We start from the raw sequence: 144,179 nt of genomic DNA on the forward strand, positions 1-144,179 counted from the left end.
ATTATAAGCGATCCATATGACAAAGAAATAGTCTCATATGAATGGGGTCTGGGATGAACAACTAATAACAAAGCAGAAGAGTATAGTTTGTTAATGGAATATAGGATAATTAAAAAGAGAGCTATTCAAGATCCAATCATAATAGGAGATTCAACAATCATTATAGAGGCAATGGCTAGGAACAAGAGCCCTAACAATTCATCTATAAACAGAATCTATAAGAGGATAAGAACTAATCTGGAAGGTTCAGTAATGGTTACTTTCAAGCACATTCTGAGAGAACACAACAAAATGGCTGATAATTTTGCAAATAAATCAGCCGAAAGAATTGAAGGAACCACTTAGGAAAATGAAGAGATAAACTAGAATTTAGTTCCATAATACAAATCAACTATCAGGAGGAAATATTTTCTCAATAAAAAAAGAGTGAAAACTACCACAATATCCTTAAAAGGACAACATAAAATCATAGATCAGATATCTCTGCAGTAAATAGCAGATGGAATTCATGGGATCTCCAACAAAAAATAAGGGGGAAATAAGTTTCAAACTCCAGCCCAATAATCAAGGATGATCGTGATCCTAATCCAATGAATGGCGCAACAAAATGTCTCATCCTCGACAAACAACGATGCAACTCCCCTCCTTTAAAGCGTAAGCTCATCTGCTCTCCATCTCACATTATTCAATCTAAAATAATCCCAATATCCCTATTCTAGTTATCATTCAGTGTCATCAAAACCCCTCCCATGACATCTCCCCTACATCTAGACTGTGCAACCAACATTTTCTTTTGGCATATTCACCCCAAGTCTTGCAAGAGCTCTCACTCCCTGTCAAAAAAGAAGATCGAGCAGTGCGCTCCCTTTCCGCTCCCCTATAGTCCTCCTTCCCTCCATTCCTATCTATCCACTTCACTATTCGCAATCATCAAAAGGTTCATCGTAGGCTCTCCACTGAAACGGATCCATCTCTCTTCTTGCCCCACACCTCGAGCATCTCTGAGCTCCAAACCCATAAATCTACTACCACTTAGCCTCTACTCTGTTCTATCTTATTTTTCATAGAAAGGGCAGCATACTTCAAATGTAGAAGCCTCTCTAAATTAGAAGTTCAAAAGACCAGTGCAAAACAAAGACAGTAGAAGGACCACTCTAGGAAACATAAATCATTGGAACAACATAAGGAAAAGGAGAAACAATCATCTCAAAAACTCAGAGAAGGAGTGGACTAAAATGGAATTCAATCCAATCGAGAAAGAAGCAAGGAACGACGGATGTGCAACATGTAAGGCAAATAAATTTATGATCAGCAGATTCCAATATGCCCTTCAAGACATTAATTTGGAAATGAAAATGGAGTTCAATTATCAAAAGAGAAATATGGAAAGTCAGAAAGCCGAGATACTGGCACTCAAGAACAAATGTGTGCACTTGGAGGAAGTAATAACATACACCAAATCCTCCACCATGAGCTAGGAGGGAGGAAACTCAGTCCATCAAGGCAAGAAGCAGCATTCCTCCCAGGAACAGTCAATCCATAAACCATGAAAAAACAACAAGTAACACAATGTTTTGTAAATTCATATTACTTGCAGGCCAATATGTAAGGTAGCATGCCAACATATATATAGGAATAATTAGAATTTTTAAATTCAAGCATAGGAGAAGGGACTGCATTCCCAGTACACTTTTATAGCTTGAATATTATCCTTATCGAATGTAATAGGAGCTTGCTCCATATCATCTTTTTTTGGTAATACATTCAATATCCGACCTTGTAAAAAAAAAAGCAAAGCTTATCAGAAGGAAAACTTTCCATTACCTCCTCTGGAACAGATATTGCAACTAGTTGCAGGCTCAGAACTAATGTCTTTTCTAGATGGATTTTCAAGCTATAATCAAATTCTCGTACATCCAGATGATTGGCTAAAGACCACATTTCAAATGAAATGGGGAACCTATGCCTACCAAAAAATGCCATTTGGTTTAATCAATGCCGATTCAACATTTTAGAGAGCCATGGATATAACTTTCAAAGTTTTGGTGAATAAATAAGTGGTAATGTATTTAGATGACATAACTGTGTATTCAAAAAAGTGCAGTAGTCATTTAAATGATTTAAAACAAATCTTTGACCATTGTCAGAGATATGGAATTTCTCTTAATCCCAAGAAATCTTTCTTTGCTTTGAGTGAAGGAAAACTCCTTGGATTTATTGTATCTAAAGAAGGAATTCACATTGATCCTGATAGGATAAGAGAAATTTCTGAAATCTCTTTGCCTCATAATAAAAATCCATGCAATCTTTCCTATGTCAGATAAATTTTTTTCAAAATATTTGTCCCTTACTTTTCACGAATTGTTTTACCCCTCCAATCTATGATTAAGAAAAAAAATGTTTTTAAATGGGGACATACCAAGCATGGAGATTTTAATCTAATTAAACAAGCAAACACAAATTCTCCCTCTTTAGCAACTCCAAATTTTTCTAATCATTTCATTTTATATACCTTTGCTTCTGAGATATCATATGAAGCTATATTGACACAGGTCAATGATGACAAAATTGAAGCACCGATTTCTTTTTTTAGCTCCAATTTGTAGGGGGTTGAATTAAATTATTCAGACGTTGAAAAACAAGCTTTTGTTGTTTTCAAATCAATAAAACATTTCAGACCCTTTCTTCTCAAAACTCACACTAAGGTAGTAGTACCATTTTCAGCAGTGAAAAATTTACTAATGCAAAGAGAAGTAGGTGAGAAAGGAGAAAATTGGGTAACAACACTGCAAGAACATGACATTGAGATCAGACCAGCTAAAATTGTTAAAGGTCAAATTTTTTGCAGAATGCTAGCAGGAGCATTCGACTTACCAACACTACAAGATTCAGGTGATGATATACAAATATGTAAGGTAAGCCTCAACGATAATGAATCTAAGTACACTGATATCATCTTTTACTTGAAAAATGGATATGCCCCTATGCAACTTAGTTACAAAAGAAAAAGGGCTTAGAGGATAAAAGCTAAGCAATATGAAATCATCAAAGATATTTTGTTTAGGAAGAATTTTGATTATGTTTTACTTAGATGCTTTGAAAAATCTGAAGCAGAAAAAGTTTTGCAGGAACTCCACGATGGACCAGCTGGTGGACATTTTGGAGAAGACACAACAACACATAAAATCCTACATGCGGGCTATTATTGGCCAAACTTATTCAAATATGCGCACGAATATGTAAGGAAATGTAAAAAATTTCAAACAGTTGTTGGAAGGTAGAGGAAACCTAAATTACCATTGCAGCCAGTCAACATTGAACAACCATTTGAACAATGGGAACTGGACATAATAGGTGAGATCATTCCTCACTCTTCAAAGCAGCATAGATATATCCTTACATTGACTGATTACTTCACAAAATGGGTGGAAGCAATTCCACTTAAGGTAGCCAATTCTGAAAACATCATTAAATTTATTGCCCATTTTATTATTACCAGATTTGGTCTACTAGTTGCCCTCATGTTTGACAATGCATCTTATTTCACAGGCAATGCTATGACAGAATTTGCTGAACTTAAAAGAGGTTTTAAACTTAAATATTCTGCTAACTATTATCCCTAGGGAAATGGTTTGGCCGAATATACAAACAAAAATCTAATAAGAATCATCAAACGAACCATTGATCAAAGTCAAAAAAATGGCACAAATATTTAACATTTTCTCTATGGGCGGATCAAATAATGTAGAAGGCCTCAATAGGCACTTCTCCTTTTAATTTGGTATATGGGAAAGAGGTTGTTCTCCCTAGAAATGTAGCAATTCCCTCTCTAGCCCTGGTTCAGTTTATTGAAGAAACTCCTTCTTCTTCTATGCAATTAAGACAATCGCAAATTCTCAAGCTCGAAGAAGAAAGAGATAAATCCAAAATCATACATGCACATCATCAACAGTTTGTTAAATCTTCCTTTGATGCAAATTTTGTAAGTCCTAAATCCTTTCAGCTCAGAGACCTTGTATTGAAGTGGGATAAAGCACACGAGGAAAAAGGTAAGCATACCAAATTCCAAAGAATGTGGCTTGGCCCATTTCAGATTGCAGAACAAATCGGCCCATCAACCTTTTTATTGCAAGATTTATTAGGCAAGAGAGATTCTCTACCTATTAATGGGAAAAATTTGAAGAAATATTTTTCATAGAAGATAACCTCTTCTATCCCTGTACACTATTTCCTTTACTTTTTCTAGGAAAATAAAAGTTAAATAGCATTTACTTTTGGTCTTACAATAATAATAATATATTTTATATTTTGACTTTTCACTTGTATAAGTAGAGGTTGTTGAGAAGATAATTTTCACATTTGAGATGTAAGCTAAGCTCTATTTCTCTGAAACCTGCTTGTTTTCCACCAAAATCATTTGTCATTTTCAAAACCTCAACTTTATAAAGAAACCTGTTATCTACCGTTAGTCAAGAAAAGTATCTTTAACAAAGCAAAGACTCTCTGCAGATAAGCATCTTCAACTCTATAATCGTCATCCAGAGACTCTTTAGGAGTCAATGATTCTTCCCATCTAGTAAACTTTTCTATTTTTAGAGCATAATCCTAAAATATACTTAAACTTAAAGGAAAAAAGGTCTCATCAAGAGCCGACTTACCATGTTCATAGGGAAGTAATAAACTGACATTACTAATACTGCATATCAAAACATGGTAATGGATTGAGATTATTTTAATCAAAAGAAAAGGGGTCTCATCAAGAACCAACTTATTCAGTTGAGTTACAACCGGTGAATGGCATTGTCAATTTTGGCCACCAAACCAAGATAATGACCTTTAAGTAGAAAAAATTAAAATTAAAAAAAAATGTTTAGAAAAAAGAAGAAGAAGTAGATGAATCGGTATTTATATCTAAAAATTTCACTCTTATAGAGATGGGATACTAAATCATTGTTGGTTAAAAGATAACCTTGTCAAGGCTATGGACTCCTATGGGAAACAGAGGCTCTATCTATGACAAATGAGTACATCTAAAATATAATATGTAAGAGCCCCCTACTTTATCTTCAAAACCAAGTAAAGGCTGATGTAGACAAAGAAATTTTCATTTTGAAGAGGATAATCAAATGGATGATAATTAGGTTGATTTTGTTTTCTTATTCAGAGAAATGTTACCAATCTTATATTTCATGTTTTTCCTATTTTCTGAACTACCTTTATTTTGGAAGTTTTAGAAATTTCAAAAAACTATTAGAGATAACTGGTTCTTCCAGCAAATCGCCAATTGTTGTGCTATTCAAAAACCCTCCCCATTTATTGATTTAATAGTTAATATTCTATTAATAAATGGGTCCCTTTATTAAAAACCCTCCAAAAATAATTTAGCACTTAGGCACTTCCTTTTAAATTTTTAGAAATAAATCAAGGTATCAAGTCAAATCCCTTTAAGACTAGCAATTCTCATTTTTTTCGCTTATCACTGGACCAAGTGTGTCAAAGGTTAATTAACAACCAAAATCAACAAATTGCAATGGAAGGAATCACCACATTAACTTAGGATATTATTAAACTTTTCATTCAAAGCTAAGACTCAAGGTATTCATTAGAAAATGAAGCACTTATCGCAATCGCATATCGACTTTCACAAAAGACGCAACTCACAAAGCATGTTGTAATATGTGAAATGTGATATTGTGGTAGAGTGAGCCAATACTTATCACATCGTGACACTTTACTTAAAAGCCAATCTTATGAACTACAAGAGTTTGCGAAGTGCGATAGAACTTGGACCCGATAAAAACAAATATTATAAACCATAATTTAAGTCTGACATTTAGCAAAAAGAACTTTATGAAGTAATTATTCATTTATGCAAAGTACACTCTAAACGATAAAGAATATGCCTCTCATATCACATCCCATATAATTGTAAACAACTATGGAAAAGCACACAACCAAAAATGTGTAGTGTGATTTGCGATATTGCAATAATCTTATCGCAATCACAAAAACAACATTTTCACAGTTTAAACTCGCCACCTTAAAGTTTTTCCCTTCCTGTTTGGGATGTGGTAGTTTAATGAGTAATAAAGGAAATGATAAGAGAGCTTAGTGGGTAGTTAATAAGTTTGATGGCATTTATGTTAAGAGGGGCTCAACGTAATACAATATCTTTTCATCTGCATTTTGAATAAAAGCTTCTTTCTTATCACCTTTTGAGGTTAACTGTATCATTTAATTCTCACTGTCATTCTCATGCGTGTTTATCTGATAACTTACATTTGCTCCATTTTAGGAAAAATCCTTCGGAAACATTTTTAGAAAGAATGGCAAAGAAGGGAAAGGTGACTGTGTCTGATAAATCATACATGGCAACGCTTTTATCTAATACCACATGCAGCAAGGACGGAGTAACCACGACATGGGAGGCCATGTATAACTTGTTAGAAGAAGAGAAGCCTAGGCCACAGGTAACAAAGGCCATGAATGATTATCATGAGTCATATAACGCCTCCTATTTCGAAACAACATGTTCATTCCTGCACTAAATAGCTGCAAGACCAAAGAAATACCATACACGGATATGGTCAAATGGGTAATTGATGAGGTAGACATATAAGACAGAACCTTCAAGAATAAAATGGAGTCTTTCTCACCAGACAACCTACAATTAATGTACCAGTTACCAGAGCCTCAAAAGCTCTACAACAAATAGTTCCTTGACCAATTCTCCAAAGAGAATGAGGACCCATCAGACGTTATGTAGACCTAGAGATCAAGTGGAGGCAAGCTCAAACGGGATAAAACTAGTATGTACTCAATGGCATCCATTTCTTCCCCTCATAGTTTCGCAGCAAAAATGATATGTAGATTATTCTGTAGACCCGATAGCACCAAATTTTCCATAGAATGGCTCTCATTAATAGATGCAGCAGTTAATGCAATGATTATGAACTGGGCTCAAATTTTATCAGACAATTTGGCAAAGACCATTGTGGAATATAGAAGGAAAATAAGTCATTCTTTAAGGATTTTTCCCCCTTTCTTTATGAGTTCTTTTGTTATGGATGCAATTTGTTTTAGTTATCAGTTTCCAAATATGGGATGGAAATGGATTATATAGAACCCGGTTCCCATCCATATATACCATAAAATTTTGTGGGAATTCAATTCCACCCCCATTTTTATAAAATATGTCAAGGTGTTATGATGCCTATTCATAAAGTAGTTTTTTATAAAACAACCTCTATGTTTTCTCAAGAGGCCAAAGTAGATATCTTGCCGGTAGCCAGATGGTTTGGGGAAGAGAAATTCACCCACATTAGAGTTTTTGGGAGCATTGCTTCTTCGCATGTCCTCCCATATTATGTCCCCGACAAACTTTTGGCCAGAGAAATAGCCTACTAGACTACAGGGGAAGGTGGCTTAACTAGAGGACTGAAAGAGCAAAAGAAAGCCATTTTTCCAACCTTCCCATTACAGTGTGGTGCTTTTTCACTACACAATTATGGACATGCATTAAAGAAATAAAAGATTATTATGCCTCTAAAATTGGCTTCAGATCCAGGAAGGAAATACAGCCCAAATGGCATTGTTAAGGAATTTACTACTATGGTAAAAGTCAAACAATTCACCCATGAAGAGGATGCCTTCAATGACCTCTTCCTACAAGAAGAAACATTTTCACAAGTTCTACATATGGCATAACTACTATTGACCCCGAAATATATAAATTCTTTCCATGTGTAAAGAAATAAGATATTGTCAAAGGTCCCATTAGACCTACTGCAGATTGAACCAATAAGGGATCCAACTCCTAGTGTAAGCTTGGAGGGAAGTTCCAAAGAAAATTCTAAAGAAAAAACCCAAGAGAAGTCGACTCATGAGTCATAGCACTCAGAGCGACAATCTAAAAATGGGGAGGAAACACAAATAAAGAGTCTAAGAAATACACAATTGGAAGTACAGAGGAGATAGTTGAGCATGTCTTGGCAAAGAAAAATATAGAGGCTGCTTATACTTCAACTCAGTCAGGAAAAGCTCCAATCATTGACTTGGAACAAGAATGGGAGCCGCTCAATAAAAAGCTCCATAATCTTGAGCAACAATCTGAACTGCAAACTCCCAAGCAAACCCAACATAACGCAAATCTAGAAATAACAAGGGAAGGAGCTATAGTTGCCCAAGACATTGAGGTTATTATTGCTATTCCTACTTATGAAATTGTCTTAAGAATTAAGGAAATAGCTCTATTAGATATATTCTATAGTCCTGCCCACAAGGCTGTAGTGAAAAGACAAAGGAAGAAAAGGAAATTGGACACCACTGTTGTTACGACTCCATAAAATGAACCAATGGATATTGTGTGGAAGGACACGCCTATCGACCCATCAGAGAATCTCACAAAGATGTCGTTGTTCGCACGAGCTTATGCCACAACCACCATCGACAAGGTGACTGAAGTCTGAATGTTTTTGAAGGAAAAGGAACAGAAAATTCTACTGCTAGAATAACAATTAGCCCAAAAAAAAACTAATCACCAAATAGAATTATAGGTATCCCAACTGTTAGAGTCAGTCTAGTCATCCCTCCATTAGAGATCATTTCTCTTATTTCATTTCATTTTTAGGTGTCTCGCTCGATTCACTCAACTACATTCCGCTAGGGGCATACCAGAATCTGACGAAACGATCTCGTCATTCATTACCCCCTCATGCCTTATCCATTATTGGCTCAGGTCTGTTCATCAAATTCAAGTTTTAAAGTCACTTATAGTCCTGTTTTAGTCTCTTGATCAGAAAAATTCATTTCAGTCACTAGGTCTAGGGTTAGTTGATTTTTTCTTCAACATTGTCCAACAATGCCAGTAGACCCATGAGGGAGGTCCTTAATAAGTTTTCATTTTTAATATTTTCATCATCATATACTTGACTATGACTTTTCTTCAAAACTCTCTTTTGAGAAAATTCGTCATTTCGTTTTGTAATAAATTCCCATGTAATATTCAAAAGTTTTTCAGTTGCTGAATTCTCTAGGTGCAGCCCTGGTCTTCCTTTGTCAAGACATGCTACTATCCCTGAAAAAATTGCCAAAAGAAAACATCATTCAAGCCAAAAAATCAAAGAGGAAACAAAAAGATAGAGTTGTATTAATTTTGAAAAAAGTGCCAAGTCAAAACATTACAAAGTGGGTTTGTGAGAAACAAAAATCAAATCCATTACTATAATATGTTCTCATTGCTTTAAAACATTCATTTGCATCCAAGAGATCAAGGAGGGTCGAAGTCTAGTGGTGAGAGGGCGAAATTGTAAACTTTCAAGCCAAAGCTGCGTTTAAAGCCAGCGCAGCACATAGAGCAGGTGGCGCGGTGCACTGGGGAGGTGCGGTGCATTGGGCGCGACCATTCAGTGTAAATTAACTCGGTCCGGGCGCACCGGGAAGGCGCGGTGCGTTGGGCAAGCTGCGTGGCGCATACAGCTCAAAGGCCCAAAATTGCTAAACTTTGCTCCAAATCGCCATGAAAACGCACAAAATTGCTAGGTAGGATCTCTATCACTGCATTGCATTCAAATTTGTGCTATGATACAGTGGTTGATGAATGGTGATGGTCTAAACTCATAATCAAAATCTACCATGTCAAAACCCTCACATAAGAATGGCTGCCTAGGGTTTTAAAAGCTATTTGCCACCAAGTTCATCCTTTTCCCTCATTCTCTTTTCTCCTTTATTTCATTTTTTTCCTTAATTTCAGTCTTCCCTACCCCCTAAAATCATCAACCCCTATCCCAAATTCTCTGACCCAAATTCTCAACTCCAAAAACTTCAAACCCTAACCCTACAAAAATCTCCTAACCCTATACATAAAGCCCCTCAAAACCCTTCTATTTTCCCTAATAAAATTTATCCCAATAGTCCCTAATCCCTTATTTCTTCCCCCTTCCTAACAGTCCCATGTTTCATTTGTTTTCCCCTTGGTGGCAGAAATTAAACACATCACTAAAAGAGCAGTCCAAACAGTTTCCATACACCAGCATCAGTTTTCTCCAAGGCATTTTGTACAGCAGTCATGGCATCTGAGCATTCATCAGATTATGGAATGGAAACTCAAAGTGGCTCACCCATGGAAGAACATGCACCCCGGAGGCCTCATAGAGGAGGCAGACATATCAGAGAAGAACCGATCACCCTCACTGAATTACAGGCCTGCCCTCTAGCCATTTTATGTTTTCAGGATCAGTCATGCTATGAGTTTTGTGAGAAGGTGGCAAATTTTAAATTTCATCATGAGTTGGCTCATCTATTTGTACTACATTTACATGGAGATTAGGTTACTTTAGCTGGTGTCACCTTCACACTTACACCAGAATCTATCTCACTAGCAACCGGCATACCCAACATTGGAGAACCATGGAACAAGAGGAAGAAGATTGACCAGCAGCATTATGAGCCATATATTAAAACCGGTTTCTTGAGGCAGCTCAAGAGAGTGTTTCCATTCCGATATCTTAAAGATGAATATGCTCCACTAATGAAATTAATCATGAAGTATTTCAGCTGTGAGGGACGGTTTTCTCGTTTATATGCTTATCACATCAGGTTGCTCATGCATTTCACCAGGGTACGAATGATGAACATTCCATATTTCATTTGCTGGAACATAGAGAGGATGACCACCCTTGTGCAGCACAAAACCCCTCAGCAAGCAATCATGGAGTTATAGAACATCAGTGAGAATCACCAAGCTGCACAAAGGAGAAGGTTTGAGCTCACTTCACTGGAGCAAGAGATTAATGATGATCGGGAAACTTGGCTCGAGAGGATCAACATCCACTTAGAGGGACTGTTGTACAAGGCTGACAGAGACAAAGCATTGTTGAGACACATGGCTTTCCACTACATGGCGCAGAACAAGGTTTGCAAGACACGAATAAGGAATCTAAAGGCAAAATTGAAGAAGGCAATAAGGAAGGAAAAGAGGCAAAAGGAGCATGATCATCTTTGGATATTTTCCAAAGCCTCTTTATCCTAGCATGACACTTGATAGAGAAGCTCCAGCCCAAATTTCAAGAAATTTGGGGCATTTTTGGATTTTTGACAAATTTTGGCACAAAAAACAAGGTTTTTCTCCCTATGCGTCGCGCCACATGGTGTGCGCTTTCGCTAGGGAGCTCCAAATTGCAAAAACGTTGCATTTTTTGATTTGGCATGAAAAATCATGGTTTCTGGTGCATGGCCAAGAAATTTGGGCAGGTTTTGAGTCCTCGGGAGGCCAAAAACACCCAAAAAATGACCTCACTGCCCCTATTTTGACACACAGGAAGCAGTCTTGGGAGATTGAAGTTTTGGAGGGGCAAATGACATCCAAATTCATAAATTCCACTTGGGTTAGAAATTTCACAGGCAAGGATTTCCAACAAGCACACTTGGGCTCAATTTGGACTTTGGGAAGTGCCTCAAAATCAGCTCCAAAGTGGCATGACGCATAGAGAATCAGGCGCGGGGCATAGAGGATTTTTGCCTATTTTTCACTGTTCAGCTCAAAAATTCACCGAGTTTAGACCATTTTTGCTTTTTGATGTTACTCTTGACCTTGCATGATGTAATTTGATAACGATGATGTAATATTGGCACATTTTTACTTGTTTTGGTAGATTCATTCACTAAAAAGTGAAAAACAACTGAATGAATCAGTTTCCTTTCATATAGGGGCAAGTTGTTTGACTACCTAGATTTCAGTTCCTTATTTAGAATTGGTTCAAACAACTCCTAGAATGATGAGCTCGACCCCTAGATGCATGGGAAGGAGTTATGCTTGTCTATATTATGTAATTTCTCAGTCATTTTCAGGGTTGGACACTTGGGATTGCTTGGCACTCTATTGTACATTTCATTTCTGCAATTTTGGCAAAGGAAAGACCAGGGTTTTGCAGCACTTGTTGGGATCCATGTGGCTCTATGTTTTGATGGTGTTTTTCTCTATGAATTTGTAAGTTCACTGATGTTTATGTGTATCATTTTCCCTTCTCTCTTCTTCTGCAATTAAACAAATGAGTGATTAAGGTAGAATTCATTGGATTGCTATGCTCTGCCTAGATATTTTGTTTAATTCTTCATGTTTTCATCTATTTGAGGAGGATTCTTGAGACCCTCTTGCCCTCCTTAGCTTCTCACCAGTCTGATCCATCCATTCATTTTCTCCAAAGCATCAAAACGATTGCCTTCCTTGCCCTAATCAGAACTCTGCAAAAACTAGGCCTCATCCCTGGACCCAAATTTTGCCTGTCCCTTTTTTCCAACAAAACCCTCAAAAACTCAAATCAAATCCTTTTCACTTCATACCTAGCCTAAGATCAGTTGTTAAATCAGTCATCTCAAGCCCCATCGATTATCTTTCGCTGAGATTGACCTGAGAGAGCCCTCTCCTGTCCTCATAGGGCTAGCTACGAGGCTGAGCGTGGTTTGATGTGGACCTAGAACCTTGCCTTTTCAGCCTGAGGCAAATCTAGGTTCTAACACAAACTTCAAAGAGAATTCGAGTAGATGAGGATGCAACACTAGGCCAGCTTAGCAGAAAATGATTCGCAAATACAAGCCATGATAGATAAATTCAAAGACAACCCGCAAATTGACAAATTCATTAAAGAAGCAGTCAGCCTCAATTCCCTATTAATGCAACAAGAGGAAGTATTCTGCCAAAATATTTTGCAAATAAATCCTTACTGCGAAACCAATGATAAATTGATGAACCAAATAATTGATATGAGGCTTGAGTACGAAGAAATCCATAAAATGGTTTCTGAATTTATCACCTGGCAAGAATCAGAGGATGGAAGAAAGGCTGACCTACCAAAGCTGGAGGAGTCTCACAAAGATATTTTGTTTACGGATTGGGATTCTCAGTTGAAACAAGCAGAAAGGGCAACAATGATAGCAGTAGGAGAAGCAAGCAACATAATAGAGGTCGTAAATGAAAACCTTCATAGTGAAAACCTTGTCAAAGAGTGTGTACCAAATTTCAAGCAACTAGAGCAGTAATGGAAACAGACAACGCAGGAAAAGCAAGAGGCTCTTAAACATCTAGCTAGCTTGAATTGGGAGACATACTGGTAGTTTCTCATAAAACCACACAACCAGTGGATGACTCTGAGGTGTTTAGCAACCTCTACAAAAAATATGGTGCCAACGTTGATAGATGCCATATTTATTGGGTAGTTAAAATCTACAATCAGTCAGTCACCTAAGCTCAAGCCAATGATTGATATTTGCGACCTCAGAGATCAAGTTCAAAGGAGTAGTCATTAATTTATTTTATTTTTAGTTTTATTTTTTCTCATTGAGGAAGGTTGATTGAAACCTCCTCAACTATTTTTATAATAATCTATTTTGAGACATATATTTTAGTATTTAAACCCCTCTCATGCATTTAGAGAGGGGTCTAGAAATTTTATCAAAAACACTTTTCAAGACATTACACTTCTATACTTTTGAGGAGGTTTTGATAAAATGAATGGAACATGATCTATTTTTCTTTAAATATATAGCATGCTCTACTGAGATGCACTTTTTTACTCTTAGAATGTGTTGGATTGAATGAAATTAGGTCAATATTGTTGAAGCACATGAGCAGGACTTATCATATATGATACTTTTATCATATGATTATGTTTTATTTATGTATTAAGCAATACTTCGTCTTTCAATTGTTTTATGTATGAAAGTCAGAATTATAGCTTTCAATATTTCACTTATGTATGATGTTAGCTCTGATTCCATTTTGAATACATGAATGATTTTTTTATATGCGATATATTTCTCTCAATTGTTTTTTCTAACTATTTATCCAAAATAATTATCGTTAAAAAATTTCATTTCTTATGGCAGTTGAATGATCTTTGTTACCAGTTGCTGTAAGGAATCATTGTAGATTGCATATCATATTTTTTTCCTAGGTATATTTATAATTATATAATGCTAAATTAAGATATATGCATGTGTTTAGTAGTTAGATTAGATTACACTTAGCTGAATTATTTCCCATTGCATCCTATATCATCCCATCAACATTATCAAATAAACCCTTTCTTGGAAACTAGCCCCATTATCCCCAATCGAAGCCACTACACCAAACAGAAAAGGAGCTTCTTTCAAGGTTCGGACTGGGCGGTTTTCCCTCATGTTGTTGCAGCGATTTTTGAGGCTTCAACTGGTTGCTAGGAATCCTCTGGAATTTGGCTAAGTGTGGGATTAGTGGAACCATTGTGAACAATGATAGAACTTGACTGTAACCACACACCTGGTCACTTAGTGATGCAACATAGATCATCCAAAACATATGAAAAGATACTTCTCTTAATGCAACAACCTTTCTGGAAACTTAGGACAACTGTGGCTCCAACGATAGACTTTGTGAGGATAATGACAAAACTTGTGTAATAGTGCATGAAACTTTGGAAATGAGTGTGAAACATGTCTTTATGATGAGACCAACTCATTTTCAAAAATATTTCTCCTTGAAGAAAACCAAAAATCCCCTTTGGATGACAAGTGATAATTCCATGCCCGAAGATGACACTTTCTATATAAAGATAAAAGTGTGAACGACTCTAAAGATCCAAGAAGGAAGCTTGGAATCATCAGCTGAACAATAAGTGACCGAGGAATTATTGATCATAGGATCCATAGTAGGCTCCAAAATTTGAGTGTAGGCCAAAATTTGGAGGGTGTTGCAGCTACTACAACACTTGGAAACACACTGGTAGAATCCAACTTCTCTGTTTTGGTTAACTCCTTCTATGCAAGGCCTTGGTCCTTCAAAGAGTATTGATTCATCGTGTAAATTCCCTTGGACTTCCCACTTACCCCAAGAACAGACATGGTCCCCTCTATACTTTCTTAGTTGAACACAACATAATATTCAGTATAATCACAATATTTCGAGTTGGGAAGGGTAGTCTAGCTTGCAAACTTAAGATTTCATAGTATATTTTTTCATCTCTAGTTTTGCTCCATTGCCAGCAGGCTTGGATAGTACCCTAGTAGAGTCGCGCAAGAACACAAACATTGCTCTGCTACTAGCAAGCCTAGACAGTAACCCGACGGAGTTGATTGCCTCAACTCTCTGTGAAATAAGCCTTTCTCTTCTTTCGCAATTATTTATTTATTTAAATAGAACTATGCATTGGCACTTATTTATTTTGGGGTAGAAGAGGGATCCCAACTTATTGAGAGTAGAAGAGTTTTTTCCTTTAAATAAGCATATAAATACCTCTGATTTAGGTTTTATCATTTAGATTTTCCCCTTCTCCAATTTTACTAGTTGGATAAGCTTGAGAACACCAAAGTAGAAAATCCAAGTATAGGCATGAGGTTTCTAAACTAGATGTGGGTTCATGGTTGGACCAAAAATCTCCCTACGGACAGATTGTGTTTTCCATCGGAACTTCATCCTCCAAAAGATGTAACCAATAAAAGGAAGATAGAAAAATGGTTAGCCAAATATTTAAGTGTCACAAGACTCTCTATAGTTCAACCACACACATACTAGGAAGCTAGAATAGGTCCAGGCACAACACTTATTCGCATGATGAAAACAAAATGAAAAAACTCAAAAAGAAATAAAGCATAATGAAAAGAATGAAAACACACAACAAGGAAACATAACCAGAAGAAAAGATAACAAAATGGCTAAAGAAAACATTATGTAGAATCAGAATAATAAAATGAGGACAAACTACATGGAATGAGTGCAGAATGAGTGCAATAAAGGGAAAACTAGGATGCATCTAGTCCTACTCCTAACCTAGTAGCTAGAAGGTCGGGGTAAAGAAATTTTCAATGAAACCATCGTAGTCGTTCCTGACCTACATCCGCAAAGATATGAACAAATAAACAGATAAAAAGTGATGTGCAATAGAAGGTATAAAAACTTGAAAAACATGCACACAAAAACGAAGGTATTTCCTATGGGTGAAAAGCTGTGTCAAACCCACTACTTTTATCGAGTTAACATGCTTACCTTTTCAATGAATACTATTTTTCAACAAACCTCATAAGTTTCTTGCGGATGTGTCTTCATCTACACCGAGCCCCTTAGCAAGTGCAAGGAAGGATTGAAACTTGTTGTTTGTTGTAGAGCTTGCTAGGTAATATTGTTCCATCCATTCGATGATTGGACCGTAAAATTCATGATGGCCCTCTTAAAAACCCTGTAATCTTGGAAAAGTTGAATTTTCAATTAGAGGAGCAGGATCATGATAGGAATCCTGTGAGGAAAAATAGATCTGATCATACTCGGTAGTCATTTCAAGACAGTGAGGATGTACCATAACCATCAGTGAAGATTAAAGTGCCTCACCTACTTGACAAAAACCTCAATAGAGAGATATTGAACAATGAAAATCACAGGGTGTGAAACAACTCTCATTGGGTGTACTGCTGGGAAAATCATAAGCTAAATGACAACCACCAAAGACATAGAAATGATCAGATGAGATAATTGAAGCATTAGATTTTCAGTTTGCAATAAACATAGAAAAATCGATTTGAACAATCCCTCGAATTCTCTGAACAATCGAACCAAGTTTCTTGTGGACCAAATATGACAGACCACCTTCCTACAAGTGGTGACAAATTGTACAAGCATGATATTCATCAAAATATTTTAGAAAGGATTATGGCACCACAAATGCATGAGACCAGTTGGGACATGGTGACGATAGAAGAACTTGATTCGTGTGACAACTTGTGCATTCATTATCACTCAAGAGGATTTTTGGTGCTATGAGAGGAAAAATTTACAACATCGAATTCACAAGAAGACCAAGGAGATGACCATTAAGGAATAAATTCAATAAGCATGATTCTTTCGAGAAAAGATAGTGCTTAACATGACCAACTTCACAATTCCATGAGTCTATGAGAGATGCAAATTCCCAACCCAAGTTTGATGGGAGAAATTTGCATGAATATGAATGAACTGTAATAGATTCTTGAATTCGGTGATAAGTAAAATCTTGAAAATTTGAAAGGTCACCAGGAATACCAAACATTTTTCACATGGAAATTTAAATTGAGTGAAACCATGCAAAGAGATAGATTGTGAAAGAGGAACTAGATTTGTCTTAGTTTGAGGGGCTTACCAGAGTCACGAGATCATGACATAACCATCAATGGATGTTGCAGTGCCTCGATTCCCTAGCAAGTCCTAGAACTTTCCAAGATTGTAGAATCACATTTTGAAGCTTGAACCAAATCATGCATGGTTTGAGGATAGTTTTTATTGTTGGTTTTAGTAAGACCACTGCTCATTGGATAACATCCATCTCTGTCGCAAATTTTACCATATTTTTCAACTTCAAAAACAAAATTGCTTGAATCAGAATACTCGATCGCAAATTAAAAGATAAATGAACTGGTGATATCTCATGATAAAGTTGATTTGAAGAGTTGTCCTCATGCAGGAGAAGAGATCATGAGGGCTAGTAAGGTTTCTCTATGGTTTTATTTTTTTCAATTTCATCATGAGCAGCCTCACCACCTTGTGTCAATTGAGGGGATAAATCATCAGATGAAGAAACTGAAGAGCATGGAGTAACTTTGTCACAAGTCGAAGTATTGCAAATGGTAGGACACAAGGTATGGTGAGGTGAAGAGGAAGTTTTGATATGAACATATTCTTTGACCGAAGAAGATTCTAGATCTAAATTAAAATATTCATTATAAACCAAAAGATCATATGATGTGCTTCGACATTCATCGCGGCATATGGAATTAGAGTTATCATCATTGGAATGGTCACTTCCCAAGGTTGGGGGTTGATTGAAAGAATTAATTGAATTGGATTCTCTACCAATATTAGCATATTGAGAATCATTCAAGAATGGAAACACAATACCTTGACATGGATCATTCTGAAAAAGAGAGGAAAGATTGAAAGCATCTTCACCTTTTTTCTCCTCTACCTACATAATGTGACTGCTTTGTACCTGATCACAATTTGAGACAACAACTTGAGAATCAAGAGAATGTGAAGAACTAGTTGGTGGAGAAGATTGATCAAGCGGGTCATGTTAATTTACAAGAGTTGTGGAAGCAGAAACATTAGGAGGTTCAGATTCACTGTGTGAAGAGACAAGAACCAAGCACTCAAAATCTTGTTTCAAGAAATCCCAATTCATATTTTTTTAGGAATTTCATAACATAGGTGAAGGAATTGATTAGAAAAATCCTCAATTGATTCATTAGGCTCCATTCTTAAAATATTGATTCTTCCACAAACATATTGATAGTTATACTTATTGAAGGATTTATGAAGCTTCTTGGCAATCTAGTCGAATGAATGGATACAAGAAATGGGTAATGTATCACACCATTTATTAACATGACCATCACATGTGAGGGTAAGTAATCTATCAATGACATATTTGAAACATATTCTATGAAAAAGACAAAGATGGAAAACTTGAAAGAAATGTTCATGAAAATTGATGCACCCTCACCATTGAACATAAATTTAGATAGGTTATGAGTAACTTCTGTAGGGATGGTACAGTTAATCTCTTTAGAGAAACATCCTAGGATTATGATTTGGGGAAGAGCCATTTTAAATAAGATATTCAAACCAAACTCAATGGGCATAGCCTATCGTCTGGCCCTCCTTCTAGCGCCATTTTGTTGATGGTGATGGAATTTCGTCAAGCAAGGGGATCTCCCCGATATGAAGTCTTGATCAGACCTCACATCATTTTGTGTAAGAGTCCCTAGTATAAAGGCTCGGTTTCCAAATCCTTAAAGGTTTTCCTTGGCTTTAGCGTTCAACAGAGGAGAGTGATGCAATGGTGCCTTCGTAAAGCAAGGGAGGTGTGCCTAGTGAGTGTATAGTGCAACTATGTCAAGATTCTTCTACTACAAGGGGGGAGAGAAAAGTGAGTCTCCAAGTGAGAGGTAATAGTATCACCCAGGAAGAGACACACATGAACTAGAAGGACCTATCTAACATCGAGCGAAATAGTCCACAGCGGATGCAACAGTCATACAACTAACAAAAAAGGAGATATTTTTCTGAAATCCAACAAAATAGTCCACAACGGATGCGAGGATCGCTACCAAAATCAAACAAGGAATGATTTTTCTAGTATCCCGTGGAATAGTCCACAAGAATGGGACAATGATAACAACCATTACAACACATTCTCAAAAAGATAAGCACTAAAATAACTGAAATAGTTAAACTATCTTAGTACATGTGAAATAAAACATGAAATACAAACGTCCATAGAATAGTCTTACAAATATTCATAGTCCATGCATAAAGAACATGCTAGCCTTAAAAGGCTTCTGTTATTAAGAGAAAGTTCCAACAGACATGTTTACATTGTACATCACTAGCCCTAGTAGTGAGACATTGGAGCGACTCCTTGCTTCTCAAATAACTAGTTGATCTCTCTAATGCCTTGGATAAGGAACCAAGGTGAAAAAGTCCTTTGCTCGTCTTAGGGCCTAAATCTACCTCAGGCTGAGAAAGGCAGGATCTAGGGTAACATCAAACCACACTTAACCTGGTAGCTAGCCCTACCAGGTCAGGAGAGGTCTCTCTCCTTGTCAATATCAAAAAATATGGCCAATGAAAACTTGAGATGACTGATGTAATGACTGATTTTAGGCTAGGTATGTGAGCTGAGGAGTTTGATTAAATTTAATATGGGTTTGCTGGCTCAAATGTGAAAGGCAGACTTTGGGTCTAGGGAATGGAAACAGTCTTGCAGAGATCTCTATGGGGCGAGGTAGGAAAATGGTTTAGCACTTCAAATTGAGTGAGATGGGGAGCTTTAAGACTGGTGAGGAGTTGGAGAGGGCATGAAAGTCTCATGGATCCTCTTCAAACAGCTGAAAACATAAATAACTAAACAAAACCCTAGGTAGAGCAATGCAACTCAATGAATTCTACCTTTATCCTTGTTTCATTTAGTTAATATGAACAGAGAGAGATGATGGCATACATAAAACACATATAAACTTGCAATTACAGAAGGAAACACAATACCAAATCAAGTTGCCACAAGAATCCCATAAAGTGCTACAAACCCTGGTTAATTCCTTTGCCAAATCGCTGAAATGAGTGTAAAATAATGCTCAAAGCATTCAGAAGAGTCCAACCTTTACCAATGACTGAAAAACTACTAGATATAGGCATCAAACAACTCATTCTAGGCTTTAGGGGTCGAATTCATGAGTTTAGGAGCTGCTTCAATAAGATCTAAACTAAGAACTAAAAAGTAGGCAGTGGAACAACATGCCTCTAAAACCTAGGAAACTGATTCATTCAGTTGCAAACTACTCTTTCATGATGAATCTACATATATGAGTGAAAATTTAGCATAATTACATCAAAAAACATCAATTCACATTAAATTACATCATGAGTTTGACTATTAGAAAGAGAAAATTCAAACTGTGAAGAAACTAGGCAAAAAATAGAGTTTTTTTTGGCAAAAATGAGAAAATTTTGTCCTATGCGCCGTGCTGATTTCCCTATGCACCGTGCTACTTTGGAGCTGCTTTTGGAGGCCTTACCATGCACCCAATTTGCTCCAAGTGGGCTTGTTGGAAATTTCTACCTATCTAATTTCTAGAACAAGTGGAATTTCTGAATTTGGTCTTCATTTTACCCTCCAAAACTGAGTTCTCCCAACATTACTTCATGTGTGACCAAAAAGGGGCAGAAAGGTCATTTTTGAGATGCTTTTGACCTTTTTGGAAGCTCAAAACCTGTCAAAATTTCTTGGCCATGTGAGGGAATTTATATTTTTCCATGAGAAATCAAAAAATGCTGAGTTTTCCTCAAAAGGAGGTCTCTAGCAAAAGCGTGCGCCAAGTGGCGAGGCGCGTCAAGTAGAAAAACCCGTTTTTTAGGCCAAAAACTTCAAAATTGCAAAAAGTTCCCCAAATTTCTTGAAATTTGGGCTAAGCGTTCCTCATTAGGTACTGTGTTGGGCTAAGGAAGCCTCAGCCAAGATCTAGGGTCTATCTTGCTCTTTTCTCTTCCTCATGGCTTTCTTCAACTTGGCCTTCAAAATCCTGATTCTTGCTTTGCACACCTTGCTTCTCGCCAAGTAGTGGTATGCCATGTGTCTCAACATGTTTTTCTCTCGGTTGGCCTTCTCTAACATCCTCTCCAAGTGAAAATTTGTCCTCTCAAGCCAAGATTCATGATCAGCTTGAATTTCTTGTTCAAGTGTTGTCGACTTGATCTTCCTCTTCTTGGTAGCTTGCTAGTTTGCCTTTATATTTTTGAGCTCCATGATGGTTTGCTGATCTTCTAGATGTTTATTCCTCTACTCCAAATAATTGATTATCCATTTGGCTCTTTCCAGGTTGAGGGACAAATGATGAATGTCATCTTTCTGCTCCCGAATGATCTCTTTCAGCTTTAAGCTCAAATCAATGTCATCATCCTAAATAAGGATGAAATCTGCCTCTTGACCATCTAAAGGTCCGTCATCATGCAAGGGCTTCTTACCCTTGTCCTGTACCTACTCTGTTGATGGAGGAAATGAGACCCCTTCCACCCCAGGTGGAGAGAGTACTCGTTTTGCTGCTGCAAACAACCTTCTAGTGCCCTTTTGGTATGTGACAAACACTAGCACACTAGAGGTTTGTGTCTCATGAACATCCTGCTGATGTGAAGGCTCTCCTGCCTCATGAAAAACTGGTGGGGGCACTTGCAGACCTGTAAAGACCTCATGTGAGATGAAATCCTCCCATGACAAATTCAGTAAACCAAGCCGATGCAAAACCACAATTTTGATTAGTGCAAAGTGATAAATATTGTTATACTGTTGATGAGGAGGCTTCCTTTGCACTAAGGTGGTCATCTTCTCAATATTCTAGCAAATGAAATAGGGGAGTTTTAAGCATCCTCAGCCTAGTAAAGAGCATCAACAGTCCGATATGATAGGTGTACAGACGAGAAAATCTGCCCTCACAGGTGAAATATTTAATTATGAGTTTCATCTAGCGAGCATATGTGTCCTGTAGGTACTTGAATGGGAAAACTCTAATGACATGTCTCTCAAAACCAACCTTGATGTAAGGCTCATAATGATATCTATCAACTAGCTACCTCTTATTCCACTGCTCGCCTACATTTGGAATACCGGTTGCTTGAGCAATAGTCTCAGGTGTCAAGGTGAATGTCACACTTGCCAAAGTGACTGGGCCATTATGAAGATGGAGCACAAACAGTCTGGCTAGCTCATGGTGGTATTTGACTCTTTCCACCATCTCACATAACTAATAACAAGATTGGTGTTGGAAGCATGTGACAACAAGAGGAAAGGCCAACAGCTCGGCAAGTGAAGTAGGCTCCTCCTGGTTATGTTTGCCACTCTTATGAGGCCTCCTTGGTGCATGCATTTCTCTAGAAGAATCACTGATTGTTTCCTTATTTCTGTCATAGGAAGAATCTGACTCCATGTTTGCCAATGTCTGAGTTTTCTCAAATGAGTATGAAGATATTTTATGGTGTCAATAGGTTTTTGCTACCAAAGGTATGTTTTGATGAGGGGCTATGGAGGGAATGTGTATAAGGGGTTTTGCAAATGTTGTTTGCAGGCTTTTTGGGGGAAAGAAAGGATTTAGGGAATAGTATTTAGGGTTTGGGAATAGCAATTAGGGTTTGGGGATATTTGACTAGGGTTTTGGAGAGTGGAATTAGAGATTTAGGGTTAGTAGTTTAGGGATATAGGGAATATGGAATGGGAAATATGAATGAAAAGGGAGGGAGAAAATGAAGTTAGGGAGTGAGGGAGTGAAAATGATAGGAGTAGGTTTAGCAGCAAAATATGCAATATGTAAACCCTATGCAATTTTTTTAACAAGAATTGCAAGGAGCTAGGGTTTCAATTTTCCGATTAAATCACCATAAACACCAAGATAAACTCATTCATTGGCCATGAAGGAGTCTTAACTTACTTGGATAATTGAGGAGTTAGCAATTTTTGGATTTTGGAGGAGGTTGTGAGTGAATTCGGGCCTTGTAGTCCTGCGTGCGGCGCCATTTCACAGGTGTGCTGTGCTGCCTCAATGCATCGCGCCCGTTGTAAAAATACATTATGAATCAGTGCCCAGTGCGTCACGCTGGATGAGTGTGCCACGCCCATGCCTAGGTGCATTGCGCCTCGAATTTTCCTTGTTTTGGCACAAATATCACTCTCTTGGCTCTTAGAACACGAATACACTTGCTCTCTTTCTCTTGGGGACACAAATGAACCTTTTTGATATGAATATACTTTATATACATATGGTTTTGATTTTTTACTCAAGAAAACCCACTTTTCTAATGTTTGATTTTGACTTTCTTTTTAAACTCTGTTTTTAGGCAGTTTGCTTTATTTTTGCCTTTGATGGACTGAATGCTATGATTTTTTGTTTCTTTTGCAGGTGGTGGAGTTGTAGAGGCTTGGCAAGGTGACCATGGATGCCTCTGAAATTATTACATATGGGAAAAAATGAAATTACGTCAAATTTGTACATGGAACATAAAAAACTCTGTTTTTCCTCAAAACAGGGTTTTCGAGGAAAAATCAACAACTGAACATGTGATTATTGAAATTATTGTTTCTGAGACTTTATTTGACCTCCTCATGCACCTGCTAACCATTATTGAGCGTTGACAAGACTTTATTGACGAAACCCTAGACCTAATGAGACTTAAAACCCTAAAAATGACTTTTGCATATTTAAATCCAAAACATGGCTGCAGATGATCTAGATGTATGAAAATGGGCCAGCAGGTAAGGAACATGAGGGAAAATGTATAATATGCCACTACCATCAGATGATCCATGACCCTAATGGAATGTCGCTTATCAAGTGAGACACCTAACATACAATGCAACAAGAGAATTTGATCACTAATGGAAGGATGAAGATACCGATACTAACATTGGCTCCAATGGGGATGGTAGATCCTTGGAGGTGCCAAGAACTATAGACCTCTGGAAAGCAGATAGTGCCTTCTTCCATTGGGCTATGGAGTCAATAACTTCAACAAACCAAAACCAATATTTTGACTCAATTTTAGGACTGAAATCCGACTCAAAACTGACTCAATTTCGAGACTGAAATCGACTATAAAATTGACTCAAACAATCCAAACCAAAACTGAAATCAAACCTTCAATTTTATAGCCTTCACTTTAGGTCCGAAACTGAATGAGTGATTAGAGTACACACTTGCAATGAAGGACATAAAACGATATATACAGTGATACATATGACAGTAGAAAACATTTCAAAGATGGTACCGTTTCAGCATCCGACCATTGACCGGCCCACCTGGACAATCTTCTCCATCCATTTCTTTCAGCAAGAAAGCATTCTGACCTCGGTATGCAACGATTTTGAAAAGTCCTTTCCACATGTTCTCAAACTTGTCGTGTTTCCCTTTGTCTTCATTTCGGGCATCCCATTTCAACACTATGTCTTCAATTTGAAACTTGTTCACCTTGGCCTTTCGATCATATATCTTTTTGATTATCTCTTGTAGCTTGAAGTTATTCTGAAAAACCTCCTCTCTAGTCTACTGTAAATGGATCATTTGATTGACTCCCCATTGTAAATGATCTTCCTCACTACCAGCTTCCTGCAGAAGTTTAACAAATGGAACTGCGAGGGATGTAGGAAAAACTATGTCCACATCATACACGATCTCGAAAGGGGACATGCCTATTGACTTTTTCTGACTTACTCTATTTTCTTATAGTGCATTGACCAATTTCATATGCCAACTTTTCTTGTTTGTTTCCAGCAGTTTTTTGATAATGTCGACTAATGATTTATTCGAGGATTCCGCCAAACCATTACCTTGTGGATAGTATGCATTTGAGTGCCCCAAGGTAATTTTATACTTGTTGCAAAAATCAATCATCTTTTTAGATTTTAAAGCTGCTGCATTATCTGTAATCAGCTTTTTAGGACAACCAAAATGTGACAAAATATTGTTCTCAAGAAATTGAATTATTACTGCATCAGTGGCTTACCGAGTAGGAATCGCCTCTATCCATTTAGTGAAGTAGTCTGTTGCGGTAAGGATCCACTTATGCTGTGCTGAAGAAGTAGGATGGATCTCACCAATGAAATCTAAACCCCACTGCTGAAAGGGAGCACTTACTTCAACTGGTTTGAGAGGCAAAGGTTGTAGTTTTCTCTTACCTTGAAAAATCTAACATGTGTGGCAGCTTGTAACAATGTTTTACACATCAGAAAAGAGAGCCGACCAATAATATCCCGCTCTCAAAATTTTATTGGCTGTTGTCTTCCAAAATAGATGACCTCCACAATCTCCTTTGTGAAAATCATCCGTAACCTGTTTTGCTTCTTCTTCAACAAAAAAAATCAACAAGACACCACTAGGATCTTTCCAGTAAAGTGCATTATTCATTATACAAAGCTTTGCAGCCTTTAATTTCGGGGTCCTACTTTTGTTCTTAGCTAATCTGGGTGGCAGTGAGAGATGTTGGAGCACATAAACAATATCCGAGTACCAAGGAGAAAGTAAAAACATTTCAGCTACCTGAACAAGTGAACTTTCCTCATCGTCTTCGGACATAGCAGCAATGAGATTTATGTCCAAGGCATGCTAATTAGATTCCACCATCAGTTTCGCCAGCCTTTTTCCTTTGATGAGCTTTGTTGGTTTGATCTCCACATCATATTCTAACAAAGTTGTGATCCATTTGCCTCGTCTCCCTTCCAGATCTATTTGCACTAAGACATCTTTAACGGCAGTGTTAGGGACATAGGCAAGGATATGAGAATGCAGAATATAAATTCGAAAATCTTTCAAGGACTTTACCAAAGAAAGAGATTTATTTTCAATAATATTGTACTTTAAAGTTGCATCCCTTATCGTTTTGCTGAAAAAAGAAATTGGTTTCTCAAGCTGGTCTCTTTTCTTCATTAAGACCGCTACCATAGTATGATCCGAAGCAAATGAAAACAAAATAAAATCTTGGGAATAATCTGTGCTGATCAAAATTGGATCTGAAGAAAGGGCTAGATTTACCAAATTGAAAGACTTGATGGCTTCTTCGGTCCACTTCACTACACTATCTTTATTTAATATGTTTGTGATTTCCCTTAAATGTTCTGCAAGATTTGGCACAAAGCGACGTAAGAAATTCATCTTACTGTTGAATGACTAGATCTCCTTTTTACTTCATGGAAAATCAATTTTCTGAATGGCTTCCACTTGAGTTGGATCAATGCAGATGCCCTCCCTGGATATTATATGACCGAGAAGCTTGCCTTCATCCATGGAAAACAAGCTCTTCTTTGGATTGAGGGATATGCCATACTTTCTACACCGTTGAAATACAATATTCAAATGATAAAGGTGCTCTTCATCTGAATTAGAAAAAACTATCAAATCATCAAGATAAACAACTAAAAATACATCTTTCTCATTTGCAAATGCGATATCCATAGCCTGCTGAAAGGTTTCACTAGCATTCTTCAATCCGAATGGCATCTTGGCATAATGGAAAGTTCCCCATGGAGTGGTGAACGTTGTTTTGTCTCTATCATCTTCATGAAACAGAATTTGGTTAACCAGAATACCCATCGAGTAGCGACATGCGCGATGCTCCAACTACTCGATGAAGTATGTGATCCATCTTGGGCAATGGATAGTTATCTTTCAAAGAAACTTTATTCAGATTTCTAAAATCAATACATAATCGAATCTCACCTATTTTCTTGCGCACTGGTACCAAATTAGAAATCCAATCTGAAAATCTTATGGGAACGATTATACCAGCTTTGTATAATCCGTTCACTTCCTTCTCTATTGAGGGCAACAGCTTTGGATTTATCCTTCTTAGCTTCTGTCGGAAAGGCTTTTGATTTGGCTTGATCGGAATGATGTGCTGAATTATACTCTTATCATATGCCCTCAGATCTGAGTAGTCCCAAGAAAATACATTAGTAAATGAAGATAATAAACTAATGTATTTTTCCTTTACTTGTGCAGGCAAGGCCTTTGATAACTTGACCATTTTAAGATGTTCTGTTGATCCAATTTTTACATCTTCAACTCCTTTCTCGGTGGGTGTCAAGCTCGGTTTCCAGGCTACATCATCTTGATCAAAGAACTCCTCTAAAGGTATTAGACCTTTAGGAATGACATTGTCCTTGAGCTGTAAAATGTCCATCTGATTTACTTCCATATCTGCTTCACCATCATCATGTTCTCCATCTATAGAAGTGTCTTTGTACTTGCCTTCATTTTGCAGAAATTCTTAAATTTCTTTATCATCTTGAAACACCTGCCAATATCTTTGGTTATCTGGGATAGTAGGGTGATGTTTCACATGAATTTCAAACTTATTGTTTGAATTCATCGGAATTTTCAAATTACTTGCAGCTGTTGCAAGTGAATCTGCAATTACATTCTGAACATGAGGGACACATGTCAAAGTGTAGTCTGGAAACAATCTCAAAATATCTAACACGTCATTCCAATAAGCTCGCATACGGGGATGCTTAGCTTGGTATTCACCTTTAACTTGCTTGATAACTTACTCGTAGTCACCATATACTGAAATTCTTTTAGCATTTAACTTCTTAAGGATTTTCAGACCAGCGATTAAGGCTTCATATTCAGCCTCATTATTTGAACAATCAAAAGCTAATTTATACGAACATACCCTTACATTACTTGGCACTTTGTTTGGAAGAAATGTAGGGCTGCGTATCCAAATGCCAATTCCAACACCTTCTCTACCTACTGCACCATCAAAGTCCATGCTCCATAACTCGGCTTCATCTTCCAAATGCTGAAATTATTTTTGCTCTTCTTCTTTTGCTTGTTGTCCATCAACTTTTTGCTGCTGTCGGAAGGCTGATTGTAGAGCGGTACTATCAAGCTTTCATCTTTCTTTATCTAGTACAACTCTGAAATTTTCAGTGATCTCAGGAATATCTTCTACTTCAACTACTTGAATATTTACATCATTAAAACTATCAGAATATAAAACAAAATATTACAAATCAGTATGTACATAATTGATTGGATGATTTAGAGGTTTCTCCTTGCTAGTGATCATGTACTTCATATTTTTTTCCTAGTATAATTTCCTCAATTGACCGAACACGGGAATAGTAGCATAGGAGAAATCAAGTTGCAATGTCCCTTTGAGTTTTTCTCCCCAAGATCTGGAAAGAAGCATGCCAAATCTAGGAGGAATATCTGCCACAACCACATCCATCAAAACATTCTTCACCGAGATCTGATCCAAAGTGACAACCAAATATTTAATAAGCCCAATGCATCTGACCCTACCAAAATCAAAGGAATATAGATCATGATACTTGCGAGTGATATCTAGACCCAATTTTTCCATGATTGCTTTAGGCATGAGATTATGAGAGGCTCCTGAATCGAACATGGCATTATGCAATACAAAATCATGCAATCTAAGGCTGATGCAAAAAGGAGCTACATCACTGTCCTCAGACTGACCTTCTAGTGCTGGGTCGAAGATAAGTTCAGGCTGATCATCCTCCACATTTACCATATCAGATAATGGATCCAAATTCAAAATCTTAGACACTTGACCTTTATAGCTACTGTTCTTCATTAATTCAGTCAAAGGAATTGACACATTTAACTTAGAAATTTCATTTTATAAGCTAAAGGTTGATGTTTTCTCTACATATTTGACTGGAGCATCTTTATTTTCAATATTCTCCTTTGATACAATTGGTTGATTTGATCTTTAATTTTCTGATTGTGTTTTGCTGTTGTTAGGATCAGTTGTCTCCTTTCCCTTTCTCTGCGCTATTGGAGAACCATTCTTTGGCGGTGACACTTCCTTCCTCTTCTGAATTGTATTGATGGGAACTTCTCTACTCCTGAGTGAATATTGTCACTGTTGGGTTGTCAAACCATTCATGTAACCCCTCTGATATTCATCAGACTCTTCTTCAAGAACTGTCTCATTTGATAAGATGAAATCTTCGTCTTTTTGTACAACTGGGCTTTCTGAATACTCTTCATCTTCAATTATATAAATGGGTAGATCATCAGGTGTAAAGAAATGATTCTCCTCGCCAATTATGTTCTTATCATCATTTGATTCTGGACCATGTACAAAATTCTGCTATAGGGGTGTCTTCACTTGCTGTTGTGCCGCTTGATCTTGTGCTCTTTGTTCTCGTTGTTTGATTCTGAATTGTGGTTACTGCTGACCACGAAAGTTTGGATTTTTGACTTGTGCTTCAGGCTTATCAGCAATTGTAAGCCTATTAAACATCTTCTCGATCTTGCGAAGCAAATGATCTCAGGAAGAAGCTTCCTCTTTTATAGTCACCTTCTTTTCGACCTTTGCTCTAGCTCTCTTGGCAAGCAGATTTGCCTCAACGCTGACTGCAATTTTTTGCATGTCCTCCAATGTAGTCGGATCTCTTTCCCTCAATTGATATGCCATGTCAGGATCGAAGCCATCAGGAAATTTAATCAAAGCCAGCCCCATAGGTGGCTTTATATCAGCAGGAATTGCATTGTAAACAATATTGAATCTAACACAATAATCTTGGACACTCTCACCAACATTCCTCTTGATGCTTTCAGATTCGAAAATAATTTGAAGAGGGTTTTCCTTTACCTCCCAGTGATCCAAGAACTGTGTTTGAATATTGGTCAGTGTAGTGATACTCGCAACTGGCAAAGGTCTGAACCATTTCCGCACTTCACCTCCAAAAGTTTGCACAAATAATCTCATAGTCACATTTTCGGCATCAATCTCATGAAGGTCAAAGAAATCAGTCATTCTGTCCACATGCTACTGAGCTGTGATGCTTTGAGGAGTGCCATCAAACAATGGGATTTTTCTTTGGTAGTCAGTGGGCATGGCATCCAAGTTTTGAGGCGACATAAGGGGTGCATATCGGGTAGCCATTGCTCTAGGTGGATTTACAACTAGCCTTGGGGATGTAGGAGGAGTTAGAACAATGATAGCAACTAACGATGTATTTGGTGTATGAGGTGTCGAAGGAGGAGATGAAATACAAGATGTTTGAGGTGTTGATGGAGTTGATGGGGGAGAAGAGACAGGAGGTCTATGATCTAATATAGTGGGCTGCACTGGAATGGTGGGAATGAAAGGAGGTTCGGTAGGATTTCCTGAACCAGATGCAATTGTGGATGAACCAAGAGTTGTTGATGTAGATTTTAAGAACTCAGGAATGTTCGAAACCACAATGGAAGTCTGAAGATTCAAGATATAACTATCAATTGATCTATTTTCCCTTTCAGTTTCAAGATCTTTGAAAAACTCCGAATTTAAGATAGTAGAACCAACAACACATTCAGATTTAGTCTCAAACAACAAGTGATCAAAACGTTCGTCAAATTCAAGATCTTCAAGATATTCAAAAACAATAGGAAATGAACGATATTTGAACACAGGAATCATAGAACTTTCTTGTCAAAGAATTCTTGGGATGAGATTTGGGTTTTTATACACAGGAGGAGGATCAGGATCAAGATTGGCTCTGGCGTATCGTCTGGAAGCCAGTGTGTTGAATTAATCCCAAAAATCAAATGGAAAAAATCAACTTGTTCAGCAATCAACTTGTTCAGCCTATCAATTTCTAAACTCATCATCCAAATTCTATAATTTCTCAATGATACTGGGGTAATCGTTTAGATCAAATTTTCAGTTTATAAACTAGACCGGAGATTGACTGAAGCAGCATTCATCTACTTTCGCTAATGCAAAGCAAGAGCGTTTCGAAGGATACCTGGCTAACTTCAAGCTCCATCTGTAGTCTACAATGAAAAACAATGATAATAAAATTATATCCCCAGTATGGTCACCACTATGTTAGGGCCTAAATCTACCTCAGGCTGAGAAAGGCAGGATCTAGGGCAACATCAAACCACGCTTAACCTAGTTGCTAACCCTACCAGGTCAAGAGAGGGCTCTCTCCTTGTCAATCTCAGAAAATATGGCCAATGAAAACTTGAGATGACTGATGTAATGACTGATTTTAGGCTAGGTATGTGAGTTGAGCAGTTTGATTGAATTTAATATGGGTTTGTTGGCTCAAATGTGAAAGGCAGACTTTGGGTCTGGGGAATGGACACAGTCTTGCAGAGATCTCTATGGGGCGAGGTAGGAAAATAGTTTAGCACTTCAAATTGAGTGAGATGGAGAGCTTTAAGACTGGTGAGGATTTGGAGAGGGCATGAAAGTCTCAGGGATCCTCTTCAAACAACTGAAAACATAAATAACTAAACAAAACCCTAGGTAGAGCAATGCAACTCAATGAATTCTACCTTTATCTTTGTTTCATTTAGTTAAGATGAACAGAGAGATATGATGGCATACATAAAACACATATAAACTTGCAATTACATAAGGAAACACAATACCAAATCAAGTTTCCACAAGAATCCCATAAAGAGCTACAAACCCTGGTCAATTCCTTTGCCAAACTGCTGAAATGAGTGTACAATAATGCTCAAAGCATTCAGAAGAGTCCAACCTTTACCAATGACTGAAAAACTACTAGATATAGGCATAAAAAAACTTATGCTAGGCTTTAGGGGTCGAATTCATGATTTTAGGAGTTGTTTCAACAAGATCTAAACTAAGAACTGAAAAGTAGGCAGTGGAACAGCATGCCTCTAAAACCTAGGAAACTGATTCATTCAGTTGCAAACTACTTTTTCATGATGAATCTACCTCTATGAGTGAAAATTTAGCATAATTACATAAAATCCATCAAGTCACATTAAATTACATCATTAGTTTGACTATTAGAAAGAGAAAATTCAAATTTTGAAGAAACTAGGCGAAAAATAGAGTTTTTTGGCCAAAATGAGAAAATTTTTATCCTGTGCGCCGCGCTGATTTCCCTATGTGCCACGCTACTTTGGAGCTGCTTTTGGAGGCATTTCAATGCACCAAATTTGCTCCAAGTGGGATTTTTGGAAATTTCTGCCTTTCTACTTTCCAGAACAAGTGGAATTTCTTAATTTGGTCTTCATTTTCCCCTCCAAAATGGAGTTCTACCAACACTACTTCCTGTGTGTCCAAAAAGGGGTAGAAAGGTCATTTTTGAGGTGTTTTTGACCATTTTGGAAGCTCAAAACCTATCAAAATTTCTTGGCCATGTGAGGGAATTTATATTTTTCCATGAGAAATCAAAAAATGCTGAGTTTTCCTCAAAAGGAGGTCTCTAGCAAAAGCGCGAACCAAGTGGCACGGCATATCAGGCAGAAAAACCTGTCTTTTGGCCAAAAACTTCAAAATTGCAAAAAGTTCCCAAATTTCTTGAACTTTGGGCTGAGTGTTCCTCATCAGGTGCTGTGTTTTGCTAAGGAAGCCTCAACCAATATCTGGAGACTATCTTGCTTTTTTCTCTTCCTCATGGCTTTCTTCAACTTGGCCTTCAAAATCTTGATTCTCGCTTTGCACACCTTGAGTCTCGCCAAGTAGTGGTATGCAATGTGTCTCAACATGTTTTTCTCTCTGTTGGCCTTCTCTAACATCCTCTCCAAGTGAAAATTTGTCCTCTCAAGCCAAGATTCATGATCAGCTTGAATTTCTTGTTCAAGTGTTGTCAACTTGATCTTCCTCCTCTTGGTAGCTTGTCGGTTTGCCTTTATGTTTTTGAGCTCCATGATGGTTTGTTGATCTTCTAGCTATTTATTCCTCTACTCCAAATAATTGATTATCCATTTGTCTCTTTCCAGGTTGAGGGAAAAATGATGAATGTCATCTTGCTACTCTCGAATGATCTCTTTTAGCTTTGAGCTCAAATCAGTGTCATCATCCTGAATAAGGATGAAATCCACCTCTTGACCTTCTGAAGGTGCCTCATCATGCAAGGGCTTCTTACCCTTGTCCTGTACCTGCTCTGCTGATGGAGGAAACAAGACCCCTTCCACCCCAGGTGGAGATAGTACTCGTTTTTCTGCTGCAAACAACCTTCTAGTGCCCTTTTGGTATGTGACAAACACTGGCACACTAGAGGTTTATGTCTCATGAACATCCTGCTGATGTGAAGGCTTTCCTACCTCATGAAAAACTGGTGGGGGCACTTGAGGACTTGTAAAGACCTCATGAGAGATGAAATCCTCCCATGACACATTCAGTAAACCAAGGTAATGCAAAACCACAATTTTGATTAGTGCAAAGTGATAAATATTGTTATACTGCTGATGAGGAGGATTCCTTTGCACTAAGGTGGTCATCTTCTCAATATTCTGGCAAACGAAATAGGGGAGGTTCATCATCCTCACCCTAGTAAAGTGCATGAACAGTCTGATATGATAGGTCTACAGACGAGAAAATCTGCCCTCATAGGTGAAATATTTAATTATGAGTTTCATTAAGGGAGCGTATGTGTCCTGTAGGTACTGGAATCGGAAAACCCTACCGACATGTCTCTAAAAACCAGCCTTGATGTAAGGCTCATAATGATCTCTGTCAACTACCTGCATTGCTCACCTACATTTGGAATATAGGTTGCTTGAGCAATAGTCTCAGGTGTCAAGGTGAATGTCGCACCTGCCAAAGTGACTTGGCCATTATGAAGATGGAGCACAAACAGTCTGGCTAGCTCATGGTGGTATTTGACTCTTTCCACCATCTCACAGAACTGATAACAAGATTGGTATTAGAAGCATGTCACAGTAAGAGGACAGGCCAACAGCTCAGCAAGTGAAGTAGGCTCCTCCCGGTTATGTTTTCCACTATTATGAGGCCTCCTTGGTGCATGCATTTCTCTAGAAGAATCACTGACTATTTCCTTATTTCTATCATAGGAAGAATCTGATTCCATGTTTGCCAATGTCTGAGTTTTCTTAAATGAGTATGAAGAGATTTTATGGTGTCGATAGGTTTTTGCTACCAAAGGTATGTTTTGATGAGGGGTTGTGGAGGGAATGTGTATAAGGCGTGTTGGGAATGTTGTTTGCAAGATTTTTGGGGGAAATAAAGGATTTAGGGAATAATATTTAGGGTTTGGGAATAGAAATTATGGTTTGGGGATATTTGACTAGGGTTTGGGATAGTGGGATTAGGGATTAGGGATTTAGGGTTAGTAGTTTAGGGATATAGGGAATATGGAATGGGAAATATGAATGAAAAGGGAGGGAGAAAATGAAGATAGGGGGTGAGGGAGTGAGGGAGTGAGGTATGCAATATGTAAACCCTATGCAATTGTTTTAACAAGCAATGCAAGGAGCTAGGGTTTCAATTTTCCCATTAAATCACCATAAACACCAAAATAAACTCATTCATTGGCCATGAAGGAGTGTTAACTTACTTGGATAATTGAGGAGTTAGCAATTTTTTGATTTTGGAGGAGGTTGTGAGTGAATTCAGGCCTTGCAATCCTATGTGCCACGCCACCTCACAGGTGTGCCATGCTGCCTCAATGTGTCGCGCCCGTTGTAAAAATACACTGCGAATTAGTGCCCAATATGCCGCACTAGATGAGTGCGTCGTGCCCATGCCCAAGTGCGCCGCGCTTGGGATTTTCCTTCTTTTGGAACAAAAATCACTCTCTTGGCTCTTTGAACACGAATACACTTTCTCTCTTTCTCTTGGGGACACAAATGAACCTTTTTGATATGAATACACTTTATATACATATGGTTTTGATTTTTGACTCAAGAAAACTCACTTTTCTAATGTTTGATTTTGACTTTCTTTTAAAACTCTGTTTTTAGGCAGTTTGCTTTATTTTTGCCTTTGATGGACTGAATGATATGATTTTTTGTTTCTTTTGCAAGTAGTGGAGTTGCAGAGGCTTGGCAAGGTGACCAGGGATGCCTATGAAATTATTACATGGGAAAAAATGAAATTTCATCAATTTTGTACATGGAACATAAAAAACTCTGTTTTTCCTCAAAATAGGGTTTTGAGGAAAAATCAACAACTGAACATGTGATTATTGAAATTATTGTTGTTGAGACTTTATTTGACCTCCTCATGCACCTGCTGACCATTATTGAGCATTGACAAGACCTTATTGAGGAAACCCTAGACCTAATGAGACCTAAAACCCTAAAAATGACTTTTGCAGATTTAAAGCCAAAAAATCACTTCAGATGATCTAGATGTATGAAAATGGGCCAGCAGGTAAGGAACATGAGGGAAAATGTATAATATGCCACTACCATCAGATGACCCATGACCCTAATGGAATGCAGCTGATCGAGTGACACCTAACATGCAATGCAACAAGAATTTGATCACTGATGGAGGGATGAAGATACCGCCACTAACAATTCATTCAATGAATGGGTATATATAACCAAGGGGTGATTCTTACCCCTTGTGACTCTTTGACTACCCACATGAAGATTCAACTTCCTAAGACTTTTCAACTTACATGACTCTTTGTATTCATGGGTGTCCATTTGACTTTCACTTTACAATACATTTGATTTACAATATACATGGCCCACAATAGTGATGTGGCATATGACAACTCATGACATGACCTTACATGACACTGCTGACATGGATTGATTTGATGATGTGGCAATGTCAAGTCATTATTTCTTATGAGTGCTAGATGTGTTCTTGGATATGATTTCTCTTCTCCTTTGCATATCTTGGTAATGCAGGGTCTTCGATGATCTTCGGTCCTACAAGGTGGTTGCACACTTGCATTCCTTTTATTGCACTTGGTAGCTCCATTGATATGTTCATCTACAAGTGATTCTTTAGGCATGATTCCTTCCTTCTTCTCCTTATTCATCATCTTGCCATGACTTAATAGTGTACATGTTCCTGCAATTCACTCATGATGGGACAACATCAATCCAAAAACTCCCTAGTCTAAGATGATTCATTATTATCCATGAACTGGGCTCGGAACAAGTGGTAGGTTAGAAGAGAGGGACAAATAACTGTGCATTGTGTAGTTATTGGTGATAGGGAGACAACTTGATCACTGAGACTATAGAGAGAGTAGCTTAGGATTGACTGAAGAACTTTTCATGACAAACCCCGTTGGGGAGAGAAATTGTGTAGTGGCCACTGGGATTTAGGATTGTGTAGCTCCAAAAAGTAGAGGATGATGTGGGATGAGGCCCTAAGAGGTCAATTTTACACAGTTTTCAGAGGCAAGAGGGACTGTGAAGCAGAGAATCCTAGAGGACAAATATGCGCATTTCTTTAGGGCAGGGAGATGTGGCTGAAGGAAGTAATCTAGAGTAAACATTTGTGTAGTTCTGGAGGCCAAGGGAGGGTGGGATCTCTATTTATTTTGGGTTCTAGCAGGCAAGGGAAAATTTCAAGGACTGAAAGTGCGAAGTGTGCAATTCAAGGCAGGCTGGGAAACACCACTACAGAATTCTAGATGTCATGGAAGGCTACTGGGCTCTGGAATTGCACAGTACAACTACCCTAGAAGACAGTGACTACACACTATGCAATTCCAGGAAGCTACGTCACATTAATGAGGGCTGAGACTGCATAGTACACAACTCAGTCGAGGCGCAGTTAAGCTGACTTGCTCGGTCGAGAAGATTTTCCTAAGATGGTTAAGTGTAGGGGGAAGATAGACTTGTGATGAAGTTGAACTTTCGATAACACACTTAGCATATTTTGATGACACAACAACATATACCACCAACGAAACCAACAAAGCATTACCCTCTTTGTGATTGTCTCATGAAAAAAAATGAAAAGTGTGACACTTGAGATAGGCTTTAGGACGACCATGACGACACTTTTGTGACAGTGCTCAAGACTTTGTGTATGAGTGAGACAGGTGTTTACATGGATAGGACCACTCGTATACAAAAATAAAAACATTAAAAACCACTAGAAAAGGATTGCAACATTATGTATCATTCAAAAATTCCAAAAGATGATAGTTAGCCCAACATGCAGAAGGGAACAAAACACTTAGCGAAAACACAAGGAATGAATTTCAGTGTTTGTGACCATACATGTCATTGAAGACATAATGATATGATAATGGTAAGTTTTCCTTCATACTACACTAAGAGGTGTATTTCAACTTCATCAAAGATGTGCTTTGTTTTTCATACCTACCCTCCAAAGGGTTGTGAATCATATGGAGTCTTCATGAGGTCTCGATCTTCTATCATACTCCCAGATTCCTTGGTAATATTATTTGATGATTATCTTTTCTCCTGAGCTCCTTGAGATTCATATGGTATGTCCTCCTTCTTCATCTCCTTATTTATCACATTTCCATAGTGTAAGAGAGTTCCTACATCTACAACTCACTCATGATGAGATGGCATCAGTTTGAAACCTCTAGCTTAAGATAGAGCACTTAGATTCATGAAATGGCTTGGGGTTGAGTGCCAAGTCATGGGAGAAGTCTCGGTGACTGCACGATTGCACGGTTCAAGAATCCAAGTGTCAATCTTGATCATTGAGACTGCATAGTGCACAGCTTAGGCCAGACTAAGGGAAATGTTTGTACAGTCCTTGTCAAGGGAAAAAATTGAGCAGTGCGGGGGGGAGATAGACTTGTGATGAAGTTGAACTTTTGAATACACACTGAGCATATTTTGATGACACAATAACATATACCACTGGAGAAACCAACAAAGAATTACCCTCTTTGTGATTGTCTCAAGACAAGAAGCGACAAGTGTGACACTTGAGATAGGCTTTAGGATGACCGCAACGACACTTTTGTGACAGTGCTCAAGACTTTGTGTATGAGTGAGACAGGTGTTTACATGGATAGGACCACTAATATACACAAATAAAAACCTTAAAAACCACTAGAAAAGGATTGCAACATTATGTATCATTCAAAAATTCCAAAACACAATAGTCAGCCCAACATGCAGAAGGGAATGAAACACTTAGCGAAAACACAAGGAATGAAGTTCAGTGTTTGTGACCATACATGTCATTGAAGACATAATGATATGATAATGGTAAGTTGTCCTTCATACTACACTAAGAGGTGTATTTCAACTTCATCAAAGATGTGCTTTGTTTTTCGTACCTACCCTCCAAAGGGTTGTGAATCATATGGAGTCTTCATGTGGTCTTGATCTTCTATCATACCCCCAGGTTCCTTGGTAATATTATCTAATGATTATATTTTCTCCTAAGCTCCTTGAGATTCATATAGTATGTCCTCCTTCTTCATCTCCTTATTTATCATATTTCCATAGCGTAAGAGAGTACCTACATCTACAACTCACTCATGAGGAGACGTCATCAGTTTGAAACCCCTAGCTTAAGATAGAGCACTTGGATTCATGAAATGGGTTGGGGTTGAGTGCCAATTCATGGGAGAAGTCTCGATGACTGCACAATTGCATGATTCAAGCATCCAAGTGTCAATCTTGATCATTGAGACTGTGTAGTGCACAACTTAGGCTAGACTAAGGGAAATTTTTGTAGAAAAAATTGAACAGTGTGGGGGGAAGATAGACTTGTGATGAAGTTGAACTTTTGATAGCACACTTAGCATATTTTGATGACAAAAAAACATTTGCCACCGGAGAAACCAACAAATCATTACACTCTCTGTGATTGTCTCATGACAAGAAGAGACAAGTGCAACACTTGAGATAGGCTTTAGGACGACCGTGACGACACTTTTGTGACAGTGCTCAAGACTTTGTGTATGAGTGAGACAAGTGTTTATGTGGATAGTACCACTCGCATACACAAATAAAAACCTTAAAAACCACCAGAAAAGGATTGCAACATTATGTATCATTCAAAAATTCCAAAAGACAATAGTCGGCCCAACATGCAGAAGGGAACGAAACACTTAGTGAAAACACAAGGAATGAATTTCAGTGTTTGTGACCATACATGTCATTGAAGACATAACGATATGATAATGGTAAGTTGTCCTTCATACTACACTAAGAGACGTATTTCAACTTCATCAAATATATGCTTTGTTTTTCGTACCTACCCTCCAAAGGGTTGTGAACCATATGGAGTATTCATGAGGTCTCAATCTTCTATCATACCCCTGGGTTTCTTGGTAATATTATCTTATGATTATCTTTTCTCCTGAGATCCTTGAGATTCATATAGTATGTCATCCTTCTTCATCTCCTTATTTATCATATTTTTATAGTGTAAGAGAGTATCTACATCTACAACTCACTCATGATGAGATGACATCAGTTTGAAACCCCTAGCTTAAGATAGAACACTTGGATTCATGAAATGGGTTGGGGTTGAGTGCCAAGTAATGGGAGAAGTCTTGGTGACTGTATGATTGCACGGTTCAAGAATCCAAGTGTCAATATTGATCACTGAGACTGCATAGTGCAGAGCTTAGGCTAGACTAAGGGAAATTTTTGTACTGTCCTCACCGAGGGAAAAAATTGAGCAGTGCCCATTACGAGACAAAATTGTGTAGTTCAAGCAGGTTGTGGCTGCTATAGGATGGGGCCCTAGGAGGAAAATCTGTGGAGCTTGAGAAGGAAATGGGGACTGGGAAACTAAGAGGCCCTAGGGATAGAATTACGCAGTTTCTGGAGACATTGGTTTCTGACTAAGGGAAGGACACTTGAGGAAGAACCTGTGTAGTTTTGGATGCCAAGGGAGGCTCGAATTTCTTCTTGTTGCATAGTTCTAGTAGGAAAGGAAAAATCTTGAGGGTTGCAGATGCGAAGTGCACAATTTAGGAAGGTTGGATGAGGCTAGGTTGCTAGGAATCCTCTAAAATTTGGCTAATTGTGGGACCAATGGAACCGACTTGAACAGTGATATAACTTGACTGTGATCGTACACTTGGACACTTAGTGATGCAACATAGATCATCCAAAACATACTTTTCTTAATGAAACAACCTTTATGGAAACTTACGACAAGTGTGTCTCCTATGATAGACTTTGTGAGGATAATGATGACACTTGTGTAATAATGGGTGAAACTTTGGAAATGAGTGTGAAACATGTCTATATGATGAGAAAAACAGTAAACTCATTTTCACAAGTATTTCCCCTTGAAGCAAACCAAAACTCCCCTTTGCATGAAAAGCAATAATTCCATGCCCGAAGATGACACTTTCTATGTAAAGATAAAAGTGTGAACGACTCTTAAGATACAAGTAGGGAGCTTGAAATCATCAGCTCACCAATAAGTGACTAAGGAACAACCGATCACAAGATCCATAGTAGGCTCCAAAATTTGAGTGTAGGGCAAAATTTGGAGGGTGTTGCAGTCGCTACAACACCTCACAAGATTATCATCTTGACCCTATGCTTCTGATTGAAAATTCATCTTTTCAACGACTTTGGGATTTTCAAGAGGATTGTTTATAATTTCACGATCCAATCTATGATTTCTTGGAAGCATCTTACTTAGCAAGCCCTTTTTCTAATAACAAGTTTCGGTTGTTTCTCATGCTTGCTAAGAAGGATGCTACAAATGAAGGTGCATTCATAAGAAGTTTTCAAGATCTTTTTGTAATCTTCATCGAAAAGATAAGATCGCAAGTTTTGTAGAAGTAGTGGTTATGACATATCTTTTTACCGAGAGGAAAGACCTTCAATTTTTTTTGCACGTTATTCAAGCTCTTATATTTTCTTTTGCACATTACTTTATACCAGTTTTAATTGGTTATATCTTTGTGATTGTAGGTTGGGAACAACTAGAGTGGCTTCATTGGAAGTTTCATTACACTTGACCCTGACCTGCTAGCTAGTTATTTTAGGAGTAGGTCTAGCTACATTCTGGTTTCCCCCTCTTGCACTCATCCTACACTTGTTGTCATAGTCTTTTGTTTGTTTTCTAGTTTTTGTCTCGCATTCGGTTGACTGGTTTAGCCTCCATTTGTTTTTTCCTTTTGATTTTATTTTTGTGTCTTGTCTCCTTTTTAGTGTTTTGTTTAATATGACTTCGCATGAAGGTTGTTCCCTTTGTGTTGAAGAAAATATGGAAAAATAGATAAGGGCTTTGTGACATTGTAATATTTGGCTAACCATCAATCTATCTTCTTCGTCTTGGTTATCCTTTGGTCGAAGATGTTCTGGGAGAAAATACGATCCTTGCGTGAGGAAAGCTCTGTGTCAAACCATGATATCTATGTCCAATCTAGAAACCTTTGGTTTTATCCACACTTATCTAGTTAGTATAAAATGACAAGGGGAAAATAGAAAACCAAAATCAGAGGTCTTGTATATGCTTCTGTAAACGAACAAACTCTTCTGCTCTTAATAAGCTGGGATCCCTCTTCCACCCATGAAATGAATAAGTTCTCATGCAAAGTCCTTATCAAATAAATAAATAAAGGGTAAAAGAAGAGAAAGGATCCATATGCAGGGAGGTGAGGAAAGAAACTCCATCAGGGTACTGTCCAGCCTCGCTGGTAGTGGAGCAATGCTTGTGTTGGTGAAGTGACTCCACCATGGTACTATTCATACCTTCTGGTAGCGAAGAAACACTAGATGTGAAAAAACTTTACTCTGAATATCTTAAGCTCACGAGAAACATTACCCTTCTCCTGATTCAAAACATTGTGATATAGTTTTTTTTATGATTGTGTTCAATCAAGGAAGAATGAATGGGACTATATTTATAGATGGGGTAAGTGGGGAAGCCAAATTAATTTTAATGATGAATCAATACTCCCTAAATAACTAGACCCTGCACAAATAATTTACCAAGGCAGAGAAGCTAGAGTTCTACTAGAGTATCACCAAATGTTTTCGTTGCAAAAAACACCCTCCCTAATTTTTCCTATACTTGAATTTTGAAGACTACTTTGGATCTTGTGATTGGTCATTCTATAGTCACTTCTTAGTCATTTGATACTATGTTAAGTCTTTGATCTCCCTTCTTGCACTGTAAGTGTCAAAGTCACTTACTCACACATGCTCAAACAATAATGAATTCATGAGTGCATTCTTTCATGCAAGCTTGAACGGGCCTAGCACAGTCCACCAATACAATCCTTGTGCAATGTTAAATTCATCTCGACAGTCGGTGTGCATTTTCATTGAAAGTTTCTCACTAATGGCTGCATTTGTACTTCTATTTTAGTCAGTTTTTCGAACTATCGCTTTTGTGCACTTTCGCTTTTCATGAGTTTCATTTTCATGTTTTTTGCTCTTGCTTTTTCTTTCTTTCAATTTAATTAGTGTCATTTTCATGTTATATTTGCTTTGGCATGTATCTCTTTGATCGTCATTCGCATATTATAGGTGTCATTTGCACTTTTCTCTTCATATAGCAAATGTCGTATTTTGGCATGGGAAGTGTCGTTTATCATATAAAGTGGACATTTGGCTTGCTTCAAAGGGTAAATTTAGTCTTGATGAACCCCTCTAGTCATGTAGACATGTTTTAAACTCATTCCAAAAATTTTATGCATTGTTGCACAAGTGTCGTCACTGTCATCGCAAAGTGTACCTTTAGTGTTGCACTTGGGGAAAGTCATCACATTGGGCGAAGTATGTTGTTCATGTATCATGAGTGATAAATGTTGTGTATTCAATTGTTCTAAGTGTGTGATCATGCTCAATTTTTTTTCTTTATCTCTTTGGCCTCACTGATTCCACACTTAGCCTCATTTGGAAAATCCACTCCTGGGCAACTTGACCTTACTTAGCCCTCTGAAACTGCATATTGCATGGTCTCAACCCTTAAGCCCTGACCTTACTTAGCCCTTCGAAACTACATATTGCATGGTCTCAGCCCTTAAGCCCTGACCTTGCCTCTTGGAACTGTGCATTATGCCATCATAGTTCTCATCCTTAACCCTTTAGCTCCATAACTGTGCAATCATTGCCTCCTAGTCAACCTTAATTGTTCATTGTGCAGTGTCAAGCATCAGGCATCCATCCTAACTCCTTGAACTGTAATTTCCCAAACTATGATAATTTTCTCCCTCCAAGACTACACATTGGGTAACCTCAAACCTCAAGCCTCAAGCTTGCGCCCTACAACCCCTGAATTACACAATCCCTCAACTTATTCTCCTACTAAAACTATGCATTGGGAAGCTTCAAACCTTAAGCCTCAACCTTGAGCTCTTGAACCCCTCAACCACGTAGTCACCTAGACTGGCCTCTTAAAATTGTACATTGGGAAACCTCAAGGCTCTAGCGTCAAGATTGACCTCCTAATTCCCTCAATTGTAGTTCTTTGAGTGTGTTCTTCTAGAACTATGCATTGGGAAACCTCAAGCTTCAAGCCCCAGTCTTGAGCTCTTAAGCCCCTCAATTGCGCAATCCTTTGACCCTGGCCATCCTGAATTGTGCATTGTGTAGTATCAAGCTTTAGTTGCAAACCTTGGCCTTTGGAACTGCATAATCCCTGAGTGAGTCACTGAGTCAATCACTAGTTCCAAACCTAACAAGTGATTTAATGGAGCATGTTAGATTAGTTATTTTTCATACAGATGTCATTTTTACACAGTAATTTGTCACTTTCCTTGTACTCCCAATTCAACGATCCTGGAGGACCTCTACAGTGAACCCTACATGCTTTCCCATCATGAAGAGACTCCCATTATGTCACTCTTCATGAGCAGAACATTTCCCTTTTGCATCATTTCCCAATAATCTTCCATTTACCCTAATGTACAAGACTAGCGCTAATGACCTGTTCATCCCCCATGCCAATCTGCAGAGTTTAACACTGGGACTAGCACTGATTAGCCCTACTGAGCCTTCTTTCAGTCATGTCGATCCTATTTTGGAAAGTTTTTTAAATATGGAGTCGAATCTTCCAGGTTTGGAAGCTTCGTAACAGAAGTCGAGTAAATGGCTGGGCTAGATGGAGTCGAGGAAGTTAGTTTTGGCTCCTTTCCCCTATTAGGATGCAACAAACCCAAGAGATAAGGCCTTCTCCCATGATAAGAGGAACCATCTCCCATCCATCCAAGCTATATAAACCCCTCCTTTTAAAAGCTAAACTAGTTTTTGAGTGAGTTTGAATGATTAGCATGACATTTATAGCTTGTAGCTTTCTAGTGTATGTTTGAGGGAGAATGTTATGTTTTGTTTTGGTTTGGGACTAGAGGGAAGAGGCATTAAAACTTCCATTGTTGGGGCTATCCATGAAGTGCTAGTAGAAGTGTGGGAACCAGGATACGTTGGAGGAGACCAGTAACATCAAGGCATTGGTTGTAATCTCTTTCTGATTTATATGAATACAACTATTGATTGATTTCCTACACGAAGTTTTATTTTACATCTTTATGGAATAATGTTCCTTGACCTATTAAGTAGGTTGAATACAATATTGTATGTTATCATGTTTGTTGTTGTTGTTTGTTTCCTTGTCTCAGGTATTCGAAGGAAGGAAACGGAAGATAGCTAGAGTGAGGAAGCATGATCATCACCAAGCAGAATAGCGTTCTAAGAGGTAGACTCTCTTAATTGATTCTAGCTTAAGGAGATTTTCCGTAGATTGTTTGTTTGTGGCTAGACCCGCTCTCTCGAGCTAGAGGAATTGTTTGTGTCTGCACTAATAATTTACCTACACCACAAATTGGTGACCATATTGGGTAACCAATCCTTCTGTTTGATTGATTTTCATTTTATGGTTTTGTGTGAAATTTTCTAGTATCACCATTTCCCTTTAGTGTTTTGTTCTTTGCCTGGTTTATTGCTCTGAGCTTGAAATTTAGAGTGGCAAGTCTAGGTTTATCCTTTGAAATTTTTTATTTTTTTCCTTGAATCCTCGGTCAACACGTCTATTTTCCTGGAAGTTGCGCCGATCAACGCAAGTTTCTCAAAAACAGTCGCGCCGACCCCCTTCTGGCGCTTGTTGTCAATTAGGCAGTTGCACTGATTCGTGTAGGTGAAGATCGGGGTTTACCCTAGATCATAGCCAGTGTGTCTTTCCCTTCTGATTTATGTCTCTCAGCTTGTTTTGACTGTGTTCTCCCTGGCTGGAAAGCTCTTTTAGTTTGGTTTGTATGCTTGTTTGATTTCCATTTTCTTCACTTGGTTTCTTGAGCTCTTGGATAGTTCATAACCCTAGGGAATATAGGTTGTCATCCATACACTTGTTTGTGTGCTCAGCAGTGAAGTCGATAGTCAAAGTTGCTCCTTGCATTTTGTTTGATTAATCCTTTTGTTGCTTTGATTTCACTTAAACAAGTTTGAATGGTTTTGTTTGTTCTTCTCTTCATTAAACATCTATTTTCGGGCATATATTACATTTCTCTTCTTGTTATTGATTGAATCGTTGCATCATTGGTTTGGAAGGAATTCTCTTTTTATGCTTCCCATTTGATTGATGTTGATTGTTTTGAAAAAAATTAATTGAAGTGTCTGTGAAAGATTCATGGTATCATTCCATCGAAAAATACATAATTCTAGTTTGTTGAATCAATATGTTACATTAGCTAGCATCATTGAAGACTAGAGTCGTACCATCATTTGTATTAAAAAAGAAATGAATTCTCTTTACTATTAAAAGGACTAGTTGAAGTGCATTCGATAGGAACATTCAGTGCATTTTGGAGATTTATTAGTGAAATATTTTATTCTTTGATTGTTTCATTGATCGTGTGTTATCTATCTCTCAATTAGTATTAACTTTCATCGAAGACAAAGATTTCCGTTCTCATATAGCTGCATGTAGGATTTTTTTTTCAGATGATAGTGGTAGGGCCTTGTAATTGAAACCTAATTCAATATCAACCGTTAAAATCTATTGAATTAACCTAAGGAAGCATTGAAACTTGACGCTTATATTTAGTGGTCTAGGCTAGAGACGTGCTCCGACATATTTAAATCTAGTAGTTGTCATTTTCTTCGACATTAGATAGTGCTAGTACGGACTTGTTCTCCCCGTACCATCGCATATATAAAGGGAGACCCCACTATGTCTACAATCCTTTATCCGTTGGAGATTCCTTGCCCGTACTTCTCGTTTTGCCGGGAGGTATTCCGCAGTTCATGGTTACCTGGTAATCCTTTTTGCCTAGATCATCGTAAGTAGTCATTTTGATCTTTTTGACTCCCTAAATATAAAATTTCATTCAAGAACGTGTCCTTTTGAGCTCATTCAAACCGAAAGAGAGTAGAGTCACCTTTTTCCCTTTTCTCGACTCTTAAAACATGAAAAGGAAAAGTTTTGTTTCAGTGTTTTAAAATTAACTTCCCATGAAATATTCCTGGTTAAAGTTATCTTCCTTAGTAATTCTTTAGGGTCGATTCCAATGGCAACATTTCCAGAGTCTACCAGTCAAGGATTCCCCTCGAATTGGAATCCTGGTCCTTTTCCTTCATTTGGAAACGTTGGTGCTCCTTATATGGCAATGTTGTCCCTCCCTGGGTTAACCATTGGTTTACTTATCTGGTTATTTTTTACCTTAGTGGTCTTGAGTGTCCCGACCCCTACCCAGCCATCTCCTTCATTTGAACCACATCACGTTGATTCTAAGGTTGACATCTCACCTTCTTCCCCTATTTCTTCACCCTCCTCTTCTACTTCGCCTGGTGAAAGTTTGAAATCCAGTAACCAGGAGGCTAAGAAGAAGAAGAAGAAGATGAAGAAGAAGAAGAATACATATAAGCAAGAGTCCAACCAAGTAGTTGTTACTCCAAATGAACCTCCTGTAGACAAACCTTCCGATCCTCCACTGAAGGTAAAATTCCTTTGCAAGCTATGTAAGGGTGACCATCGCCTTCGATATTGTCCTAGCATTCCTAGAGTCTTAGAGGTATGGTCTCGAGACCTGAATCGACCATCCCCATCAACCTCTGGAGATCATGTCGATGCTACACCTTCATATAATGATGTTAAGAAGAAGGGAAAAATTAAATTCCCCTATAGGTTATGTGAAGGTGAGCATCTTCTTCACCTTTGTCCTCTTATGGATAAAGCCTAGAAAGTTTTGGAAAACCTTACAGCTCCTCAACTCCAACTTCCTATTGGTTATCAGAGCCTTTCTTCTAACCCTATCCTAGTCGGTAAAGATATTAACTTTAATTTCATCTCTTTCCCATCCTGCTCTTCTTGAGCATGACTCTCTCGTGTCTGTTCTCGACCAACCATTGGTCGAAAAGAGTGTCGACTTGGCTCCACCTTCAGTTGTTCACTCTATTTCCAAAGAGAGTGGTGATCATATTGTTCATGTTCTTCTCATCTCCTTGAATTCTCATGAATCGAAGAGTGATCTTCCCATCCCAGTTGTTCAAGAGAGTCCTTCTCCTATTCCTGTAGAGCATGGGGGAAATCATATGATACCCCCAACAAGTAGTTATGTCATTTCTTTTGATTGGAGTAAATTGATTGCTTTCTACCTTCCATCTTATGTCCCTTTCCAGATCACAATACAAGGCTATAATATGGTAGTACATGGCACTATATTAGATGAAGGCACATTTGTTAGCATCATGTCTTCTACTACTTGGCAAGCTTTGGGTTCCCCACAGCTTGTGCTCGTCACCCAGAATCTGTTGGCTTTCAACAGAGGAACCAGTCAACCCTCAAGGATCCTTTCGAAGTTCCCTATTAATTTGGGAGGAAAGACCGTCTATATAGATATGATGGTAGTCTAAGGTCCCTTAGATTTCAATCTTTTCCTTGGACACGACTATGTTTATGTCATGGGAGCTCTTGTTTCTTCACTTTTCTGTGTGGTTTTTTTTCCGCACGAAGGGAGAATTGTGACTATTGGTCAACTGTCATTCATTGGTCACTAGGCACCTCCTTTGCAATGAATGTCCCCTATCAGCTCTTGTTTGCAAGCAATACCTTCCCCACCATAGGTCAATTATGTGGATACCCATTCTATCTCCACATCTGCTGATGATCATGCAGATGCCATGGTACATTATGTATTGGGGGCACTGGAACCTGATCTGCCATTTGTACCAGTTGACATGTGTTCCTCCCAGAGTGTAGTTCTTACATCCAGTGAGGACCTCTTGGGGACTGTTATCACTCCAGGAAACTCTCCTAGGTTGTAGCTTGGAGATGCCTCGTCACATATAGTCTTCAATATTGTTCTCTAAAATATTGGAATAAATGAGGGTTTGGATCAAGTTAGATAACCATTTCAACTCTATTTTCACTCAAGACATGCATGAACTCTCTCACCAATACAAGGCTTTAGACAACTAATGCTCAATAATGTATAGATTCAGTAGATAGATGGAGAACACTGACTGTACCAACATATTGCATACATAAACATAAATGAATGGCTAGATACAAGCAGCAAAAGAGAATACTAACTATACTGGCAGATGCATATATGACCACACATGGATGGCTAGCTGCAGGTAGCAAAGAAGATTGCAAATTTAATATATCGAAGTAGAGATAAGATGACAGTTATCTGGCCTTAGACACAAAGAAAACATGAAAAAATTGTTCAAGTGCAAGCATAGAATAGAAAAGAGAATGAACATTGAACATATAATGGCAAAAGAAGCTTATATTGCTAGAATGAAGATGAGAAGCTTGAATGAACAAACGAGGAATAATATCCAAAAGTTGAACCTCTATTACATCTTACGTTTATCTATTTATAGCCTATTTACAATGCTCCTAAGCTCTAAGAGGCTCAGAGTCTTAATCTACCTGACATGCATTGTTAACTGATTTGATGCCCTCTAGGCAAGCATGGGATTGGAGTTTTCTACTTCTGATAGTAGAGTAACTGCTTTCATATATTTTTGGTGGCTTGTTTCACTATCTAGGAGTTATCCTGTGCTAGAGATGCTCCATAATGTTTGTTGGTGTGGCTGTTGCGTTGTCTAAGGTCCCTGATTTTTCTGTTTCGGGCTGCAGCGTGTTGTGGCCCTTCCAATGATTTAACAATGCACGCTTCTGTTATAGAAGAACAGCGCTACCCTATGGTGGACCTCTATTGAAAACAATGTATATTTCTGTTTTAAACAGAAAACACAGCCATCACTGATAAATCCCACCTTCTCTGTGTATTTTGGACAAAAGTCCTAAAATGTGGTTTAATTATCCCTTGGTCTGCCCTCATCGCCATCGCAAGTCACATTTGGCCTGGCCTATGTATTTTCTTTATATAATGAAGTATGTGAAACACTGAAAGAAATGCATGAAAGAATGCTTTGGCGGACTTCAACTATCATACATTCCACCTCCCAGACCCTTTTGGGTCTGGGCTTCATTGCAATCACTGCCAGCCAATGCTCCCTTCGTATTTTCGTTATACAACAAAAATACATGAAATACATTAAAATTTGGGCCTTCCGCGGACTTGAAAATATGTCCACTTTGCTTCCTGAAACCCTTTTGGGTCCGGGTTATATCGCATCGATGTTGTCCCTACTTCCCTTTATATTTCATTACATAATGAAATACATGGGAAAATGCATTAAAAATGGCTTGGGCATAGACTTCAAATATTATCAAATATTGTATTACATAATCATCGGGTCCGGTTATCGCACCGTAAATACGTATGTGCATAGGCCCCGACCCTTGGTATAATGCCGATGCGATATCGGCGATGCGATAAATCGCAATCATGAGTCGCTTAATCCTTGGGTGTCTATATATATAACATATGCTCCTGCCGATGCGACCTGCCGATCTGATCATCGGTGATCGCTGATCGGCGATGTCATGTGCCTGCCTTTAGACTGTCCCCTCTACTCGATCAATTGTGGTTAGCCACCTAGATCTAGGCTGTTGATCGGCCAGATCTAACATTGACTGTTCATTCACTGTTTAAGCCTACGATTGTGGGTTTTTCATGGTTTTTGAAGCATTTTTGCCTCCCGATAATGTATTTCCGCCCTTCCAAGGGATCTCCTCTTGTGCGGATTTTGATCATTGGATGATATTTAAGCAAAAATTGAAGATTTCAAGAGAATAAATTGATCATTGGCATGATTTTAAGCAACTTTGGAGACTCTAAGAGCCTATATGGATCCATTTGTGGGCTTTTTGCCAGCAAAGCTAACACTAGCTCCTTCTGGGGATGAAAGCCTCCCTGTGAGGTTTCAAGAACTACAGATCAATGCCTTTCCTGTAAAAACAAGATCAAATCTTCCTCCTAGTGTTGCATTGGGCATGGAGTCTATTTAGCATGAAATAAAAACTCGAAAACAACATATTTACAATACCAAGGCTTGAAAGCCTTAGCTGAAATAAAGTTTGAAGAATAGCCCATTGAATGGGCCATCAAAAACATCTCCTCCTTCCTTTGATGCATTCCTTTTGAGAAAACAGTCACCAAACTGAAAATTGACCCTTTTACCTTTCTATGAAAGGTTTCTTTCTCTTGGTCAATGTGTATATCAGTCAATTCATCAAAAGACTTGCAAAAGCCTATTGATTTGATCCTCTACTTCAAAAAAATTCCAGCATTTGATATTATCAGGTAGAGATGATCTATATTTCACCTCCTCCATGTATGCTTTGAGCCTTGGATGTTTTGATTGGGAGTTTTTGTACACCTACTGAATAATAAGGTCTGCTTCATACTTTGCTGTGTCATTTGTGATCCGAAAAGTTAATATGAAAGATGAATTAATGCATTCTTGTGTGGGGGACACAAGGACTTCACATGTTCCTGCAACTTCCTCAGAGCAAGCCCCATCAAAGAACATGTCCCAAATCTATGGGCCTTCTTCCTCTGTGATCTAGCAAATTGATTTTTTAAGCTGCGTATAGGCCAAATGATAAGGCTTGGTAATGTCAAGACCGAGCTTATCCATGAAAGCCTTTGGCATTGAATTATGGTTGGATCTAGTGTCTAGAGGGAAATTGTGAAGGATTTCTTCATGAATATATAGAGAAACATAGAATGATGGGGAGTTGAATTCGCAATTTTCAATCATTGGGCTGAGAATAACAGTTGGTTGGTCATCTTGCAGATTTACATAGTTAGTGGAAGCTTGGATGGTTTTAGGTTCAAGAGCCTCAAGGATAGATTTCTTGAAGGACTCATTCTTCACTAGTTCAATCAGGGGCATAGGTATTCTTGGCTTTTGGATTTATGATTGAAAACTAAAAGAAGAAGGGGACTTGTCAAGGCCTCTTACCTCTATGGTTGGAGCTTTGAGGATGATAGGATCAACTGTTGGTTGCTTTTGCTTATTAGCTTGCTGTTCTGCAGGGACAACAACTTTATGAACAGGAGTTTCTTTGACATTATTCATCATAGACCTCAGATTATATTGGTGTTGATCTACAGTTTGTAGAATAGCTTCACCATCCCATTCTTGGTTGATCTGGCCATTGAATAATGACTTTTCATAGGTAGCTTTGGTTAAAAAAGTGGCGTTGCCTTTGTCTTCCATACAATGGATCTCATCATCTTCCTCAAACTTCTCTTCTTCCATGACTGCATTTTGAAAAGGGGTCTTCACCCTTTGGTCTTCATTGGCATCTTTGTTTCTTTGCAAAATCTGCAACTGCTCATTTGCTCTTCTATATGGATTTGGATTTGGAGGAGCAAAGGTATTAGGAACCCTTCCTTTCCTAGAATGCTGCTCAACCTTTAATTTGGAAACTTCAGAGGCTAATGACTCTATCATCTTGGCCATTTTATCAATCTTTGGATCTGAAGATGATGAAGGCTTTCCCCTCTGTCTTCTTCTATCAACATTACCTTTGAGCTTTTCTACAGCCAAGATGTTTGATTTACTTTCAGGGTTGCATCTTGCATATTGGCCAAAGAAGCACATCACCTCTCCCTCAATAATAAACAGAATTCATAATCAAAGGCGCTAGCATATATGAATCTAGTAGAGGTAGTGGTGGGTTTTACTTCAGCTGGTATCTTGTTGTACATGCGGTTAAATCTCTTATTAAAATCAGACAGTAGCTCACCATTTTCCCTCTGTAAGTTCCCAAACTCAGTGTGGTAGTAAAGGAGATCCTTCTTATCCCCCAATGCTTTAGGAATGCATCATCTAAGGCCTCAATATCTGCTATAGATGTTGAGGTCAGTTCCCTGAACCATTTTCTAGCCTCTCCATCTAGGCTTTGGACAAAGACTCTCATCCAAACATCATCTTCACTAATGTCCATGTTATCAACATAGCTATAGAATGACTCAAGATGTTCTTCAGCTGAAACACCTTCAGTCCCGGTGAACTTAGGCATATACTTCTAATATTCTCTAGTAGGCAGAGCATTCAAAGGAGTGGGCAGTATTAGAGGTCCATACCTAGCAGCTATGATTCTTTCCATTTTGGTAGGTGCTTGTGGACCTGCCATAGCTATGGTGGCTAAAAGAGTACTAGCATTCTGAATGATAGAGGGCTGAGGAGTGGCTGATAAGACTAAAGGAGTATGATGGATAGGGGGTGAGGTTTCCTTTGGGAATACAACAAAAGGAAAACCTAAAGAATAAGGAGCTTTATGAAGCTCGAAGAGTTTTTCTTCGCTGCTAGTATTAGAAGCTATACTCTCAACATATATTTGTTATATTACAGGCCTTTCTTGAAGAGATATAGGAGATTGTTTAGGTTTACCTGAACCTGATATTCCTTTCTACAATACCATTCTTTCTTTGATGATATTTTCAGGGTTAGGTACTGGGTTAGTTTGTGACTTCTTAGGATTTCTCCAAGTATGCCTCACAAACTGAGCTATAACTATGAAGTGGATTCGCCAAGAGGTTCGGCCTCCAGTAGAGTCACCAAATAGATGATTACAACAAAAAAAGTGCCCAGAATTTGTCTATCATCAAAGCTGGATCTATGTCGTTTCCCAAGGAATCTAAGCTTTAGTTTCCTCTCCCTAGCAATGGCGCCAATTATGTTATCACTCCAAGAAACTCTCCTAGGTTGTAGCTCGGAGATGCCGGGTAACATATAGTCTTCAATATTGTTCTCTGAACTATTGGAATACATGAGGGTTTGGATCAATTTAGATAACCATTTCAGCTCTATTTTCACTCAATACATGCATGAATACTCTCACTAATACAAGGCTTTAGTGTTGGGTTGTGTTATATTCTTTCCACGTAGTTAACAAGGGGTTTGAGTGGCACCCATAACCCCACTTTATGGGGTCCAGGGCAGCGCCTCGGAAAATTTTAGTTTTGGACCGTATGTTAGGTTGGGCAGACCCACCTATGGTTTTGTGCATGATCGCACATGTTTTTTGGACGCAATGGTTTTTTGGTCCATGGTATTGGACGCGATGGTTTTCTGTCCATGGTATTAGACACGATGGTTTTCATTCCATGGTATTGGATGCTTCGGCCTGTATAAATATGTATTATAACGTTGAAAGGAACATAATGAAAAATCAAGCTGGTAGTCCTGGTTTTGGGATCTAGGAGAAAATCTCTGTGTATATGTGTTTATGTGTTCTGCTCTCGCATTATTTATTTTCTATGTTTTAGAATTCGTATGCAAGTAATTTCTGTACGGGGTTAAAACCTACATTTGGTATCAGAGTTGTTTTGGATTCAAGGAGATGCCTTTGTTGCTAAGGGGTTTCGCTCAGGCCTATGGTAGACCCTGTTCAGTGGGAGATCTGCGAGATCGATTCTGGTGGTGAAAGAAGATGGCGAGCAGTGGAAAGATAGAGATCGAGAAATTTAATGGTCATAGTTTTGAGTTGTGGAAACTGAAGATGGAGGATCTGTTGGTGGATAAAGACCAATGGATCGCGGTAGATCCAGGTACTAAGCCAATAGGAGTGACTAATGAAGAATGGAAGAAGTTGGATCGGAAGGCAAAGAGCTCAATAAGATTGTGTGTCTCAGATTCAGTATTGTTGAATTGATCAGGGGAAGCTATGGCGAAGGCTTTGTGGGACACGTTAGGGACATTATACCAATCTAAGTCTCTGGTGAATAAACTGTTCCTACGGAAAAAGCTATATAACCTGAGGATGAAAGATGGAGACTCAGTGATAGAGCATCTGAATGCATTTAATATTGTGGTAAGTCAGTTAGCATCTGTTGATATTAAAATTTCAGATGAAGATAAGTGCATCAGTTTGTTGTATTCTCTACCAGATTTGTGGGATAGTTTGGTTATTGCAATAGGTAGCAATGCAACTGCCTTGCAGTTTGATGAAATAGTCTCAGCCTTGCTGATGGAGGAGATGGGACAGAAAAATATGGAGAGCCAAAATGGTGATGCCTTGTCTATACAAGGACGGCCCCAGAACAGAAACAAAAATAAGTCATCGAGTGGGAGATCTAAATCTAGAAGGAGATCTAAATCTCCAAGAAAACCTGTAAAGGTGGTGTGCTAGAAATGTGGAAAGGAAGGCCACTTCTAAAGGGACTGTAAATCTAAAGCTCTTGACAAAGGAAAGGGATCTAATGAGGCTCCTTCTGCAGAGGCGAAACCACCTCAGATAAAGGTGGAGATGTGTACTTGGCCTCTTCAAGTACACATGTAGATCATGAGGCATGGTTGATTGACTCAGGTGCATCCTTTCACTTCACTCCCCATAGAGAGTGGTTCTGTGAGTATGAGAAATATGATGGTGGTGATGTCTTCTTGGGGGATGATAGGAAGGCTAGAATCATTGGTTGCAAAAAGTAAAGTTGAAGTTATAAGGTGGAAGGGTTAGAACACTTCCGGGTGTTTTGCATATTCCTGCATTAGCTAGAAATCTGATTTCTGTTAGCAAGCTAGATGATGCAGGTGTAAAAATAGTGTTCGAGAAGGATAACTGCAAGATGGTTCGGGGAGCACTGGTATTGATGTGGGGAGTTCAAATTGGAACTCTGTACAAGCTGCAAGGTAGCACTATTATTGATGGGTGCAATAGTTCTATGGTTCCTGAAAGTGGAGCAGAAAATCTAGTGGTCTCCGGAGAGAAGACCAGGTTGTGGCATAAAAGGCTTGGAAATATTGGAGAAAAGGGCCTTCAGATACTTCATGGTAAAGGTATGGTAGAAGGTATGAGTAATAGCTCTCTGGATTTTGATTTCTGTGAAAATTGTGTATATGGGAAGCAGAATCGGGTGAGTTTCCCCTTTCGTAGTAAGAGGGCGAAACAGATATTAGAACTTGTGCACAGTGATGTGTTTGGACTTGTGAAGGTTCCATCACTGGGTAAGTCTGTGTACTATGTATCATTTCTAGATGACTTCTCAAGGAATACATGGATATATTTCCTTAAGAAGAAATCTGAAGTCTTTGACAGATTTAAAGAATTTAAGGCTCTGGTGGAAAACTAGACAGAGAAGAAGATAAAGGTGCTGAGGAAAAATAACGGTGGAGAGTTTTGTATCAAGGAAATTGAAGAATTCTGTAAGACGTGTGGTATAGCACGGTAGAAGACTACTCCATATACACCTTAGCAAAATGGAGTTGCAGATAGAATGAACAAGACGTTGATGGAAAGGGCAAGAAGCATGCTCAGTGGTGCCGGGTTAGGATAGGAATGGTGGATACTGCATGTTACCTGGTAAACAAGTCACCTTCATCAGCGTTGGAGGATAAGACTCCACAAGAGGTATGGACTGGTAAGAAACCCTCTCTTTCACATCTAAGGGTATTTGGATGTGATGCATATGTACATGTTCCAAAGGAGAAACGAACCAAGTTGGATAGTAAATCTGAAAAGTGAATCTTTATTGGGTATAAAGATGGTTTAAAGGTTTATAAGCTTTGGAACCCAGTAACAAGGAAGGTTGTGTACAGCCAAGATGTGGTGTTCAGAGAGGTGAAAGATGTTATTAAAAATGAAGTCCAACCAAAGGAACCTGAGAAGATAGAGTTTGAGCTAAAGGAGGAAGAATCAGTCTCTATAGCAGAGGAGGAATCAGAAGATGAAGAGCCACAAACTCCGGTTGTGAGAAGATCAGTTCAAGAAAGAAGGCAGCCAGAAAGGTATAGTCCATCTACTTTTTGTTCAAATTTTGCTTTGTCTGTTACTAATGATGATCCCAGAACTGTGAAGGAAGCAGTGGATTCAGAGGATGGAAAACTCTGGAAAGAGACCATGGTTGATGAAATGGCATCTTTACACAACAATGAGACTTTTGATCTGGTGGAGTTGTCGGCTGGAAAGAAACCCATAGGCAGCAAATGGGTGTTCAAGAAGAAGACAAATGCAGAAGGAAAGGTGGAGAAATACAAAGCTCGGTTGGTAGCAAAAGGTTATTCCCAGGTGCCGGGAATTGATTTTGGTGATATTTTTTCTCCTGTTGCCAAGGTAACTTCTATTAGATTAATTTTATCTGTTGCTACTGCTTTTGATTTTGAGGTAGAACAAATGGATGTGAAGACAGTGTTTCTTCACAGGGATCAGGAAGAGGAGATCTACATGAAGCAACCTGAAGGCTTTGCGGTGAAGGGTAAGAAAGAACTAGTATGTAAGTTAAAGAAGTCTCTATATGGGTTAAAACAATCACCAAGGATGTGGTATCAGAAATTTGATACATTTATATGGGGACTTCGTGTAGAAATTTTTAATAATATAATACTTATTCATAGAGATTATCCTAATTATACACTATTTGTAGAATGCATGCATAATACATAACCTCCTCTACGTTGATCATCAATTTTGCAGAATTAAGAAACAATCGCATGCGCACATTGAAACATCAATCACACATATCAACACAGTATCTACTGGGGAAAGAATACAGCTGAAAACCCCCAACTATCTGTATATTATAATGATATAGAACATGTAACAATACATAGTACAATACTCCTCACAAGTACTTAGTACTATCTCCACCTGCTACACACAAACTAGCTCAGATCAAGTCACAGGTTCAAATCTCCTCCGCTGTTCGCCTGCCTCTACTATGCAATCCAATGTGAGAATGGAATGATCCAAGCTCATTTTCCTTGGCTTGTACTGCGCAATCCTCATTGGCAATCTCCATCAATGCATGTGCAAAAATCATGCACAGCTATAGTCACAATTGATAGCAGTCTCACTCTTTCACCCACCTCTAACACTTGTCTCCACTGAACTGTCCATGCACTGAGTTAACTGATGTATTCTCTAGTTGCTTTATGAGTTAATAATTAGTGAATTAATTAATAATTTAATTCACATCACTCATCACTAGTGTATTTGTAGTTAGACTAAATAAAACTAGTTCAACCAAGTCAAACTGAACACAACTCCATCAACTCCTCAATCAACTCCACCAAACTCAATTACTTGAGTTCTAACTGAAGTCCATCATGCAATAGCTCAACTAACCCATAAGAAAAGCGTATTTCCTTCTGGCAATTGCATGTGCCACATCCGTAGCTCAAACTGAAGTGCTCCAAGAGGATAAGATAATGTTTATAGTCCAAATATTATTAAGAGCTAATAATATTCGACTATTCTATTTTTAGACTGGCAGTCTAAAAATAGACTCCGCCCATATGTCTAAAAATAGAAGTCCATCTATTTTTACCAACATGACCAATCATCCACAAATAACATCCTGCAACTCATAGACCATGATCCATATGTCTAAAAATAGACTTTGCGCCAAAATAGCCTGCAGCCCACTTAGTGAAGGCAACTTCTTTTCACTAAGCTCCATCATCTTGTTGCATTTTCAACACTTGGCTTCACCAGAAGCAAAGAATATCACTGTGTGTATTTTAAATTAATTGGTGACCGTGTTATCTGGTCTTGTATGTGGATGATATGTTGTTGGTTGGAAATGACAAAGAAGTTATCCAGGATTTGAAGACCCAATTGTCCTCCAAATTCGACATGAAAGATATTGGTGTTGCAAACCATATTGTTGGCATGGAAATTAAAAGAGATTGGGCAAAGAGGAAGCTCTAGTTAAACCAGAGGAAGTATGTCGAGATAATATTGCAGAGGTTTAATATGCAGGATAGTAAACTGGTGAAGGTTCCTATTCCTGTAGGTGTGAGGTTATTTGCTAAACAGTGTCCCAAGACACAAGAAGAGGAAGAGGACATGTCCCGTGTTCCATATGCAAGTGCAGTCGGTAACCTGATGTATGCAATGGTCTATTCTAGGCCAGACATTGCACATGCAGTGGGAGTATTGATCAGGTTTATGTCAAAACTAGGGAAGGAGCACTGGACAGTAGTGAAGCGGGTTTTTAGGTATTTGCGTGGCACTAATGATTATGGTTTGTGCTACCAAGGAAGACCAAGATTGGATAGTGTTGGATATTCATGGTTTTGTTGATGTAGACTGGGCTAGAGATCTGGATCAGAGAAGATCTACATGTGGGTATGTGTTTAACCTATTTGGAGGTGCAGTCAGTTGGATGAGTAAGAAACAATATGTAGTGGAACTATCAACTACAGAGGCAGAATACATGGCAACCACTCATGCAAGCAAGGAAGCAGTTTGGTTGCAGAGATTGTGTTTAAGTATGGGGTTAGTACAGCAAGCTATAAGGATAGACTGTGATAGCCAAAGTGAAATTTTCTTGGCAAAGAACCTTGCATATCATTCAAAGATAAAGCACATTGATGTTCAGTATCACTTTGTGAGGGATATGATAGAAGACAAAAAGTTGTTGCTGGTAAAGGTGGACACTTTGAAGAATACTACAGATGCATTGACAAAATTTGTGAGCTTTGAGAAGTTCTCTTGGTGTAGAGAGACAATGGGCATTTCAGGGCTAGAAAAATGACTAAGCTCTCTTGTGACCCCCTGTGGAAGGAAAACAACAAGTGGGAGAATGTTGGGTTGTGTTATACTCTTTCCACGTAGTTAACAGGGGGTTTGAGTGGCACCTGTAACCCCACTTTATGGGGTTCGGGGCAGCGCCTCAGAAAATTTTGGTTTTGGACCCTATGTTAGGTTGGGCGGACCCACCTATGGTTTTGTGCATGATTTTCACACAATTTTTTTGGACGCAATGGTTTTTTGGTCCATGGTATTGGACGCGATGGTTTTCTATCCATGGTATTGGACACGATGGTTTTCGGTCCATGGTATTGGATGCTTTGGCATGTATAAATATGTATTATAACATTGAAAGGAACATAATGAAAAATCAAGCTGGTAGTCTCGGTTTTGAGATCCAGGGGAAAATCTCTGTGTATATTTGTTTTATTTGTTCTACTCTCGCATTATTTATTTTCTATGTTTTAGAATTCGTATGCAGGTAATTTCTGTATGGGGTTAAAACCTACATTTAGACCACTAATGCTCAATAATTTATAGATTTAGTAGATAGATGGAGAACGCTAACTGTACTAGCAGATTGCATACATAAACATAAATGAATGGGTAGCTACATGCAACAAAAGAGAATATTGACTGTACTAGCAGATGCATATATGACCACACATGGATGGCTAGTTACAGGTAGCAAAGAAGCTTGCAAATCTAATATATCAAAGCAGAGATAAGATGACAGTTATCTAGCCTTAGACACAAAGAAAACATGAACAAATTGTTCAAGTGCAAGCATAGATCAACAAAGAGAATGAACATTGAACATATAATGGAAAAAGAAGCTTATATTGCTAGAATGAAGATGAGAAGCTTGAATGAACAGAGGAGGAATAATCTCCAAAATTTGAACCTCTATTACATATTACTTTCAACTATTTATAGCATGTTTAAAATGCTCTTGAGCTCTAAGAGGCTCGAAGTCTTAATATGCCTGATATGCATTGTTAACTGATTTGATGCCCTCTAGGAAAGCATGGGATCGAAGTTTTCTACTTCTGACAGCAGAGTAATTGCTTTCAGATATTTTTGGTGGCTTGTTGCACTGTCTGGGAGTTCTCCTATGCCAAAGATGCTCCATAACGTTTGTTGGTGTGGCTGTTGCACTGTCTAAGCTCCTTGATCTTTCTGTTTCAGGCTGCAGCGTGTTGTGGCTCTTACAATGATTTAACAATGCATGCTTCTGTTATAGCAGAACAGTGCTGCCCTATCCTGGACCTCTATTGAAAACAATGTATATTTTTGTTTTAAACAGAAAACACAACCATCACTGATAAATCCTACCTTCTCTGTGTATTTTGGACTTCAAAAGTCCTAAAATGTGGTTTAATTATCCCTCAGGTCCACCCTCATAGCCATCGCAAGTTGGCGAAACACTGAAAGAAATGCATGAAAGAATGCTTTGGCGGACTTCAACTATCATACATTCCACTTCCTGGACCCTTTCAGGTCCGAGCTTCATCACAATCACTGTCGGCCAATGCTCCCTTCGTATTTTCATTATACAATGAAAATACATGAAATACATTAAAATTTGGGCCTTCTGCGAACTTAAAAATATATCAAATTTTCTTCCTGAAACCCTTTCGGGTCCGAGTTATATCGCATCGGTGCTATCCCTGCTCCCCTTTGTATTTCGTTACATAACGAAATACATGGGAAAATACATTAAAAATGGCCTGGGCACAGACTTCAAATATTATCAAATATTGTATTACATAACCATCGGGTCTGGTTATCGCATTGCAAATACGTATGAGCATAGGCCTCGACCCTTGGTATAGAGCCGATGCGATATCAACAATGCGATAAATCGCAATTGCGAGTTGCTCAATCCTCGGGCCTCTATATATATAACATATTCTCTCGCTGATGTGACCCACCAATCCGATCATCAGCGATCACTGATCAGCAGTGTCATGTGCCCGCCTTTAGACTGTCCCCTCTACTCGGCCAATTGCAATTATCTTCCTAGATCTGGGCCGTTGATCGGCCAGATCTAACAGCGGCTGTTCATTCACTGTTTAAGCCTGATTTTGTGGGTTTTTCATGGTTTTTTAAGCATTTTTTCCTCCAGATAGTGTATTTCCGCCCTTCCAAGGGCTCTCCTCTTGCACGGATTTTGATCATTAGATGATCTTTAAGCAAAAATTGAAGATTTCAAGAGCATAAATTGATCATTGGCATGCTTTTAAGCAACTTTGGAGACTCTAAGAGCCTATATGGATCCATTTGTGGGCTTTTTGCCAGCAAATCTAACAGGGGCCATGTTCTCTTATGGTCCATGATCAAATGTTTGTGAGGATAGTTCCTTGTCTTGTGACAACCTCGTTAAAAAATGAAACAAGGGTCTCGAGGTTAGTTCTTTTACTGTGTCAATCTCATTAAAAAATGAAGCACCTCCCTTTTCCAAATCAAGTCTTTGATTAAGATCTCATAAAATCTCAATTGAGCCTTTCCTGGATATCGAAAGCGAACCTTCAGTCCATTCACCTAGTTGAATGAAATGAAGCTTTGGGGGCATGTACTTTGAATTGAGTCATTATGCCAGGGGCATGCAAACTTATTTCAAGCATAGTTTTTCATTTCAATATTGTGTAAACATGAAATTAAATTCAAGCAGAGTTATCCATGGTTCAAGCTTGTGTAAAAATGAACCTATGCCTGATTTACATCTCTTGATTGTCATTTTAATCAACTGATTTCTACTAGATGATCCTTGATTGTGTTATTCCAACGCCACCATCTCTTTGGCTGATCATATGCTTTCACTTGGTTGTTTTTTCCTTTCCTGAGGAACCATAGAAATGAGTGGTTTTATTAGCTAGCCTCTTGACCATTTCATATTTTGAGAAGTTCCACCATAACCGGAACAAGTTGCTACCCTATACCACTCGTTCCTCCAAGACAAGTCACCTTTAATCTCTTTTCTGACTCGTAAAAAATGAAAAGATCACCTAGTATTTTTCCCTTTTTGACTCGTTAAAGAGAAAAAAAATGGGGGGCCCACTTTCAATCTCTTTTCTGACTCTTTAAACATGAAAATATTGCCGAGCTCTTGTCACTTTTAACTTGCTAAAGGATGCGAAACATCGTTTAGCCAGTATACGTTTATCCCTTTTTGGGCTGGGATAAACTATTTATGAAAAAGGTACTCCTTAACTAAAATGGTCAAGTGGTTCTCTCAAGTATTGTTTTCTACCTTTTCGGGCTTGAGAGACACAATTATACGAAAAGGAACCTTTTGGAGTTTTCTTTTCTATGTTTTTTTCAAACTCTCTAAACATGAAAAAGATGTCGAGTTTCACCTTTGTCAAACTTGTTAAAAGATTAAATGACATAGGACTTGTCATTATGATGAGATCGAGCTACTCCTTCCTACGGCTCATAAAACTTACTAGGGTGGATCCATCTGAAGGATGGACTTATATTAAAATCATATGCTATCCCCGTCAAGCTTGTGTAAAAATAACTGGGGTACTCGCCAGAAATGGTGGGGGGAAATTGGAAGTATTTCATCAGTTTTATTCACTTGACGAAGCCTGTCACTTTTGAACATTTCCACACATATGTCATTTGTGTTGGGTTTTGGGACATCCTCACTCTATCACTTGCCTCCCTGGGTTTTGGGTTATCCATTTTAAAACCTCTCATATGACCTCTACCACGTCACCATGACCTTTGATTCTATGATGTCAAAATTCTGCTAGACTCTAGAGTCGTGTCTTCCATATGTTCAAGAGAAGTCTTCCTACCTATACATTGTCTGATCATCCTAGATTATTCTCATTCATTGTGTTCCCGTTTCATTTCGATGATGAAGGATTCATTATGACCTTCCTTCGGCGGATAGTTTCTTGTCGACTTCAACTCATTATCCAGGAATTTAATCTACAAAATCCTTTGCAGCACCATAGAGCTTGCATGCCTCAATGGAAATTTCTTCACACTCGACAACAGGTTCTCATCATTGGCCTTTGATCGATTGATTTAACGGGTGTTCGACATCAATTCCTTTATTCACATTCTGTGGATTGTGCCGCTGGTAACTTGAGATCCATTGTCGTTATTACTGGTTTCTCTTGCGCTTGTTAACAGTTCACATCATTGACTGGTAATCAAGCGACTTTCTAGAATGATTGTCTTCAGCACGTCTATTCCCATTTTAGAATTTGTACTTTGATCGGGTCGTGTTGGAGCGCAAGACCCTGGGCTTAGATCACAAAAGTCTAGGTTGCGAGGAGTGATGAGTCATTCATGACTATATACATGTTTCTTTATACGGATGGATGTGCCCATGTTGTGGATCTATTTCATATGATCCCTCCAGTTAGATGGTTGCATCCATGTCGAGGATCCATGCACATGATCTTTTTCTTCATGGATAGCTACACCTATACCATGGATTCATGTATTGTTATATGCCTCTCATTTTTATCAAGCATGACTATCAGATTTCAGATATGTTATTGGCTTATGGGAGCCTGACCCAGGTTCAATGTTAGTTAGTCAAACAAATCCCTACACTACTGACCCTTTCGGCACCAGCCCGCGCAGCGCGAACTGAAGTCTCACCCGAAGCAGTATGGGGGGATGCTGGAACCGAGTTTCCGCACCCGTGAGATGAATGTGATGTCATTTTATTTTGGCTATACCTGCCTTTGTGCAGGTTGCTTAACCCCTTGCTCCACCCTTCAATACCTTCGTGAAAGGGTACAATCGTCTTCCGCGCAGCCCTAATCAGGGGCTGAAGTCCTTTAGCGGTGCTAGGGCAATGAACTGTGATATCTTCCTAACTAGGCTAAGTTTTTATTATCAGATCTTGGTTAGCTTTGCGTAAACAGATGTTCCTACTTGTGGTCACTTATCTAGCACAATTACATACATTCACGCATCATATAAGCATTATAAGTGAAATTTATACCAAATATAATAGATGCATAAAAAGGAACTAAAGATGCAAAAATTGTAGAATACTTCTTTTTATTGATAATTCCAAACAATTACAAACTCGACCCACCCTGCACACTCAGCTGCTAGGGTTCATGCACTCAGCTTCGGACTTCTAGGCCTGTACGCACTTAGCTACAGAGCCTCTACCTATGCTATGAATCAAAACTTAGACTTCTACTTAGAGCTATCTCTCATACATCATATCTTATTCCATAATTCAATTAATTGATTGATGCCCCTAACTACTTATAGATTAGCTCTATTTATACAATCCCATGGTCTGCAGACCATGGGTAGATCTTCTACAACCGACATTACATTTTCAAAATAAAGGCAGACAACCCTATGACTCTTTAACATATACACCCTCCACGACCACAAAATGCAGAGTCTTTACTTTTGGATTACAAAATTGGACCAAAATTTGGGCTTTAAGCCACAAAACTGCCCTTGGGGGATCCCGCGCCCAACAAACCCCCAACACAAACATCATTACTCGCCCTCGAGTCACTCTACAGGTGTTGGGATCTTAGTGCAAAGACCTCCCAACTCTGTTTGGATCACTACAACGTCGGCAGTGCACTGAGCGGTCGCTTACTGGACTTCTTCCACTTGTTGTTCAGTGATTGTTGTTGAACTGTTGCTCTGAATCTTCTGCTGATCTACCTGCAGTTTCATGAGCTTCCCTTCAATGGAGGTTGTGATCATGTAATCCTCATCTATCCATGGCTATAGGCGTGCTTTTAAGGCTACTTCTTCTCGTCCACCTATTCCTTGAGCGCCTTTGCCTCCTGCATCTATGCAAGCCTCTGTGTAAGGGAAACCATCTGTGTGGTCCCTTTTACCTCATCATACCTCTATTGTAGCTTGCGCGCCTCTATCTCCAAGCGCTCTACATTCGAATCCTCCTGCAGGCTGGTTAGGACCTCGAATGACTGCCCAAAAAGCTGCATGAAGTCTACCATTGCACTGTTAACCGTCGTTATTACTGTTGTAACTGCGATGGTACATTGTTCCCTGACTTCCGGCGGAGTTTAAGCCTAGGCCTTCAATTACAGTTCTGCAATTTGGAGGTTTAGCTCCAGCTAAACCCTGGCCATCTCCACTCGAGCATCGTGCACCCCTATGGGTAACTTATGGACGCACTCCTCCACCGGTTCTTCTACCTGAATTTCCAACTTCAGGACCATCCAATAGGCTTCCTCTACTACCTGCATAATCTGCTTGTTCTACTCCACTACCTCATTGTGCTGCAGGCCCAACTACTCAATGTTGATTTGATTCTCGCTCATCACCTGTAGATCAAAACTCCCCTGGGCCCTGAGTTTCGCGGTGATCTCTAGTGCCATCACAGGCACAGGCACCTCATCCATGTGGCACTTCCACATCACTTTCCCTGCTATTATTTGCGTCGCGACCTTGACTACGGGATTGTTAATGCTGGAGATGGAATATCCTCGCTTCTTCTTCTCCAACTTGAAATTCTTCTTCATCGCTTCCATGAGGAACAACTTGCCACCTTTTCCTTTTGAAATATTGGTTGGATCCTCCCCTAAGTAAGGCACCTGTGTGATTTGATGAATCAATTGGTCTATGATGGGAATGGGCTCCTCCAGCCACAAACACCCATCATGCACCAAGAAGAGTAGCTGCCTGATAACGAAGATGGTCACTAGGGTGTGGTGGTAATGCGGCACCCAGCGCAGGTTTAGCAACCCATCTTTCTCTACACCCCTGAGCCATTTGCATGGCTCCAATTCAATCATTCCGGCCATCGTGTCAATCTGTCGGCACATTAGCTATTCAATCACTAAATGCAGGAATTTCTCATGATCTGCGAGGTCCCAATATTCAAACTTCAGTACAAGAACTCACCCTAAGTGCGGTCCCTAAAAAATAATGTTGTCAGGGAGCAACAGAGTTTGCAGAGAGATCTTGCTCTCATCTATGTCCTTCGGCACTTTGGCTTTGCCCTTGCACGGAGGAACATATTCTGGCAACCTGGTAATAGGGTCTGCACCCTAGGTTTCAACTTCCATTTCTTTGTCCTCCTCCTCCACCAAGATTTCTTTAGATTCCTCCTCATCGGCCTCCAGATTAATGACCTTCCCCTTTTCCTACAAGGTGAGCTTGGTCCTTTGTGGGTTTCATGGTGAGACGCACACCGGGATCGTAGCCTGCTTATCCTTTTTAGCTCTTGGTGTTCTGGGTGATTTAGGGACCTCAAATATTATTCCAACGATCTATGGGGCTTCTGCTACCACAATTTCCTGGGCAGCTTCTTTGGCTACACTACTCCTATGTCTATGGCTTTTGCGTGTGCTGACATAGTGCTATCCCATAATTCTTGCAGTGTCTCTGGTAGTCGCTCAAATAATGAATTTGCTTTCAGAGTCTTGAACAGGTCTTAGTTCATGTATACTTGAGCATGCAAAAACTCAGTTCTAAAAATGCCAAGTGTTTTTCATTGGACAGTCACTTGTAATTTATAGGGTCTTTTGAATTCAAATTCGACCATTCCCCCCACATTCGGTCCATTAATGCTAGATTGGCAGCAGATTTTCAAGAATCTAACCCATAAATATCGCCTTAAATCCCTGCCGCCCGCTCCATTTGGCCCCATCCGACCATCAACTCGTGAATAGTGACTTTAATGGTCACTTTCCAGTGGACCTGTGCGCAAGCGCAACTTTCTTCGCACTGTCGCAGACCCTGTGACACTTCGCTGCATTGCACAGTCTTGAAATCACGCAGCTCTCCAAACCAGGCAATGTAGTTTATAGTCCTGCACCTCCTTTTAGCTGCCTAGAGTGCAAAGATTGTGCTTTTCTTGACTAATCAAATGGCCGCACCTGTGTATGGCTTTAAACAACTGCCATTCACTTTTCCTGGGAAGGGATCTCCATTCAACTAAACCAACTAGATCGTGCCACTGTCGGTAATCTCCTTAATAACATAGGGCCCCAGCCAAATGCATTCTAAATTTCCCTAGAAATTTATCAAACTTACTATCATAAAATAGCACCAAGTCATTCACCTTAAAGGTGCATAGCTTAATATGTCGGTCGTGCAATGCCTTTTTCCGCTACTTTTGGACCTACTTGTAAAATCCAGCCAAAACTCTCTCTTATTCAAGCTCATCCAACTGTGCAAGCCTTTCTTACAGCGCTCCATGATCTATCATACCTGTGAGAACTGCTATGCGTAGACTAGGCATGATGTATTCCATAGGCATCACCGCTTCAACACTGTATACCAGCCTAAAGGGTGGTTGTCCTGTTAACTTCTTACACATCATCCGATAAGCCCATAATACTACAGGTATGTGTAGGTCCCAATCACTTCGTTGAGCATTGCATACCTTAGTCATTGAGTTTTCAAGCACTTTGTTGAATGCCTCCACTATCCCGTTAGCCTGTGGGTGATAAGGTGTGCTCTTTTGATGATACACCTGAAATTGTTCCATCAGTGTGTTGATCGTTTCATTCAGAAAGTGCATGCCCCGATCACTCATCGAAATCTTTGGGCATCCAAATCACGTTAGTACATATTCAATTAGAAACTTCATGGTAGTAACGCCCATACAATCCTTCATCGGCTGCGCTTCTGCCCAATGAGTCAACTACTCCGTCGCAGTGATAATATACCTCTCGCCTGTCTTCCCTTGTGGCTGAATTGGTCCTACAAAATCTATTGCCCACTTCTCAAAAGGTTGCAATGTCATTTGGGGATTCAAAGGCATTTCATCCCTTTGTGATGGCCTTTCTGTCCACTGACATACATCACAAGCCCTGCAATATGCTTTTGAATCTTGATGAAGGGTTGGCCACCACAACCTTACACGTAGAATGTTCTGCGCAATTGCTCTTCCTGCATAATGTCCTCTTGCAACACCCCTATGAGAATCCGCAAGGATGCTACTTCATTCAAATTCAGGTACATACCTTCATAGTATTTCATCATTCCCCATTTTGTATAGATGCCCAGTAATGATAGAGAAGTCTACCGTGCACACCTCTAATTCCTTCTTTTGTTGGACAGAGTATCCTTCCGACGCAGTTCCAGTTGTTAGGAAGTGTATTATATCCTCGAAATTTCCATCTATGATGTGCACAACAAAGAGCTGCGTGCTAGGAAATCCTTCCTCCAAATTAGTAGGTTCCTCCCCTATCTCGATGTATGACAAGTGGTCAAGTCTCGCGTTCAATTGTCTAGGCTTTATAGCAACTTCAAAATTTTATTCTTGGAACAATAAGAGCCATCTACAGATGCACCTCCCCAACACAGGCTTATTGACCAGGTACTTCAGTGTGGAGTGATCCATATACATCTTAAAGTGACCCCCTAGCAAGTAGTGTCGATACTTCTGGAGCACATACACCATAGCTAGCCCCTCACGTTTAGTGGCGGAATAGTTCTTTTATACTTTAGATAATATGTGGCTTGCAAATGCGATAGGGTGGTCCAAGCCTTCTCCGCCATCCTATGTTAGTACTGCTCCCAGCGCTATACATGACATGTCAACATGTACATGAAATTATTGCTTCAAGTCCGGGAAGACTAGAATCAACGTGGTAACCATCTTTTCTTTCAATATATCCAATATTTTCTTATAGTCATCATTCCAACAGAAAGAGACATCCTTCTTTAACAATTTTTCCATTAGCATGGTGATCTGGGCATATCCTTTGATAAACTTTTTGTAATATCCCTTATGTCCCAAGGTAGCGCGCAATTGTTTCACACTTCTCGGCGCTTCCAAATTCAGAATCATCGCGATCTTCGTGGGGTATACCATCAACCCTTGTCTTCAAACCACATGCCCCAATAGGTTCCCAAAAGGAACGCAAAACAGACACTTCTTGAGGTTGAGCACGATCTGGTATCTTCGATAGGTATCCAACATCAAGCGCAAGCTCGCTACATGGTGCTTAACTAGCCCAAATATAGTCCAGTCATCAAAGTATACCTCCAGGAATTGATGAATAAATTCCTTGAATGCCGCAACAACCACGCGTGAAAATATAGCAGGCGCATTCCTTAACCCGAATGGCATTACAGTATATTGAAAGCAACCCCACTCAGTCACGAAGGTTGTCTTGCTCCTATCCTCCGGCGCGATTTTGATTTGGTGGTACCCCGAGAACCCATCAGTGAAGGAGTATGCTTCTTGGCCACCTACATTGTCCAACACTTCATCTGTGAATGGAGTTGGGAAAGGATGATGCACATAGGCATCATTCAACTTTCTAAGATCCACGCATATCCTCATCTCATCCTTCTGCTTCTTCTCTTGCACCACCATTGGGCTTACCCAATTGGACTCTTCCATAGGCTCAATGATGCCTACTGCTAGCATTTTTTCTAGCTCTAAGCAGACCTTCTCCTTGTATTTCGGATTTAGGTGGTAAGGCCTCTGCTTAATGAGCTTTGCGTCAGGCTTTAGCATGATCTTCATCACTCCCAGGTCTCCGATTATTCCTTTCAAATACATAAACTTGGTAGGGAATAAGTCTTGATATTGGCAGAGTAATTCAGTGACCTTATCCACCATCGTGTTGTCCCAGTAGTCTCCAATCTTTGTGAACTTGGTTTCTGCCTTCGTACCAATGATCACCTATCTAGTTTTTACTGGCACGGTTATATTAGGGTTCTCAATCTCTAGTCCTTGAACCTCACAGTGACCTTCTTTTTCTGGAACGTTAATCTTCCATTGATCCTTGTCCTCTTCTTCAATAGTTACATTATAACATTCTAGCACGCGACTCAGCTGAGTAGCCCACTCAGGCTGTGTCAGGTCTAAGGGATCTTGCGGTATCCTAAAGATGGCTGCTTTCACCTCTTATAGCACTTCATTAATATCTTCAAACCCATTCTCAAAACTAAATTTCATCATGAATCCTTCACACAAGATATCCCATTCACCTGACCCATGGTGAAGCTCTGTTTCTACATACCAATTCATTGTGATAACATCCAGGGTATGATAGAATAGGTGAACCCACTTAGGTTGTGGCTTTTCTCCATAAGCCTGCGTCCATTTGGCTAGATGCTCATGTGGATCATTCTTCCCATCGTACATGTCTGTCAGTGGCATCTTAGGCTTCCCAAAGCATGTTCGCATCATTTTCCTACATTCATGCCAATCATCAAAACTCCCCTTATGCGTACCCCACCATCTAGCGGGTGTAGCGCGCATTGCCCAGTCCAAGGCCTAGAAGCGTTGTATTTCTAGCACTTCCCTTTTGAATGCATCCAAAAAGATATCTACCTCATTTAGTCCATCATAAGTAGGTATATTTCTTACCTCTAATGACACACAATGCAGCGACCTGGTCATCATATTGCAATTCAACGTAGTTACTTCATGTAACCAATTCTACCAGCATTCTATTTCCTTGTTGGAATCTGAAGTGCAAGAGCTCTCACGCTCCCATATAATCTGCCCATCCACGGTGGGATTCACCCAGTCTTGGTTTTGAGCTGTTATCTTATAGATGTAGTCCAGATCATCATCACTCTCATAATCGCAGATTGGCTCTGTATAGCGCGATCCTTTAGCAGGATCCAGGGGTATTATTACGCATAGTTATTTCTTCTCAAAGATCATTTTTCGCTTCTTCAGATTGATTACCCTGTTCATATCAGTAGCCCAGTCAATTCCCAAGAGTGCAGGGTAGGGATTGTTGTCATCAACAATCTCTATTACTTCAAAATCTGCCAGCGCGCTCGCTCCCTCAATATCCACGGTCACTCCCTGCAGCCGCCCCATGGGTATTATTTTCTGCTGATTCACCATCCTTAGCTGAATTGGAGACCATTGCAGCGCAGTTCTCCCCATTCACTCCCATGTTTGCTTCGGTAGAAATTCGCATCTGATCCCAAATCTAGAATGACTTGATCCATTTCGTATTCTCTAATCTGCGCAGTGAGTCTCACTTCATGCCCCGTCCTTGTTTTATGCTTCCCGATCTTGTGCACTACATTTGGTTCACCTGGTGCAGTCCCAAAACATCTATTGATAAGTTCATGTAACCCTTTCACAGCCTTACTGTCACGCAGTAACTTCATACAGGTTTCTAGGAAAGTTGTGAGCATAGATGGGTCCATCTCTGGCTTAGGCTTATCCTTGCTTCCTAAAGTGGAGGCCTCAACGAAGCTCTTCTTAGCTTCCATGAATGCTTCGCAAGCACACTCCAAATCAAACTCGACCTCTTTTGGTGAGGCTTTACAAACCCATGTACTCTCTTTTGATTATTTCCCCTTGTCATCCCCCTCCGCAATTCCACTCCAGAGCACTATATTTATGTTCGGGTCTTCCTCACACAGCTCATACCTCATCATCTACAGGTTCTAAGTCGGGGGATGCAGTAGCGCCGCTTTGTCACGTATCCTAGCTATCATTGTAGGACAATATTCTATTTCATGATCAAACAACATGCAATACTTGCATGATGTGCACATTGGATTAGTGCAATCGTGGGCATAGTGTCCTAGCCCTCCGCAATTGTAGCAAACCAACACTTTGCAACCTCTACCAGGTCCTCCTCTACCTCGGACTCGTCTGTGCCCCTGAAATCCTATTCGCACCATCCCTACATTCTGGTCAAGGGGCCACGTTTCGACCTAAACCTTGTAGGTAGGAGTTCTATCCATCATCAATTCATAGCTCCTGCAGGTATGTTCATCATGTCCTATCAATTTTCAAAAGTTGCAAAACAACTGTTGCGGCGTTTGCACATACTTTTGTAGCAAGTGATAATTATCCATGGCATGTTTTTCGTCTACTTGATAGATAGCGCACCATAAAGCAGGCACCGCACTAGGTCCTACTTGAGCTTCTAGCCTTGAAGGCATCGGTCCTCCTCCTGCAAGGTAATTTGTAAAGACGGGGCAGTGGTATTTGTCATGACCCTAAATCTTTCATTTCAAAGACCATACCTCCTCACGCACCTCTATTCGAACTGTCATGTTCTGCTTCAAATTTTGCATCTCAAGGCACAGATTCTGCAGTTGCACATGGATCTGCTGAACTCCTAGATTAGGATCTTGCATCAGAGTCTCATGTAGTCTCATGGAAATCTCCAAGGCCTTTGCTTTGAGTTGTTAGCTTCTGCTGTGACAGTGCGCTCCTTAAGTGGGCTAGTAGTGGAGCCACAAACCACTCGCGATGTTGTCCATCTGTCAAATTCATATCAGCTTCGAAAATTTGACACTTCAATCTTTGATCCAATTCCCACGGTGTCTCGCCTGGTTGCATCTTGATTTCTTTGAATCCCACAATCGACTGTGAATTGGACTTAGGCCTTCTAAATTCCCTATTTAGTATTGCTTGGATGTTCGCTACCCTCGCATTTGGTTTATCGTTGTAGTACTTAATATACCAGGTCAGTGTGTGATCCTGCAGAGTGCTAACCAGTGCTTCTTTCTTTATATGGTCATTTGTAACACCTTGAGTTTCCCATACATCCCTTACAATGAAACAGAATTGCTCCAGATCCTCATTTACCAAGCATTTGAACAAAGGCAACGTCACTGTGTTTTCCATACTAAATCACAGTGGTAGTGGAGGTGGTACGGGTGAAGTTGGAGGTGATGGCGGTGAAGATGGAGGTGGTGTAGGTGGAGGTGGTATTCGCAGAAATCCCTGTCTTATCAACTGAATAGAACTTCACGGAGAGATCTTCACTATCCCTTCTTCATCCCCTCACGGAGGTGAAATCAAGGGGCTATACTCCGGACCCTTATTTCCTTCGTTTCTATAACTTTTTCCACTTCGTGTAGTCCCAAACATCAAGGTAGTTGCATAACCCATTTTTTACACAAGAAGATTTTAATTCAAGTATTCAAATATTTTACGTACTTACCTTGCGGTCCTTTGAAAAATCGTCACTCTACCTCGCTATAGTTGGCTGAGGTATCGACGGCGAATTCAGTAACAAATCCTCCTATGTTGCAATCGAGCCAATGATCGATATCATGTGCGATCTTATCCCCTGATGCTTCCAACCTTCGCACTAGCTCCGGGGTCCACACAATAGGACCGTCAAGTTTCCACCTCCCTTGGCTATCTGCTAGCTTCGCAATCCACTCGTATAGCTTAGTAGGAAAGGATGCAAAAAAGATTTCGTGGATCTCCGTATACAGGTATTGGTCCAGCGACTGTTCTTTTGATAGTTGCAGGTTTATGTTCTCCTGAATCCTTATGTCCAACCAGCCTTTGATTTCTTTCTTAGTTGCATTCCAATGATACAACATCAGACATATTTATGTAGATTCCAGTCCCGGCAATGGAACAATTTGTTGGCTTGTGGGGGCCTGACCCATGTTCAGCATTAGTTAGCCAAACAAATCCCTACACTACTAGCCCTTTTGGCATCAATCTGCGGAGCGTGGATTGAAGTCTCACCGAAAGCAGTATGGGGGGATGCTGGAACCAATTTTCCACACCCTTAAGATGGATGTGATGTCATTTTATTCTAGCTATACCTGCCTTTGTGCAGGTTTCTTAACCCTCTGCTCCACCCTTCAGTACCTTCACAAAAGGGTACAATCATCTTCCGCACAGCCCTAACCAGGGGCTAAAGTCCTTTCATGCTGCTAGGGCAATGAACTACGATATCTTCCTACTTGTGGTCACTTATCCAACACAATTACATACATTCGCGCATCATATAAGCATTATAAGTGAAATTTATACCCAATATAACAGATGCATAAACATGAACTAAATATGCAGAAATTTTAGAATACTTCTTTTTATTGATAATTCTGAACAATTATAGACTCGACCCACCCTACAAACTCAACTACAGGTGTCGGCACACTCAGCTACAGAGCCTCTACCTACGCTATGGCTCAAAACTTAGACTTCTACTAAGAGCTATCTTATTACATAATTCAATTAATTGATTGATGCCCCTAACTACTTAGAACGTAGTTCTATTTATACAATCCCATGGTCCGCAGACCATGGGTAGATCTTCTACAGCCAACATTACATTTTCAAAATAAGGGCAGACAACCCTATGACTCTTTAACATCTACACACTCCGCGACCACAAAATGCAGAGTCTTTACATTTGGATTACAAAATTGGACCAAAATCTGGCCTTTAAGCCCCAAAACTGCCCTTGGGGGATCCCATGCCCAACATATGTACGTGTATGGCTGCTTGCAGGTTTTCCGACGATCGACTCTAGTTCCCTGAATCTACTTGTAAAGAATTTCACCCCTCACTCTAGTTTGGCCTTCACACTTTAGGAGGCATTTGTTACACAGTAATTTGTCACTGTCCCTAGACTCCCCGTTCCACGATCCTGGAGAACCTCTACAATGAACCCTACATGCTTTCCCATCATGAAGAGACTCCCATTATGTCCCTCTTCATGAGCAGAACATTTCCATTTTGCATCATTTCCCAATAATCTTCCTTTTACCCCAATCTACATGACCAGCACTAATGACCAGTTCATCCCCCACACCGATCTATAGAGTTTAACACTGGGATTAGCGTTACTAAGCCTTCTTTCAGTCGCATCAACCTTGTTTTGGCAAGTTTTTTAAAGATGGAGTCGAAGCTTATAGGTCTGGAATCATCGTAACGAAGTCCGATAAATGGTTGGGCTGGATGGAGCTCAGGAATTCAGTTTGGGCTCCTTCCCCTATTAGGATGGAACAAGTCCAAGAGATAAGGCCTTCTCCCATGATAAGAGAAACCATCTCCCCTCCATCCAAGCTATATAAACCCCTCATTTTACAATCTAAACTAGTTTTAGAGTGAGTTTGAATGATCAGCAAGACATCTATAGCTTGTAGCTTTCTAGTGTATGTTTGAGGGAGAATAGTGTGTTTTGGTTTGGTTTGAGACTAGAGGGAAGAGGGATTAAAACTTCCATTTTTGGGGCTATCCATGAAGTGCTAGTAGAAGTTTGGGAACCCGGATACGTCGAAGGAGACCAACAACGTCAAGGCATTGGTTGTAATCTCTTTTTGATTTATATGAATACAACTATTGATTGATTTCCTACATGAAGTGTTATTTTACATCTTTATGGCTTAATGTTCCTTGACCTATTAAGTAGGTTGAATACAATATTGTATGCTATCACATTTGTTGTTGTTGTTTGTTTGCTTGTTTCAGGTATTCGAAGGAAGGAAATGGAAGATAGCTAGAGTGAGGAAGCAGGATCATCACCAAGCGGAATAGCATTCTAAGAGGTAGGCCCTCTTAATTGATTCTAGCTTAAGGAGATTTTCCATAGATTGTTTGTTTGTGGCTAGACTCACTCTCTCGGGCTAGAAGAATTGTTTGTGTCCGCACTGAGAATTTACCTGCACCACAGTTGTCTTATCATGAATTTATTTTAGTTGCAGGTACTTTATCTTATCATGAGAGGATGATTATGGAGGAAAAGGAGAAGGGAACCATGTTGTGAGACACCTATGGGGCTGAAGAGACGAAATGATCATCAAGTGAGAAGATAAAGGGACATCGGTTTGCAACAAAGTTGAAGTCTAAGATCACATTGAAGATTCCTTATCTTCATGCCATAAGGAGGAAGAATCAGGCCATGTTCATCTTTCAAGAAGACACAAAGAAAATAGCAGAAAAGAGTGGCTTAACACTTCCATGTCATCACAACTCCATGTCATCAGTGTCATGTCATGAGTCATTGTGTGTCACTTCATTTTGTGGAATATGTAAATTTTGTATTGAGAATTTTGATGTAATTTGGAAGTCCAAGAGTCATCTATGTAATGTGAAAATTCATGTCGGAAGTCACAGAATCATGGAGAACTAAAATAGCCATGAGGGTATTCCAAGAGTTATAAGGGAGTTGAACGGTCACCTAATTTGTTATATATACACCCTCATTATACAAGGAAAGGAATTTTCACCTTTGGCTCCTCCTACCAACCATTGAGGAAGATAGTTAGTTTGGAGGAGAAAGTGATTACTGTAATGCTCCACTACTGGCGCTAGTGGTGTTCATTATCTTGATGTATCTTGGAACTTTTACTTGATTCAAAAGCTCGTTAAGTCAGCACACTTTCATGTATATGTTGTGAAAATTGTAAGACTATTGTTTGAATGTTTGAGATGTATGTTTTTTTCTTCTGTAGTAAGGAAATTGAACTATTTATGTGGCTTTGGTACTTATCTTGTTGAAGGTGTGTTGTATTTTCTTTAACAATTGTTGCTTCCTTGTGAAATATTTCTTTGGTTGATTAATGATTCATTCATATGTATATGATCATGCACCTTTTCTATATTAATACTATTACTTGTCTTTAAAGGGTCCACTCTCCTCTTCCCCGTCTGTAGAAGGACCTTGATACTTTCTGCAGCTGAACATTTCACAAGGCATACTCACTTGCTGATCTGAAAATACCTGTGTATTACTCTCTTGTGCTGAAATTTGTAGCCAAGGAAAATCTACACAAATCCATGGTAGTCAAGTTGATCCTATGGATGGGGCTCCTACTCCAAATGGTGTGAGGTCTAATAGGGACTTCACATCAGGGAGACCCCCTTGGTTGATGGATTTCCATCACCATCAACAATCCCTTTGAGAGTAAAAAAATATTATAAATGTATGTTCAAGATAAAATAAAGAGTGTGTGTATTGCACAACATAATGTTACTGATACTTAAGAAATTAAAATAAATTCATTTGTTTAAATGGATTGAAATGGGGTCTCAATGGAACAAATTAATAATAGTATTAGCATAGAAGAAAAGGAGAAAGGCATCTAAGGATCTGGTTTATAAATGAAAAAATACATGTAATAAATCTAGATGATCAAATATTGGTATGAGAAAAAGGAAATTGTTCCAAGAATAAAAGCACAGTTACAAAATTTGCAGATGATTGGTGGATTGAATGATATCCTCTCTAATGTTTTTTTTTTTTTTTGCTAATGCAAGAGTCAGACCTTCAATTTCACTAGTCAAAAAATAAAGTACATAAAATACATCACTTCTCGCATGGTCGTTGACCATGGAGAGACACCATCAAAATATGAAACTGGGTTTAAAGCTTAAGCCCCCCTCCCTACAACCAATCCTTACAACTCTCAAAAGAAAATTATAGGATTTTGGATACAGACCCAAAAAGAAACAACAATTGAAAAAATATAAAGGTTTCACATCCGCCCGACTTCTTAACCCATGAATCAGTGGCCAGAGTGATAAGTCTCTTGACACCAAGGACACACGCTTCCCACCAAATCCTAACTTGCCTCTTTAATCTCAACCATTGAATCTCTCCGTTCGATCTAACGGCTATGGACAAAATCACTATGATAAGCAGTACATCGTTTACCACCAGGGCCCGTAGACATGCATGATCAATATTATCTGTTGATTTGCTTTGAGAGATCCAACGGTTGAGACTAATATAACACCCGCCTACATTCGCAAACATTAGTGTGCGATGAGGGTGGTATTCCTCACGACCCCACCGCCATGTGGAGCACACTGAGTGGAATCACTCCCTAAAAGGAAATACCGCTTCCTGCTTGTGAGGGCTGCAATCACTAGAAAACCACTATGGCCGCGGCAAAGTGAGCCAAATAGAAAAACCTCTAGTTTCTCGGCCTCCGAGTGTCCCCGGCTCCCAACCATTTGCTACATAAACCCTCCTTGACCCGAAGTGTATTGAAGCAGCCTCCATCCTTCCTGTTATCCAAAAAACCAATTCGTCCTTGCTGTTGCAACTAGAAACAACAGTGAACATGTTAACCTAGAATTCACCGGTTGACCACTGCAAGTCGCTCACAAAAGACCTGAATGTGAGCAAACCTCTAAATAAACAACTGCTAGTCAACTTTACCTACCTCCATGGCTCTTTGAAAGAACATTGTCTTATCTTCATCTGCTTGGTTTTGACACTCTGTTTTTCATCTGTTTCGAGGGAGCTCTTGCCAGCTCGTTGCCACCCTATTATCTGTACAGATCACTCCTTGATTGGCAAGCAAATCTATCAGTTTATTGGCCTTTCTTTGCACATGTGCAAAACTGACTGTTCTCAGGCTCTGTAGGTGACTGTGAATACGTTGAAAGACTTGAATCAACCTCCAGTTTTTTGATGCTTTTTCTGGTTTTTCTCCCCAACTTATTTTCTTGACTGAGTTAATGATTAACTCGGAATCAACTTCTATGATCGTATTTTGGTGATTTTCCTGAACCAGGAACTCAAGACATTGTTCCATGGCCATTAACTCTGCCATGTTGTTGGTGGCTTTTCCTAAGTGACCATGGAAGATAAACAGAATACTTCCATTATCATCCCTTAACACCCCTCCATGGCCGGTCATGCCCGGATTACCTTTAGAAGCACCATCAATGTTGAATTTCATAAAACCCTTAGGGGGGGATGCCAGAAATCTAGCTCAGGATCCAAAATTGAAACTTTCCTGACTAAGCCCTAAGGAACAAGTCCCTATAACTCTAGCTTACAGAGAATCCTCCAATATGTTGCAGAAGGGGGATTCGTAGGGATATTTCGAACTATAGTGCCAACCGTTTCCTTAATTTGTTTTAGGATCAGATCATAGAGACAATGGGGAGATTTCTTAACATTATTGAATATTCTATTGTTCCTTTCTTTCTAGACATTCCAAATAGTGAAGCTTGGTGTAAGTGCCCAAGCAGAACTCAGAACTTCATCATCCGAAAAGTTCCTTCTCCAGTTGGTGATGGTATTGAAAATACTTCCAATGTCTCTGTCAGATTGTTGGAAGATAGAGGCGAAAGAATCCCATAATCTGGAAGTGAAAATGCAGTTGTTGAGAAGGTGCTCCATTGTCTCCTCTTGAGCTTCACAGAGCTGGCATCTGGAAGGCCCTAGGACACCCCTCTTCCTAATTTTATCCCAGGTTAGAATTTTCCTGTGCAGTACCAGCCACCTAAAAAGTTTAATTTTCATCCAACCTTGATGCTTCGATAGGTTCTGCCAAATCCTGTCTGGATCATGGGAATCTAGTTCAAGGAGTATGAGTTCAACTTCCTTGAAATTATAGGTCCCCTCATTATTGTTGCCCCATCTCAGCTGGTCATGCCCCCTTGAAACTATAAGTTTCCTTTGTTCTAACATTTTCATTAGTCTTTCAGCCTTAGCTTTTAGGGGACTGTCATTTCTGAGATCAAATTTCCTCTAGTTTCTCCATTTCCCTAAACTATTGTTTTGATCCCAAAAATCCTTAACCTTGGTGAGGTCCTTAGTATCTGTCTCTGCTTTGAGGTCCTCCCAATCCTTCTTTAACATAATAGGTTCTTGTTGCCATCTATCCTCCCAGAATAAGGCTAAGTCTCTCTCTTTAATTTCCCAGAAGTTGTTATCTTGAAATAAGCCTCTGTTTTCCCAGGCTTTATTCCAAATATGTGATCCTCTTATATTTCCATCCATCCTTATGCGGTCATTATCTAGCCAAGAGCTTGCATATTTTTCTTTCCAAATGGTTTCCCAATGTGCCTCTGGTTCTTTTATCCATCACCACCATAATTTTGCCCCTAAAACCTTGCTTAGAATCTCAGGATCATCCAATCCAAGACCCCCGTGGTTTTGGGTTTGTAGATTTTTTCCCAAAAAACTAAGGCCCATTTCTTCTTTTCTTACCCCTTGCCCCAAAGAAAGTCTCCTTGTATGTTTCTCATTTGATGCAGGTCTCCTTTAGGAGTAGGGATAGCTAAAAGCATAAAGACTAGGATTGATTGTAGTACAGCCTTTGTGAGGACCAACCTACCAGCCAAGTTTAATGATCTCATAGTCCATTTCCTGGTTTTGTCTTGTAATTTATTAATCATCATCTCCTAGATGATATTGTGTAATGATTTAGCAGTTAGAGGAACTCCCAGATATTTTGGGGGGAGAGAATCTCTTTAAAAGCCCAGAATTCTAGATATGTTCCTTTGAATAGCAATGTTAGCATTGAAGAAAAAATTCTTAGATTTGGAAAGATTGACTTCCATACCCGAAGCCATGGCAAAGTCACTGAGGATTTGTTTATATGCAAGAGCTTCTTTGACTGTGGGGATTCCTTGCAGCATGGTGTCATCCACAAATTGTTGATGAGTCAAGGCCTGCCCATTGTCAGAGAGTTGGAGACCCTTGATTTTATTAGCTTCTTTTGCATGCTTGATAGACCTACCCAGTCCTTCCATCATGAGGATGAAGAGAAAGGGAAAGAGTGGGTCACCTTGCCTAAGTCCTCTGGAAGGAATGAAAGTCTCCGAAGGAGAACCATTGACCAGAATTGAAAAACTGGACGAAGTCACTAAATCCAGGATCCATCTTACCCAATTGTGATCAAACCCGCAAGCAATAAGAACTTTCCTGATATAGATCCAATTTAGCTTATCATAAGCTTTGGCTATGTCCAATTGCAAGATCATTCCAACCTTTATCTTGCTAGTAAGAGAGTGCACCACTTCATGTTCTTGAATGATGTTATTAAGAATTTTCCTTCCTTCCACATATCCAGATTGTTCCCCCAAAACTAGTGAAGGAAGGAGGGGTTTGAGTCTATTTGCTACAACTTTTGATATTATCTTGTAAACCACATTGCAAAAAGCTATAGGTCTGAACCTATCAGGGGTTTGAGCCAACTCCTACTTAGGGATCAGGGCTATAAAAAAGGTATTCAGAGCCTTCAAAATGGTTCTATTCATTCTGGAATCTTCCACTACATGCAGAATGTCTTGTTTGACAATATTCTAGCAAGCTTTGAAGAAGTCAACATTGAAACCATCCGGGCCTGGCGCCTTACCATTCTGCATTTCTTTGAGTACCCCACTAACCTCCTCTTCAGTCACTGGCCTGTAAAGATTGACATTATCCTCTCTAGATACCATCCTGGGTATATGCTTAGTGAAGTCCCGGATGTAGTGTTCTCTGTCATAACAGGTTTTCTGTGCTATGTTTCAAAAGTGCTGAACTAGAACTGCTTCTATTTCTCCATGAAAATTGAGAAGATTTCCACTTTCATCCTTGATCAAAGAAATTTTGTTATGAGCTCTATTTGCTATGGTGTATTTGTGAAAAAATCTAGTATTACGTTCACCTTCTTTTAGCCACTGAATTCTATATTTTTGTCTCCAAAATATTTCCTCTTGTTTGCATAAATTCTCCCATTTTTTATGATATTTGGTGGCTTGATCACTTCTAACTTTATCATGGCCCTCCTTGATAAGGGCTTGGTTGAGTTCCTGCATTTTACCTTTAATAGTTTTTTTCTCTTCAAAGATATTGCCAAATTCATTCCTGTTCCATTCTTTAAGCTGGAGCTTGATGTGTTTTAGTCTTTTCTGAAGAAGGAACATTCTGGTACCCTGAATGTTTAAATATTCTAACCACCATTTGGCTATGTTGCTGATGAAATATGGGTGGGAAAGCCAGATGTTCTCAAATCGAAAAGGTCTGTTCCTGGGGGTACCAATGCCCTAAACCTCCAGTTGTACCGGCCAGTGATCTAAGCCTCCAAAGGGGAGCACTCTTGCTACCATTTCCTTGTCATTGAGCATAAGATCCTCTGAGATTATGAATCTGTCTAATTTTGAGGCCACCTGAGACTCTCCTCCTCTTTTATTGTTCCAAGTAAAGATTCCATTACTCATTACAATGTCCACCAGCTTCATCTTATCGATAAAGGTTTGAAAAGCCAAAGAGTCTTTGCCTAGAACTCTAGTTCCCCCTTTTTTTTCCGTAAGTGATTTGATCATGTTGAAATCACCCCCCAAGATCCAAGGTATTCCTGCATGTCTGTCTCTAAGATTCTCCAGAGAGTTTAGAAGCCTAAGTTTGTCATCCATTCTTTGAGGGCCATAAACATTCGTTACCAGGTAGGTTTCCTTGTCTCCCACAGGTTGAATTACTACAGATAAATAATCCCTAGATGCCTCCGCATCTATTAAGCCAATTTTTTGTGGGTTCCAAAGAGTGAGAATACCTCCTACTGTATTCTCTTCTTTGACTTCTAGAAACTCAAATCTATTGAGCCATTTACTATGGATATCTCTTATCTTCTGGATGGAACACTTAGTTTCTTGGATGAAAATCACATCTGGAGCTTCTTGTTTCATTCTATTACTCAGTAATCTTTGTTTTCTTTTACTACCTAGACCCCTGATATTCCAAGAAGTGAACTTCATTATTAAATATTAGTAAAGGAGTAACTGGATAGGTCTTTCATCTTACCTGAATCTATCATTAGCTTTCCACATTCCATCAACAACTCATTCTTCTTTTTTCTGCCCCTTTTCTTTCCTGGGTTTCTGGGTGCTAGTCCTGCTGTGTTTTTCATCGTTTTCACTCCTTCGTTGCCCTGCCTATCTTTGTATCTTTGTCTGTCCACCCCTTTAGTCTAGGTTTTCCATAAAAATAGCTACTGAACTCTATTGAACTCCTCTATAGGTAACGAGTCTAACCCTTCTTTGGTTCCTTGATTCAAGAAACCTTCCAAATCTAGGTTCTCTTTCTCAAGAATTTCCTGGAGTTCATGGTCCTCCATTTCCATCTCACTTTGGGTCATTTCATGGTCCATCTCCTATTCTGCATCACTCATCATAAATTCTTTCTATTTGTTATTATCTTGTATTTGTTCATTGTCTTCTGCTTTCTCCTCCTCCACTGGACTTCCTTCCGTTGCCTTATCTGTTTCTATTAAACCTCCATCTACTTTGAGGACTTGAAACATGTTCTGGCTAGCATGTTGCCCTACTGATTTACGTGTTTTTGGTCCTCTTTTTCCTCCTTTTCCTTTATGTTCCACCTTGAAGAAGATTTTTGAATCCTTCATTGTGTCAGTTTTTTTTGTTCTCTATTTTACTGAGAGGGCAGTCTCTGAATAGGTGTCCATGCTCGTGACATTTGCGACATCTAAATGGAATATGTTCATAAACTACCGTTTTTGTCCATTCTTCATCAAAAACTTCCAAAATAACCTCGTCTAGCAGAGCTTCAGAGAGATCCATCTCCACACATATTCTACCAAAGGACGTATACTTTCCCCTTCTAGTGGCTTCAGAAACTTTGACAAAACGTCCTAACGTATTTCCTATGGCAAATAGAGATTCCGTTTGCCAGTAATCAAGAGGTAGAGAATAGAGTCTTACCCAAACCAGGACCGATGTAAAGGTTTCGTGTTCCGAAACAAAATTCATGATCCAAGGTCACATGTAGAGGCCTGCTGCAGCATAAAAGTAGGGCCCTCCTTCAAACACTCTGTCCTTATCTTCAATATGATATCCTCTCTAATGTTATTCAGATTATTTTAATAATATTATATTCATCTTCCTGAAAATACTTTATAGTTAGGGATTTTTTCCCTTTTTTTGCTAACTGGATTAAGTCCCAAAATTATATATTTGTCCTCCAAAATAGGTCCCAGTTTAGATGTTTAGAATCTTTTTTTAATAAAACATTTTTCAGAAATGCATTATTGTTGAGCTAGAAATACTTATGACTACTATTTTAATTTTTAAGGCATGATAATTATTATTCCAACCCTAGAAACCATTTCTAATTTGCAATTCACATCCTTCACATCATCATCTTTCCAACAAGCTCTTGTTTTCTCAATATGGTTATCAGGAACTCAAGATATGGCATGTAAAATATAATGACTTAGCAATGTTTGATATGCTTCATGTAAATATTGACATTTGATTTAAAAATTCACCATATTTATGCCACATGCATAGTGGAGGGGGCAGTTGTAAAAATTTATAAATAAATAGGATCCTTAATTATTTGTGTATGAAGTATAAATATCCATAGAACCTTTCATAGCTTGTGTATAATGTAAACTTTTAGTCGCTACTTCAATGCTCAGTCATCATTGCAGGTCATTAAGATGACTATGTACGGAAATTGGTGGACAATGCGTAATTTTAGAAAATAACCAACTAACAAATGGAGGTCATGTAAGTAATGTAGGGGAGCAAGGGGTAATAACTATACATTAACATAATAATGGAAGATGAAAATAGTAATTATAAATGGATAATGGAATGAAGAGAATGAGAGTGGGTTAACTCCATGGGTTCTTAGAACAATTTGGAAATATCTCAAGAATATAAGCTCCTTCTTTTATTTTGTAATGTGCTAGATGGAGTTAAGACACATGGATATGATAAGGATGAGCATAGTTAATTACCTTCCCTTTTTTAAATCTTTTTCTAAAGTAGAAACCATTATTATTGGTGTTATGTGAGGAAGAACTGCAACATTGAAACTGACTGTGAATTACTTGACGAATTGGTGGTTCTTTCATGAAATAAGTGATGGTTTTCTTGATGAAATGGATTTTCCTCTATACAATACAAGTGGAAAGGGACATTGCCATTGACATGCTACATGTAAATAATTACGCATATAAATTCAAACACATTTAAAAGAATGCATGGATGCGAATATATGTATTGCATCAAAAAAATGGGCATTCATTTATGATTTGATTTACACATATGAATTATATAAATGGATATAAATAGTTACATCACATCACAAGAAGTTACATTCATGTTTAATCTAATAATTAATATATGAAAGGGGGTGATTCCTTAATAAAATCTTAGAAATTTGAATACCATGAAAGAACTAAGAAAATAGTTAATAACTATGACATGTTTAATGATTATTACCAATCAATCTTAATGCCTTTCCCGAGAGAAATTTTTTTATTAAAAATTTTGAAATTTAATCGCTATAAACCAAAAACACACAAATAGACAATAATTCATAATCATAAATTAAATAACCATTACAAAGCAAATTTATAAATAATTGATAATATTAAAATATTTTTGTACTAACTCAATCTCATATATATGAGATTGAAGTCGTACAAAAATATTTTAATATTGTTAATTATTTATAAATGTTTATATAATTATTACTTGATTTGCGATTATGCCATTATTTCCTATATAATAATTACAAATTTTATTATTATATTTATTTATATTTTTTAAATTTTAAGCTATCTATATTTATTCGTGGTAACTTAAAATTTAGCGAACATTGTGTGGACAGGTCATATTTTCCCATTTCTCAATTATTTCACTTTTAACTTTTCTTTCTTGTGTTAATGATTTGATATAGAAAGTCGAAAAATCATATATGAGAATTATATCAAATTTGATTGGTTAGTTAAGAGGGAATGGTGATATTTCCAAAATAAAATTAAATTCTCTCTATAATGTGTGGTATGTACTATTACATTAAGTGAATGTTATGTGGACACTTGTGTTATTAGATTAAGTGAGATGTGATGTCAACCACTTTTGATAGATGTCAAGTAAATGAGCATTTGTATACAAAGGATGTTCCAATATTTCTAAATAATAATAAATGGATTATGAATAGAGAAAGTATATATTCATACAAGTATAAAAATAATAATCTATTTATTTAAATTTATAAATAAGATTTATTGAAAAGACAATTAGAGGAAAGTAAACTACTAACTCTGGGCCTGGAGTATGCCCTAAAACTGCTTCTGCTTGGCTAAGAGCTCGTCTTCCTCGGACGTAAGGAAACAGGTTAACGGCCCAAGACCCAGAGGCATCTGGCAGGAGTGAAAGCCTGCTCCCTTACGGACCACCAGCGGGTTATTTCAGGTGGCGTGGTTTTCCTTGATAACAGTGATGTGTCAACTAACATTCGCGGATAGCAGCCAGAGATGGCTGTCCTCACTGTTGGTTTGACAAACTGAGTTTGATAGGTTTTTCCACCTTTTGAAAAAAAAAAAAAAAAAAAAAGAAGAAAAGTAAACTACTAACTCGTGGGAGATTTCTACAAAGACTTAGCATTACCAAAAAAACAGTGAAAGGTTAGATAATTAATATACATGAATTAGTATCATTCCTATGAAATATTCTTAGTATTAGCCTTGCATTCACCTATTTTTTCTATGGATTATTTAATTAATTAATTTTTTCTTTATTTTTTCTGGTTTTATTTTTTATTTGTTTTAAAAATTGTATTAAAAAAATTAATGAAAGATGTGTCCATATTTTGAAATTTTAATATTAACCATTATTATCATTTAGTTTAGTTTAATTGAAACTATTTTTTTCCTTATTGTATATTTAGTATAATGCTTTAAAATTATTTTCATGATTTAGTTAAATATTTAATCAAACAAATTGATGCAAAAAATTAATCAAATTTAATTTAGAATTTTTTTCATAATTTTATTTTTATTTTTTTGGGGTAAATTGTATTTCCTTCTAAACACTGGACACATGCCAGAGTACATGATTGTTCTAAGAATCTTAGGTTAGTCTTTCAATGTGAATACTAGACCAAAGCCAAAAGTTAACTCTTTGTAGAGCGGTATAAGATGATAGAGTATTAAGAGAACCAACATTAAACATACAAAAACTGAAAATTAGGCCTGTCCAACCTTAGAAGTAAATATTAGGAACTAGAAACAATTAAAGTACAATCATAATAGAAGATTAAGAAGAAGGATCAAAATATATGGTCCCAACCTAGATGGGAGCTTTGTTTTCGCCTAGGGTGCCTCCAACTTGAGGTGGAATACCAAGTTGTTTCTCTATGCATTTTATCGTTTGATCCAAATCATTCATGTGGTGATGTAGGTGCTTGATTGAGTGGAGGAGGTCAATCATATGCTTATGCATATCTAATAAGGTTTTTCTAAGGAGGAACTTGATGTGCTATTATAAATATACTATGTGCATGTATTGGTTGAAGTGACCTAAAGTATGCCCAATATCTAGGACCTAATCTTACATCTTAGAAAGTACCTTCATGTATGATACTTGGTGCTTGTGAGAGATTCCATCTCCCTCAACACAGGTGACTTCATCCTAGATGAGGCATGGAGTCAGGTCGCAGAATTAGGCAACGATTTCCTCCAATTGATGATGCATACATGTGTTTACCTTGTGTTCTCATTCTTGGTATTAAGCCACTCCCTTATAGATGTAGGTGTGTCAATAAGGAATAGATGATAGGTCAAAAGGAATAAGTGGAAAAGGCCCAAGAGAGGGGAGATGAGATATTTTGAATCTTGGTGGAGTTCTATGTGGAGAGGAAGCATGAGAGGAAGAAAAAATGGAAGGGACCACAGCCTAGGGAAGTGACCAACAAATGCTAGAGAGTGAAGGATGAGAGCTAGCTAGCAATGTAATAGGGGGATGATACAATGCCAATAGTTTAAAGGGCCTAGAGAACAAGACCAAAGAGAGGATTTTAGGACACTAAAGCATACATATAACAAAACTCATCAAAACAAACTAGAAATAAAAGTGGATGAGGTGTAGAGAAGAACCGTAGAGAGAGTAAGGAAACTCGATTTCGAGATGGGTTACTTGGCCAAATATAGTCTGAAGGAGTCGTGATCAAGGATGTGTTCACCGTGCATGTAGAAATGCTTGGGCGTAAAGCTACTTTACCACTACGAAACCTACACGAGAAAGGAAACTGTAGAGAGAGTGCAAACCTTTTGTAATTTCCATCAACACTACAATTCCAACAAACAGAGGAAGAAACGTTTATACTAGATCGATGGTTTCCTGAGGAATATGTCTAGTTATTTCCAAGACAGGGCTCAAGAGGGCGGGTTGATAGAGGACCCCAATTGGAATTGACACAAGCTATGGTTTGTGAGATGAGCTTGTCACTCTAGCGATCAGTGACATTAAAGGTGTGCTCATTCTGGACAAGAGTGCTAAGGGCCATCGAAAATATGGACACAAAATAGTACTTTTCAGAAATGAGATCCTAGAGGACAATTTGGATACTCAGATTCCAATCAAAGTAGGAGTGTGAGGTGTGTATTTTTTAATGGTTCTAATAATAGGTTGTGTGTAATGTCTTGGTAATGCATGTAAACATTCACTATGGAGGAGTGATACCACATCCCCTAGTATTTTTGCCCACCCCGCCCCCCCCCACCTTTCCCTAAGAAAGCACCCCATCCAGAGAGAAATTGTTTCATAATTAACATCCATAGTTTCTTTGTTTTCAGTGGTAAGTTGAATTGGCAACTAGGGTGGTATCGTACTTGTGTGACACAGGGTTTATTCCATATGCAACCATTATAATGACTAGGTGCGCCATGTCTTCCCCGAACATGGAGATGGGTTAATTGGGGGATGAAACCAAGAACCTCATAATATTTTACAGAACATGCTTACATTCCTTTACCCTAACATGTACATGGGTTAATTATGGGATCAAATGACCTCGTAATATTTTACATACAATATTTACATGCTTTTCCAAGTGATCTACCCCAGGGGGTGTATGCATGATCTTATCACTATGAGTGGATGAGTAATTATTTTGTTAAATTCCACAATATAATTTTAATTGTTTCAAAATTAATAATAATAAAAAAATGAGTAATATTATTTAAGAATATTAGAAATAAAATTTAATAAAAAGATCAATTTAAATTATTAATCAAATGGAAAAATAATTGATTCAATTATATAAGCAATCTTGTAAACATGTTTAATCAATATATTATATATCCTTGCATAATAAAAAATACTTGAAAATTTGTTAAACACTATATAATGACATTAAATGAATATAAATTTCTACAATCACAATTCAAATTAATTGATTTCATATAATTGCAGTTAAATGTTAAACATTATATGGTATCTCAAATATAAAAAAGTGATATGTTTTGAATTTAATTTAAAAGCATAGAAATGATGTTAGTCATTAACATGCTCAATACATTTTATAAATAAATCAACATCAACATAATATTAAAATAAAAAAACATGACCGATAATATCAACCTATATATATATATATATATATATCAAATTTAAATGAAGAATACATTTCAAATTTAATTTAAAAATAAATAAATATATGAATTAAGGCTTTTGTCTGGAGAGTTGTTTAGATATTCTTCTTCTGGATCCATCACATTGAGATTTCATCCTGTTAAGAAATCTCTATGTGATGGATCCTGAAGAATAATCGTTAAATAAACCGTTAATAATATGAATCATTAACATGCATATAATATATTTTATAAATAAAACAACATCAACATCAATATGATATGAAAAAGAAAAATATATGTGAATAATATTATTAAAATCAATATATATATGTCAAATATTCATCTCAATTCAAACATAAATGTCAAATATACATGTAAAATATATATCGTAGCAATAAGATATATACATGTCGAAAATTGCTATAAGCTAGGTATATCATCAAAAAAAGAGATATTAGTTTTTCCACCATTAGATCTAGAGGCATGAATACCTCCATCGGATAATAATATAGCAAGTATCATATTAGGAGGATATGGTGGTTGTTCTATTGGTATAGTAGGTGATAGTTTATCTGTTCCTAATAGGGATGGCAGTTGGTCTACTACAAGAGGATGGAATAGTGGATGAGGAGTTAGCGAATGAGGAGGACGAAGAGGAGGTGGAGGAGTACCATCCTTAACTATTGAATATGAAGAAGAAGATTGATAGCCAACCCTCAATCTCTTGTCTAGCTTCATGGTATGCTTCCATAGGATATTTTCTCAACCTTGTACTATAGGATGAGATGGTTATTTGTTTGATGTTAGAGGAGGTGATGGTGAAGATAGAGAAGGATTTTGAGTAGTACTATCGTTAACAAATGAATTTGAAGAAGAATACTAACATCTAGCTCTCATTCTCTCAAGTAGGTTAAGGGAATTGACAACATGACAAATCAACAATTCCATATCGTGGGGAAGTAATTTTATTATTAATGAAATCCTAGGGTACATGATCAGCCAAGATCCTATAGAGACCATTTTGTGGTGAGGCAATAATGTACATATTCTATTAATCACCTACTGGTAAAATATACAATCTGACCCACATGGCATACTAGGTCTTGGAAATTAGGGTGACTCATCTACCTTATCCATATTCTCATGAGGTTGGGGAGGAATGTCCCCATCATATGTGCAATGATTTGAAAAATTTTAGAAAAAATAATTGGGCAATTTAAAACACAAATCTTACAATCAATTACATGTATATTAAATAAGACAAAAAAAAAATATACAACTATATTAATCAAACTATGAGGGTAACATTGCCTCTTACTATGTATTGGCAATTAGGTTGACTCATCTACCTTAGCTATCTTCTCATGAGGTTGGGAAGGCATGTACCCCACATTGTGTTAACATTTGCAAAAAAAAAAAAAATGGATAATTTAAACAAAAAAACGTGTAATCAATTATATGATAATCAAATAAGATAAAAAAGCATACAACTATATTAATCCAAATATAAAACTAATACTACCTCTCACATCTAGTGTCTTAGCATAACTAAATTGGATGTGTGCACATCATATCTTTTTCATCCCTACATATGGGTACTAAACAAGATTGAGGATGTAATCATCCTCACTAGCTAATAAATCCAATACCTATAAACTAATCTACCCACATGGCCATTCTATTGGCCTCTTGTAGGAAACATCTACCCCACATGAATACACATATCAATCAATAACCTAGGAGGGAATAAATAAAATGTAGGATGAGCCACCCAAAACATATCAAAAGATACATTACCTAACTCTAAAGAAAAAGGAAAGTTAATCCTCCCTTGAAACATAACATCATCATGATATAGAATAAGAAAAATTATAACAAGAAATGGTAGACCATTTGATCCATTTGGGCCTATGAAACAAATGATATAGATAATGCATCAGACGGAATTCATGTGTTTCCAGTTGGAGGTATAATATGCTAGTTTTATGCCCATAAGAAATAAGCACCTAACTTCATCAATCTTGAATGAACGTAAATGTGACTGGTTCTCAACAACCTACAAGGCAATTGTGTCAGTGATGGTCACATTGACAGATATCTACACATATGCTAATTTAATCCCTATTACAATGCCAAGTGACAGATTAGGGAAATGGAGAAAATACATCCCTTCCTCTCCTATATAGCCTTACGATGGAAATAAATATCCTACTATGTAGGTTGGTGCCACAGAGTGAGACTAGCATCTGACTATGACATCCCATTGATCTACTAAAGTCTTTAATTATATTTAAAAACTTGATCCTAACCTACATACTCAAGCAAGAGATGAAGAATATGTCCACCCTCTAAATGTGGCTTCAAAAAACCCCATTTTTACAAGGTTTGATCCATCTCAATTTTTTTTATAAATTTAAATAAAATACAAAAACAAAAAATATTACATTATATTTTTCAAGTGCCTAGCTTCAAGAGCAAATGAAAAATCAAATAAGTGTTTACATGAAGAAAATAAACTACTCTATGAAATATAAATTTCATTTCATGCACTGGTAATGAGAACACATTTTGATTTGTTTTCAATGTCATTTCATACTTTAATTATATGCATAATATTTATTCACATTGATAATACAAATATAAGCTGCCTTAAGACTCAATCGAAATTTCAACAAATTTATAACATATAACACTAACTACATTTGGGGAAATAAGTGTATCTGGAATTATACAACACATTCATCGATCTATTAATTAAGTGAGGAGTCAAGTTAACCATTTGACCCATTCATACGATATAGTCTGTGAGCTTGTCAAATCCATGTATAGTATTTACATGAAGTAAAAAATTACTCTGTAATATAAATTTAATTCCATGCACTAGAAATGAGAACATATTGTAATTTGTTTACTAGCCTCCTAAGTTATTGGGTGTTGTTAAATCCCTTTCAAGATCCCCAAAATTGAGCTTCATGGTCTTCTAGAAAACATTGTTTGATTTCATAATTAATATCAAGTACAAGCTTGATTTATATGATAAGCCATTGAAACCAAATGTGGGAAAAGGATACACATTATCCATGGACGATTTGGTGTGTATATAGAAAGTCGCCACCTTTTTCCTCTTTCAAGAACATGGTTTATGTAAACATTCATCCCTTTGGCTAGAAATAAATTCAATAATTTGTAGGTAGTGTGAAAAATGACATGAAAATGCTACAACAGTGGTTGAGATGATCCAGGGGGTTATTGGTGGCCATCTTCCTATTCCACTTGGACCCCCACCATTGTTTCTTTCAGTTTTTTTCAGTTTCTTTAATTGTAGCACAATTTACTATTTTTGGCATTTTTTCAAATCCTGAACTTCTGGAGCCGTTTTGAGGCCCTAAATGGCATTTTTTGGGAAAATCATCGTCGAGAAATACAATTTTTCATGCTCATATTCATTGCCTACAGTTGTATTCCTCAGATATATATTTCTACCAAGGTATCATAAGCGTCAAACGGAGATTGTATGCCAAAGTTATGACCCCGGGAAGTTGATGTACCAATTTACCCCAACGGCGCCCATAGTTTGTCGTTTCATCTCCTAGGGTTAGGTTTTTCGATGTTTGGAGTTTTCCATTGCCTCTCAATAATAAATAGGCCCTCAAGCCTCATTATAACATAGTTTAGAGGCATGTAGCCACCACATCTCTTCTTGGAGATAAGCTACCATCGCCCGAGCTAGTCTTATTTTGATTCGATTTGTAAGCATATTTCAATATTTGAAATTATTGAAATTAAATGTTATTTATGTTGCACCTTTGTATTTATGGTTATATTTGTAATTTGTTGCATTCTTGTTTAAATTTGGATCGGTGGTATCAGAGTGGTATGCTCTTTCTCTATTTTTCTTTGCATGTCCCCAACGAGGTCAGGATAAAAGGAGTTAGGGCTTGAATTGGTCGAACCTTTGCAAGACCAGCCTCACAAATCTTGATGGCCCTCCCATGGGGGAACAAGAGAAAGATGAGGGAACGGGAGATCCTATCAAAATATTGTTCAAGGAGTCCCTCAAGAAACAAAGGAATGTGATGATGGATAAATTTTCCCAGATCCTTCAATGGTTTCCCACTGGTGGCGCATCCACATCCAGCAGCCATTTTGGAGGTGCCACTCCTTTTAAGGTACAAGTGAACTTTGACATTCCCATATTTAAGGGCCAAATAGATACAGATGCTGAAGATAAATGGTAAAATTTGTTAGAAGGATATTTTTCTGTTCATGATTTTTCCAGCCTGGAAAATACTACTTTTTCTCTTCTCAAATCTTCCCCCTGCGTCAAGGACTGGTGGGAAACCTACTGTGAGCAGAAGGATGAAAGTACGACCTTGTTTTCATCCACGCCCACTTGGAATTTGTTCTGAGATGCCATCAAGGAGGAGTACTACCCTGTCAGGAGCTATGAGGACAAGTACATAAAGTGGACCACGTTGCAGCATGGAAGGGACCAAGACGTGTTGGAGTTTACCAATGTTTTTCATACCCTTCGCATGAAGTTGGGTATCAAATATTCTGAGAAAAAATTGGTACTCAAGTACCATGACTACCTACATTGGTACATCCAGGATGAGATGGAATTCCTGCACATCTCCTCACTTAGCGCAACATACGGATATGCTGTTGAGATCGAGCAAAAGATTAAACAAAAAAAGAGAGATTTTGGGTCTCTGAATCCGATGTTGGAATATGTAATTCCTACTTGTCTCTGTTGTGATTATTTCTATCTAGAGGAGTCTATTCCTAACTATGTTCCTAGATTTGTGTGTGGTTGAGATATTCTCTCAACTAACAGATTGTGTGTCCAAGATAGTTTCCCTATCTTGAGACAACACTTCTTGTATATATGTAAGATAATATTTTATTAGTGGAATATAGATTTCCTCATGGAAATTTAACATGGTATCAGAGCCTCCGAGGGCCTGGACCCTCCTAGGCTTGGCCCTTCCTGGGCTGAGGGAAATAAGAAATTATATCTATACTATTTTAGTTTTTCAGTTTGTCCATTCATTCCGAGCTAAGCTTAGCTAAGCGTGGACAAGTGTTTCCACCATTTATTTTTTGGAAGATTGGAATCATTGTAGTTGACTCCTATGGTGAGGTCCCACTATGATGAGGTGAGAACAAGCTTGTCACTGTCATGTTCGAATGCTCGGGTTTCTTGTGACGCGTACATGCTTAAACCGGCATGTTTTCCAAGTATCCAGTATATTTTCAAACAACTTTTTTAATGATGTCTATGCTTGCTTGGCATTGTTTGGAGGATCCATCCATGGGGTTTTAGGAGGTGCTTTAGGCTATCTACTGCCCACGTAGTAAAATTGGCATCTAAAATAGTGAAATGATGTCAAAGAAGAAGGCTTTAAGAGGATCTATGATGATTCTTAAGGACTGCCATGGCGATTCCATCCCATCGGATCATCCTTTTCCTTCATCCCCAGGCACTAGAATTTTGAACATTGCGGATAGAGGCATCCATGAGAATGAAAAAAAACTGAAGCATTGGAGGTTAAGGCACTAGCTGGCAAGCTCTAGAAGGACACACTCTTTGTGCCAATAACTGCTTTTTTTGGGAGTTCTCCAACGAGAAACCTATGTTCAAAGTGTTACAGGGATCTGATGATGAAAGAGGCACAATCCTCATCTAAAATGGCCATCGTTGAGAAGTCATTTTCCGCAAGTTCTCCGATGGAGGAGTAGGAGGCCCCTCTTTCCAAGGAAAATGCTTTCATTGAACAAAGTCGTGCATGGATCTCCCCAGTCGTAGTCAGAACCTCTTTAGTCTAGTTGGATGATTTATGTTCATCTTATTCTTCTCCATGGCTTCATGACAAAACCCCTAATTGGTGCTTCGCCTACAGGAAATGAGTCGATTTTGTTGGAAATAATACTAAGAGGGGGGGTGAATCAGTAATATCAAATTCCTTTCAATATATCTTCCAGATTTATACTTTAATTTATTCTTTAGATATTGATCATTAGTTTGTATGTTAGTACCATATAATAATGAGCAAGAATAGGAAAAACAGATAATCACACCAAAGAACACCAGATATAAGGTGGAAACCCAATGTGGGTGAAAACCACCTGCTACAATATGTCTCTATCTTCTTTCAATTAGAAACTTCTTTTACAATGATTTTGTACTGGTGCTATCCTTTACTAGTACGTAGGCTGCAACCTACTGAGAGCTACAACCCTCTCTCGTTTTCCAGTCTCTCCTGGAAGGGAGATACAACCCCCTTAGCTCTTGTACTAGCTGATCTTCTAGTACGTAGGTGCTGACCTACTTCTTTTCTTCCAAGGACCACTTTCCATAAATTTTCAAACTGGATCCATAAGCATTAAATAATCATCAAGTACATGTGAATCAACCAATCTCCTTTTACAATCACCCAATGAATCAACCAATAAATTCTCAGAATGCAGTAACCAGAAAAGCAATACCAGTAATCTAAACCTAGAACTCTGCAAAAATAGATAAAAGGAAGCCAATAAATATTTTAAGAAAAGTCCGCAACTTCACCAATAGAAACCTGCGAATATCCACAGTTTTTCTATGTCTGGACTGTGCAGCTCCACACCTGCATTGTCTACCCGACAGCATACCTCCGCACCTGCGCCTTCTAATGCTCTGCGTACCTGCACACCTACGCCTTCTGCTGCACTACGGACCCCCGCACCTTCGCCTTCTGCTGGGCTGCGGACCCCTGCACCTGTGCCTTCTGCTGCGCTACGAACCCCCGCACCTGCGCCTTCTAATGTGTTGCGGACCCCCGCACCTACGCCTTTTGCTGGGCTGCGGACCCCCGCACCTGTGCCTTCTTCTGCGCTGCGGACCCTGAATAGAGCCAAATTAACAGTCCTCCAATGTGCCACAGACAGTCAGATCCACAGATCTGATCATGCGCCAGAGAGATCACGACCTATCAATAGATCCGCCTTACAGTTTATAGATTTTACCTTGATTTAGATCTAGCTTTTCAAACCGATCACCCAACATTTCAGATCTTAAGATATTCAAATTTAAAAAGTGACTAGCCAAATGATCTCCTTTCCTTTTTATAGGCAAGCCCTTACTCAAACCAAGGAACAAAACCATCGAAAACCAATACAAGGGATCCAAAAACTGGGGTTCAATAATTTAGATCCTATACCACGGACCAAAACCATAGGATCATGTATGATGGACTAAATACCATGGACCAAACATAAAAATTCCCACGTGTGCGCGCTTCTCTGCATTGAAGTGAGTGAACTGGGGGTTCGCACCTTCTATTCGGATAACCTGCAGACATGACTGCACTTTGTGAACTTTCTCCTCCAAGATCTTCTTTCAATAATGCCAACAATGTATTGTTAGAAGAATATATGCTCCCCCTGAACCTGTGCCAGATGGTCTTTGACCAATCCATAAACCAGCGAATGTACGCGTATACCCCATATGAAACTCGTGTAAAACCAACAATCTCTGAAACAGATAAGATTCAACAACAATATGATGCATCAACTACCCCCAAATTTTGCCTGAGGTATTCAAAGGTCTCCCTGGGCAGTAGTTTGGTGAGTATATCAGCAACTTGTTCCTTAGAAGGAACATACTCCAACTTGACTTTTTGTTCAAGCACTTGTTCTCGAAGAAAATGATATTTGATAGGTATATGCTTGGTCTTTGAATGCTTGACTGGGTTATTTGAAATGTTGATAGCACTTGTATTATCACATAAGATGGAGATAGGTGGAGTACAAGTGATTTGAAAGTCCTGCAAGGTTTGCATCATCCAAAGAAGTTGTGTGCAACAAGATGCAGCAGCCACATACTCTGCTTCAGCTGTAGATAAAGCAATTGAACTCTGTTTCTTGCCGAACCAAGATACTAATCTGGAACCCATGAAGAATGCACCCCCACTAGTGCTTTTCCTGTCATCCACACTTCGGCACAATCTGCATCTGTATAAGCATGAAGTGTGAGATCTGTATCTCTAGGATACCATAAAGGTACTTGAAGATTCTCTTAACTGCCTGAAGATGAGTTTCCTTGGGATTTGCCTGAAATCTTCCAACTATTCCCACTGCATGCATGATGTTTGGTTGGGTAACTGTCAAATAAAGTAGACTTCTAATCATGGATCTATAGGTTGGTTGATGCACTGCTGCTGATTCATCATTTGCACTGAGGCTGCATCCTGTAACCATAGGGGTACCTACTGGTTTTGAATCTTCCATGCCATATTTCTTCAAAATCTGCTTGAGGTACTTGGTTTGAGACAAAAAGATACCACCTTCATTTTGTTGGATTTGTAGGCCAAGAAAATATGTTAGCTCTCCAAGTAATGACATTTCGAACTCTTTTTGCATCACCAAGGTAAAATTTTGAATCATAGTTTCTTCATTGCTGCCAAAGATGATATCATCTACATACACAACAAGTATTAGCAATTCGTCATTTTCAATTTTTATATAAAGATTGCTATCTGCTGATCCCATTGAAAAGCCTTGTTGATGAAGATATTTGTCCAAACGATAGTACCAAGCCCTTGGAGCCTGTTTAAGACCATAAAGAGCCTTTTTTAGTCTGCATACAAGATTTGGATCATTCCCAAGAATGAAACCATCTGGTTTCTCAATGTACACCTCTTCTTCTAAGTCTCCATTCAGAAAGGTTGATTTCACGTCCATTTGAAATACTTTGAACTTCTGAAAGCTTGAGAGAGCAAGGAACATTCGGATGGCCTCAAGTCTTGCAACGGGAGAAAAAGTTTCTTCAAAGTCTATTCCTTCTTGTTGAGCATACCCTTTACAAACAAGTCTGGCCTTGTTTCTAATTACTTCCCCATTTTCGTTCAACTTATTTTTGAAGATCCATTTTGTCCTTATGACATTCTTATCTTTTGGTCTCGGAACCAACTCCCAAGTGTTTTTCTTTTCGATCTGCTCAAGTTCTTCATCCATTGCCTTGACCTAGCATTCATCTTTACATGCCTCTCTTACATTTTATGGTTCAGTGGAGGAGAGTAATGCCAAATAGCTTGAAGCTTCTGCAATTGTTCTTCTTGTTTGTACGTCTGCCTCCTTTTGCCCCAAAATTTGAGATTCTGGATGATTCTTTTGAACATACCTGGATGGAGTTTTCTCTTATATCCTTATCTGTTCCTCTAGCGCCTCTTGAGGTTCTTCTTCATCATCAGTCTGATTTGAGGGATGGTCTTCATCCTCTTCGATATTTTCATAATTTACTTGCCTAGGAACATTTCCTTCTTCATCAACCACTACATCAATGCTGTCAACTATTCTTCCAAGTCTTTTTTTGTAACACTTATATGCTTTGTTGTGAGGAGAATAACCAAGGAGAATGCCTTCATCTGCTCTAGGTTCAAACTTGCCAAGATGTTCATCATTATTCTTAATATAGCATTTGCTTCCAAAGATTTTGAAATGTTTTACTAAAGGAGTCTCACCATACCATAGCTCATGAGGAGTTTGAGTGTTGTTCACCCAGACATTTGTTTTGTTGAGAATAACAACCGCAGCAAATGCAACTTCACCGCAGAAGGTTGCGGGAGTTCCAGACTCATCAAGCATAGCATGAGCCATTTGTTGAACCATTCTGTTCATCCTTTCCACTACTCCATTTTATTGAGTCCTAGCTGTAGAGAATTCCCTTCTTATTCCATGTTCTTCACAAAAATCGAAAAATTCATTTGAGGTAAACTCCCCACCTCTATCAGACCTGAGGCACTTAATTTTGTGATCTGATTCATTTTCAACTAAGGCTTTGAAAGATTTGAATTTTTTGAAGGCTTCATCTTTGTGCTTCATAAGTCCTATCCAAACCATCCTGGAGAAGTCGTCAATGAATAATATGAAATATTCTTCTCCTCGAGGTGACCTTTTCCTAGATGGGCCACATACATCAGTATGGACAAGTTCAAGTGGCCTGCTAGCTGATCCTTCCTTCTCAGGGAAGTTAGTTCTGGTTTTCTTACCAAACTGACATGATTTGCATATTGTATTATCTGGAATTCTGATGTCGGAAGACCACGAACTACCTCGTACTTGCATGCTTTCCTTATTTGTGAAAAGCTTAGATGCCCCAACCTCCGGTGCCATAACCAGTGTTCATCATTTTTGCTCAAATAGCATTGTTGTTGTCCTTCTTCAAATATGTATAAATTATTTGGAGTTCTTATGCCTTTGATCACTGTTTTTCCTGTATCAAGATCACGAACACTACATCCATTTGATCGAAATATTACCTCAGTTCCTTGATCGCACATCTGACTGAAACTCAGTAGATTATGCTTCAAGCCATCAACATACAAAACATTTCCAGCCTTGACTTTATCTTTTAATTGAATAGTGCCTTTTCCTTTTATGACTGCAGGGGTATCATTTCCAAAAGAAACTTTCTTTCCTTTTTCTAAAGCATTATATGATTGAAGTTTTTCTTTATCACCTGTCATATGCTTCGAACATCCACTATCGATGTACCATTGATTTTCCTGTCCTTCTGCATATAAAGCTATCCCACATCTTTCTGGTTGCGGTTCCTTCATTCTTCATGTTCTGGCATTTGAGGTTTGTTCCTTCTGAGTTGTCTTCCGAAACTTGCTCCTGCATTCAAAACCTTCATGACCGAAGTTATTACAAATATAACATTCAATTTCACTTTCAAGGGCGGAAAAGTTGTTATAGGTCCGTTTCGTGATTCCAGTCATACTTCTTTGTTTTTGAGCTTCTCTAGTCATGATTGTCTTATAGGCAACACATTGAGCTACTTTGTGACCAAAGTTATGGCAAGAGAAACATTGGCCATTGAAGAAACTCCTGCGATTATCCAATCTATCAGCCAACCGATTGTAATTTCTATTGACATCCATTCTTGGGGCAAATTGGGAAGCTTTTACCTGTGGCTGGTTGTGGGTTTTGTTTGTCCTTAAGGTAGATTTCCCCCGATTTTCTTGATAGTCTTTGTTCATTCTTGAGGTAAATTGTCCCTGATTTACCTGATGATTTCTATTAGGCCTTTGCTCGCTCCTCCTTGCTACATCAATATAACTTTTGGAGGTGGATGCTTGAGATGCTTCTACATTATATCCTAGACCTGTCTTTATTAGTGGAGAACGCTGCAAATTGATAATCTCATCCAGAGTTTCACATCCTTTAACAAATTTAAGATTAAGAGCTTTTGTTTTCTCAATCTCTTTTCTAAGACCAACAATTTCACAGTCCAATTTTTCAAGATGTTTTTCTCTTTCACCCAGTTGACATTGCAGAGAATCAATAATCACATTTTTCTCTTCTAAACAAATTTTGAGATTAGAAATCTCTTCATAAAGACCTTCTTCATCTATAGCATCCATGTAATCATCAACTTCAAAAGCCATTAAAAGTTTATAATTATTACCTCGTTCATCTTCGTCACTATTTGAAAGTCCATCACTATCTTCATGAGTGTAATAGCTTTTCTTATTTGCATTATGTTTCTTGTTCCATCTAACAGGTTCCTTCCCCTTGTCAATCTTATCCTTATGAGGACATTTGGCAGCATAGTGACCGACTCTTCCACAAGCAAAGCATTTGAAAGGTAACTTACCTCGGAATCGTCCAGCACCCCGTTGAAGGCTTTTGACAAAATTTGATTCTTCTTCTTCTTCTGACATGTGTCCTGACTCATAGTAATCTCCTTTGCCTGAAGCCTTGAAGGCAACTTCTCTCCTGTCTGATGGTCCTCCTTTCCTCATTTCATAAGCAGTCAGAATTCCGTGCAGTTGTGACATGGTAAGGTTTCGTAGATTCTCTTTTTCTTCTATTGCAGAGACTTTAGATTCAAACCTAGGGGACAAAGATCTTAGAACCTTTTCAACCACAACAACCTCTTTTATTTCTTCACCCAAATTTTTCATACAATTAACAATCTCATCTACACGAAGGAAATAGTTAGCCACACTTTCATCATTGTGCATTCCGAGATTTTCATTCTGAATTCTGAGGGTTTGAAGTTTTGCTCATTTTACCTATTCATCTCCTTCATATCTCAGAACAATCTTGTCCCATATTTCTTTTGCGGATTTATACTGCATAACCTTCACGAATTCTGATTGAGATAGACATCCTAATAGAGTATTGATAGCCTTTGCATTTGTTTCATATTTCTTCTTCTCAGCCGGATCTGTAGGAGTTGCTGATGGAAAAGAGTACCCTGTATCAATGATGTCCCAGACTTCTGTACCAAGAGATTGAAGATAGGCAATAACTATTACCTTCCAATATACGAAGTTTGTCCCATCAAAAATTGGTGGCCTGATAGATGCTTCTCTCTCGTAGTTGCTCATGATGATGGATCTTCCTTCAAGCGATCAAGCTTCTTCAGAAGGAGATGCTCTAATACCAATTGTTGGAAATAATACTGAGAGGGGGGGATGAATCAGTATTATCAAATTCTTTTCAATATATCTTCCAAATTTATACTTTAATTTATTCTTGAGATATTGATCATTAGTTTGTATGTTAGTACCATATAATAATGATCAAGAACAGGAAAAACAGATAATCACACCAAAGAACACCAGATATAAGGTGGAAACCCAATGTGGGTGAAAACCACCTACTGCAATATGTCTCTATCTTCTTTCAATTAGAAACTTCTTTTACAATGATTTTGTATTGGTGCAGTCCTTTACCAGTATGCACGCCGCAACCTGCTGAGAGCTACAACCCTCTCTCGTTTTCCAGTCTCTCCTGGAAGGGAGCTACAACCCCCTTAGCTCTTGTACTAGCTGATCTACTAGTACGTAGGTGTTGACCTACTTCTTTTCTTCCAAGGACCACTTTTCATAAATTTTCAAACTAGATCCATAAGCATCAAATAATCATCAAGTACATGTGAATCAACCAATCTCCTTTTACAATCACCCAATGAATCAACCAATAACTTCTCAGAATGCAGTAACCAGAAAAGCAATACCAGTAATCTAAACCCAGAACTCTGCAGCAATAGATATAAGGCAGCTAATAAATATTTTAAGAAAAGTCCTCAACTTCACCAATAGAAACCTGCGAATATCCGCAGTTTTTCTGTGTCTGGACTGCGCAGCTCCTCACTTGCACTGTCTACCCGATAGCGTACCTCCGCACCTGCGCCTTCTAATGCTCTGCGTACCTCCACACCTGCGCCTTCTGCTGCGTTGTGGACCCCCGCACCTACACATTCTGCTGGGTTGTGGACCCCCGCACCTGCGCCTTCTGTTGGGCTGCGGACCCCCGCACCTGTGGCTTCTGCTGCGCTGCGGACCCCCGCACCTGCGCCTTCTGCTGGACTGCGGACCCCCGCACTTGCGCCTTCTGCTGCGCTACGGACCCTGAATAGAGCCAAATTAACAATCCTCCAATGTGCCACAGACAGTCAGATCCACAGATCTGATCATGCGCTAGAGAGATCACGACCTATCAATAGATCTGCCTTACAATTTATAGATTTTACCTTGATTTAGATCTAGCTTTTCAAACCGATCACCCAACATTTCAGATCTTAAGATATTCAAATTTCACAAGTGACTAGCCAAATGATCTCCTTTCCTTTTTCTAGGCAAGCCCTTACTCAAACCAAAGAACAAAACCATCAAAAACCAATACAAGGGATCCAAAAACCGGGGTTCAATAATTTAGATCCTATACCACAGACCAAAACCATAGGATCATGTACGACGGACTAAATACTATGGACCAAACATAAAAATTCCCACGTGTGCGCGCTTCTCTGCATTGAAGTGAGTGAACCAGGGGTCTGCACCTTCTATTTGGATAACCTACGGACATGACCACACTTTGTGAATGGCGTGCCTGCAGGCCCGCACCTTTTGAACGGTGTACCTGCGAACCCCTTATTTTCTATCATTTTGAGCGCCTGAACAGAGATTTTCCACTTGAGTGGGTTGCCATCAAGTACAACACCTGAGCCATAGCGCCAAACCTGAATCATAATGCCAACAGATTTGACCGACTTCAAATGTCGGTGTGGAAATACTTTATGTGGTGTTCACTGATATGCTAAAAAGCACAACTGCTCCTTTGATTTCAAGGCTTCCAGTTGTGAGGCCATTGCTAAGGCCAACCCGGTCATGAAGGTTGCCAATATTGATAAACTTTGACTAGATTTTAAATGCTCTCATATTCTATTTGACAAAAGGCCACGACATCATGAAGAACCGAATTGATTTTCGGGTGGAGTTTGGCTCCTTGAACTGCCTCACCCCTTTTTTGTTATTACTTGGCTTTTAGTGTCTTTTGGTTTCTCTTAATGATGCAAGGGAAGTTGCAGAATGATCGCCATCAGAAGTGGTCCACATACCTACAACAGTTCCATTTGAATATCAAGTACAAGAAGGGCAGTACCAATAATGTTGTAGTCTGCCTCAGTTGACCACCAATCATGGCGATAACCACCATGCTCAATTATTATGGGAACAAGACTTCTAATTGGCCACTTCTCTACAAAAGTGACCCAGAATTAGGCCACACATACCAGACGCTCTTAGAGGGTCAGCAAGTTCCAGATTTTCACCTCCAAGATGCAATGTTATGCCACATGGGACACCTTTGTGTTCCTTCAAGTGAGCGTGCCAAGATGATTTGGGAAGCACACTACAATCAAGTCGTTGGGCATTTCGAGTTCATGAAAATAGTGGTAGTACTTCAGAAGTATTTCTATTGATCGAATCTTCGACATGATGTCGGGAAGTACATCAAATCTTGCACTTCTTGCACCATTTCCAAACCGACCATCAAGAAGAAAGGCCTCTATACTCTGCTTCCTACCCCTAGTCAACCTTGGGAATCCATCTCCATGGATTATATGTCAGGCCTTTCTTCTACTAAGCATGGAAATGACTGTGTTTCTGTGGTCATCGATAGATTCTCGAAGATGAACATTATGGCGCCTGCAAGAAGAATATCACAACAAAATCCATTGTTAAAATCTTCTTTGAACGAGTGTCGGTACACTTTGGGATCCCTCAGTCTATCATTTTAGATCGGGACAGAAGGTTCCTCAGTACATTTTGGTCCAGTCTCTGGTCGATGCTGGACACCAAGCTTACTAAGTCCACATATTTCCATCCCCAAACTGATGGCCAGACAGAGGTCTTCAATAGGATGAACATACACATTTCGTGCATGTGCAACTCAAAGCATCCACACACATGGGATGAGAGCCTCCCCTATGTCCAACATAGTTATAACCGAGCTCTCCACATCTCGAGTGGAAACAACATTTTTCAAGTGGGCTTGGGATTCCAGCCACTATGTCCCATTGATGTGGCCATACCCTTTGCAACTACTCACATAGATTTGGCTTATGTCTTGTCCGAAGAAGACAAAAAAAAAACTTCATTGAGCACATTCAGCACATCCACCAACAGGTCCATGACATTATGGATAAATTAAATGCCAACTACAAGTAGTGAAATGATCAAAATTGGGTTCCACACAAGTTTCAGGTGGGCAACAAATTTTAGTTGCAGTTGTAGAAGGAATGCCTTACTAGATCCTATTGGAAACTCAGACCACTTCGATATGGTCTTTACACCATTACCAAGTTTGTGGGAGACAATGCATTTAAGCTCAGCGTTCTCCCATTCCTTGGCCTACACCCAGTGTTCAATGTGGACTGCCTTTGACCATACTTCCCACCATTGCTAGACACATCAGACATTGTAAAACAACTCACACATATAGAGTTAAATCCAGACTGCATGGAACAAGGCACAACTGATCGGATCATGGACACACAGATTAAGAAAACCTGATAGTAAAGAATCCAACTATATCAAGTTGTCAAAGTAGACCAACTCCTTCACTAGGGCAAGTGGCTCACAAGGGACCAAGTTCAGCATAAGTTTCCTCATCTCATGGAGGAACTCAACACAATGGGGACCATTACTTCCTAAGGGGGGAGGAATTACCTAGGTGGATATTGGTGGCCACCCTCCTATTCCACTTGGACCCTCACCATTGTTTCTTTCATTTTTTTCAGTTTCCTTAATTGTAGCACAATTTACTATTTTTGGCAGTTTTTCGGGTCCTGAACTTCTAAAGTCGTTTTGAGGCCCTAAATGATGTTTTTTTTGAAAAATCATCGGGGGAAATTACTATTTTTCATCTCAATATTTTTTGTGCACAGTTGTAGTCCTCGGATAGATCTTTCTAACGAGGTATCATATGCATCAAACAGAGATCTTATGCCAAAGTTACGACCTCGGGAAGTTGATGTACCAATTTACACCAACGGGGCCCATAGTTTGGAGTTTCATCTCCTAGGGCTATATTTTTGGATGTTTGGGGTTTTCCAATGCCTCTCAATAATAAATAGGCCCTTGAGCCTCATTGTAACATAGTTGAGAGGCATGTAGCCGCCACATCTCTTCTTGGAGATAAGCTACCATCGCCCAAGCTAGTCTTATTTCCATTATGTTTGTAAGAATATTTCAGTATTTGATAGTAATGAAATGAAGTGTTATTTATGTTGCATATTTGTATTTATGGTTATATCTGTAATTTGTTGCATTCTTGTTTAAATTCTGATGATGAGAACACCTAAAAGTGATTGAGTAGCCAAATTGTGTAATTTATACAAACAAGTTGGAAAATTGAACACTTGATGTGAAATTTGGAGACACTGCTTTATGTAGGATATGGCACTCCTCTTGTTGAGACAAAAAATCCTTCCCTTCATTATCTCCTATCCATACCAAAATTAATGTTTTTTAAAACATTCTTCACCTAGGTGGAAAACAAAGCATCTTTTAGGGTACTTAAGTGGAAAACAAAACCAATACTAAGGAAAAAGTCAAAACCACTATTGTTTTCCTTTATATGACTATGAAATCAACTCTAATTTACGGCCATGTGATTCAACCATGGGCATGCTCTCTTTTTGAAGAAGTGTCGGTGACTTTAATATGTGAAACATTAGGCTCATTACAATGAACACATATATGTGAAACAAGTGGTTCAATAAAATGAAGATGTATCTGTTATAGACATTTTTGTGCCTTACAGCATGAAGCATGAAATGTCAATAATCTAAGGGATCCAAAGTCCCTAAACATGTTGTTCCTACCCCTAGAGGAACAAGGTCAGCAAACCACAGCACTAAATATCAGTTCTCCACCTGAAAACACTCAAAAACAAGCTAATTCTGGATCATGTCAACTGCTCCACTGAGCATCTGCGCTGAATGTCAATTGCTCCACTCTGTACCTGCGCTGAATTTCAACTCTAATGAAGGCTACCTGCGCTGGGCGAGATTGGCCAAGTGGCACAGTCATTCTGCAAGGTGTCAAATGCCCAGGAAGCTTCCAAAATGACACTTGGATCAGGGAATTCGCCTTGTGATGAGTAAGAGGATCTAGATCTCCAAGTGGAAGCAAGAAACTCCAAGTGGACTCAAGAAATGAAGAATAACTGAAGTGGGAGAGGACACTAGTCAGCTTCATGCCAGCCTCAAGCTGACTCATCCTTTCTCCAAATCTCCTATATATAGAGCTCTCTCATGAGGTCTAGGGAGGCTGGAATCTTGTGAATGTAAGGAAGTGTTGTTGGTTTGAGTATAGAACTATTGGGTGATTGCTTTGAAGGAGGTGAAGAGGAGATTTCTTTCTGCTGGGAGGTGTTGCTGGATTGGGCCTCTTATGGTTGTAACACTCTCAGAACTTTACTTCTTCCATTAATAAAGCATTTGAGGTTCTTCTATATGCATGTGTCTTTGTGGCGTATTGATACTTGTATGTTTGATTTATTCTAATCCTTGAATCAGTTATGGATGTATGCTTCTTGTAGTTTCCCTTTCTTGTGCTTTTGCAGGATCTCTGTGTAGCTGGGCCAGTGAAAGAGCAAGGAGCTGGGAGCAAGCAGCAAAGAGGGAAGATTGGATCAACCATTAGCGGAAGATAACGGTTAGTGGATCTCTTTCTCCTCTCTCTTACATCTCATAAAGAAGTAATCTTGAATAGCTTTGCATTCGGTTGTTGCTGAGGTACTATCACCCTTAGAGTGGGATAGGGTCATTCCGTATTGGATACTTTTCCCAACAACAAATTGGCAACTCCGCTGGGGATCGTATCTTGTTGGTTGTTTGTGTTTTTGCTATTCATTTCATAAACAAAGGGAGTATCGAATCGAACTGCATTTGGATCTTTCAAATGCAAAGTAGAGGGCAGCTACTCTAGCTCAGTTTCTGGGCATGTTTATGATTTGAAGAGCTGATCCACAAGGACTCTTAACAGCTCTTAGTGATAGCTTTCCATCCTCCTTTTCATCCCTTAGTGTGTACTTGACTGATAGCTTCTGATTTGGCCAAAAACTGTGAATTTTTTAGCAATCTGTGACCCGGAAACCAAGAGAAACGAAAGTTTCGTTCTTCAGTGCAGGCTGTGTGAAGGCTGTCTGCATTTCAGCGCAGTTCCCGAAGGGGCTACCTGCGCTGAAGGTCAAACTGCCTGTGTACCACCTGCGCTGAACCAGTCTTGCCTTGTGCTACTGGGGTTTCCTGCTGTTTCTTGCCCTGTTTTCACCCTTGTTTTTGCTGCCTGTTACCAGTCAATGTACCTATCTGAAACCAACTTTCCTTGCCACTATTCCGCCTCGGTTGTATAAAGAAACTGTGTTTGTTCTTTGTGTATTTCTTGTATCATTTACAGTTTCCCATAACAAAAGTGAACTAGTCTTGCTGTGGCCTCTTAGATCTAGACCTGTGATAAAGTGTCGTTTTGATCTTAAGAGTTAGTTTGTTTGCTGTTCATAGCTGATTGAGCTTTTGATTTCGTCATATGGTTTGAATTTATACATTTCTAGTGTCGAAACAAGTAAATCTTAAGGTGTCTTTCGATTTTGGACAAGCTTGTTTGCTTTCACTTGAAATTGAATTCAAAGTTATACAACAACTTTCTTTTTGTATCGCACAAACATTAAGAAAGAGAAAAGAAATACCTGCATTGTGCATGTGCATTATGACAGCTTGTATGATGATTTAGGAAAAAGTGCATTAGTGTGTGCTCTATGATCTGTGTGAAAAGATGTTATCTTTCTTTTCCTTCAGTAGTTAAGATTTTCAAATTTGAAAGATTGAAAAGCTTGCTTATCATCTTAGACTGCATTTAGGAGTGTTACTATACATCTCGTGGTGATCCATAAAGGCAAACTGCTAAACAAGATCAACATTAAAATGAATTGAATTTACATAACAACGCATTGAAACATAACGCAAACACATAGAGGTCTAAGCTAGAGACGTGTTCCGGCGTCGTTAAACGTGATATCTTAGCGTTGAGTGGTTGGGTGATTCCTCCATGGTGAAGCGATAAGTATCAATACGGACTTGTGCTCCCACGTACCGTCGCGTATATATTGGGAGACCCCTATAGGAATAAATCCTTTATCCATAGGAAACCGTGTCGGCCGCCCTACTGATCGCAATGCAGTGAACACAGCATTCACGAAGATCGACCACTCGTACCGTAAAACGTATTCTGTGGTTTTGCGAAAAGTTTGGCACACCCTCTGCCTAGAACTCCAGAGCAGTTTCTTTTGGCCTTTTTCAAACTCTATAACTGAAAAAGTCCATCCGAGCATTTGTCACTTCGGGCTCGTTAAAACATCGAAGGAGACTAGAGTCATCTTTAGCTTTTTCTCGACTCTTAAAAAGTGAAAAAGAAAGTTGTGTCTAAAGCGTCGTTATAAAATTCATTTTAAACGGAACATAATCACCTCCTATTCCTACGTTGATCTTTAGGTTGAGAACATGGAACGCCCCAACCAAGGAACTCCACATGATGGAAATCCTAGTCCTTTCTCCTCTTGGGGAGAAGTTGGTGCGCCCCACATGGCCACATTGTCGCTTCCAGGAGTGACAATTGGCCTGCCTATTTGGCTATTCTCAACCAATGTAGTTCAGAACACCATGGTTCCTGAACAGTCGAGTCAACAGTTAGATCAGTCTAGAGCTACCCACCAGCCTTCAACTTCCTATAACTCTTCCTCCAATCCTTCATCTTCGCAAGGTAGAGCCGGCAAAAGCCAAGCTCCCATGGAGAAGAAGGAGAAGAAGAAGAAGGAGAAGAAGAAGAAGGAGCCTAAGCCGCCTGGGGGCAAGCAAAAGACATCTGACAAAAATCCACACACAGCACAGACCGGGCCTAAATCGCCATGTGTCATATGTAGAGGAGACCACTTCCATAGAGATTGTCCCTGTATTCCCCGGATACTAAGGGACTGGTCCCCTCGGTTGCACAATTCGGGAGCATCAACCTCTGATAGCCATGTTGAATGCTTACCGTCAACCAGCGAAAGTGAAGGTTCAAGACAAAGAGGGGGAGCAAGATCCCCCTGCAGACTATGTAAAGGCGATCACGCCATCCACCATTGTCCCTTCTTAGATGAAGAAAAGAGAGTTTTGGAAGATCGCCCGGTTTCACCGTTGAGACTTCCTCCTGGATACAAAAAACTCGTGCCGAGTCCTTCGTTGGTTGAAAATACGGCTGGCCTGCTCAAGTGGTCAGCTGAAGAGTCAGTCATTGAAAATGAACCTACTGAATCCAGACCAGACGAAAGTCTAAAGGTCGATACGGCAGTTGACCCGGTTCCGCCTTCAGAGGTTTCATCTTCAAATGACACCGTCACTGAAGATTCATCTTCAAATGACACCCTCACTGAAGAGAATAAGGATGACACCATCCAGATTCTTTTCATCAACACCGACTCTGATGAGCATCAGGGCAATGCGCCCATTCCTTTATCGCAGGAAGGAACATCGTCAGGGTCATATCCGGCCGTGTATTCGGTCCCACCACCAAGCAACCTGGTTGTGTCCTTTGATTGGAACCAACTAGGCAGACCCCGGTTACCAGCCAGTATACCATTCAGAATCATCGTCCAAATTTACAGGATGGTAATGGCTGGAACTATCATTGATGAAGGGGCATCTGTGAGTATCCTTTCCTCTATTGCTTGGAAAGCACTGGGTTCCCCGGAGCTTTTGCCTGAGATAAGAAATCTCTCGGGTTTTGATAAAGGAACCAGTCGACCATTAGGGATCCTCCCCAATGTGCCTGTTACATTGAAAGGGAAGACCGTTCAAATGAACGTGATGGTCGTTCAAGGACCCTTGGATTATAACCTACTCCTTGGACGAGACTATATATATTGCATGGGAGCTATAGTCTCCTCACTCTTTAGAGTAATGTGTTTTCCACACGAAGGAAGAATGGTCAAGCTCGTAGACCAACTTTCATTTCTGGGATCACGCATCGCAAATAGTCACATACCAACCCTCAATGGTCTATTCACCCAAGAAATGTCTCCACCCCCAGTCCTCCTTCCCGATGAATGCGAGTGATTCGGAAAGATGGGACTGGAACCCAGGGGGCATGCATCATGGTCTGCTTTGGGCAGAGGAAACCTTGGGTATAAGGTAGAATTTCCGCGAAAGAATATGACTAGTCCGTACCCCGTCCGTGGAAGGAAGAGGGGTTGTTCTAGAACAGGATTCTTTTGTCAAAGTTACTTGTTTGACAAAGAGTCATTCACCCTTGTCTATTTCGGTAGACATTGCCGAAGAAAGAGATTGATTTGCGGCAGCAAATAGAACCGTCTTTGGGTAACTAGAAAGAGGCAAGCCTCACCCTTTAAAACAAATGTTTTATCGGATAAGTAGGGGCAGCCTTGAAATTGTACTTTATATCTGGGGGCATGCAACCTTTTGGAGTGCAAGCAAGGGAAAACTATTTATTTTTTAAATTTTTAGGTCCTCCCTTTAAACCTGTAGGTCTAACCCTTTAAACTCGTAGGATTAGCCGTTTCCAAACTTGCATAAAGAAATAATATGAGGAGCATAGCTTCGTGAGAAAAAGCTCCATAAAAAATAGCTATCTCACAGGAGACATTTCTTATCTTATGACTGGTATTATCGAGCAGTTTTACCGCGGAATTTATGCTCGTTAAAAAATAGAAAAGTGAGATCCGAGCAGTTTTAGCGTCATAGTTCATGCTCGTTAAAAAATAAACATAAGCTTTTGAGCAAGTTTAAGCTCTTTAAAAAATGAACTTCCCGGTAAATAACCATTAAGAATGTACCCTGATCAACCGTAAAAAGACCTTGGTCGTGTTTTGCTGCAGCCATCACCTCCACCGTTCATTTGGTCGATCGTTTACCTCCATATGATTGTTTACCCATTTTGAGGAACAGCTGCGAAGAGTGATTTCACCTAGCCATCCTTGTGACACTGCCGTGATTGGAAAATTCCAACCTGTACCTGGAATCTGCTGCTATCCCTGTTTATCACTCGTTCCTCAAAAGACGAGTCTTCTTTGAGCTCTTTTCATCTGACTCGTAAAATATGAAAAGTTTGTCGAGTCTTGGCCTTCCAGCTCGTTAAAGTGACCGGAAGAGCTATCCCTCCTCTAGATTTTAATCTTTTTGGACCTGAGGGATTATTGCACAAAAAGGTCGAGCGCTTGTTTTATTCGGCTCGTTAAAATTATCGAAAACTCATCCCTTCTGTATTGTTTTATACTTTTTCGGACTTAAGGGATTAGATGACGAAAAAGGAATTTTGGAGTTAACTTTCTGTACCTTTTCAGACTCTCTAAAAATGAAAAGGACCGAGTTTTCCTTGTCGTTAGACTCGTTAAAATGATTAAATAGCGACAAACTTGTCTTTAGACGAGAACGAGTTTCCCTATCGCTAGGCTCGTTAAAACATAGCGATGGGCTTGCCCGAAGGGCAGGTTATAGAACAAGCATATGTTATCCTCCTCAAGCTTGACAAAAATAAAGAGGTACTGGTCAGCAATGACTGGGGAAAAATTGGGAGAACCTTAAAGCTTTAATGGTAGCAAGTCGCTCTTGAACATGACACTTTGTCCTCCGTATCACATCGGGTTGGGTTGTTTCATTCACTAGTCTCATCACCATGGTCTTCGCCAAACCATCCACATTTGGGGTAATGCTACCGATCCATCACATCAGTGTCGTTATATGTTCAAGAGATGTTGTTCAGAAAGAGTCAACCGTGTCCCATCCACTGCCATACATTATCCTTCATCCACCCATGATCGCCACCCTGAATCATATTTCACAGATTGTTTTCACCTCCACTAAAATCATTAGCTCCGTTCCGTGTCACTGATGTCGGATTCATTAAGGCCCTCCTGTGACGGATCGCTTCTTGTCGACTTCAGCTCATTATCCAAGAAGTTGATCTAGGAAAAACCCCTTCAGTACTTTGAGGCTTGCATGCCTCAATGGCAAGTTTCTCACTTCCGGCGATAGGTATACATCAATGACCTTCGACCAGAAGATTTTGCGTGGTGTTCGACGCCAAGTCCTTTATTCACACCACGTGAATTGTACTGCAGTACCTTGAGGGTCATTGTCATTATTGGTGATTCCTCTCGCGCTTGTTAACGGTTTACATTATTGACCGGTAATCAAGCGATGTCTTTCCATGTTCGACTTCAACGCAATTCTCACATGGATCGAATTGTACTTAGAGTGAAGATCGAACGAGTTTGAAGACCCCGGATCTAGTTTCATCCATCCGAGCTGCGACATATATTCAGGAAATATAAAGACATTTGATATGTACATCATTGCAGCAGATGATCATCCTACTCAAAGGATGATAATTTCAGCAGAGAATTATCAGTCTACCATCAGACGATCGTCTGTTCTATGTACCAAAATGAATTTATAAAGCTGAGCATGGGAATTCCCGCCTCAGCTAGATCATGAAAGCAGAATGAAAAATAATGTATTGTATTGTATTTATTACAGGTCACCTCTCAGCGATTGAATGAACTTCGGATCCTCCTGATAAAGCATTTCACCCGATAAACGACCTCATACTTTAGGGGGTAACTGTTATAGACATTTTTGTGCCTTACAGCATGAAGCATGAAATGTCAATAATCTAAGGGATCCAAAGTCCCTAAACATGTTGTTCCTACCCCTAGAGGAACAAGGTCAGCAAACCACAGCACTAAATATCAGTTCTCCACCTGAAAACACTCAAAAACAAGCTAATTCTGGATCATGTCAACTGCTCCACTGAGCATCTGCGCTGAATGTCAACTGCTCCACTCTGTACCTGCGCTGAATGTCAACTCTAATGAAGGCTACCTGCGCTGGGCAAGATTGGCCAAGTGGCACAGTCATTCTGCAAGGTGTCAAATGCCCAGGAAGCTTCCAAAATGACACTTGGATCAGGGAATTCGCCTTGTGATGAGTAAGAGGATCTAGATCTCCAAGTGGAAGCAAGAAACTCCAAGTGGACTCAAGAACTGAAGAATAACTGAAGTGGGAGAGGACACTAGTCAACTTCATGCCAGCCTCAAGCTGACTCATCCTTTCTCCAAATCTCCTATATATAGAGCTCTCTCATGAGGTCTAGGGAGGCTGGAATCTTGTGAATGTAAGGAAGTGTTGTTGGTTTGAGTATAGAACTATTGGGTGATTGCTTTGAAGGAGGTGAAGAGGAGATTTCTTTCTGCTGGGAGGTGTTGCTGGATTGGGCCTCTTATGGTTGTAACACTCTCAGAACTTTACTTCTTCCATTAATAAAGCATTTGAGGTTCTTCTATATGCATGTGTCTTTGTGGCGTATTGATACTTGTATGTTTGATTTATTCTAATCCTTGAATCAGTTATGGATGTATGCTTCTTGTGGTTTCCCTTTCTTGTGCTTTTGCAAGATCTCTGTGTAGCTGGGCCAGTGAAAGAGCAAGGAGCTGGGAGCAAGCAGCAAAGAGGAAGATTGGATCAACCATTAGCGGAAGATAACGGTTAGTGGATCTCTTTCTCCTCTCTCTTACATCTCATAAAGAAGTAATCTTGAATAGCTTTGCATTCGGTTGTTGCTGAGGTACTATCACCCTTAGAGTGGGATAGGGTCATTCCGTATTGGATACTTTTCCCAACAACAGTATCCCTCACACCTTTCATTGAACTTATCATTACAACAGAGGTGTTGTTCCAATATTTCTACCATATAATTATTCCCAAGAAAATGGTGCAAGTACTTTCTAGCTAGAATTTTTTGTTTATATATTTTCATCACGTGGAAATTTCTTGTAAAGATTAAAATATCCTTGAGAGGGTAGAAAAGACAAAATTATAATGAGATCAATAAATGTAAAGGAACATATGGTAGATTGGCACACAATGTCCCATTATTTCTATGAGAATTATTTTGTCATCAACAACTTTAATAGGAGGACCTGTTAGGGTTTTTTCTCTAGGGGTGGAAACATATCACATTTGTAATGCCTTCATTTTCTAATATTGGTTCAATAGAATTATCCTTTCACATGCTTGGGATGTGGCCTATAAAATGCTAATATTTGACATTGACATGTGAATCATAAATTCTTACATTCCAATGCATATTTTCTCACCCTAAGTTATAAAATAGACCAATATGCACCCAAGCAAGTTACTCATGTCAAGATCAAAGGTATAATGAGTTATTGGTCATTATGCATGTTAGGGATCACAACCTTTGCAAAATCAATCCAATAAAGTGGCTCAATACTGATATATTTTGATAAATTACAAATGGCATACTCCACTTACTACTTCTAAATTAAACAATATAAGTCGGTAGATCCTCCAACCAACATCCTACTAAAATTAAGTTAGTTCTTGGTTCACTGTGTTCAATTTCATAAGATTATAAAGTGATGCCTTTGCAGAACTTGCTCTTTCTAGGATTTTCTTACTAGGACATGTACCAAAATCAAGCTCTTGAAAATAAGGACATATTTTATGGGAAAAACCTAACCTAGTTGATTAGGATGATGTATCTTATCTAAAATTATAAGATATTTTGAAGAAAACAAAAAAATTAAGCCTATATATACCTTAACCAATAGTGTTGATTTATGGTAGATCGAGTTAAGGCAAATCATTGATAAGCTTCCTCTACATTATAACAAAAGAGTTGGTAGTTATGATTTATTTAACATTAGATAACAACATCTTTGTGTCAAATATTTTTTTGGTTAGAGTTCTCTTTCGCACTCCACCTAGACCCACAACCCCTACAACCTCAAACTTGTACCTACTCTTATGTGATAGCATTATACTTGTGAAATATTCTTGCAAAGTTTCAACACCAACTATTTGACATTGCAAAAGCAATGAAGTTGTTACCTTTTCAATAATTATATGGTTCATAATGGTCGATCTACCAATAGATACCTAACTACTTCTTCGACTTGAAAAAAATTATATGTATAAACCTTATGTAACGAAATATTTTTTTTTCAAATAAATTACAATAGACTTGACTTTTCTCTAGAAATATAAAATTAATATTTATTTAAAAAACTTAATTGTGATGCAAAGACTAACAACTTTGAAATTATCTCCTCCCATATTTTTTTGTTTTTTTTGTAAGCCGGTGTAAAATGTTCTATTGATAAAGATGAAATTTATAGTGATAACAAAGAGTTTGTAGGATCTCACAATGATTGATCTCAGAGATCAAGTCTTCAACCAGATGAGTAAACTAAGCATGTTGATCTATTGAACTAGAAACCAGAGAGATACATCATTTTACATGTCGTAACACCTTAAGAAGGCCATACAACTAAGGTAAGAATCACCACACTCTTGTGCCAAGAGTCTTCATTAAAACCAATGACACTAACAAAAAGCACTTAGAGAAAATTGCCTCTCCATGAGGGCAGGAGATTAAATCGCCAAGGTCCCTTATTAAAATAGTAGTTTTTAGTATAAAATATTTGTCACTTCATGAAAACAAGTTTTTAACCCCATATAATGTTTATTTTCTTCACCTTGTTAGATAATACAAACAAAAAACATTGATCCATTACCATATAGCCTCTTGTATAATGTATTCACTATTGTTTCATCTCAGTGGACACTTTGTAAGATATAAAAGAAGAAGGTACGCAACATTTATTTTTAATAAACTTCAACATGCTTTGTAAATACCTTTTAATTTTCATTTTAAAAAATGGCATCATCGATTTAGATGACCATGAGACTTGGGATGTTTCAAAAGTTTATTTTTTTATTTTATTTTATTTTATGGTTTATTTTATTAGAAATTGATACTAGTAATATTCACATAAAATCACTCATGTCTAGGTGAGTTAGTTATTTTTCATGTAGAAATGACTCCTAAGGAGCAAGCATGTCAATCTCAGTCAAACTAGAACCCGATTAAAGAGGATAATAATGACTCCTCCCTACTAGCCAAGCTACACCCACATGACCAAGACATCTTTATCTTAAATCCAAGAAAATTGTTAAAAAAATGTCATTGGTCTCTAGAATAAGATGAGGAAGATTCTTAATGGGTACAAGACTCCCTTCACCCTTTCAACAACAAAAATGGTGGGGATTTCACTTCCTTTGGTGTACCTATCTGTTGTTGAATGTTAGTTTTGTTGTGCTAATTTCAACTTCAGATTTAAAAATAAATGCTTGTCCATTGCTTCATGTGCATAGGTTTCCTTATGGTGTTTGTGAATGTAAACAGGTAAATTTTGTCAATTTTTATGTGAAATACATGAGAAAAATAGCATGAAAACAAGTGCTGAATAGAAGTAAGTAAATGTACAACAAACCATTCACATGAAAACTTATCACAGTGTTTTGATGAAGGAGTTCACCCCTCCTGGGCTACATCTCCTTGGTCTAGCTTCCATGGCTTGGGCCTCTATATTAGCTCAATAATGGAAAAAATGTTGTTTGTAATGCTCTATTGCTCCTGAAACCCACATCAATGTGTTCTGAATGCTCAAATCATCTAAGAACACCTTTTCCTTCGTTCAATTTGGTCAAATTTTGCTCTAGTTATGACAAAAATTGATTTCTCCTAGTAAACCTTCGGTAAAACTAGAGGAACTCCAGTTAACTCCACTAAAATTGGAGTTAGTGCCAATTTTGGAGGTCCGCCAAAATTTCTGCCATAATAACTGCGCATTTAAATTAATGATAATCTTGATTAATTATCCACTAAACAAGATTAGCACAAATCCGCGGTTTACTAACTGTTAACCCTAGTGGTCTTGGAAGAAGAGGTTATATGGGCTATTATGCACATTAATCTATGGTTTTATGAAAAATCGTTAGCATGCGAGTTATAAAACGATGGACATATGTCATAGCTAACCGACAGTTGAGCTGGAAGTTATGCTAGCCACTAGTTGGTTAACTATAATCGTTACATGTTATGGCATGTTCACATGGGAGGGATGGCCCTCCTATCCCCCAACCACCATTGCATCAAACTTTAAATATACATGTTAAGTTGTAATGTTGTGGTGTAGTGGAAATGAATTGTGGTTGTTCGATGCAGGTCATAGGTTTGACCCCTCAGGCTACCATAAAATTTTGGTAAACTGTGATAGCTGGTCCTTTGGGGAGGGACACGTGGCAACCTCTGGGCTTTCCACTTGTCCCCTCCTCATTGGTCCATTCAAACCAATAAAAACTTGCAATGTCACCACCTACAAACAAACGACCATCTGACACATGGCATAACCTGATTGGATCGTTGACCATTGTTGACTTTTCCCAATCATCTACCATGTTAACAGTACGGACTGCTGACTGTGCAATGACTATATATATTTTTTTCAAAAAATTATTTTATTTGGAAAAGCAGACAGAATGTGATATATTCCTCATACAAACTTGGTTTTCAGTGAAACAAGTTGCATTGGGACCGTATCGCCAAGAAAGACATGATTGTTCCAGTTTTGAGCCATTCTAAGAACTTTGACTTTTGAGCTAAATATTGAGCACCTAATCATTCCTCCCCACTAGAAGCCTTTTGGACGCCAAAATATACTATCAATTGTTCAGCAAGTGATCCAGGTGGTTATTGGTGGCCACCCGCCAATTCCACTTGGACCCCAACCGTTGCTTCTTTCAATTTTTTAGTGTCCTTAATTGTAGCATAATTTACTATTTTTAGCAGTTTTTTGGGTCCTAAACTTCCGGAGCCATTTTGAGGCCCTAAACGATTTTCTGTCTAAAATTATCTTTTCCGTCGTAGTCATCGGAGATGTCTTTCCAACGGGCTATCATGCGTGTCAAACGGAGATAATATGACCAAGTCGCGACCCCGGGAAGTTGGTTGTCCAACTCACCCCAACAGAGCCCATAAACTCTTGGTGTTACATCTCCTCGGGTTAGGGTTTTGGTTGTTTATGGTTTTCTCTTATCATTCAATAATAGAAAGGCCCCTGAGCCTCATTGTAAGGTAGTTCAGAGGCATGTAGCCACCACATCTCTTCTTAGAGATAAGCTACCATCACCCTAGCTGGTTTATTTCCATTCCTGTTTGTAAGCATATTTCAGTATTTTACATTAATGAAATGAAGTATTATTTCTGGTGCATCTTTGTGTTTATGGTTATCTCTGTAATTTCTTGTGTTCCTATTTGTATCTGGATCAGTGGTATTAGAGCGGTCTGCTTTTTTTCTCTATTTTTCTTTGCATGTCCCCAACGAGGTCAGGATATAAGGAGTTAGGGCTTGAACTAGTCAAACCTTTGCAAGACCAGCCTCGCAAATCCTAATGGCTTCCCATGGCAAATGAAAAGAAAGATGAGGGGGAAGGAGATCCTATCAAAATCTTGCTCAAAGAAGCCCTCGAGTGACAAAGGAATGCGATGATGGAAAAATTTGCCCCATATCCTTTAGCAGCTACCCAGGGGCGATGCATTGGCTTCCAACAACTACTCTAGAAACACCACACTGTTTAAGGTACAAGTTAATTTTGAAATCTCCATATTTGAGGGTTAGATAGACGGAGATGCCATCGATAAATGGTTAAATCTGCTAGAGGATTATTTTTCTATTCATGATTTTTCCAGTTGAGAAAAGATTATTTTCGCTCTTCTCAAAGTAGCCCCCCACGTCAAGGATTGGTGGGAAATCTACTGCAAGAAAAAAGATGAAAGTACATGCTCACTATTTTTAGCCGAATCCACTTGGAATTCATTTCGGGATGCCATCAAGGAGCAATACTACCCTGTCAGAAGCTATGAGGATCAATACATAAAGTGGACCACGCTGCGGCGAGGAAGGGACCAAGACATGTTAGAGTTTACCAATATTTTCCATACCCTTTGCACAAAGTTGGGTATCAAGGATACGGAGCAGCATTTGGTACTCAAATACCGCGGCTGCCTACACAAGTACATCCAGGAAGAAATAGAACTCCTGAACATCTCCTCGCTCAACATGACATACCGATATAACATCAAGGTCGGGCAAAAGTTTAAACATAAGAAGCGAGACTTTGGATCTGCGAATCTGAAGCAAGGGAAAGGTGCCCCCAAACCGCAGAACAAAGGACAAAGCCAAGGCGGGGTAGCCCAAGACAACCCACCAAAGCTGCAAGCAAAGAACAGTGCCGTGAAGCTGAAAAAGGACACGAGAAAGTGGTGTGAGTTCCATAAGAGCTCCACTCACAACACAAGTGAGCGTTGAGCCAAGTAGTCACTGGTGGCCGAGCTAAAGGTTTCAGAATCAGATGCATGTTCCGAATCTGAGTCAGAACCCCACAAGGGGAATGACAAAGGGAATCAGATTATCGATGCGAAGCCCAATGCCACCATTTCCACCATGAAGATCCAGAAGGAGGAACCCAAAGATCCAGAGGAGGAGGAGCGTCTCTTCCAATCCCAGATGTGGGTAAAGGGCTTCCTGCTGCAATTCATTATCAACAGCTGGAGCCAAATGAACCTCATTTTTCCAGAGGTTGTGAAGCAGTTGGGCTTACCGACCATAGCACATCCAAAACCATACACCATCGGTGGCTTCACCAAGGACAGTATCTTCGCATGAGCTAGAAGTGTCATCTTCCATTTAACATCAAGCCCTTCATGGATGAGGTATTCTGTGACATTGCTCCCCTTGAAATTTGTGATGTATTATTAGGACAACCATACTTGTGGAAGAGACATGTTGTGTATGACTCAAGGCCCTGTGCTATTATTGTTACTTTTTGAAATAAGTTGTACAAGATACCAAAGGTAGTACCGCCTATCGCCATCTCTTTAGTTACCGCAAAACAATGTAGTAAGCTCATTTCCAAAACCGAGAAATTTGTTTTCCTGATGATACGCCCTCAAGGAAAGAAGAAGACAGTGGCCACGAGCTCCAGATAGGGCCCCTTTGCATAACAACTACAGATGGACAAGGCCGTGGAGGAGTACGTGGATATCTCCACCTCCCCTGCAGGGGTTCCTCTGCACTGTTAGGTCAAGCACCCCATCGATCTGACCCCAGGTGCGTCGCTGCCCAATGGAACAATCTATCGGTGCTTCATTTTGGAGAATGATGAAATCAAGAGGCAGATTCAGGAGTTGCAACAAAAAGGTCACATCCATCCAAGTTCATCACCCTGTGGGAGCCCAATCGTGTTGGTACAGAAGAAGGATGGAACTTGGAGACTCTGTATTGACTATCGGGCGCTGAACAAGATCACTATCTGTAATAGGTACCTGATCCCATGGATTGATGACCTTCTAGACCAACTAAAGGGGGTAAAATATTTCAGCGAGATCAATTTGAAGTCAGGATATCACCAGGTGCCAATCAAATCCTCTAATGTGTGGAAGACTGCCTTCAAAGAAAAGGAGGGCCTTTTCGAATGGTTGGTTATGCCTTTCGGATTGACGAATGCTCCTGCAACCTTCATGAGGCTAATGGATGACATCTTGCAGCCATTCACCAACTCATTTGTAATGGTATACTTGGATGACATCCTAATCTTCAGCCAGAGTTGGGAAGAGCACCTCCACCACATTCGACAAGTTCTCCAAACACTGCAGCAACACAAGTTATGTGCCAATTTGGAGAAATGTGCTTTTGGCATGACCCAGGTTCAGTATCTGGGATACATTATTGATGAACAGGGGGTGCATGTGGATCCAGCCAAGATCCAAGTCATTCAAGATTGGCCATCTCCAACCACTCTGACATAGCTTTTTAGCTTTCTAGGTCTTGCCAACTTCTACTGCAGGTTCGTGTTGGGATTTTCTCATATCACTTGGCCCTTGAGTCAATTCACCAAGGGAGGAGCGAAAGCAAAATTCTTTTGGTCTGAATCTCAATAGAAGGCATTCATAGAGTTGAAAGATTGACTCTACTCGGCACCAATGCTCGCATTACCAGACTTGCAACAACCATTTGAGGTCGAGATAGATGCCTCTAACTATGCTATTGAGGCAGTCCTTACTCAACACGGGCATCCCGTGGCATATCATAGTGAGACACTTTCAGACACAGTCCAGAAGTATCCCACTTATGACAAAGAGATGTATTCCATTGTGTAGGCCTGCCGACAATAGAAGCATTACATTTTGGGGAAGGAATCTATCATCCACATAGACCACTGACCCTTGCAGTTCATACAGACCCAAGGGAAATTGCAGAATGATCATCATTAGAAGTGGTCCACATACCTGCAACAGTTCCATTTGAACATCAAGTATAAGAAAGGTAGCACCAATAATGTTGTAGATTGCCTTAGTTGACCACCGATCATGGCATTAACACTGTGCTCAACTCTTATGGGCATGAGACTTTTGATTAGCCACTTCTCTACAAAAGTGACCCAGAATTTGGCCACACATACCAGACACTCTTGGTGGATCAGCATGTTCTAGATTTTCACCTCCAGGATGCCCTATTATGCCACTTGGGTCACCCTTGTGTTCCTTCAAGTGAGCATGCCAAGATGATTTTGGAAGCACACTACAGTCAGGCTACTAGGCATTTCGAGGTCGAGAAAAGGGTGGCAGTATTTCAGAAGTATTTCTATTGGCCGAATCTTCGACAAGATGTCAGGAAGTACATCAGATCATGCACTGCCTGCGCCATTTCCAAACCAACCATCAAGAAGCAAGGCCTTTATGCCCCGTTTCCTACCCCTAGTCGACCTTGCAAATCCATCTCCATGGATTACATGTCAAGCCTTCCTTCCACCAAGCATGGAAATGACTTTGTTTTTGTGGTCATCGATAGGTTCTCGAAGATGGCCATTATGGCAGCCTGCAAGAAGAATATCACTGCAGAAGCCATTTCTAAACTCTTCTTTGAACGAGTGTGGGTACGCTTTGGGATCCCACAGTATATCATCTCAGACCGGGACAGCAGGTTCCTTAGTACATTTTGGTCCAGTCTTTGGTCGATGTTGGACACCAAACTCACTAAGTCCATAGCCTTCCATCCTCAAACTGATGGCCAAACAGAGGTTGTCAACATGATGATCGTACACATTCTGCACATGTACAACTCAAAGCATCCACACACATGGGACGAGAGCCTCCCCTATGTTAAGCACAACTACAACCGAGCTCTCCACAGCTCGACTGGCCACAACCCTTTTCAGGTGGGCTTGGGATTCCAACGATTTTGTCCCATTGATGTGGCCATGCCATTTGCAGCTACTCACGTAGATTCGGCTCATGTCCAGTTCGAAATAGTTAAGGCAAACAAATTCATTGAGCACATCCAACATATTTGCCAACAAGTCCATGACATTCTGTAGAAATCAAATTCCAAGTACAAGCAGCGACATGATCAACATCGGGTGCCACACAAATTTCAGGTGGGTGACAAAGTCTGGTTTCATTTGAAAAAGGAACGCCTTACCGGAGCCTATCGGAAACTCAGACCACTCTGATATGGTCCTTACACCATTACCAAGGCTATGGGAGACAATGCATTTGAGCTCCGCATTCCCCCATTCCTTGGTCTGCACCCATTATTCAATGTGGACCACCTTCGGCCATACTTTCCACCATTACTAGACACATCCGACATTGCAGAACAACTCACACCCACAAAGTTAAATCTAGATTTCATGGAACAAGATGCAACTGATTGGATCATGGACACACAAATCAAGCACACTCACCAATAGAATATCCAACTATATCGAGTTGTCAAAGCAGGCCAACTCCTTCACTAAGGCAAGTGGCTCACCAGTGACCAAGTTCAGCAGAAGTTCCCTCATCTCATGGAGGAACTCAATGCAATGGGGACTATTGCTTCCTAAGGGGGGAGGAATGATCCAGGTGGATATTGGTGGCCACCCGCCAATTCCACTTGGAACCCCACCATTGCTTCTTTCAGTTTTTTAGTTTCCTTAATTGTAGCACAGTTTACTATTTTTAGCAGTTTTTCGGGTCCTAAACTTCTAGAGCCGTTTTGAGACCCTAAACGATGTTTTTTTGGATATCTACCGGCTAGTGATTTCGTATCTAAAATTGTCTTTTCCATTGTAGTCCTCGGGGAGATCTTTCCAACGGGCTATCATGCATGTCAAAGGGAGATAACATGACCAAGTCGCGACCCCAGGAAGTTGGCTATCCAACTCACCCCAACGGGGCCCATCAACTCTGGGTGTTACATATCCTCGGGTTAGGGTTTTGGCTGTTTAGGGTTTGCTCTTATTGTTCAATAATAAAAAGGCCTCATTGTAAGGCAGTTCAGAGGCATGTAGCTACCACATCTCTTCTCAGAGATAAGCTACCATCGCCCTAGCTGGTTTATTTCCATTCATGTTTGTAAGCATATTTCAGTATTTTACATTAATGAAATGAAGTATTATTTCCAGTGCATCTCTATGTTTATGGTTATCTCTGTAATTTTTTGCGTTCCTATTTAAATCTAGATCAGTAGGTGAGGGTACATCTCCCTCACCTTCTTGATCTGCAACCAGTTGGCTTTAGAAGGCTTTTGTCCCTTGAGTCCCACTCTAAGGTATTTGACATTCCCTCTCTTTGAAGTTATGGTTCTTCTGTCAAGTATGAGATCTTGTTGTAGCTCACCAAGATATTCTGGTGAGAAATCATCTATTGATGGCAGCTGAACATGCTCTCCTTGATCATCAATCAAAGGAGGCTCAAACAATCTCGAATTCTCAATGTTAACAACAGAGTATATTTGCAGATAAGGAGGCAGATAAAGCTTAAATACATTGTTACCAATCTTTTCTAGAATTTAAAAGGACCAGAATGGATTGGCTTCATATTTTTACCTTCCTATTGAAGTCTCTTGTTGCTAATATATAACCAAAATTCATCTCCAACTTGAAATTTGTGATCGACATGGTGTTTGTCATGCCTTGCCTTGTACCTTCTCTAACTTCTTTCAAGTTGTTCCTGCATTATGTGATGTATCAACTAAATTTTCTCTATGAACTTCCTTGCCTTATCGATGTCACTATGACCATCGATGGTGACATCTTTCTCAAAGATGAGGTCTAATGGAGATTTTTGCAAGTACCCAAAACATGCCTCAAATGGCAATGTATTTGTGGAAGAATGCTTTGCCTTGTTGTATGCATGTTGTATGTAATGCAACTGTTCATCCCACAACTTGGGATGTTTGCTACAATATCCTCTAAGAAGATGAATGACTATCCTGTTGAACACCTTGGTTTTTCCATCTGTTTGCGGATGAAAGGTTGTACTCTTCTTCAACTTATTGTCCATCATGTCCCACAAATTTCACCGAAAATTCCCAACAAATCAAGAATCTCGATCACTTACAATGGAAGTAGGAACACAAAAATGAACCCAAATGTTTTGGAAGAAAATATGAGTTGTTTGTTCAGCTGTAATTTGATTTTTACATGGTGTTAGTATACAAATTTTGTTGAACCTATCTACAACTACATACAAGTAATCATGACCTTTCCTTGACAATGGAAGACCTCCTACAAAATCCTTTGAAATACTACCCGTGGACATGAAGGTACCAGTAGTGGAGTGTACCATCCTAGTTTCCTATTGCTAGGGTTACTTGTTTCACACAAAGAACATCCTCTAATGAAACGAGATACATTATCAAACATGCGTGGCCAATAACAATACCTTTGCAGATACGCTACTATCTTGCCTACACCAAAGTGTCCAACAATCAATGAAGTGTGCATCTCCCTTATGATACTGTTTATTTCTCCCTGTGGAATACATAACTTGCCTAAGTGATACAACAAATTGTTATGTATATGTTAATCTAACTCTTCAATTTGGTTTCCTTGACTCAAGCTTGCATACACATCTTTTAAGTCATTATCATATGCATATTGCTCAATGTAACTTTCATGAAAAACATAATTTTGCTTGAGTAAAATAGATGAATTTACAATAGGCCTAGAAAGCATATCAGCTACCTTATTGTCGATTCCATTTTTTTCTCTTTTTGTACTTGATAACCAAATGAAACTGTTGTAGAAAACCCATCCATCTGAAGTGTCATGACTGCTGCAACTTTGACTGTGACTATAAGTAATGCAATGGTTGATGGTTGGTATGGATAATGGTCTCCTTCCCCACCAAGTAGTGTTTCCATTTTTTGACACTTTGTACCAATGCGTAAAGTTCTTTTTCATAAGTGGGATAGTTAGTCACGGCTCGATTAAAAAATTCCGGAATGAAATGAAATGGGCTTACCATGTTGCATAAGAACTGATCCCATGGCGTAATCACTAGCATCCATTTGAATCTCAAATGGATTTCTAAGATCCGGAAGAGCCAATACCGATGTTGAACTGATCTTTTTATTTAAAGCATCAAATGCTTTCTGTTGTACATCTCCCCAGTGGAAGATTTTCTTGACACTAATCAATGCATGTAATGGAGCTAAAATGGATGAAAAATTAGCAATAAATTTCTTGCAATATTGTGTTGCCCCTAGAAAGCTTCTTAGCTCTCTAACTGTATTTGGCTTGGGCCAATTCAGAATGACCTCAACCTTCGAGGGGTCTATCTTCAGCTCACCTCGTCCAACAATGTGTCCCAAATACACTAAAGAAGTCTTGCCAAATTCACACTTTGACATCTTTAAAAACAACTATTCTTTTCTCAAGGCATCAAGTACTTTGTTTACATGCATGACATGTTCATGTCTTGATTTGGTGAATATGAGAATATCATCTAAGTAAACAATGAAAAATTCATCTAGAAATGGTCTCAATACATCATTCATAACTCTCATGAAAGTGGTTGGAGCATTTGTAAGACCGAAAGGCATAACAAGCCACTCAAACAATCCTTGTTTAGTTTTAAATGCAGTTTTCCAAATGTCCTCTTCAGCTATTCTAACTTGATGATAACCACTTCATAGGTCTAACTTAGTGAAATACTCTGCATACCTCAACTGATCAAGCAATCATCAATTCGTGGGAGTTGATAATGATTCTTTACCGTGATTTTGTTTAGTGCACGAAAATCCACACATGTGCCAAGTCCCTTCCTTCTTTGGCACCAAGACAATAGGTGAACCACATGGCGAAGTAGATGGGCGTATGATACCTTTGTTAATCAATTCTTGAATTTTCTTCTTCATTTCTATGCTCTCCATAACTGACATACGATACATGCCAATGTTTGGAAGTGGAACATCCTACTGTAGTTGTATCTCATGCTGAATTACCCTCTTGGGAGGTAACCACTTTGGTTCCTGAAACATCTCGCCATGCTTTATAACCACATAAAATAAATAATATTTTAATTTGTCATCACAACCTTCAAAATATTCATAATCAATATCATTCTTTTTCTTGATCATGAGAAGCACAAAATTTTTTCTTGCATTTACTAGTCTCTTCATCTGCCTCACATTAACCAAAGAAATGTTTAACCTTTTGCGATGGGCTATCACAATGTACTCCACTCCATTCTTGAGAAATAAGTATTTGTTCTGATGGCGATAAAATACTGCTTTCCTATCATACAAACATAGACTACCCAAAATGATTTTTGAGATGTCAAGTGGAACTACATCTAACTCAACTTCATCAATGAACTTTTCAGTAATGGAAAACTTGAATAAGAATTTCCTTGTAACCTGTAAATTTTCATTATTGACTATCCAACCCAATGAATATGGCTTATGATGAGGTACAGTTTCAAGGTTAAGCTTTTTGACCAAGTCTTCTAAAATTAAGTTTGACTGTGACCCACTATCAAATAATGCATCAATCTTTTTATGATTTGCAATTACCCTTACATGGAATAACTCTATTCTTGATTATTCATTTGGAGTGTTGTTCTGACTATGTGAGGAACTAGTGCTTGCAACAACTTCTTTTCCTTTTGTAACCATTGCTGAAATCTTGGTCTCATCACCAAAATCTGATCCAAGATCATGTTGTGTGGTAGTGGTCATCTTTTGTTTTCCCTTATTGTTTGGTTTCTTAGGCCTTAGTTCGGGATGTAATTTCCAATATTGGGCTTCATCATGCCCAACTTTGGAACCATTTTGGCATATAGATTTCTCCCCTTCTTTCTTCACACTTGCATTATTCTTCCCCTTCCCTTTTCCTCCCTTCTCTTTCTCCTTACCCTTGAATGGATTCTTCTTACTACCCTCTTCTTGAATGTTCTTTCCCCTTGCTTCAAGGTGTGTGGCTTGCACACATACCTCATCCAAATTGCTTGGATTGAACATAAGGATAATATGTTTTAAATAGGAATGTAAACCCCCAATATATTTCAATAGTGTATCTTGAGAATTCAAGTTTACTCGTAACAGTAAAGCACTCTTTCTAAACTCCTAGGTATAGTCTCATACTGTTTGGCCTTTAAGTTACCCAAAATTATGCCAACTCATAATGGCTTTTTTGATATAGGCTAAAGGATAAAACTATCTTTCAATAGCAGAAACAAATTCAACCCAAGGAATGGATATCTTACCATGAATTCGCATTTCCTCTTGAGTCTTTGCTTCCCACCATACTAGTGTTTCTCCTTCTAGCCTCAATGAAGCTAACTGGATCTTTATGTCATCTTCTCAAAGGTTTTGAATTCTGTGGTAAACCTCCAATTGTTGAATCCAATTGTCTAACCTTTCTGCATTCACCTCACCATTGTACATGGGAAGTTCAAACTTACTGTCCAATTTGAGTAAGGGAGTTTTTTTCCTTTAGGGTTTTTCAATGACTATGAACAGTTTTGGTAGTGGAAGTGGAAGATGACGCTGTTTGAGATGTTGAGGATGGTGGAGATGGAGGAGGCTTTCCTCCATTATCCTTTGAATCCTTCTTATCAAATTTTTATCTCCATGTGGAGGCTTATAACTCTCTCTAGCCATTCTAGTATTCCTCTCTTCATAGAGGACTCTAACCAAGTCATTGAAGTCATAGAAATCTTTCTTGAATGCTTCCTCTTCTGAAATACCTTCAGTCTCTCTTGCTCCAGACATGATGTCTTTGGATGCAAGCTCATATTTTGGTATTGCTTGTACCTCCTCAATCTCAATTGAAGGTAAAACTTCAGGTGCTTCAAGTGAAACTAGAATTGGAACTTTGGGTGGAGATTCTAGCCTTGTGGCTCTCCTTCTTCTGGGCATTACCTCATGAGTTTCTACCAATAGTTTCCCTTCTCCTCTCTAGAACTTTAACCTTGTAAGCATCACAAATTTGCAACCATTAAAACCCTACTTGCACAAACTCAAGCAATCAAGCAAATAACCTTTCCTCTAATACCAACTTGATTTGTTGTTGAGTGTTAGTTTTGTTGTGCTAATTTCAACTTCAAATTTAAAAAAAATGCTTGTCCATTGCTTCATGTGCATAGGTTTTCTTATGGTGTTTTTGAATGTAAATAGGTAAATTTTATCAAGTTTTATGTGAAATAAATGAGAAAAATAGCATGAAAACAAGTGTTGAACAATAAGAAGTAAATGTACATCAAACCATTCAAATGAACACTTAGCACAGTGTTTTGATGAAGGAGTTCACCCATGCTACGCTACATCTCCTTGGTCCAACTTCCATGGCTTGGGCCTCTATATTAGCTCAATAGTGGCAGAAGTGTTCTTACAATGCTCTATTGCTCCTGAAACCTACTTCAATGTGTTCTGAATGCTCAAATTAGCTAGGAACATCTTTTCATGAGCTCAATTTGGTTGAATTTTGCTCCCGTTAAGACCAAAATATATTTCTCCTAGTAAACCTCCACTAAAACTGGACAAACTCCAATTAGCTCCACTAAAACTGGAGTTAGCACCAATTTTTGAGGTCCATCAAAATTTATGTTGTATTAACTGCGCATTTAAATTAATGATAATCTTGATTAATTAACCACTAAATGTGATTAGATTAAATCCGTGGTTTACTAACTGTTAACCCTCACGGTCTTGGCGGAAGAGGTTACATGGGAAGTTATGCGCATTAATCTATGGTTTTATGACAAACCATTAGCATGCGGGTTATATAACGATGGACATATGTCACAGTTAGTCGATGGTTAAGCTAGCAGTTATGTTGGACATCAGTTGGTTAACCGTAACCGTTACATGTTATGGTGTGTTCACATGGGAGGTCTGGCCCTCCTAACCCCCAACCACCATTGCATCAAACTTTAAATATGCGTGGAACCCATAACAATTAACTTGTAATGTTGTGCTGTAGTGGCAATGCATTATGGTTGTTCGGTGCAGGTCTCGGGTTCGACCCCTCAGCTTGCCATAAAATTTTAGTAAATTTCCATAGTCGGTCCTTTGGGGAGGGACACGTGGTGGCCTCTGGGCTTACCACTTGTCCCCTCCTCATTGGTCCATTCAAACCAATAAAAACTTTCCATGTCACCACTTGCAAAGCAACCACCATCTCACACATGGCATACCCTGATTGGCCCATTGACCACTGTTGACTTTTCCTAGTCACCTACCATGTCAATAGTACGCACTGCTGGCTGTGTAGTGACTATATATTTTTTTCAAAAATTTCTTTTGTTTGGAAAAGTAGAGAAAAATTGATATCTTTCTCACACAAACTCGGTTTTTAGTGAAATGAGTTGCGTTGGGATCGTGTCACCGAGACGGACGCGGTCGTTTAGGTTTTGAGCCATTCTAAGAATTTGATTTTTGAGCTAAACACTGAGCACCTGATCATGTACGTTCGAAAAATTTTATATTGGGGAGATTATTAGTTGGATTGATATTAGAACTAATGTAGATCCATCTTAAGCACAAATCTAACATGAACCAAGAGGGATCAAATTTCTTCATCTGCAAACATATTACTCACACATTTTTTTTCTTCTTTTAATTACTTTACATGAAAATATAACAATATAGCATATCCTATTCATTTTTTTATTATTATTATAGCCGACATTTCATTTCTATTTAGAGAATAATTTATTTTTATTTTAAGAGGGACACGTGCCAATTCCACCTTAAGCACGGATGAAATTACACATCACCCTCATACTAGGTTGTAGAATCAGCCTCTTGGCTTGATTAAAGAAGTTTTATTATCACTTTAAAAGATTGACCTTCATTGAGTATTCATACCATACAAAACATTAATGTTACTTGGAAAGATTCTTCATCACAATGACAACAATAACTAGAAAGCGAGAGTTAGATTAACTAGAAATTTTGATTTCATTAAGTTTGCTTTCTATTAATAGTGGTAAGGAAAGTTTAAATGAGTTGTCATTTTTTGTTTGTTGTTGATTGTGAGTTTGTGTGGAGAATTTATATCTATGATAATTACTTGGTTAATTAGAGGGTTTATAAGGTAATGTATTTTCATTTCTTTCATTTATTTATTTTTTTAATTTTTAATTTAGTTGAGATTTTTTTATGTATTTTAAAAAAAATTACTGATTTTTAATTTTGATTTTTTTGTTTTTTTGGATTTTTTTTTTCTTTCCAATTCAAATGGTCAATTAGCAATAAAAGTTCAATTCTTTTTACCAATAAAATAATACAATAATACAATTTTAATATATATACCTAATATATTATATAACAAATGTGTAAATATAATTAATGTAAATGATTAAAAGACTATATAATTATTGTTTTTTGGTTTTGTAGTGAGCTAAACCCATTTTACGGTTTTAGTCTTCCATTTCTATTTTAAATTTTTTTTTTTCTTTTTTACATTCAATGATGAACTACATTCAATGAAGAACTACATTAATATGGATTGAAATACAAACTTGAAAATATATAATATGGAATCTATATAAAATATAATATTTCAAATCAAGCTTATGTAACTAGGTTATAGTTTATAAACTTTGTAAAAATGATAAATGAAGAACTACATTAATATGGATTGAAATACAAACTTGAAAATATATAATATGGAATCTATATAAAATATAATATTTCAAATCAAGCTTATGTAACTAGGTTATAGTTTATAAACTTTGTAAAAATGATAAATCTAATCCTATTATGGGTGGATTTATGGGTGGATATAGTGAATACAATATCCAAGTAATTTTAATGACTTAAATATCTTGCCATTTAAACAATAATATATTTTGAGTTTATTCAACTAAACGTCGTGCATATCTATATGTTTAATTGAGTTATTTAAACAAAACTATATTTTGAGTTTATTAAATTAAATTCATAATGAATATTGATAAAATAACATTTAATTTACTCCACAGATATTTAATTTTATTTTACTTTTTATATTAAGATATAATTCTTAAAAAATATATTATAATAAAAAAATATATATAAATTATTAATAATAAGTAAATTTTTTCATTTTAGATATTTAAAATTTGAAAAAAAATCAAGTTGTTTTTAGTTAGATTTTTTTAAGTTTTTTTTGAGTTTTTTCTGTCTAATTTCTCTAAAATCTGACAAGAATTTATTGAAATCACAAATTTGATGGGTAAACACTACACAATCGAAGTGCCCTAGGGTTTTTCAGGGTGTTTAATCCATATATAGAGTGAAAACCAATTTAAATGACACAAATCAAGATTCCACTTCAAATTTTTCTGCCAAATTCCGACAGTAGAAAATCCAAAAAATCGAATTAAAAACAACTCCAAAAAAAATCAATATAAAAATATTCATAAATGCGTGTTATCTCAGCATTAATAATTAAAATAATTTGTGAAATGAATTACCCATCGTAGTGATTGTATATATGTCACATTAACTTTTTAATTTTAGCTATTTAATATTAAAAAAATTGTATAGAAAGATATTCATAAATATGTGATGTTTGATTAAGTATTTATTATTAAGATTCGGCCTGGAGTATGCCGTAAAACTGCTTCTGCTTGGCTAAGAGCTCGTCTTCCTCGGACGTAAGGAAACAGGTTAACGGCCCAAGACCCAGAGGCATCTGGCAGGAGTGAGAGCCTGCTCCCGATTACGGACCACCAGCAGGGTTATGCCAGGTGGCGTGGTTTTCCTATTTAACAGTGATGAGTCAACCCAGCATTCGCGGATAGCAGCCAGAGATGGCTGTCCTCACTGTTGGTTTGACACCTGAGTTGATAGGTTTTACCACCTTCGGAAAAAAAAGTATTTATTATTAAGATAATTTATGGAATGGAATAGCCTTCATAGTGATAGTATATATGTCACGAGGTTACATATCGATTGAATAGACACATTAATGTTCATTAATATTATTTAATAGATATAAATTCAAATGTTTATTAATACTAATATTATTAAATTTAAACTTTATATTTAAATAAAATTAAATTTATTAAAATATGAAAAGGTCCAAATCTATTTATAATATATAAATATAAGAATAATAATTTCTCTAGTGATTATGTAAAACATATGAAATCGGTGAGTTGATATGAAACTAATGTAAGTTGAGGGCGTGGAGCTCTACACTAGGGTTTAAACTAGAGTTTGTATGGTGATGAAAGTCAGGGTTTTGCAAGTGTTTTGATGAGGTTATTACGGTTCTAATAGAATGGAGTAAAAAATGATTGACTTTTCAGATGGTACCAGTCATATAGATATTTTTGTCTTAGATGTGTAGTTTAGATAGTTTAGTGCGAGCGCAAGTTGGGCAGGTACTCCCTCGAAATGGGGTAAGATTACATCAGGAGGGTGTATAGTAAAAGAGATTTGATCATCTAGCCAGGTGATTAATGGTCATGGGTCAATTTTCACTATTTTTTTTACCACATGTTACTTACGGTTTTACCCCTCCATGGGTCAATGGAGGTGTTTCGACATCGGTGAAGTCACGGGGTTTTAATTTTTTGAAACCCCCTTTGCCTAGTGGATTTAGTTTTTCTACACAAAGGATGCTTTTGGACGAGATTTTGGATTATGGCTTTGAAAACCCTCTGGTTTTTCTATGGGAGAGGTGGCCTTACCAATTTCAACCATGGAAAGAGGCTTTCACTCGTTGGCCTTGATACAAGTCTCAAAGGTAGAACAGGTGGCAGAAGTATTTTAGCCGGCCTCAAGTAGTTACTTGAAGACATTTTTGGATCAAGGGGATGTAGGTGATCAACTGGTAGAGCTTGAAGAAGGTAGAGGTCAAGCTAAGGAAGGTGGTGGTGAAGAAGACTCTCACTTGCCTAGCGGTAGGCTTAAATTAAAGAAGGGTAGGGTTCTAAAGTGTATTAAAATCTTGCGGTTTACAAACCTGGCTTGGGGGGAAATGTGGAAATGGTGGAAGTAGAGTCTCTGGCGGAGAAGTCTTTAGTTGGAAGAGACAGAGGGTGAAAATTCAACATTGGGACCTTACAGGAGTGGCTTAGGTTTGAAATAACCCCCAAGGTAAAACACCCTCCTAAAATTTTCATTTTGGCAAAAGGTTGGATTCAAATTAATTTTGACTCTCACAAGGAGATAAAACAAATCACTAAATCGGTTTGGTCCATTTATTCACCTCTTTTAATGGTCAAATTATGGAACCCACTCTTTCATGCAAGCCGAGAGTGGCTTATGGTGGTTCTAATCTAGGTTTGGCTTGCTATATTACCCTCCCATAAGTCGAACGAAAATAGTTTCAGAGACTTTGGAAATAGTATGGGGATTTTCCAGGATGCTAATTATTCTTTCAAAGAGACCAAGGACATGTCTATGGCTAGAATCCTTGTGATCTTGGACTTGCTAAATGGTCTTGATGAAACCATCAACATAGAAGGAGGGTTCGATTGTCTTCAAGTGATCAATTATGAAGTGGTGTCATTTCGATGTAAGTACTGCCACAAATATGGCACAATGTCTGACATTACAATCTCCCATTCAAAAAAGGTTTAGCTCAAGGGGAGGTCAAGAAAAAGATGAAGGTGGATCCTTTGTCAGATCTGGAGTGAGCTCAAAGGATGGGTAAGTGGGATTTGAAGGAGGGTGTTGGAGGATCTATTAGGCTTAATTGAGATGGATTTCACACTCTTAAGATCATATTGCTAGAGATAGATTATCTCCTCCAGCTACTATTGGGATGGCAACCCTGGTTAGGCATTCTCCATATTTTCCTTCTTCCGTTCCTAACATTATTTTAGTTGTGAATTCCTTTTCGAGTTTTAGAAATTATTGGGGTCTTTCTTCTAGGGTTTTTGGGTTTGTAGTATCGCATCTAGTCTCTAAGGGGGTTACTATCCAAGTCAATTTTCTTGTCGCATTCTCGTCGATGGTTTGAGTCCTTTCCAAAAGCCTCTATATCCTCTAGTTATTGTGGTGAACATCAAGCCATGACGATCCTTTATAACTTATGATCCTGACATTATTTTCCCCTCACTGAAGGTTAGTCAGGAGGCCTAGGAAAAATTGTGCTTTCCTCTCTTAGCTCCAAATCCTGTGGGAGGAAATCATTTTTTTTCTAAAGATAAAGAGAAATCCAAGGAAGAGATGGTTGCAGGTAGACGATTATCAATTACTAGATCACTTAGAGCTATGAACTCCTAGGGTACAGTTTCCTAATGAAAATTTTACCTTTCAATTATAGAGGCTTGGAAAGTTCCTCCAACAAAATTTCACTGAATAGGTTGGTTAGGGTCGAGTGCTCACACATTATTTTTCTCCAAGTAACTTTTGGAGTAGTGCCCAAGTACTCTAAAAAATGTTACATTCTTTAATGGTAGGTTGGTGTTTTATTTCCGCAAATGCTCGTTGTCATTCTGGGGGCATTTCTATTGGTTCGGAAATTAAACAAGTTCTTGTATATAATTTTAGAAGTATTAGTTCTAGGATGGTAATTGAAGTTTTCTCTTCAGAGCTGGGGGCTCCTTTTACATGCATAAATCTTTGTGGGCCTTGTGAAGGTATAGTGGATTTCTGGGACAAATTTTTCAAGTTGAAGATGCTAGAAGTTAAGAATCTCATTATTAGGGGGAATTTAAATTTATCCTTTGGCGTTGTTGATTCTTGAGGACCTAGTGCCATAGTAGATACCCTTTATGATTTCTTTGTCAATAAGTTTGTGGAAAATAAATTGCTAGATGTAGATCTTGTAAAGTTAAAACCCTCTTGGAGAAACCATAGTATTGGGGAGGATCAAATTGCAAAAAGTATTGACATATTTTGGTTGCAAAATCCCTAGTGATGTGGAGTCAATACCTTCAACAATAGGTAGGCTAGGGGGGAGATTCATATCGCTCGTATATTCTTTTGGAGCGTAAATATCATGGGCCCCAAGCATGGTAGTTTGTTTAAATTCAATTCTAATTGGATAAAACATGAAGAGTTTCTAAATTTATTCAACGAAGTTAGGATACCTTATAATCCAATTAATGGATCTTCGGTTTCTCAACAGTTCAAAGAGAACCTCAAGTGGGTCAAGTGTATGGTTGTGGACTGGGATAAGAATAAATGTAAGAGAGAGGAAGAGGATTTTGTTGAAATAGAAAGGGAGATTCTTGTTCTCTTGGATTCTAAGGAAGAGGCCTTTCTGAGTGCAGATTCTGGAGAAACCCTGATTTGTCTGGAATCTCATAGGAAGGAAATTATCAAGGCACAAGTAGCTTCTTAGATATTGAAAAGTAAAGCCATATGGATTGAAGGAGGAGATGAGAATATAAAATTCCTCCAAGCTTATCCTAAGGGAAGAAAGTCGTGAAATGAAATTTAGAATCTTGAATATGGGGAAGGTAGAGAAGTAGAGATCTCACTTCTTTAGGTCATCATCATTTCCAAAATTTGTTTAAGGAGCATGTAAGGGATAGTATTGTTGAAGTCATCAAGGTAGACCAAGTATTCCCTAGGTTTTTGGATGAAGAAGGCAATAAAGATCTGGTGGAGGAGGTCTCTGAATTGAAGGTTGTTTTGGCCATCTTTCAAAAAGAAAAATTCCTAGGTCCCAATGGATGGGGGATGGAGTTTTTTGAGGGGTTTTTTGGGGTTATTGGTAAGGATCTATTGGTATTTTTAAATGAATCACGAAGGGAAGGAAAATTATTTGTGCCTTCAACTCTACTTTCATAGCCCTTATTCCCAAAGTGGACACCTCTTTTGATGAATTTTGTCCCATTTCTCTTTGTAATTGTATCTATAAGGTCATTGCCAAAATATTAAGGCATATTTTTTTAAAATATGTATCAAAAGAACAATTTAGTTTCTTGAAGAGAGACAGATTCATGAAGCCATTAGGGTGGCTCAAGAAGGTCTTCATAGTATAAAAACTCTTAGACTAAAATGACCTATAATTAAAATTGATCTATCAAAAACCTATGATAATGTGAGTTGAATGTATGTTAGATTCCTTCAAAATCACTTGGGTTTTGGTATTGATTTTATTAAGTGGATCATGGGCTACATTCATTTGGTCTCTTTTGTAGTTTTGATAAACGAGTCAGCCTCCCCTTTTTTCCATGCTCAGAGAGGTTTGAGACAAGGATGCCCCCTATCTCCTTTATTGTTCCTATTGATAGTTGAAGGTCTCAGTTGTTTGTTGGAAGATGCTAAATGTGCAGGTGGTTTCCAGGGTGAATTTATTGCTAACGCTCTTTCAATCATCCATTTATTGTTTATTTATGATATTCTAATATTTTGTAATGGTTTTATGAAGGATGTTTCCAAATTATCTGAGATTATTAACATGTTTGGGAGAGACACATGTATGGTTGTAAATGAAAATAAATCTTCTATCTCTACTCAAAACCTGGAAATTCATGAAATTTATAATCTCGAGAATGTGTTCCCTTTTCAATTCTTAGATCTTGAAGTAGGTTTAAAATACTTGGTTTTTCATTTGAAACCTAATTGCTACAAGAAGGAAGATTGGTCTTGATAAATTGAAAATCTAGAAAAAATATTAAATGGATGGAGCCTAAGGTGGTTGTCAAGAGAAGGGAGGTGAATTATGGTCAAATTGGTGTTGGAATCCATTCATGTGTTTTGGATGTCAGTGACCTAGATCCCACAAGGAGTTGTAGAAAAATCCAGAAGAATTCGTTTCAAATTTATGTGGGCTAGAACTTAATAAGATTTTGTTCTCCCTTAGGTAAAATGGGAACATATTTATGTGCCTAAAATGCTTGGTGGTTGGCATCTCAAAAGTATTCTTATGTTCTCAAAAGCCCTACACATTGTGGACACTGGTGGTTTATTAGAAGTACATTTATCCTCTCTCTTTGGATGGATACTTTTGTCTACCCACACATTGTGGACACTGGTGGTTTATTAGAAGTACATTTATCCTCTCTCTTTGGAAGATTAGATAAGGCTGAGGAATAAGCCATGCATTTATATTTTAGTTATTTGGTGAGTTGTTTTTAACTCCTTAGACCTTATTGCCTCAGGTCTTGTTTGGAAGGTTGGAACCCGTTTGAATTTGACATTGGGATAGGGTCCTTCGCCAGGTAGTGGGTTAAGCCACCAATTCCCTTAGGAGCTCATAGATCATCTCTCACAGACAGAAGTATCATGCAACTTTCCCATATCGATAACCCAACATATACTTCTATATGGTGATGAGGTTGGTTGTCAGCTAAATCCTTTCATATTGATAGTTATTTTCTCAAGATTTGGAACGATTATTTAGATGCACTTGTTGTTGCACATATCATATTTATCAAGAACGATGATGAGCTAGTCTAGGCTCACTCTCTAATGGGAATTTATACTCCTAAGTTGGGGTAACTTCATCTGAATGTGGTTGATGTTGAAGTAGAGGGGGAGTGGTGGTGGAAAGGAGTATGCAACATAAAGTTCCCAGCAAAATCTTGTCTCTTCATGTGGTGCCTACTAGATAAGGAAGTACCTACTTGGGATTATTTGCAGAAGCATCATAAGATCGGCCCTGGTTGGTGCTCCTTATGTAATTCATTTGGTGAATCTATTGAACATATATTTGTTGAATTCCCTTTTCTTTTTCAGGTATACAATATGTGTAGTTCAATTTTAGGCCAAGACTGTGTCTGGCAATGGACAAGTTTTGAGGAGAAGTGGAGGTTATGGGTTCATAACAAGAATACCAAACCATTTAGATCCCTTCCCCTGATCATTTGTTGGGGTGTCTATCTTGCCTAAAATAAATAAAATTTTCAAAATAAATCTTCCTTTATAAATTGAGTGGATATTGAAGTTTTGGTTATATTGTCTCATTTTCCCCAACCCTTTGCTTCTCCTTGGAATAGACGTGTGATCTAAGAGGAAGCTGGCAAATATCTCCTGTGGGGTTACTTTGATGGGGCTGAGTAGGGGATAAGATATCAAGAGTGGTGGTGGTTTCATCTTACATTGATCTGAATAACATTTTTTCAAACTTACCATGGATTTCGCAAGGGGTACGAACAATTTGGTCGAACTATTATCTTGTCGTTCTTTATTGGCTTTTGCTAGAGAAAAGGGATATGATTAGCTTCAAGCATTTGGTGATTCTTTGTTGGTCATTGATCAAGTGTCAATGAGATTCAATAATTCCATAGTCTTCATCTTTCACACATTCTAGAGGATTTGCAAAGGATCAAGCTTACTTTTGTATCTTTTTCTTGCATTCACATGTATAGGGAGCACAATAGGGAAGAAAATAGGCTTTCTTAAGAAGGCCTTCAACTTAGTTGGGGACTATGGTCCATTGAGGAAGTTTTGAATGATGAGAATTTCGGTTTCTACCATAGACCTTTCATGGATGATCATTTTCCTATGATATATTTTATGTTTTTATGTTGTTTCTTTATTATATCATATATTGTTGTCAGTTCATATATATAACTCTTGGAAGCCTCATAGGCTATATTCTTAGGTATTTTTTGATAGACTATACATTTTTTCATCTCTCCATATTTTGTGGAATTTTATTTACCCTTGTGGCCAAATGATGTACTTATGCTTTTTTTTTGTTTGACAACTTGTTATTTTAGCCACTGAAAGGATATGGGCATATCCTCTTTAATACACACTTGGTTGTGTATATGCAAAATGTAATTTTTTTTATAAATGAAATTATGATTTTTCCTCGGAAATAAAATAAATAAATAAGAAAAAGATAAAAAAAGTCTTACCCTATAATACTTAAGTTAAAACATTTCATGAAATAATAAACAAATTAAAGTTACCATGTAGAGATTTATGTTATTTAAGTTTAGAAGTTTCAAATATGAGAGGATTTATTAGTCAAGTTCAATAACCAAGAAGATGTGGAGAGAGAATTGAAAGAAGGGCCTTGGTTCTGGGGAAATGTAGGGATTTTCATTACCTCTTGGTTCCTAGATTTTGATACCACATCATTGGTGCTCTCAACAATGCCAATATGGGTGAGGCTACCAATTTTTCCCTTCCTTTCTGGCATCACAGGGTTCTTGAGGACATTGGGAACACCTTGGGGTCATTCAAAAAGATGGACCTTGAGAGAATGGAGAAAGGCTTATTTACCTTCGAAAAAATATGTGTAGAAATATACCTAAGTAAAATTCTACTTGATCGCATTCAACTGAAACATAAAAACTTATAGTGAACCCAACTTCTAGATTATGAAAATATGCATTCAATTGTTGATCATGTTACCAAACATAACATTTACAGAACACCTACTCATAGACAAAAGAAATCCAAAAAAGAAAAAGGGGTAGATCCGCAAAACAAAAGGAAGCCAACCTTCTAATTCCTACATTACGAAGAAAAAAGAAAAGGAAATCATAGAGAACCCTCCAAACCAAGAAGAAGAGGATGTTCCATTCCAGAAAGGCAACACAATCCACAAGCATATTAGTATAGAATCAGAAGTAATCCATGAATCAGAACAACATAAAAATGTGGCACACAAAGTGAATGGGATAGTGGACGCAAAGAGAGTTCATGTCTTTGGAAGCTCAAACTCAGAAAAAATAACTCCCACCGAAGATAATTGGAAATGATTTGACAATGGTTGCAGTCAATCCCAACTAAAGGGGATAACAGAAAGTCGACAAAAAGAAAAGCAAAAAACAGAACTTAAATAATTATTATCACACTTAACTTCGCAAATTTTGTTATCTTTTAAGTTTTTTTTTCTTATACACATAAGCCAAAAAATTATTTTTACTAAATACATTTAATTTTTACAACATATTCTCTTTTTTTTTTTTTTTTTAAATTGAATCAAATTATGAGTTTGTTTTTTCCTTTTGAAAAAAACATCATATATAAAAATGTCTAATCATATTCATAGGAGAGAAACATGATTCCTTGAAACATGATTCCTTTATATAACCTTTAAAAAGGGTCAACACGAAATATTTTGACCTTTCTGGAGATTAATTAATATATAAATAAGTTATTATTGGTCATTTTACACTAAAAACGTAATTACTTTAAAGTGAACTTTTGGATTGGAATTTCAACTATATTTTTATGTGTGCCAAGGCAGGGTTATATTGTTTTTTAGCGTGATAAACAAAATGATTTTCAATTGGTTTTGAATTTTTTTAAATCGAGTATGAAGTTTATTAAAATTTTGAAAAAAAAATATTAAATTAAATATTCTGAAAAAATTTAAACTGTAATTTTTTTTAATTGGTTAAAATGTAAATTATTTTTTTTAATTGGTTGATGATTATTTTTATGTGGTTTTATGAATTATGAAATATAAAAATTATATTAAAAAATAAAAATAAAATCTAAAAATAGTTTCTATAAATCATGTGTCATAACTTTGCATAACAGAATGTCATATAGATAGCTACTTTTTTAATACAAGAATGCCTTATAGATAACTCCTCATATAGTTATGCCTTATAGATAATTATTTAAAATTAATTTATTTTATTTTATTATATATTAATTAACTGATATTTTAAAATAAATTATATAAAGTAATACTCTATCATGGTCAAACTAGCCGTTATCAGGTCAATTTAGCTGGTGTCTTTTCAGCGGTGATCTTATCGAGGAATCTGAGTCATTGGATACTCTGCCCTGTCTATTTAAAGTGCATAGCCTAATCTGCTCATTCAACTTGTCCTGACGATGAACCACACTGGTTGGTTCGAAACGCGTCGACATAAATTTCTCCATGTGATTTTCGCCAAAAAAATCTTCAAAAAATTAATATGGATCACAGAAGTCTCAATTCAATAACTCCTCATATTTTAAGCAAGTATTTAAATAAAAAATGATAAACACCTAGGGGAGGGATTCCTATTCTTGTGCAGGGACCAGTAGTTGATATAATACTGGTCCCACCAAACCACCAGTGATTAAGACTTGTGAAACCAAATTTTAAACAGAAATAAATAACATTATGTATAAATAAGTTTTAAATTATGTCCAAAAATCACCCATACATTGACTGGGCCCACAACTGTCCATAAATAGTATTTTACTACTTAATATTGCAAAACATATTGACCCAAGTAGAAAACAGCTAGAGCCATAAAGGCTTCCAAACTGGTCTATTCCAGAAGTACAAAACAACAGTCACTTCAACCCCCACTCATGAGAACTCCAACTTTGCATCCCAAATAAATATGCCTACCTGCACATAACAAAAGGAATGTATGTCAGCCATAACTGCTGTGTTGTTCAACAACTAAGCACCCTATGTTCAATAAATGACACCCAACCCAATAACAATTAAATCCAATTTGTTCAATAAATGACACCCAACCCAATAACAATTAAATCCACTTTGTTCAATAAATGACACCCAGACCCAATAACTGCAATAAATGACACCCAACTCATTCTATTTCTCATTAAAACAAATCAAAGCACATGGATCAACAAATAAACAATTCCCAACCATTAGATCACAGCAAATTAAATCCATACCACACATTCAAAATGAAGCCATTGCAATCCATGTGCATCCATGTCCACCAATTAAAATCAAGTCCCCAAAACTATAAAACAAATCCACCCACTGTTGAAGTTGCATCTTATGCTTTCAAACTATTCAGCAAACTTGAAGACAACATCACAAAACAGTGGCCAATATATTCAAGTTAGTTATATCTTCTTACAGTTCTGTTTTCATTTATCAGATTTTTCTTACATTACAGTTCTGTTTTCATTGTTTTCATTTATCAGATTTCTTACATTACAGTTCTGTCCATTCATTTATCAGATTTCTTACATTACAGTTCTGTCCATAGGGTGGTGACAGTTAACCTATACAGTTATAATTAACCTTTTTTATACAGAGTTTATGTATGTGTTCTAGCTTATACAGTTAACCTATTGAATACAGTGGGAAACTTCTAAACATCTAAACATCGTTTCTCCTAGTTTCTTCAATGGGAAACTTCTAAACATCGTTCCTCATCCTGTTGTCATTCCCGATAACCCTTTATACACGGTAGGGTCTCCGCAACGAAAGCCCCGCTGTGTCCATGTTGATTGGACCAACTTAACAAAAGCAATATGAAACAATACACTGTACAGTAAGCGCAACGAAAGCCCCGCTGTGTCCATGTTGATTGGACCAACTTAACAAAAGCAATATGAAACAATACACTGTACAGTAAGCTCAACTTTCAGACTTCTAAAATAGATCATTTTTTCTAGGATTACAAACAAATTAGTGCAGTAAGCTATCAAACATATTGCTTAGAAAGACAGCAAATCAAATAAGAGGACAAGATGCTATTAGATTTTAAGTCTGCTTAATAAAATAGGTGTTTTTAAGTTTAAAAAAACTTGGGCTACATTAGTAATCCAGCTCGCTATTAAGCCATAGCTGCAAAACTCAAAACTTTAAAGGTGCCAATTTCAGAAATACTAGTTTAAGTTCTCCTGGCGTAAGAATTATTATTTCACACTTGGTCATGTTATGAATATATATTAGAATTGCAAAGATTTTGGAACTGCAACAAAAGTGGTATACCAGAAAAAAACAGATACTGAAGAAACCCCGTGAACTTATATATCAAAATATAATGAAAAGTGAGACCTCTCAGCCGAATTTTAAGTTCAGTCACATTTTACAAAGGTCGCGCTTATTTTTGCTCATGCAACAAGCACATGGAACAAACTAAATAGGATTTTAGTGAACTATCGGTGAAGTAATATGAGGAGATGCAAGCCATTTGTTTCAAAAAGCCTAAGGACAAATTAATTGAAAGAAGAGACAGAGTAACTGTAAAGGAAACAATCAAAACAGGGCACTGAATCCAAATTTCCAGTAAGCATGGTAAACACCAATAAAATACTAAGCACTGAAGCAATAATTTCAACTCTTGAAATTATGTAAAGATAGAGAAAAAGACTCATTTAGACATTACATGAAAAACTAAAATCAAACTCACAAATTCCATATCAGTCAAGTGGGAAGCATTTCTAAGTTTTTGTAACCAGATATGCGAAGCAGAGGAAGACATGTCCCAATAATGTAAATAAAAGCACAAGTTTACCTCCATCGTAAAAATCTTGTTTTGACACCACAGATGAGAAAACATCTTATCTACCTAAATTTTTGTAGTCAAATATGCTAAGCAGAGAAAGAAAGTCCCAATAATGTAAATAAAAGCACAAGTTCACCACCATGGTAAAAACTTGTTCTGACATCACAGATGAGAAAAAATCTTAATCTCAAGATCTACCTAGTGTTGTAAGTTACAAATGGTATGAATTCTTTCAAAATGGTATTCATGTGTGTAAGTCTTTTGTTAGCCTTGAAAATTTAAGAATGCTATCTATTTATGTTTAATTTTATTTTAAAACTGTAATAATTTGTTGACCTTATTTGTTGCTTACCTTACAGGAATTGAAGGTTAGCTTACATGAATTATTCGATCATCAGCTTCATAGGGATAATTTTTGTAGAAGTAATAAAGCATAATTTAACATATATTCTAATGTCTAAATGCATGCAATAATTTTATAGGTTGTTGCATCTATGGCAAAAGGAAGTTACTCTGCTCGTACAAGGAGAAGTGGCAGGAGAGTGACAAGGGGTGCGCAGCTGCGATGCACATCGTCCGATGATGACAGGCCAGCTGATGTCGATGCCAGCAATGCACCAGGGAACATTGTTGAAGATGACCATGTGACAGCTGTTGATGTTAACACACCATCAGCCACAGAACCACCATCAACAATAGTCCAAGGGGCAAGCTCAACTAAAAAAATCAGTGCTATAAGAGGATGGACAAAAGAACAAATGTTAGTTGCAATTGACGACATAGAGTTTAATGGATACTCAGTTCGGGCATCTGCAAAAAAACATGGTATTCCTCCCTCATCAATACATTATTGGATAAATGGACTGACTCATACAAAACGTAGAGGGCCTCTTACAGTTATGACTGAGGATGAGGAGGCCGAGGTGGTTGAGTGGTGTAAAGAGATGGCCCAACTGGGACATGGGCTAGAGTTGATACAACTCAAATCAACAGTTGCTCAAATCTGTCAAGGGAGGCCAAACCCATTCAAAGATGGGTTTCCTGGTAAATCATGGTGGTTTGGGTTTAAAAAAAGGCATCCAGAACTTGTATTGCGTACTGCTGAGGGCCTTGACAGAGACAGAGCATTAAATTTGCGCCCTGCAGTTGTGCAAAAATTCTATGACACACTTTCTAGTGCTTATGATAAACATTCTTATGGAGCAGACCATATATGGAACTGTGATGAAACAGGTTTACAGGCAGGGAGGAATTGTGGCATGCGGGTAATT

At 38.4% G+C, this 144,179-nt stretch overlaps 1 pseudogene; it reads left to right on the forward strand.

The window, feature by feature from the left end:
- The first annotated feature begins 12,789 nt into the window (after positions 1-12,789).
- LOC149262760 (zinc finger A20 and AN1 domain-containing stress-associated protein 4-like) lies at positions 12,790-102,489 on the forward strand (annotated as a pseudogene).
- The last annotated feature ends 41,690 nt before the right edge of the window (positions 102,490-144,179 follow it).

Source organism: Pinus tabuliformis, chromosome 6 (genome assembly GCF_031772625.1).
Source record: "Pinus tabuliformis cultivar Carrire ecotype Pingquan chromosome 6, CPIR1, whole genome shotgun sequence".
NCBI classification, from domain to species: domain Eukaryota; kingdom Viridiplantae; phylum Streptophyta; class Pinopsida; order Pinales; family Pinaceae; genus Pinus; species Pinus tabuliformis.